This window comes from Odontesthes bonariensis, chromosome 2 (genome assembly GCF_027942865.1).
Source record: "Odontesthes bonariensis isolate fOdoBon6 chromosome 2, fOdoBon6.hap1, whole genome shotgun sequence".
NCBI lineage: Eukaryota > Metazoa > Chordata > Actinopteri > Atheriniformes > Atherinopsidae > Odontesthes > Odontesthes bonariensis.
The window spans coordinates 31,169,178-31,313,048 of NC_134507.1; the positions used below are offsets into that span (position 1 = coordinate 31,169,178).

The 143,871-nt window shown below is 43.3% G+C and overlaps 5 protein-coding genes and 1 long non-coding RNA gene across 10 annotated transcripts in view; 1 reads left to right on the forward strand and 5 right to left on the reverse strand.

Annotated features, from left to right (window-relative positions):
* Positions 1-41,664: 41,664 nt before the first annotated feature.
* LOC142397737 (TBC1 domain family member 12-like) lies at positions 41,665-73,986 on the reverse strand. The gene is made up of 13 exons (XM_075481324.1): positions 72,320-73,986; positions 60,916-61,051; positions 54,954-55,087; positions 53,244-53,326; positions 53,030-53,147; positions 52,815-52,921; positions 51,897-51,980; positions 50,942-51,036; positions 50,794-50,865; positions 48,287-48,415; positions 47,594-47,703; positions 44,830-45,088; positions 41,665-44,751 (listed from the first exon to the last, which is right to left on the reverse strand). Exons 1-13 carry the CDS (start codon positions 73,660-73,662, stop codon positions 44,680-44,682), a joined length of 2,742 nt encoding a protein of 913 aa, XP_075337439.1. The 5' UTR covers positions 73,663-73,986; the 3' UTR covers positions 41,665-44,679.
* A 2,959-nt stretch (positions 73,987-76,945) lies between these two features.
* Positions 76,946-96,777, reverse strand: slc22a15 (solute carrier family 22 member 15). Of its 2 annotated transcripts, none has more exons than XM_075481348.1 (13): positions 96,625-96,777; positions 95,670-95,822; positions 95,413-95,545; positions 94,672-94,836; positions 93,939-94,068; positions 93,774-93,834; positions 92,060-92,211; positions 90,179-90,319; positions 87,649-87,734; positions 84,101-84,209; positions 83,944-84,016; positions 79,832-79,990; positions 76,946-77,901 (listed from the first exon to the last, which is right to left on the reverse strand). In XM_075481348.1, exons 1-13 carry the CDS (start codon positions 96,706-96,708, stop codon positions 77,857-77,859), a joined length of 1,491 nt encoding a protein of 496 aa, XP_075337463.1. In that variant the 5' UTR covers positions 96,709-96,777; the 3' UTR covers positions 76,946-77,856. The 2 variants fall into 2 exon arrangements, with proteins under 2 accessions (XP_075337463.1, XP_075337453.1); XM_075481338.1 differs by having other exon boundaries at positions 92,051-92,211.
* Positions 96,778-96,859: 82 nt separating this feature from the next.
* LOC142397748 (uncharacterized) lies at positions 96,860-98,789 on the reverse strand. 2 transcript variants are annotated; one of them, XM_075481374.1, is made up of 2 exons: positions 97,859-98,789; positions 96,860-97,828 (listed from the first exon to the last, which is right to left on the reverse strand). In XM_075481374.1, the coding sequence occupies exons 1-2, from the start codon at positions 98,664-98,666 to the stop codon at positions 97,779-97,781; spliced, it is 858 nt and encodes a 285-aa protein (XP_075337489.1). In that variant the 5' UTR covers positions 98,667-98,789; the 3' UTR covers positions 96,860-97,778. The 2 variants fall into 2 exon arrangements, with proteins under 2 accessions (XP_075337489.1, XP_075337479.1); XM_075481364.1 differs by having other exon boundaries at positions 96,860-98,789.
* Positions 98,790-101,623: 2,834 nt separating this feature from the next.
* On the reverse strand, positions 101,624-102,414 carry LOC142400532 (uncharacterized). The gene is made up of 3 exons (XR_012772941.1): positions 102,360-102,414; positions 102,070-102,186; positions 101,624-101,737 (listed from the first exon to the last, which is right to left on the reverse strand). It is a non-coding gene; the product is annotated as an uncharacterized LOC142400532 (long non-coding RNA).
* A 7,703-nt stretch (positions 102,415-110,117) lies between these two features.
* Positions 110,118-111,006, forward strand: LOC142387531 (kinesin-like protein KIF11). The gene is made up of 3 exons (XM_075472645.1): positions 110,118-110,378; positions 110,542-110,652; positions 110,800-111,006. The coding sequence occupies exons 1-3, from the start codon at positions 110,118-110,120 to the stop codon at positions 110,905-110,907; spliced, it is 480 nt and encodes a 159-aa protein (XP_075328760.1). The 3' UTR covers positions 110,908-111,006.
* Positions 111,007-129,100: 18,094 nt separating this feature from the next.
* kif11 (kinesin family member 11) overlaps positions 129,101-143,871 on the reverse strand; it is a 20,931-nt gene continuing 6,160 nt past the window's right edge. Inside the window, exons 8-27 of one of the 3 annotated variants that reach the window (XM_075485532.1) lie at positions 143,657-143,747; positions 143,427-143,572; positions 142,065-142,161; positions 140,629-140,724; positions 140,131-140,219; positions 139,403-139,490; positions 137,791-137,864; positions 136,811-136,925; positions 136,516-136,587; positions 134,857-134,992; positions 134,587-134,759; positions 133,377-133,502; positions 133,121-133,276; positions 132,368-132,507; positions 132,121-132,281; positions 131,903-132,021; positions 130,189-130,411; positions 129,716-129,897; positions 129,455-129,565; positions 129,101-129,307 (exon numbers count right to left, since the gene is read on the reverse strand). In XM_075485532.1, coding sequence (XP_075341647.1) covers positions 129,200-129,307; positions 129,455-129,565; positions 129,716-129,897; positions 130,189-130,411; positions 131,903-132,021; positions 132,121-132,281; positions 132,368-132,507; positions 133,121-133,276; positions 133,377-133,502; positions 134,587-134,759; positions 134,857-134,992; positions 136,516-136,587; positions 136,811-136,925; positions 137,791-137,864; positions 139,403-139,490; positions 140,131-140,219; positions 140,629-140,724; positions 142,065-142,161; positions 143,427-143,572; positions 143,657-143,747 — 2,503 coding nt within the window. In that variant the 3' untranslated portion in view covers positions 129,101-129,199. Of the gene's footprint in view, positions 129,308-129,454; positions 129,566-129,706; positions 129,898-130,188; positions 130,412-131,902; positions 132,022-132,120; positions 132,282-132,367; positions 132,508-133,120; positions 133,277-133,376; positions 133,503-134,586; positions 134,760-134,856; positions 134,993-136,515; positions 136,588-136,810; positions 136,926-137,790; positions 137,865-139,402; positions 139,491-140,130; positions 140,220-140,628; positions 140,725-142,064; positions 142,162-143,426; positions 143,573-143,656; positions 143,748-143,871 lie in introns of all 3 variants that reach the window. The other 2 variants (XM_075485522.1, XM_075485513.1) reach the window with 2 other exon arrangements.

Genomic DNA, 143,871 nt, shown 5'->3' on the forward strand with positions numbered 1-143,871 from the left:
GAATGGGTACAGCGCCACCTATCATACCGGGGTACGACACGCTTTGTGCCTCTGATCCCATTAAAGGCATGGTTGGTAATCCTGTTCAGAAACACATTTTGTAATACTGGGTGAAATGGTCCGTCTGTCCTGAGAGAAATCTATACAAGATGTATTTAGAAAAAGGGACGAAAATAATCAGACCTCTGTGGCAGCTGCAGGACTGAGAAAAAGCTGACCAATCCGAGATCAGCGGGACGCTGATCTCGGATTGGAGCGCCTACAAAAACCAATCAGATGCCTCTGCTTTCTGCCTACGCCCCCCTCTGCCGGCTCCCTGCTCCGTGTGCGCATGCGGTTCTACCGGCTTTGGATGACGCACTGACGGAATGGGGAGGGGGGGGTGGAGCTTAGAGGAGGGGACACTTTCGAATCTTGCTAGCTCTCTTGCTAGCTCTCTAGGATTACCTACCATAGCTTTAAAGGGGAACTCCGGGGCATTTGAAGCGCATTTCCATTGCTAGAGGTTGTCAAATACTGATAGTAGGACACAGATCGGTGCAAATTGGCGCTCCCTGTGCGGAGATTGCGCTGTTTGCGCAGCCTGTCATGCTAACCAAATACGTGGTGGCTAGGGGCAAGTGCTAACCCTTCCACGTAAAACAACAACTTGCACACTGCAGAAACGTCACACCACTTTATAAACCCTCCAACAATAAAGTCACAAGCCGTACCATCAAAACCATATGCATGGTTCTCACATTACTGGCATGGGGACGTTACAAAACAACTTTATAAACAGCATGTCACTCACCGGTTGTCGGTAGGCGTGCGCATGTTAAAGCCCAAAACAGTCAATGGACGATAATCCCATATACAAAACAATTATCTTCTCTAGAAAAACTGCGTTCAAGTATTTAAAACATTACAACAATATTACTGGGCATGTATTGTTGTAATGTCCTACCGACAACCGGTGAGTGACAAGCTGTTTATAAAGTTGTTTTGTAACGTCATCATGCCAGTAATGTGAGAACCATGCATATGGTTTTGATGGTAAGGCTTGTGACTTTATTGTCGGATGGTTTATAAAGTGGTGTGACGTTTCTGCAGTGTTGTTGTTTTACGTGGAAGGTTTAGTGCTTGCCCCTAGCCACCACGTATTAGCCTCGCATGACAGGCTGCGCAAACAGCGCGATCGCTTCACAGGGAGCGCCGATTTGCACCTGTCTGTGTCCTACTATCAGTATTTGACAACCTCTAGCAATGGAAACGCACTTCAAATGCCCCGGAGTTCCCCTTTAACTCACCGCCATATATCCAAGGAGAATTACCCTTGCTCAACTCATTCTTATTGTAATTTAGCCAATAATCTGATCCTTTCAGTGCCATGTGACCCCACTGAGTGCAGTTTCCATTAAAACAAATTCAATTCAATTCAATTCAATTCAAATTCAAATTCAATTCAAAAATACTTTATTTATCCCAGAGGGAAATTAAATGTTAATGTAACTCAATTAAATCAAAGAGTTATTATAGATGCTGATGGCAAGAAAGATTTTCTGTAGCGGTCTGGTTTTGCATCCAAACTGAAGAAGCCTTTGACTGAAGAGACTCTGTTTTCTGATAACAGTCTCATGGAGAGGATGTTCAGGGTTGTCCATAATTCTCTTGATTTTATGCAAAATCCTTCTTTGCATTATTGTCTCCAGAGGTTCCACAGTCGTCCCCAGAACAGAACCAGCCTTCCTTATCAGGTTGTTGAGTCTTTTTAGGTCCCTGGTTCTGATGCTGCTGCCCCAACAGATGACGCAAGAGGAAATGACGCTCTCAACAACAGACTTGTAGAAGATCTGCAACATCTTGCTGCAAACCTTGAAGGACCTTAGCTTCCTCAAGAAGTACAGTCTGCTCTGTCCTTTCTTGTAGATGGCTTCACTGTTGTGTCTCCAGTCCAGTCTGTTGTCCAGATGAACACCGAGGTATTTATATTCCTCAACCACCTCCACTTCTTCTCACATGATGGAAACAGGGTTTGATCTGACCCTGTTTCTCCTGAAATATACAATCATCTCCTTTGTTTTGTTAGCATTCAAGTTGAGATGATTGTTCCCACACCATGCCACAAAGCGGTCCACCAGCTCTCTGTACTCAGCTTCTTGTCCATCTCTGATACACCCGACAACTGCAGAGTCATCTGAATATTTCTGTAGATGACAGGAGTCTGACTTGTACTGGAAGTCTGAAGTGTACAGAGTGAAAAGGAATGGTGAGAGTACAGTCCCCTGTGGTGCTCCTGTGCTGCTGATCACCTGGTTAGACACACAATTGTCTAACCATTTAAAAAACTACTTCTAATGAAAACACATCGTAGGCAGAGCGACAGCCAGAAGATCAGAAATTCATTCCCAAACGCCTCAACGTTTCAAAGGTTCCTCAGGCAAAACACTGCAGCCCCACTTAGCCCCCGAGATGCTAATTTTCATACGATTTATGAGTGTGTATGAGAAACTCACTGTAAGCGCATTGTAGAACCTTGACAAGGTTAAAGGGACAGTTCGCCTCTTTTGACATGAAGCTGTATGACATCCCATATCAGCAACATCATTTATGAACATTTTCTTACCCCCTGCTGCGTCCTGTGAGCCGAGTTCCAGCCTGTGTTGGTGTTGATGAAGGTAGTCCGGCTAGTTGGCTGGGGCCACAAAAATAAAGCGTTTTGCTTCTCAGAACAATATGCGTTCAAAAGAGTAATACATCTAAGTCAGACATCATAATCGCTTGGCCCTATTTTCTCTCCCTTCATACCTGATGCAAACATCGCAGCAAACGTGTAAACGTGATGATGAAAGAACCAGGGAGGCTGTCCTGATAACACTTCGCCAACGCTTCACCTAAACTTAGCCTTTATTTTTTTTTACCATAGAGAAGTAGAAAAGATGGAAAATGCTGGTTGAAAATAAAAGAATAACAGGTTTAGCTCCTGTGATTTTGATGGGAGACAATTTTCAATGTAAAAGTTAAAAAAATCTAAAATTGTGTGCAAATATAAGCCTGTTTCAATAGGTTTGTGTGGGACGACATATAAAAGCGATGGATACACTAATAAATCTCACTGTAAAAAGCTTGGTTACAGCTGATTTAAAGCTGCTGTCGGCAGGTTTTCAAAATTGCGAGTCTAAAGTCGGAAAATTCGAACTGATACAACTTTCAGGTCCCTCCCCCAACCTCTAACAAGCTCCGAATCGCCCCCCAAACCCCTCCCCCTCTGTGGACGAGGTTGTGCACGTGAGTTCACACCAGTGTGAGCGCACACAAGCTGGGGCAGACTCACGCTCAGCAGCGTGTGCACAAGCTGTGATTGACAGGTAGGATTCCTCCACCCTAACGTGATTGGTTAAAAACAGCCGGGAGCGCTCGGTTTTTGTAAGCATGATTACAGGCTTCAGAGGGAGCTACAGAATTCGGGATTTTTCTTAAACAGCCTATTTAATATTCTACTTCCAGAATCCCATGACAGTTCAAGCTAATATGACTGAAAAAAGTTGCCGACCGCAGCTTTAATGTAAAAACATGTGATTATGACTCATTTTAATCTGTTGTGTTGATCTTTCATAAATTTCCTTTTGTTTCTCTCATTTAAATTTTTAGTTTTGCTGCTGTTCTGTAAACTGTTGCAAACGTCTAATTTCAAGCTTCATAAATCAGTTTATTATTGTCACCGCAGTTATTGTTGAATTCTTTCATCACTCATTTGTTCGGTTGTTGTGCAACAAGCAGATTGTTCTGTACCCGATCATCTGGAGCAGTTTGGCCCTGCCCTGAAGCCAATTCATTTGGAGTTGGCTCAGATCAAACATTCCAGCCTGGTCATGACATTCTGTATTTTCCTGATTAACCCTTCAGTCCACTCAGATCAATACATACATCCCACTTCTGTCTTTTTATACAGGCGTTGATCTTCTTTGTTTTGGTCTGGACTTTGGCTTTTCCATCTGCACCATAGCTGGCTTTGCTTCCTCTTGTGGTTTGCAGAAGACTTCAGCTCAGATCGTTTCGTCTTTGAGGTTCCTGACTCAGAAGCGTCTAACTGTTTGAAGTATCTAACTTCTTTACCTCTTCTTGTCTCCTTTAGCAGAAGAAACCCTGGACTGTAATGATGGATGAAGGTAAGGAAATAATGCTTGATTATAAGTTTCGGTGCAATCTGTTGGTTTCCTTAGCTTGGAAATTGCTTTTGAATTGGCTCTATATGAATGAATTGGATTATTTTGGAAATAATTATGATTACAATGAATTGAACTCCAATCGGCTTGAATTGGACTTTATTATTTAAGTGCCTTGAGATGACATTTGTAGTATTTGGCGCTAAATAAATAAAAATGAATTGAATTGAATTATATTTATCAAATTTTAAAACTATGACTGTAATTCCTGTGGTTAAATTTGAGTTGTTAGACCTTTTTTCTTGATGATAAAGTAGTATTTACATCGTTGATACTACTTTGACATGTGTGAGATGGCCTCCGTGTGCAAACGTGATATAATTGTGTTGGACAGTGTAGTCTTGATCACTTTTAGCAGAAGATTTATTGAACAGCTGTAGTTTTGGTGTGGTTGGATTGTCTTTCTCCGACCACCTTTCCTGAACTCTACAATGCTTTCAACCGAGGTCAAGGAAAAGAGCTTTGGATAAATTAAAGGAGATGATATATTTATACCTCCTGGTATCCCTGATAGTTTGTTTCCTGATAAATAGTTAGCAAATATGTCTGAGTGAAATAATCACAAGTCTCCAAAAACAAGTTCTGCATCGGTCAATGATATACTGTATAAGAACTATGTCCATGTTGGGTAAATTAATAACTTCACCTTTCAGAGTTGAGGTTTCTTGGTCCAAATAAAAGCTGAATTGAGTCGCATCAAATCTATTCCAATGGTTGATGCATCTGCACATATTCAGAGTTTTGTCTTTAGACAACTTCATCCCAATCGGATATTTCCACTGCGGTCGGGGGGGCTTAGGTGTCAATGGCTCTTTGGACTGAAGGACCTGGAATGCCGTTAAGTCCTTTTTAATACACAACTTTCATGTTAAGCTGACATAACCTGTCACCAAGAGACTGAGCGACGGAAGAGGGAGCTGCTCTGCTGACCTGGGAGCAGGACTGCATGTTGAACGCGCCGATCTGACCGAGGTGTTTAAATGTTACAGATGATGGTTCTCAGTCCGGCTAATTAATCCATGTGTGTTCAGACTGAGTCCAAACAGCTTGGTCCAGTTACTCGTAGAGTTGAATGAACGATACAAAGAGATGGATTCACTCTGGCAGTCAGCTTGTACTCTTACTGTCTTTAAGAGTTTTATAGAAGAAGTGGAGAGGCTCAGATTAATAGTTTTCTGGACTGTTTTCAAACTGTTGTTTTTAAAGCCTTAGGCATTTCTAAACCATTGATGTTGGTTCTGTATTGATATAGTTCTTTCAAAAAAAGGGTAAAATTTGGTTTGCTGTCAGTCCATTTCGTTTTGTGGATATGAAATTTACCTAAAAATAAAACAAGTTGTACAAAAAAAATTAAATCCTTTTCTATTTGGTTATTTTCAAAGTAAAAAAAAATTGTCCTTTTCGTGCAAATGTACTGAATGTCCAGTTTTCTTTTCAATAAAATTTTGTACATTCAACCAAAACATTTGACGATATAAACAGTGAAAAAATAAATGTGCAATAGGTTCATTTTTTTTCCTTCCTTTTCATTTAAAATTTTTAATTTTTTTACATTACACATGAAACATTTCAATAGTATACACCAGGGGATAAAAGAGGTCACAATAAAACATTCATGTGTTCACAGATATCAACAGTCTTAATTGCTTTCTGGTTGTTTGAGAATTTAATGGAGGTCATGCACTGTCTCAGCTCACGAGAAAAGCAAGAAAATCTGTTTTTTTTTTTCATGAATTTACATTTATGAACATGAAATTTTGCCATTAAAATGATGAGGTTAATAATAAAAGTTAAGTTGGCTTTTTGTTTGGTTTTGTTAAAGTCAGGGAGCCTGCAGTCCTGATCTGTCCCCAATAGGTTGCTTTCACGTGACGTCACATGGCTGTATCGCGAGAGCTGGAAATTCAGTTGGAGGGCAGGAAGTGAACTGAGGATATGCCATCTGAAAAAAATGCCTGTTTATGTGTGTTGTTATGTTATTGTTCTAACCGAGAAAAGGAAAAGGTTTTGTTATTTTTTAGAATACTGATGATAGGTATTCTATTACATTTCTCACTTTTGTGAGACATTACATTTTCTCTCCTATCCTGTTTTATAGGATATTATCTATCCCTCGTTGTAGCTAGCTTGAAACTGCCGTTTTGACAGCAAATGAGGAGCGGCGACGTCACGTTACGTTGCATCTTGGGTAGTTTGAGTATGAGTAGTAACCTCATGATGCATACCCAACATTTCGGAGAATCTAGTATGCATCCAGGAACTTCTCGCTTACTCAAACTCGCTTACTAACTCAAAAAGTTAGTAGGAGTAGTAGGAGAAGTAGGAGAAGTAGAAGAAGTATGCGGTTTTGAACACAGCCCTGGTGTCCTCAATGTCACAGGGTTGCCAACTTTTCCAAAAACCTTGGAGTGAGATTTCAGCGGGTCGGTTCGCGACACGCATCTCAGAAGTTGTTCCACAGTACATATATATATATATATCTGTGTAGATATGATGTAGATACATGTATACATTTTATGAATATGAAAATTTTGCATTTCTTAAATGCAATTTCTTCCATTCTAGTCGATTTTAGGGTGACTATTTAGACATGGCAAATCCTAAATTCGCTTGAATTGAATAACACTACATTGCTGTAGTGAGACAGCGCTGCGTTACCAATCAGATTTCGCCTTGGCAAACCAACCTCACTGACGTACCGACTGACGTAATGACAAGCCGTTTCCAGCAAATCAACAATCAGAGAGGGATTAGACACTCTGCTGCGAGGGTGTAATAATGGTGTTGACATTGGTGGGGACATAATTTGCCACTCCACCACCAACTAAGTTTGAGGGACACCTCATTTGTGTGGGGGGTCTGGGGGTCCTCCCCCAGAAATTTTTTTATTTCTTAGATGCAATTTCCTGCATTTTAACCAATTCTGGGGTGAATAATGGCAAATCCCATCTGATTCACAGCCCTCTGATTTTTTTTAATGTAAACCATAATGGCAAGATTGAGGATTGATTTTTTTTATGCAAGTCACTCAAGTTTCTGGTGACTTCAACATTATCCCAGGCCCAAGCAGACATTGCCACAGAAAGATGTTTTATGTGTGTTATGTGTTTCTGAAATTTCAGGATCTGTAAGTTGATGAGTTTGGGTGCATTTTGTATAAAATATCAACTGATGAAGTTTTGAAAGTGCACACTGCAAAGATAAGTGTGAAAAGTGTGAACAATAAAAGTGGAAATGTACAATTTTTGAAAAATGTATACGGATGACTACTTAGCATTAGCAACAAGCATTTATTAGCTCTGCACAGTTCCCACAAAAATAAAACACCAGCAGTCAAAAGTAGCTAGCGAAAATAATGCATTTCGCCAAACACAGACTTTTGTGCAAGTTAGCACCAGAACTGATATAGTTAATCATAAACAAACTCAAAATAAGGCTCAAAGTGCTAAAAACCGGAATATGCCTTTAACAATAACATACCTTGTAAATGTATTACTCTCATCCATCAGACTTTCTCAAGCTGTCCCGCTGTGTCTCTTCTTCTGCTGCTGACTCTGGATGCAGCGCAGAGGGTTCAGTGGCGCTCATTAGCGCCGACTAGCGGCGGGGAGGAGTGTTCGCGGCTCAAGGTCGCATTATTATTTTTTGCCGTGTGAAATGTGATGTGTGGCGTGTGTGCGTGTGAAAACAGGCAAAAGAGTGTGTCACACGGTGAAACCGTGAGAGTTGGCAGCTCTGCAATGTCAGAACGTATTTAAGAGTTGGGAGAAGGAATGGCAACATCACAAATATATGTGCTGAAGGCCTAATATTGAAGCAGGTAGAGCTCAGGTAGGGTAGGCACGAGCACGATTAACTGCAGCTTTTATTTTCATAACCATTTCCAATTTTATTCTAAGCTACACTTTTCCATTCAAAGCTCATGAAGATGCCTGAAAAGGTGAACAAACTCTTGTGTTGTTTCACCAGACAGCACCAGCTTGGATGCAGCTCAAACTGGTCCTAACCCTGCTGGAATGAGTAGAAAGGAAGAGCTGGATTTGACCTTCAACATGCTGAAACATCCCAGAGTTCATGTCTGTGTGAGGCAGGAGGCCGCAGCGAGGCGCTGAGGCTCAGAGCTTCATTAAGTGAACTCATGAAGTGTGTGAGAGGTCAAAGCCCACGCAGCGCTGCCTAATAAGAACACCACCACCACCCCCCATGAGCCTGTCAGAAACTGCCCTGTCAGTTAGCATCTCAGGCCTCCTTACTGGTCCTCTGTTCCGCACCAGTAGGCCTGCCTGGTTACCGCTAACCGCTGGGTGGAAGTTGCCTGTGTTGTGTGTGTGTGTGTGTGTGTGTGTGTGTGTGTGTGGCTGCTTGTTTACAGAAATTCTAATCTGGTCTGTTTAATCGGATTTGATTCAGTCTTTGAACTTGTTCAGTCTTTTGGTCTGTTTCCAGCTTTAGCGTCACAGAGATGAGTGTTTCAGCGTTTAAGGTTGTGAAAAACGTAGAAAGAAGCCAGAAAATGAGGCTGAGGAAACATATCGACTGTCTGAAAATCGGTAAAAGTCACACGGTGACACACAAAGGTGAAGTTAACCCTGATAATTCCTGTTACATGCAGGTAGGATCCGTCGCTGCCTTAAATCCGTACCGCTCACTTGTTGCATTATTTCATTGAAACACATGAAGGGCGTCTGTCCACGCGAGGCCTTGGTGTGTGTTGCAGTGTTGACGTACGTGCAGCAGCAGAGCCGCTGGCAGGCCGATCAGGGATCTGTGTGTTCGTCTTGTTAAAACATCAACACTTGAAGTACTGCTGCCTGTTTCCGGGGTGGGTGTGAGTGTGTGTGGGATCCAAGTGTGTAAATCACTGCTGAGACAGGAGGCAGCAGCTCTGTGATCAGCCCTGTCTGCTGACCACACACACACACACATTCCTCACTCTGTGCTGGAATGTTCCGACTTTTACTTAAGTTGTGGCACAAGTAGGTATTTCATCTTTTCTGCTTTTTCTTTTCACTTTACTTCCTTTTATCTGACAGATGAATTTGATCATTTATTATCAAATTAAGAGTTCGACTTCAAAAAGAATGACGAGCTTGTATATTTGTAATGGATTCAATCATTTGTAGGCGCGCACGACTGAGCAAATGATCCGGCCCTCATTTCTTTTTATATTCCCAGGAAATAGATGCAGGAATTAATTAAAAATAGCAAATATGAATAAAACTAGAAAGCTGCAAGCAGCTGTATGCGGGACCGAGATGTGCGTACGTTCGGCATGCACTGGAAACCGTAGTCGCGCAGCTCTGCCCACACGCACGATACCCTCTGCGCACGTATGAGCACATAATAACCCCAATGCGGAGGGGTTTTTGAACGTTTCTAGGGGGCGCCACTGAGCCATTTTGCTCCGCCCACACATGATACCCTTTATATACGTAGGAAGTCGTCAGGGTGGACATGTGTGCCGAGTTTCATGACTTTGCGATGATGATAAGGCTTTCAAATCACAAACGCCTTCACACAATTTTCACCGCCTGGCCACGCCCACACCGTTCAGAGTTTGGAAAAGTTTCTCCATGATTTTTCCCCCCATGTCTTAAGAGTAACCGGGCCAAGTTTGAAGTCTGTAGCATTAAATCTGTGGGAGTACGATCAAATGCAAGGTGTGGAATCGGGCAAAAATGGCACCAAAACTCACTTTCCATCCAAAATGGCCGCCTTGCTGTGGACGTGGGACCATGGCGGCAAGAGACTTTTTTGTGCGTCTGGGCATGATGAATGAGTGTACCGAATTTCGTTGTCCCACGTGAAACTAACCCCAATGCGGGGACCATTTTTTAGCATCGTAGGGGGCGCTACAGAGTCAATGAGCGACTCCCAAAAATAGTTGGGGGGGGGGGGTGTTAGATTTAGTTTAGATTTTTTCATGACGTCGACTGGCAGGTGGTGCTTGCAAAATTTCATGAGTTTTCGAGTACCTTTTGCAAAGAATAAGAAGAAAGAAGAACTCTTACATATACAATAGGGTCCGTGCAGTTTCACTGCTCTGTCCCTAATGACAGTATATCAGTGAATATCTGCTCTGAGCTCCTTTATCCTCCAACACAGCCTGAACCCTCTCAGGCTACGGCTACACGGAAACGAAACAAGGGTTTTTTTGAAAACGGGTACGAAAATTATTGCGACCACACAGGAAAGCTTCTGTAAAGAATCAGGTCCAGATGGAAACGATGAAAACGCTGAAAACGATGCAGTACACACGAAACACCTCTAGGTGCGCTGTAAGCCACCCCCACCGGTTACACCAGAACAATAGAAGAAGCAATGCGCATGCGTGTACGCCCCTACTTCTACCAGCGCAAAGCTCACGTTGTTCCTTCAACAACGCCGCTGTAGTTAGCAGTGTCTGCAGCAGTGCTGCTATCAATGTTGTGGAGTCCATGATGATCGCTGTCTGTCCTTGTTGTGTTGTTTTCTTCTTCCGGATTTTGAATGGAAGCCGCTTTTTGTTCTGGTCACTGACGTATGTGTATACGTCAGTGGCGTTGGTCATGTGGCTGTGACGCAGATGTAAACAAATCCGTTTTGGCTGTGACAATGGCAACGAAACGACGCCGTTCTCAGATCTTCCCACTCTGGGACCCGTTCTCCAAAACTATCGTTTTGGGGTAGTGGGAACGCCGGCTCCATGTGGCCGCGACAGCCAAACGATAAGCCTCAGATGAGCTTTCTGTCCTTTCTTTAAGCCAGGAGTCTTCAGGAATAGTTCTCCAGGCTTCTTGAAGGACATCCCAAAGCTCTTCTTTGGATGTGGGCTGCCTTTTGTTCCGTTCTCTGCCAACATGATCCCACACTGCTTCAGTAATGTTGAGCTCCGGGCTCTGGGGAGGATTCATCCCTCCATCAGACCTGCTGCCACTGATTTTCAGTCCACTTCTTGTGTCCTTTGGCACAGCTCAGCCTTTTCTCCCTGTTTCCCTTCCTTAAGAACGGCTTCTTGACAGCCACCCTTCCATGGAGCCCATTTCTGATGAGGCTAGGGCCAACAGCAGATGGATCAGCTGAAGGTCCAGATGCATCTCTCAGCTCCTGTGTCAGGTCTTTGCTGGATTTCTTTCCTCTTTCTTAAGGACATCACTTTCAGATCCTGTTCATCTGCTGTAGATAGTTCTTTAGGCCTGACACTTCTTCTTTTGTCCTCCACTTGTCCAGTTTCCTCAAATGTTTTAAGGACACACTGCACACCATGCTGAGATATGCCAAGTTCTCAGCTAACAGCTCTTTGGGAATCACCTTGTTGCTGCAGAAATCCTGTTTTCTGTCTGTCAGACTGTGTTATCTTTGCTGTTTTTCACACATGCAGCTAAAGAAATGGGAACAAATGATGTGTCTCTGACAGGCTGCTGGGAACAAAGTGCCTAAAGATCCAGTTTAAAATGGCTTCTCTGCTAAGTTGTCTGTTCTGTGTGGACACAACACTGGTTCATCCCTTGAGTTAGGAGCCTTTTTCCTGCCTGAATGGGTCATAGCTCAGAGTTAAGTGGCTTAACAAAGAAAAACTGGACTGAAGATGAGTGAAAAAGCAGAAAATGTCCAAAGAAAATCTTTAAAAGACCTTCAGGAAGCTGGAGATAGTTTGGGTCGGTTGTTCCTCGTGATTTTGTGCTGTCAGCCATTATTCAGAGGATCATTACATTGCATCGGCCTTACAGAACCTTTAATCCAAATTGACTTCATGTGAACAGGAGAAACTGGAGATGGAACCAGGAACCTTCCGGTGCATCCGACCCCCTGAGCTGCAGTCACTCTCTACACATTTGTTCTGTTTTGAAGAAAGTAACAGGGGGGCCTCATGGTGGTCAGTACTGTCACCTCACAACAAGAAGGACCCTGGTTAGAAACTCAGCCGGGTTCTTTCTTAGCAGACTTTGCATTTTTCTCTCTGGGCAAGATTTGTATCTGTGTTTTATTCATTTATCTATTTACCTAAAGCTTTACAAACACCTTTCTGATAATACTGACATACTGAAGTCACTCTTTGACATACTTCTATAATGCAAGATGAAGTTTTGCTGGTAAAACCACAGAGTATTTTCCAGCCAAACACACACTGTCTCGTCTCTGTCAGTACCTGCCAGGCTGTCTCTCAGTCAGACTCCGAGTTGATGAAAGCTGGGAGGCGTTTGGTGGGACTGCATCGGTGGCAGCGAGAAAAGTGATCCATCATTAAGTGCTACGGCTTGTTTCCACAACAACATATCAGTGATTATTACGAACATGTCACTTCCTGCTTTGGCATCCTCACGGGGAAACTGACAGCTATTTAAGTGGACGGACCAGTCGGGCGCCAATCACCTCCGAGTTGACTAAAGCAGAACAACAAATACACAACAGCTGCAGGAAGTCTGCTCGGCCTCGTTTGGAAAAAGACTCGAACCTTCTGGTATGCATCTGTCACCTCATCACATAACTGGTCCTTTCACTCGGAGATACTTCCACATACTGTGAAGAAAGAAACTATTTAGAAGGACAAAAACTCTGTTTTCTGGACATTTTCAAGGGATAGTTCGCCTCTTTTGACATGAAGCTGTATGACATCCCATGTCAGCAACATCATTTATGAACATTTTCTTACCCCCTACTGCGTCCTGTGAGCCGAGTTCCAGCCTCGTTTTGGTGTTGATGAAGGTAGTCCGGCTCGTTGGCTGGGGTTTAAAAAATAAAGCCTTTTGCTTCTCAAAACAATATGCGTTCAAAAGAGTAATACATTTGCATCACAAAATCGTTGTGCAGGAAAAAGTTAGACCTCACAATCGCTTGGCCCTATTTTCTCTCCCTTTGTATCACTGCCTGCTGTGCAGACCGTGCAGACCGAAGAGCAGACCGAGCAGTCCCCTGCTTCCGAGCAGGAAATGAATCCAAAAGTAGTGTATAGCTTTTAGCATTTAGTTTTACTTTAAATGTGCTGCCATATGAATGAAAGTGCCATAACATTTGTTGTGCAAACACACTTTTAACATCAGCATCTTTCTGTAGTTTTTATGTAGAAGCCTCGCTCCACTGTCTGTTTCCTTGATTGACTTGCTGCTATCAGTTGTGTGTTTTGCCTTTAAGTGATATTTTAGACTGGAACTACTACGCTGAGAAGACAATTCAACTTGGCAGTGTGTACAGATGACCTTGGTTCCTGTAGACTCCACCGTCTGGAAGAACTTTAAAATAAAAATGGCCGAGTAAAAGTTCCGTACCCTTCTCCATGTTTGGTGGATCCGCCGATTACTTTCTTTTCCGGTTCCGCAGCAGACAGCAACAGACTTTTACAAAATAAAAGCCTGTGAGCGACAGACTTTTACAATAATAAAAGCCTGTGAGCCCCCCCTCCCCCCGTTAACGCGATAATAACCAGTTATCTCGCCCAGCCCTACTTATGACACAACTCGGTCACTCCGGTCATCACAGGATTGTCGTCTAGCAGCGCCAACACCATGCTGAAGACCATCCAGACTCTGTTCATGTGTCATTCCACGATGGTGGAATGACCTACCGAGCGTCCCTGAATATCTTCAAGAACCTCTTGAAGACCCAGCGCTTCAGAGAGCATCTCCTACCCTGTACCTCCCTCCATGCCTGAACTCTATGTCTACCCTGTCACCTCTGATAGAGTCTGACTGGTGGTTTCCTTCTATGTAGCTTAGTGTTAGCTTTGATGTTAGCTGTAATGTTATATATTGTTTCAATTGTAAGTCACTTTGGATAAAAGTTTCTGCTGAATGCACAAACATAAACATTCACAATTAGGTGGACTGGATTGTCCTCATCTTCCTTTCACCGTAGACATCAGTGGAAATGCATGAGACCCAGTGCAGAAATCCTCCTTATCTGCTTGAGAAAGATCCCAGGATGTTAAAGCTCCTTTGAAAGTTCCTCCTCCCACTGAGTTCAGTCTCATCAGCGTCTGCAGAGGATGGATCAGATCTAAGACCAACGGCGTGCACAATCTGGCAATTTGGCTTTTTTTTTTATTGTTTAAAAAATAATTGAGACTTGATGAGATTCTCCTTATTTAACTGCAACTGTTGTTCTCATCAGCAGAAACCTCCCGTCCCTCCATCTCTCCTCCCTCCTTCTCTCCCTTCATTCATCTATCTGCCACCCGGTACCCGCTCGTCCCCTCATTCGCCCTTCTCGTTCGTGCACAAGAAGAATACCGGCTCCTCTTCGCTCTGTTTTTCTTTCTCATTCTGTTTTCGCTGCTGCGGGGTGAGCGGCGGGTCAGCCCTATTAGCCTTTTTTCACCGCTAAACAAGACAAGCTTTTATTTCATTCATGGAAAAGAGACGCACACAAACAAGCCTGGCGTGCACTGATGCTTGTTCACCAACAAGTTCTGAAACTCACTTTGAACTTTTGCCATTTATCTGATTTCTCCACATCTTCTGCATTTTTCTATCCTTGTTTTTCTCTCTTTTTTTTACCCTAAACTACCAAAATATAAACTACTTGGCTTTTTGTTTTAGTTCAATAGCAGCAATGATTGCAAAGGATCATGGGATCTACAGTCTGCTTCATATCTATGTGCTTAAAAGATGTTCTGACAGTGAGGACAACAAGTAATGAAGAGTTTCAGCTGTTATTTTGTCCCATTCTTCCTGCAAACACATCTTCAGGTGTGCAGCAGCATGGGGGGGTGGTTGTTTCAGAGTTTGGGGGCAGGTTAGTCCTGCACCCGTTCCCTCTTCTTCCTCAGTCATGCCTTTGGTTTCAGGGACTTTGAAAACGTTTGAAGGAGTAGTTCAGGATCCTAAAGCATGTGGTGAAGCACGGACAGTTGGTTGCAGGGATGCTGATGTTAAAGGGATAGTTCGCCTCTTTTGACATGAAGCTGTATGACATCCCATATCAGCAACATCATTTATGAACATTTTCTTACCCCCTGCTGCGTCCTGTGAGCCGAGTTCCAGCTGAGTTTTGGCGTTCACGAAGGTAGTCCGGCTAGTTGGCTGGGGTTTAAAAATAAAGCGTTTTGCTTCTCAAAACAATATGCGTTCAGAAGAGTAATACATTTGCATCACAAAAAGGAGAGAAAAAAGGGCCAAGAGATTGTGAGGTCTGACTTTTTCCTGGAGAACGATTCATGTAAAAAGAGGTGAACTATCCCTTTAAAGAGTAATGCATGACCTGAGGAAACAACAGTGAGCAGAAGCAACCCAGAAATGGCTCGTAATGCTCTTCATCTTTGGATATAACTCCCTTATTTGAACTAAGATTGCGTCTGTCGTCGGTTCATCCGATGTCGATCCACTATTCAGGGTTAGAAAAGTAGAACTCTGCTTGCTCCTGAAGAGATGTGCTGGCCACTCAGTGCAGAATCTGTGCATGTAAATCCCTTCCAGAGAACTTGCATAACACGGCGACCACGGAGCAGAGCGGCACAGGGGGAAAACGATGTACATTATGGGATGGTGCAACTGAACGAGGACAGAGGTAGGTCAACTGGACAGAAATCTCATCAGACTGGTTCTCAATTAGAGTCCTCAAGGTTACACAAGCTGGTTTGTGGCTGAACAATGATAGTGGAGATTCTCCAAAAGATTAAAAACATCTACGGCTACGCTGATCTAAAATATTTCAAAGTTGGCGTAAAGCTTAAAGCATAAAGTTTACGACGTCGTTCCTCTGCTGTGACTATTTTACAACCATTAGATCTACAAACTTTCTCCAGAGACGGCTGGAATTAACAGATAAACTGCTGTTACTGGTAAAAAAACAGACCCTCCGAGGTTTCACCGTGCAGGGACACCAGTTTAATATTAAAGGGATAGTTCGCCCAGCGGCGTCAATTCAGCCAAAGCTAAGGTATGGCAAGCTCACTATAGTCACATGACTACAGTAGCCTATCAATCAATAAATATACATGCCCAGCAAATAATCACCACAAAAGTCTGCTATGTAGCTTATCTGTGTGCAAATGCAGTCTCACTCACACCCCGCTAACACAACAATGGACTCGTCTCCGTCTCCCTGTTAGCATTAGCATTAGCATTAGCATTAGCAGTGGAGGTGCTGAAGTGGACAGCCTCGTTAACAGCCTGAATCCCGCCTTCATTACCTGGTTCTCCTTCCTACACCGCTGGGGCAACATTGGACCCCTCATCACCTGCCCTTTGTTTGGTGATAAATAAATCTAAAGTTTTCTGCTTCCTTTTCATATTTTACATTAATTAGCAAAAGACAAATCCCGCCAATAACATAAGCTTTGACCTCCAGGCTCTGTCATCTCGTGGGAGGGAGGGGGGGCTGGGAGATACCACATTTCAAAAGGGGATAGTGTTGGGGAAGATGATACTTGGATAAATTGATTGTGTTGTTCAGAATTTCATTTGTAGTTCATTTATATGTATTGAATAATAGAATAATCAATACAAATTGACACAGAGTAATTCCATAAATTCTTTTTTTTTTTTAAAGAAAAACGAACATTTACATTTTCCTCTGGAGCCAAGGTGTGGCAGCTGCCATACCTTGCAGTACCCAATTGACGCCCATGAGTTCGCCTCTTTTGACATGAAGCTGTTTGACATCCCATACTAGTAATATTGTTTCTGAGGGAAGGATCAATGCTAGCTCGGGTTTGGGTTATACAGCAGACAAGATGCGGTGTCGGTCAGGAACCAGGAATGAAGAAAGGATACTATTTCCTTGCCAGCAGACAGGATGACTGCGGTGGTTTATTGAGCACCCCGTGTTGTAACAGTTCTGAAATAATAATAACAAATCACATTATATACTATCTCCATAATAATAAATGTGCTTACATAAGCAGAGAAATATATTTATAACAATGCTGTACATTGGTAACAATAATAATGACATAAATAACCGAACAGAAATGCGTATTAACCATTATAAAAGGTTCACTGGTCCAATAGCGCCATCTACTGGCTAAACCGGGTACTAAATAAACCTTGATGCATGGCACGTGGCACACATGGCAGTCGTGACGGTCCGCTGCTGAGTAAATAGCTACACAAACTATGTCAAATTACTCTGCTAGCTCACTGGACTCTCAAACCACCCACAAACATCAGCATTCACATTAATCTTAAACAATGCAAAACAACAGACACTCGTCTCCCGTCGGCAGCAAACACATGAGAAAGTTAACTAGTGCGTCGTAATAACGCTATGCAGAAATGGTACTTACTTTGTACATCCACTTAAACACTCGGAGTAACACAATAAAAACACACTCTAAATGAAAACAACTTTATTTCAGGCGAAATATACTAAAAGTAACCACAGGTGTATCAAGGTGTAAAAATGAGAAATGGTGAAATGTCTGTTGTCCCAACTGTCGGCTGTGCGGCTCGCTGCTCAACCAGAGGGGATTGCGTCACTTCGCTAAACGCAACTTCAGAATAAAAGCCTTTAATACAAATATCATTTATGAACATTTTCTTACCCCCTGCTGCGTCCTGTGAGCCGAGTTCCAGCCTCGTTTTGGCGTTGATGAAGGTAGTCCGGCTAGTTGTCTGGGGTTTAAAAAATAAAGCGTTTTTCTTCTCAAAACAACATGCGTTCAAAAGAGTAATACATTTGCATCACAAAATCGTTCTCCAGGAAAAAGTCAGACCTCACAATCACTTGGCCCTATTTTCTCTCCCTTCGTATCACTGCCTGCTGTGTAGACCGTGCAGACCGAAGTGCAGACCGAGCACTCCCCTGCTTCCTAGCAGCAAACACCATGACAGGTGCGGCTGTCGGCAGGCGGCAGCAGGCAGTGATACGAAGGGAGAGAAAATAGGGCCAAGCGATTGTGAGGTCTGACTTTTTTATGGCAGCACATTTAAAATAAAACTAAATGCTAAAAGCTATACACTACTTTTGGATTCATTCCCTGCTCGGAAGCAGGGGACTACTTGGTCTGCACTTCGGTCCGCAGCCTCTCTACAGCCACGGGTTTAAGCCAATCCGACTGAGGTTAGTTTAGTCAAGCTTGGCCTCAGCTTTCTCACACACATATTGGTTCGGGTAGCATGATTATATCACTCTTTTTTTTCATTTTATTGTTAAATATATTGAGTAGAGACGTACCGATTGCAAAATTCTTGGTTGATACCAATTTCCGTTTTTTAAGGAGGTCTGACCTGCCAAAACCGGTTTTTCCAATACCGATTTTCTATCTAAGAAATAATTATAATCATATAATAGACACTATATTTGTTTGGCTTGAGTACCCTTTCCCAAATTTAATACAAGTACCCTTCTCCCAGACAACATTTTGCTTACATAACTGCAATTAAAACCACAACTAGTGGTAGGTTATATGCTATCACAACCCCCGCTTTGAAGAAGAAAACATCACAAATAAGAAAAGTACCGCCTACTTGGTCATTTGTACCGTGAACTCAGGTGTTTCATCAGATTTACGAAGCCTTTATCCTGTACTACGCTAAACGGCTAGTTGTCCAGTGCCATGAACTCCATTATTTTCTAGTGGTGGCGATGGACTTTTCAGTGTTGATGTGGAACATAGCAGCCACGGTGGAGGGTTGTTGTGGTTGCTGCGACTCTGCTGTATCCCTCCTCTTAGCGGCGGTACCCTCCTTATATTTGCTAAACAAACCTAGGTGCTTCTTTTCCAATTGGCGTATTAAGTTTGTTGTTCCAAATGTCTTAGGCGTTGATCCTCCCGTGGCTTACTTTTGACTTGCAAGCATTACAAACAGCGTGTTTTGGGTCGTCCTGGCACAAAGTGAAATAAGTCCAAATCAGTAGAGATGGGACCAAGTCACACATGTGCAAGTCTCAAGTCTTAGCTTTTAGGTCTCAAGTAAGTCTCAAGTATTTTTTTCTTGAGCAAGTCAAGTCGAAGTCAAGTCACCTTATTATTGCAATTTTAACCTGCAGAATCTGATCTTAATAAAGTGAAAAGACAAGATATAAGTAACTGTCAGTAAACATCATTGGCCAATGTGTCCAATCTGTCCACCTTGTATCATATCAAGCTAACGTTAGCTAACTACCGACTAGGCTAACAGGATAATATTAGCTAATTTCACAAGCACTTACTGGTCAGAATGGATCTTCAAATGACGAACAAAGTTGGAAGTTGTCGTCTGGCTGTCTGAGATGTTGATGCCGCATGTCTTGCACTGTGCTGTTCGTTTTTTGCCGTCAAAATGGTAATTATGAAAGCTGAAGACAATGACTCTCGGTCCCCCTCCTGCTGACATGTTGATGCATATCTGATATGAGTTTATTCTCTCCAATAAACACTAAGGTATGTAGAGAGGGCATGACTGATACTGATTGACAGGGCAGGGATCCAATCATGACGCCGTTCTCAGCCTGCGCTCCTACCGGGTAATCGATATTATTTTTTAAATTAATTTATTAATTTTATATTCAAACTGAAAACATGAACTTTATAACACTCAAGTCATTCAAATCATCGTGTCTCAAGTCAAGTCAAGTGCCGAGTCTTTAACTTCCAAGTCCGAGTCAAGTCTCAAGTCTTTAATTCTTTGTCAAGTCAAGTCTCAAGTCATCAAAACAGCGACTCGAGTCCAAGTCACAGTGACTTCAGTCCCCATCTCTGCAAATCAGTGACATGTTTTTTTTCCTGAGTTTTGCTAGTTTTTAGCTGTTTTGCTCTACGCAAAACGTTGAGCTGTTACGCACCGCGCATGCGGGTCAGTTTGATCAGCCGAAAACCGGAAATTATGACAGTGACCGGCCGGTCACCAATTGGGGCCGCTTGGATATAAAACCGGCTTTTTTAATCGGCGGCCGATTGATCGGTGCATCTCTAATATTGAGCTTTATTTCAAAAGTCCAGAGAGACCCTGGTGCACAGGGCCCCCTGCTGTGGGAGTAGCAGTGCACGGGGTAAATCCAGTTGGAGTCAGATCTTATTGTTTTCTCCTCCTGTAGCTCCTCTTCCTCTTGCTTTTAGTTTCTTGTTGGTAGCCGCGGTCATCAGCTCACCCAGGGGGTGTCAGCTCGAGGTGGATGTGAACTCTGGGGAAACACTGGCTGATTAGGCCATGTCCCGCTGCTGTCATTAGGACAGAGTGGAGACACTCAGCTTAATGGGAGAGACACATCGCGGCTAATTGCCTCAATTTGGATGAAGCCCTGTGACAGCTTGCTGGTGAGGAAGGGCACACACAAGGTCAATTGTCCTGCCCTTGAATGCTAAACTCATTTCTGATGTGTTTATGATTGACCGAGTAGACACTAATGAACAAGGAAGGGTCATTATTGCAGGGTTCAGGGAGTACAGAAACCCCGGCCCAGCACATTGAGCCCGTTTTCCACACCGGTGCACCAAGCTCAGCGGCCGAAATCATATCATTTCAACTTTCGTCACTGAAACGTCAGCCCCTGATTCCCCGGGCTTTCTCTCTCTTTTGTTAATCAATCAAACTCTGAAATCAAAGCTTTGTGAACGGCACATCGAGACCTTTTGAATTCGGCCGTGGGCTGCCAGATCCTACCGTTAGCGAGTTTGTGACCAAGTGACGTAGATTAAAGACGCAAATGAGGGAATGTTGGGAACAAGGAGCCTCTTCCCTCGAAAAGAGGTAACTGTGAGCGCTCGGAGTAGGAAAGATGTAACAATGAAAGAAAAGATCTAAAAAGACCATTCCTTTGATTAAAGATATAAAAACCAACAACTTTACCTGGTGCTCAGTCATAGGGTTGCACTCGAATGAGATCTGATTTGCACGAGGTAGAGGTGAATGTTGCAGAAAGACTTGGACAGAGCTTCACAATGTGTTGCAGATCATTGAAACCCCGATTTAAAGTCACTTTGTGGAACAAATGCATACCGACATCCAGAGGTCAAGCTGGAGGTAGCGGCCAGCTCTGACGCCATCAGCTCAATTTCTGGCTCCAAAGTGCACCAGGCTAAATTAGCTGTGAAAGGTGAAAACTTTGCAAACCTCTATTCTTGACTCTCAGAAAGTAAAGTACAGAATTGTACCTTTAGGGGTACGATGGCTTGTCACTGGGGCAGTACCCTCGGAAGGTATAGTTTTGTACCCTCGTGGTTTGTACCTTATAGAGACCAATCTTGTACCTCTGGTGGCAATTTTGTACCCTTATACTGAAGTAGCCTAACACAGACTGTCTATTGTACCCCAGCATGTAGAAAAAAAGGTACATATATGTACCTTTTACCACTTGAGTACGTACATGTACCTTTTGGACCCTCAAAAAGGTCCAATAATTAACCCTAGGGGGTACATTAGTATAGATTGTACCTCAGGGGACAAAAAATGACTCATACTGTACCCCTATTTCTGAGAGTGTTCATCAGTGATTTCCTTCTGTAAGAGCCCCACCAGTCATTTCTTTTTGCCTTTCGTTTATCCAAAAAAATAGAATAATAAATATATATATAATAAAAACAATTAAATAATTAAAACACACAGTTAAAAGCAATCAAAGAAGAGGGGGAAAAAATAAAAATACAAACTTAAAATATAAACCTAAACTAAATGTAGGTGATCAAATCATCAGATATTCTCACAGACCTTATTATAAGCAGTGTTGTGCAAGCTCAAAGTTCAGTTCACAGCAAGTTAATGTTCATCGGTCACTATTTGAAACTGAAACTCGGTCCCTGAATGAACAGGTTCACGCTCATTTCTCACTTTTTTTGCGACCTCCTTAAGTTGTTGCCATGGTACGAGGCTGTTGCCATGACTACGGTGTTCTTAAAGTAATAAGATGGAGACGGACAGAGAGTACTGAACCCTGTAAGTCCTCTTTCTAATGTAATAGTTGTAATAGTTTTCATTCCTCTTTTTATTATCTTTCCCTTAAACTTTAATGTTGGGATGCAGGTCTGAACTGTGTTCGTTGACGAGTCCCTGAGCCCCAAACATCTGTTTTTAGTGATCTTTATTTATCTAGATTCTTTGGAACATTCAGTGTTATTATGCACCACAGATGATGTTTTCTAATGAAACATTATTCCTAAATGGGAAACTTTTAACATCCACCTGAGGGAAAAATGAAGCACCAACGGGGCCTGTGGGTGGATGCCTCCATCACAATTTATCACATAAATCACATCCCAGTTTACTGCGACACGACAGGTCACTTCTTCACTCATCAAAGAGTTCGTTTGGAGACGCAGAAAAATGGTGGAAAACGTTCAAATTGAGAAAATTCCACAAATTATAAAAACTAAACCGGTTGATGTTCATAGTAAATGAAAAGTTACAATAATGTTAAAAATGAAGAAAAATAACTGTGAAAACAACACAAATAGACTTTAAATAACGTTATTTCAATTTGAATGATTAAGATTTCTTAATGATTGTTAATATGATAATAATAGTTTAACATTTTAAATGGTTTAATGTGTTAAAAACTATAATTAATAAATATCAATGATACAAAAAAATGTAAATTCTTTAATCCGATTAAAGTAATAAATTAATAATTGTAATTTCACTTATATAATTAATCTTTTCATAACAATTAGAACCTTAATTTTAATGAATTAAGAATTAAGTTGATTTATTTTCTAGTTATTAGTGGATCTTTTTTATTTCTTTTATGATCAATAACGTTTTTTTTATTTCTTTTTTGTGTTTATAGAAATTATAATAAATAATTCTGTTTACTAGGTTTTTCTAAATTAATTTTAACTGTTTGGATTTGAAAAAAATATATAATTAAATATGAATTCTTCTCCTTTTTGTTCTTTTCATTATTATGATCATCATTATTACTGTTCCATATAATGTTGTTATTATATTTCTAGGAATTAATGTAATAAATGTTATTATAATACATCTCTGCTCCACTCTGAATTTGAGCTGTGTGTATAAATGTGTATATATAATTGTGTGTGTGTGTTTTATAATGTAAATTTAAATGTAAATGTAAAAATGTATAATGTAAATTTAAAGTAATAAAAAAGACAATAAATGAATTAATTAAAAATTTAAAATATTTGTAAATGACACCAAAGATGTGCTAGAATTGTCATGTTGTTCGTACAAAACTGTGCTGAGAATGAGTCAATAATTACAGTGAATCTTTAAAGATTGATCATAATAATGATAATGAAGTTTTATTTGGATCCATATTAAATATAAACATATTTAGTTTCTTATTCCTGCAGCTGATTGGAAATGTTTATTTATTTATTTATTATAATTATTTATAAAGCAGGACAGTTGCCTTGGAGATCAATTAGATATGAAAACAATTTTAATAAGTATTTTCATCTTGTTTTTTCATTCAAGTTTGTAAAAGAAGTTGAAAATTGTGACATTTTGTCATTTTTTTTTCAGCCATAAAACTAAAGTTTAATCCACATGAATCAACTTTTAATTCAGGGGAACTCATCACTTTATTTGTCACATCAAAATAAATTAACAAAGCGGGAAAACGTGTGTGTAAATAACATGTTCAGAGATTAATAACTGTTTTCATTTTTAACGCCAAAGCAAAGTGAGGATCACACTGTTCTGTCAGAGCATATCTGATACAGAAAGGTTATTCTGGATCATTAAGTAAATGTAAATGTATTTTATTTTATTTCTACAGCCCTTTACAAACAATCATTACGATGTACCAAAGTGCTTTACAGTAGGTAATAAATAAAAAGAGGAATAAGTAAAAACAAATAAAAACAATAAAAGAACAGTGAAAGCAATAAAATACAACAAAATCAAATAAGATAAAATAAGATAAAAATGTCATCTTACATTAAGTGTTCCATTTATCTGAACTCATCAACAAGATGAAACCACAAAGTCTCAGTGAAGTCTGTTTTATTTATGTTGCTCAAAGGAATCTTTATTTTTAATGTTCAGTAATTAGATCATCAACAGAAAACCCATTTAGTGAAGAACTTAAAAATTCTGCCCTGCAGGATGGACAGAATTAAAGTTTTAATTTAAAATAAGCTTTAAAAATTCAGTTTCCAGAAATAAATGAGAAGCAAAGAGCTGAAAAACAGTGAAACGGGTGAAATGGAAGGAGGAAGAGGAAAGAAGGGAGAGGGGGAAAGAAAAAAGCGCAGTGTTTTGTTCCAGGCTGCCCTTTTTCACTCTGGAACACCACTGGTGGCACATTCAACCGCTGAAGCTGCTAGCCAATCGCCTCGTCCCGTCTGCCCTGTCACCCTGCATCATTGGGGTCAAAGGGCGCTGTGCTTCCCAATTAATGAGCCAAAGAGCGCCTCAGCGGCCCCCCTCCACTCCCCAAACTCCCACAATTCAGTGGGAGACGGGGGAAAAAGAAGCAGGAGACGGAGAGGATGCGAACCCGAGCGCCGCGCCGCCGGCTTGCTCTCGACTTTGTCGCCGTGCAGAGCGTTACGGGGACGCCCTGCGACGCAGAGAACTCCTTCGTTTTCCAAAAAACCGAAGAGTTTTGTTTGAGGAATAAGCGCGACTGCACATTGTGAGTTCCCCTTTCCCCTGGTGGTAACTGTTCACCCTTGTAATCAGATCATGCCTGCTGAAGGGTCAGGAACAAAGACATGCAAATTCTAATTAAATGTGCAGCGTTGGGACAGGCCCCGTTTGATCGCTGAGCCTTTTCATGCCCCCTAATCGCTCCTGACAGCCCCTTCCAACAGATTCTGTGACAAACTTCTCAATTCAACTGAGGGGGATTTTTGAACTTTGCTTGTTCCTGCGGCCTTGGCTCAGGGTCTGTCAAACAATCCAAATCAATGACCCAATTGACCACTGGTCCCCTTGTTGATAACCTCAATGAGCTCTATGTTGCCATTCATTGTGTCAGAGGGCTAAATGCCGATAGCATTTTATGGTAATTAAACACTCGTTTGGTCCCTGGCTTGAATAAAAACACTGGAGGTTCAGAAAGCACAGGGCAGCACTCGGGGGATGCAGGTGCAGGGAAAGGACAGAAAGATGGAGGGATGAAGCGGAGGGGGGGGCACCGAGAGACGGGTAGAGCCGCGGGACTTTCCCACCGACATGGCCCGACGCCACCGGCACACTCATTAGGTCATTACAATAACGAAGGATGCATTTTTTTGTTTTATTAAAAAACTCATTAATCCCACAACAAAAGGCACGTACTGACCTCATTGGTGCCCCTGTTATCTGAATATGCCTTTATATAATGGGGCGTCTAATTGCAACTCGGCGCCTTGCAGCTTTCCCTTCGTCCGACCCGCCGGTATTTGGTATTATGGCGTATGAGGAGTGAAAGGGGAGCTAAAGAGAATTGGCCTCCGGAGGCGACCGATGACCTAATGGGAAACTGACTCGGACATGAGTTCCTGCCACTGTTGTTGAGCTTTTTCCACAGGTGGAACACCCAGAGTGGCTCCTTCTTCGACCTTTTTCACGTCTGCGAAGGCTCAAAGAATTATCTGTATAATTTAACTTTGTTACGAGGACTAACGCAGCAGAGACTGATGGGATGCTTTATTCATAAAGCTGGAACAACTGAAATGTTGAGCAGATAAATGTTGAAGCTCTAACCAACGCATTTTTAACACAACAATATCTCATAAGCTCTTTTTCAATCCAACTTTTCAGACATCTTTTCACTGAAAATGCTGCTCTCATCAGGTGGTTTGGAGTGTATATATATATCGATACTGCGATATATATGGATATTTCGTTTCCCGATAAAGTATTGTTTTTTTCAGCCGTGTATATCGATTTTTTTTATTTTTATTATAATTATTATTATTTTTTTAATTTTAAATTTAAATAATTTTTTTTTATAATAATTAAAGAAAATGTTTAAAGCAAACTTTATTGAAAAGTCAGACGTTACCATTAGTGAAAACACAGAACATTAATATAATACAATATAATGCGAGGGGGTCACATTATACAAAACAGTGATAAATTAGTTCATAAAAATGTTGTATAAAGTGCACAGCTCTCACGTTTGTGACATGTTCGTTTGCTTCTGTTTGTGTGGCGGTGTTGTCCTTCCGGGTCAAAGGTCGGACCACCAATCCAATAGGAAACAATTCATGTCAAATCACACTGTCGCTTTTTTTCCCCCAGAAAATGATGTAAGTGTATCGAATCGAATCATATCGTATCGTGAGATTTGTGCATCGCTACAGCCCTAAGTGTGAGTAGCGCGGTCTACAGGTGGCAGTAGAGGCGACGTAGCAGCTGCTAACCTGACATGCTTATTCTCTGAAGTTGAAAACAGCTGACCGGTCATGGAAGTAACATGTTCATTGCTCTAATAACACGCCACCTCCAGCGGTCATGGGAGAATCTGGATGTGAATTACCTAACGAGCGTCGGTCACTCCAAAACGGTGGCAGTGGTGAAGCCGGAAAAAAATATTTTTTTCCTAATAATGATGTTTTCTATCCCTGACCAAGGAGTGTTGATTCCTTAACCCAACCAGGAAGGGACAGAAGTGTTTTAGTGTTTAGTTTCGTTGACCAGAAGTTAAAAAGCGGCGATCGTTGCCGCTACGTGTAATCGCACCATCCACCCCTTATTCCTCCTTTGTAGGGCCATTTGGCTTGTTAAAAGAATGATGTTTCCTCTGATGATGAAGTGCTCCTATGAGTCCTACCTGGTGGTTTAGATGACGCCATTCTGGGTCGTATTTAATGTTCTGAACAAACAATTTATTTGACTCTCTGATTGGCAGACGTGTCTCAAAGTCTTCCTCCTGGTTGAATTAAAACTAGGTTAATTTCCGACCTGCTGGTTTTATCGGTGGATTGATTAGATATCTGTGTTTTATTTAGAAAATTATTGTCCAGAATATTCCTGTGATGGGTTTCCTGCTCGACTCTTTGAGTGAACCGATGTGTTTTCTGTTCAAAAATCTTATTATTTAGAGGAGAGGAGCACCAAGTTGCTTCTGAACCGTGTCACACGGCGTCTGATGAAAACACCAGGGACCCCCAACGTGGGCAGTGCCATCATCAGTGATGGAGCTATAAACGTCTGAGAATGAATTCAGGTCACCGAAATTGGTTCTGGGTTCAGTCTTTGGCAGAGATGGGACCAAGTCACACATGTGCAAGTCTCAAGTAAGTCTCAAGTCTTAGCTTTCAAGTCTCAAGTAAGTCCCAAGTATTTTTTTCTTGGGCAAGTCAAGTCAAAGTCAAGTCACCTTATTATTGCAATTTTACCTGCAGAATCTGATCTTAATAAAGTGAAAAGACAAGATATAAGCAACTGTCAGTAAACATCATTGGCCAATGTGTCCAACCTGTCCACCCCGTTTCATATCAAGCTAACGTTAGCTAACTACCGACTATGCTAACAGGATAATATTAGCTAATTTGACAAGCACTTACTGGTCAGAATGGATCTTTAAATGACAAACAAAGTTTGAAGTTGTCATCTGGCTGTCCCAGATGTTGATGCCGCATGTCTTGCACTGTGCTGTTCGTCTTTTGCCGTCAAAATGGTAATTACGGAAGCCCCTCCGCATACTGATTGATCAGACAGTATGCAGAGCGTTTACCCACAATGCATTTCGCTCCTGCCCGAGCCGAAATCAGCCGGCCTGAAGATGATTTCCCTTAAGCTCTAAACTCTGTAAACTTTAGCAACATTTGAAACATTTTCAGGCGAGAAAGTAGTCGTTTAGATCCCCAACGTGTTGAAAATCTGACAAAATACCGACTATTTACAATTTTGTTCCCACGAATTCGGCGCTACTAAAGCTAGCCGTAGTGAGCAACGCACTTTCGGTTATTTTCACAAAATAAAATACCCGTTGCCTTTTATCATAGGGAAAGCCATTACTATACAATTGGTGCTTTTGTTTTGAAAATAGGAAGTGAACCTACCCTCGTTGTAGCTAGCTTGAAACTGCCGTTTTGACAGGAAATGACGATCGGCGACGTCACGTTACGTTGCATCTTGGTTAGTTTGAGTATGAGTAGTAACCTCATGATGCATACCCAACATTTCGGAGAATCTAGTATGCATCCAGGAACTTCTCACATACTCAAACTCGCATACTAACTCAAAAAGTTACTATGAGAAGTAGGAGAAGTATGCGGTTTCGAACACAGCCATGTTGATGCATATCTGATATGAGTGGGCGGGTCTCTCCAATAAGCACTTAAGGTATGTAGAGAGGGCATGACTGATTGACAGGGTAGTGATCCAATCATGACGCCATTCTCAGCCTCAAGTCAAGTGCAGAGTCTTTAACTTACAAGTCCGAGTCGAGTCTCAAGTCTTTTATTTTTTGTCAAGTCAAGTCAACTCACAAGTCATCAAAACAGCAACTCAAGTCCAAGTCACAGTGACTCGAGTACCCATCTCTGGTCTTTGGGTTAGCGTTGGGGTCGTTATCAACTGTTTTTGGTTTTATTTGAACAAAATGAGCTCGTATTGAGAAGACGGGTTGATATTTATCGAGGTAATGACCCTGAGAGAACTTCAAAATATCCTCTCTCGAGTCTGCAAGATGTTTTTCTGAAAAGACAAACGTCTGGAAAAAGATCCCAGTGAGCTAATTCAAATGTAAAACTGAACCTTTATGGTGCTTCCTGATGGCTGCGCATCATTCTCAGCACACGCGTGTCATTAAATAAGCTGTTTGCAGTGAAGAACGGTGACATGCAAGACTCTGGGAAAACAGGGAAGCAGCGCACGTGTGAATGAGCCACCAGTCAGGGAGTGTTAAACATGCAAAACCCCTCTGATCATGACAAAAGCCACAGTCAGGGGTGGATTATCTGTGCTGTCTGTGCTCTAAAGGCACAAAGAGCCTATATGGAAATATATGGAGTGGAAGAGGTGAACAGGAAACTTATTGTTTACGTTATTGAAATAAAAGATCAGATGAAATACTGTCTAAACAGGAAAGTTTCCACCATTCAAATCTCATGTTTGGGTTTCTCTTCTCTGTGCTGGATGACACATGATGACACGTTTGAGGTTAAACCTCACGGTGCTCATAGAAGTACTCAGTGAAACTCCCTCTAGCATATGGCCTAGCAGTGAAATCATCACAGATCCAATGATTTTGGTTGGATTTTTCCAATTTTTTCTGTGGAATGAGTATACTGTTTGGTGAACGGAATGGCATATTGCCTGATGTCATGATTTGGGGGAATAATTGATTGCCAATGAAGTAAAGATGAAAATATCGGAAAAAAGTGAAAAAAACGCCTGATTTCTTTGCATTAAATTGAGCCAAAATTCAATTCAATTCAATTAATTTTTATTTATATAGCGCCAAATACAATAAATGGCATCTCAAGGCACATAATAATAATACTTAAAAAATCATGTAGAAATGTATTTTAAGAGTTATAATTTCATTGGATTGTTCTCCACATGTGTTTTGTGCATCTGGAATGCATTTATTGACAGCTTACCCAACCCACTGAGGATTTTTCTATCTAAAAATTAAGGGTACATACACTAAAAAATAGAACGAATGGAGTCAAGTTACGCTCCATTGGACAGATCAGCTCAATAGATATTGAGTAATATCTATTACTCAATTTTACTAACACAAATGGCAAATAAAGTAAACTCACTCACCGAAGCACCATCACCCGCGTTGGTGGACATGGCTGATCTGAGTCTGGTTCTTTTGCCACTGATTTTTTTTGTAGAAATTGATTTTTTTTTACACTGTTGGTTTTTCAAATTTAAAGTCTGGTTTTGATGCTGTAAAAATTCAATATCAGTAATTCATATTCAAACTCTGATGGCAGAGAAAAACTTCCATAGAACGTGAAATATCTTGAGTTCATCCTGTTTTTTTTCTTTCATTTCTCTGGTTTGGGGTTGTTTTTGCACACTTCCCAGTATTCCCAGTTATATGAACTCTCAAACTGCTTCCAGTAATACATTTTACCTTCTTTGCTTTCTCTTTTGATACCATTAATAGCAAATGCATGATGAAAGTATTGCATTTATTCCACTTTTTTTTTTTACCTTTCTCTTAATTAAATTGCAAGACAACTCTCGAACTATCATTTAACTCTCGGCCCGTTAAAGTTGAGCCGGTTTAAAGGGATTAATGCTGGCTGTGGAAGGTTTTTAGCCTGTTTTTTTTAGCCTGTGTGGACAGCAGTCTGCAGGGGTTAACGTGGAGTGAAACCAAAGAGTCTGCGGTGACTGAGTGATGAGAAGAGGAGGAGGGAGAGCCTGGAAGGGCGAGCCTGGAAGGGCGAGATGAAAGAGTGCAGCAGGACAGATGAGTGATCCAGTCATCCAGAGCGCTACCAGACATCCCAAAGGACAGGAAACGCCGTGTTGACCGATGGTCTGCTCCTCCTCCAGCTTCTCCCTTTTCACCTCCTCCGGCTCGTTAGTTCTTCCTGAATTAAAGAATCACTTAAATCATCAGACAAAGTTTAACGATCAGTGTTCTTTTTTTTTATAATCGGATAAATGAGATATTCTCAGTCAAGGTCTCTGCGTAAATGAGACGGTTATATGGAGGAGATAAATGGGGAAATAATGGAATGAATACATCTGTAAATATAAATAAGTGCACTGTGATTAAAATGGAACTGATTATGGGCTGTATGCTGGTCAGTAACGTCGCCTCACAGGCTTCTGGTTTGAATCTCAGCTCATTGAATGTTTTCTCCGCTCATGTAGGTTCTCTTCAGGTTCTCTCCAGGTTCCTGCTCCAAAGCTGCAGATGTCTTCCTGCACCAAAGCTGCAGATGTCTTCCTGCTCCAAAGCTCCAGATGTCTTCCTGCTCCAAAGCTCCAAATGTCTTCCTGCACCAAAGCTGCAGATGTCTTCCTGCACCAAAGCTGCAGATGTCTTCCTGCTCCAAAGCTCCAGATGTCTTCCTGCTCCAAAGCTCCAGATGTCTTCCTGCTCCAAAGCTGCAGATGTCTTCCTGCTCCAAAGCTGCAGATGTCTTCCTGCACCAAAGCTGCATATGTCTTCCTGCTCCAAAGCTGTAGATGTCTTCCTGCTCCAAAGCTGCAGATGTCTTCCTGCACCAAAGCTGCAGATGTCTTCCTGCACCAAAGCTGCATATGTCTTCCTGCTCCAAAGCTGCAGATGTCTTCCTGCACCAAAGCTGTAGATGTCTTCCTGCACCAAAGCTGCAGATGTCTTCCTACTCCAAAGCTCCAGATGTCTTCCTGCTCCAAAGCTGCAGATGTCTTCCTGCACCAAAGCTGCAGATGTCTTCCTGCTCCAAAGCTGCAGATGTCTTCCTGCTCCAAAGCTGCATATGTCTTCCTGCTCCAAAGCTGCAGATGTCTTCCTGCTCCAAAGCTGCAGATGTCTTCCTGCTCCAAAGCTGCAGATGTCTTCCTGCTCCAAAGCTGCAGATGTCTTCCTGCTCCAAAGCTGTAGATGTCTTCCTGCACCAAAGCTGCAGATGTCTTCCTACTCCAAAGCTCCAGATGTCTTCCTGCTCCAAAGCTGCAGATGTCTTCCTGCTCCAAAGCTGCATATGTCTTCCTGCTCCAAAGCTGCAGATGTCTTCCTGCTCCAAAGCTGCAGATGTCTTCCTGCTCCAAAGCTGCAGATGTCTTCCTGCACCAAAGCTGCAGATGTCTTCCTGCTCCAAAGCTGCATATGTCTTCCTGCTCCAAAGCTGCAGATGTCTTCCTGCTCCAAAGCTGCAGATGTCTTCCTGCTCCAAAGCTGCAGATGTCTTCCTGCACCAAAGCTGCAGATGTCTTCCTGCTCCAAAGCTGCAGATGTCTTCCTGCTCCAAAGCTGCAGATGTCTTCCTGCTCCAAAGCTGCAGATGTCTTCCTGCTCCAAAGCTGCAGATGTCTTCCTGCTCCAAAGCTGCATATGTCTTCCTGCTCCAAAGCTGCAGATGTCTTCCTGCTCCAAAGCTCCAGATGTCTTCCTGCTCCAAAGCTGCAGATGTCTTCCTGCTCCAAAGGTGCAGATGTCTTCCTGCACCAAAGCTGCAGATGTCTTCCTGCTCCAAAGCTGCAGATGTCTTCCTGCACCAAAGCTTGAGGAACGCGTCGCAGAAGCTCATCCTCGGGGATGGCAGCCCACGCCAGCACCCCTCCTCCATCCATCTGCTCCATTAATGACTCTCATCTGTTCGTGAAAGCTTTGAAAAACGTCTTCTGGGATTTCTTGAACGATCTTGAGGCTTCGTTGGATCTTATTGACCCTTCAGGTTGGTTTGCTGTTCAGGTTATTCACTTTGTTCCTCTGGGTTTGTGTTTCTGCCTGCGGTCCAACGCAAATCAGAGAGGCAGGACTTTATTTTCCATCTTAAGTCCATAAATGTGCCTTTGGTTTGTGCAGATTGTACATCTGTAGAGAGAAATCAGACAATAGGGGCTGTAGTAACCTATAACCTCTCTGAGTTGTTGTTCGTGTAGCTTGTGCTAGCTGTGTTAGCATCCAGGGCCTCACCAGTGTTCAGATCCGTCGTGCTGCTGCTGTACTTCATCCATCCACAGTTTTGTTGTACTCTGATGTGCAATGACGATGAAGTCCATTCCCTACAGACAACTTTCCTTCCAAATGATTTCCAGATGTTAGATCTGCTGGGCGTATCCACGGCCTATCAGATGATAATGTTCCTGTTTGGAAGTAAAGTTCACCTCCTGCACCATCAGTGATGTCACAGCGTTGGTTCCATCTGTGCATCAGCTTCAGCAAACTGCTGGTTTATCTGGTGGATGGATGGAAGGTGACCTGGGCCTAAAAGCTTACCCTGTGGCTTATAAGACTCACCGTTAACTCCTCTTTAGAGTTGCTATTAAAAAGAGTGACGCTTTCTTTGTGTTTTCTGTACGTAAACATGCATTTATGTGCAGGCCGCTGCAGAAAACCTCCAAAATGTTCATCTTTTCAAGGTGAGTTGGAAGCTTTTTTATTCTGTGAAGAAGGTCGACCTGCAGACACGATTCAGCTTATTGAGCTGACGTATGATTTATTCATGAGTAAAGATTTTCCACAGATTTCCACTCTGCTGGTTGTTTTTTCATCCACTCCACTCTGAGTAGCCTCCTTTGCCCTGACCTCCCCGCCTCCTGCTGTGGTATCCCAGAGGCCTCCGGGGGCACCGGGCTCCTTCTTCCCCTCCACCCCACCTCCACAGGAAAGCCATCAGACTGCTGCCAAATACCTCCACAGATTGATTCTTCCCCTTGCTGTGAAGTGGCGAGAGGCCCCTGACGACCTCGCTCCACGCCTATCGCAGGCCTCGGAAATACCTGAGATCCCTTAGCGAGGGCCCGGCTGATCCGCAACACCACGAGGATCTTCACACCCTGTTTGAATCAACGCTCCGATAAAAATCTTGAGATGCTGACCCCACAGCCGAGCCAGAAGTGACCTGTGAGGAGCTTTAAGGTAACTCACGCTTGCCCTGGTGGCTACACACTGGAAACAATTATCTGCTGTTTTCACAGAGAACGACACTCAAACGTCCCGTTTTTACTCAGATTAAACGACTAAAGTCCAACATGTGACGTCTCAGCTCGTCTCTGGGAAATCATTTTTCCATTTATTCAGTTTAAAGGATAAAAACTGAAGTCACGGTGACTTCCCCGTCGGTGCAACAGAGGCCTTAATGAACTGTACAATTATTTAGTGGCATGTCGCTTCCATCCAGTCAGAACGAAGAAGCGGCAGAGCGATTAAAGCTGAGCCTCTACCGCCATCTGGTGGCCTCAGCTTATAAGACCCCCCCGTGACCAAAAACAGTGTTGGGAAAACGTTTTTCTTTGCCCGGACGCGGGTCATCGGGGCCTCCCCCTGGAACATATGTCGTAGTATGTGTGCATGAACGTGGGATTTTATGTGGGTATGAAAATGTGTGATTGTATGAATGCATGAACATGTATGATTATGTCTTTATGAAAAATGTCTGATTGTATTTATGAATGTACGTACATGAACATGTATGAACGGATGTGATTGTGTGTATGAATACGTGTTATTGTATGCATGAAAGTGATTGTATGTGGGTATGAACATATGTGAACGTGTGATTGTATGTCTGTATGAACATGTGTGATTTCATGTGATTACGAACATTTATGATTGTATGTGTATATGAACGTGTATGAACATATGTCATAGTATATGTGAATAAACATGTGATTGTAACTGTAACACGTATGAAGACGTGTTATTGTATATATGCATGAAAGTGATTTTATGTAGGTATGAAAATGTGTGATAATATGTATGCATTTACATGTATGATTGTATGTGAATATGAAGAGACATATTTAAAGAACAGACTCTGTTTGCTCAGATTTTTATTTACATATTACTCTAGTGGATATTATATGGGAAAAAAAACTTACACAAGAAATCATACATATGTTCATACACACATTCAGTCCCATATGTTCATAAAGACATACATTAATACATGTTCAACCACACATTTTCATACACACATACAATCATGTGTTCATACATATTCATAAACACACAATCATACATGTTCATACAAACATAAAATCACAGGATCATGCGTACATACATGTTCATACAGACATACAATCATACGTGTTCACATATGTTCATACACACATACTATCATGTGTTCATACATATTCATAAACACACAATCATACATGTCCATACAAACATAAAATCACAGGATCATGCGTACATACATGTTCATACAGACATACAATCATACGTGTTCACATATGTTCATACACACATACTATCACACATTTTCATACTCAAATAAAATCACACGTCCATGCACACACACATGTTCATACATGTTCACTTACAACTACAATCCCACATGTTCATACATGTTCATATACACATATGTTCATACACACATACAATCACACATGTTCACATATGTTCATACACACATACAATCACACATGTTCACATATGTTCATACTAGTGGTGGGCCGTTATCGGCGTTAACGTGCTGCGATAATTTGAGAGTCTTGTCGGGCGAAATAAAAAATATCGCCGTTAATACTGCGCAGTCCGTTAATCTATTCTCAAAGTTGGGTTGGGAACTGGGTCAAAATAGGTAAGCAAACTGTGATGACTTTTACCTTGATATTTTAGCTCGGGTGTAGGCCGATGTACTTTGTCTGCCGTTAGGTGTGATTAAAACAGAAGAACGCCACTTTGCAGAAGCCTGTGCTAGGCAGTTTATGGAGGTCGCTTATCTGTGGGGGATAGTTGACAAATCTGCTCTGTTGGAACAGACAGCGCTCCTAATATGGTGGCCGCAGGGAGGATACTGCGCGTGTGGCGCAACAGAGACGCACTGCACACAACGCTATCTCAACAGCGGCACCACCTGGCCCTCCCAACAAGTGCTGAATATGAGAAGTTGGCGAAGCTAGAGAAACTGCTGGAGCCATGCATGTGAATAAGCTGGTCTGCCCTTATGCTGCGTGTTCACCAAGAGCGACCTCGCTGGAGAAGCTTCGCTTGAGAATTATTTTTTTTTTTTATTATTATTATTTTATTATTGAAAGAAACAGCTGGTACAAATGCAACATGAATTAACCAACATACCAATAAATGCAGATTATTTGCAATGTTGGCAAATGTATAAAGATACACAGATATAGAATGAACAGGAACATACTAGAGGTGGTTACGAATATTGAAAATAATACATTTTAAACGAGTATCAATAGCTTTAGGACAAATAGAGTGATCAATGGAAGATAAATAATGTTTTAAATCTTTCTTGAAAATGAAAAATAAGGGTTTTCTTTTTTGAAATTTACATTTGTGAATAAAGAATTTTGCCAAAAAAAGAAAAAGGTTTATAAGATAGTCCCGGTTTGTTGTGGTGTTCGTGTCCTCTGGAGCACCAAAATACATGACCTGCATGGTCATAGCAAAGTCCTTGTCGATGAGTTCATTAATAAAGTCAGCAAAAAAGATCCAGAAAACTTTTGAGAGGTTACAGCTCCAAAATAAATGATCAACGGTTTCAGGGTGAGAAAGACAGAAAGAGCAATCAGGAGATACAGGGGAGAATTTTGACAACCTATAGTTACAAGGGTAACACTTATGTATAATCTTGAGAGAGACTTCAGATATTTTATTTGTGATCATAAATTGTTTCCTGAGAGACCAAAATCTTAACCAATCAATATTTTCAAAGCGATTATTCCAGTAACTAATACAAGCAGGGGTGGATATACTGTGTTTAAGCAGCCTATATCTTATTTTTTTATTAGTAAACTTATTGCTAATAAAAGGATCACCATCAATAAAGAGAGAGGAAGAATTAAGGTCTGGAGGAGACTGACAGAGACCTTTAGGGCAGGTGTCAAGAAGAAATCTGACACCAGATGGGATCCCATCAAAGATTCTAGCATATTCTTTAGGTGGTACAGGAAAAGAAAACTTATCCATAAAGTCTCTATATGTATATAATACACCATTCTCATCAAACAGTTGTGAAACTACAATGATATTTTTGTCAAACCAAGAATGATAAAATAAAGTTTTGTTCTTGTAAGTGATATCCTTATTATTCCATATAAAATATGAGTGTGGTGAGAAATTGTGACTGTACATAAGAGACCAACAGGAAAGCATTTGCTTGTGGAAGTTTGCTAGGGCCAAAGGAAGCTTAGATATGTTATAATTACAACGAGTAAGGAAACCGAATCCTCCCACAGATTTAAAAAGATGGTTAGGGATACAGTTCCAAATGGAAGAAGGATATTTTAGGAGTAGCTTTGCCCATTTTATTTTAAACGAGTTGTTAAGTAAAGAAATGTCGATGAGATTGAAACCCCCTGAAGAGTGATCAGCCATCAAAACATTCTTTTTTATTAAGTGAGATCTAGATCTCCCCACAAAATCTACTATTAATCTATCTAACTTACTGCAAAAATCTTGTGGGACATCTAGAACCATAGCTGGATAAATCACTCGGGATAAGGCTTCAGTTTTTGCAAGTAAAACTCTTCCAGTGATAGATAGATCCCGCTGCAACCATGAATTCAGCTTTTTTTTCATTATTGGAATGAGAGGGTCAAAGTTTAATAGTGTTCTTCTTTTTTGATCCCTGCATAAAATGATGCCCAAATATTTTACCCCACTTTTCACCGGTATATTGTAAATTGAATCAATTGTTGAAGGTTTCAGAGCAAAGATTTCACATTTAGAGAGGTTAAGGGTCAAGCCTGAGGCATCTGAAAAAGGTTTTATAGTTTTTATAGATAGAGGAACCTGATCTCCATTTTTTAGGAATAGGGTGGTGTCGTCTGCTAATTGACTGATTAATAGTGACTGATCAGCAATAGAGATTCCCTCTATTTTACTGCATTTGATGTGAGTGGCTAATAACTGCATAGGTAAAAGGAAAAGGAAATGAGATAAAGGGTATCCTTGTCGGATTCCACGTTTTATGTCAAATCTCGACGTTGTACCATTTTTTAATTTGATGGAGGCATTACTGTTTTTACACAGCGTCTCTATAGCCTTAAGGAATTTTTCACCAAAACCGAAAACTTCCAAAGCTTTAAAAATAAAGGGATTTTCAACTGTATCGAACGCCTTGTAAAAATCTAGGAAAACAAGGAAACCCTCATCAGAGGTGAGGTGGGCATAGTCTATAAGGTCAAGAACTAGTCTAATATTATTTGATATTAACCTTTCTTTAACAAAATCCGACTGACATTCATCTATTATGCTATTTAGTTCATTTTTTATGTACTAAATAGCAAACATATGTGATTATGAACATAATGTTCATACACACATACAATCACACATGTTCATAATCACATACAATCACACATGTTCATACACACATACAATCACCCATGTTCATAATCACATACAATCACACATGTTCATACAGACATACAATCACACATGTTCATACACACATACAATCACCCATGTTCATAATCACATACAATCACATATGTTCATAATCACATACAATCACACATGTTCACACATGTTCATACACACATATAATCACACATGTCCACACATGTTCATACACACATACAATCACATATGTTCATAATCACATACAATCACACATGTTCACACATGTTCATACACACATATAATCACACATGTCCACACATGTTCATACACACATACAATCACACATGTTCATACATACATACAATCACCCATGTTCATACACACATACAATAACACATGTTCATAATCACATACAATCACACATGTTCACACATGTTCATACACACATACAATCACCCATGTTCATAATCACATACAATCACACATGTTCACACATGTTCATACACACATACAATCACATATGTTCATAATCACATACAATCACACATGTTCACACATGTTCATACACACATATAATCACACATGTCCACACATGTTCATACACACATACAATCACACATGTTCATACATACATACAATCACCCATGTTCATACACACATACAATAACACATGTTCATAATCACATACAATCACACATGTTCACACATGTTCATACACACATATAATCACACATATCCACACATGTTCATACACACATATAATCACACATGTCCACAAATGTTCATACACACATACAATCACACATGTCCACACATGTTCATACACACATACAATCACACATGTTCACACATGTTCATACACACATATAATCACACATGTCCACACATGTTCATACACACATACAATCACACATGTTCATACATACATACAATCACCCATGTTCATACACACATACAATAACACATGTTCATAATCACATACAATCACACATGTTCACACATGTTCATACACACATATAATCACACATATCCACACATGTTCATACACACATATAATCACACATGTCCACAAATGTTCATACACACATACAATCACACATGTTCACACATGTTCATACACACATACAATCACACATGTTCACACACACATACAATCACACATGTTCACACATGTTCATACACACATACAATCACACATGTTCACACATGTTCATACACACATACAATCACACATGTTCACATATGTTCATACACACATACAATCACACATGTTCACACATGTTCATACACACATACAATCACACATGTTCACATATGTTCATACACACATACAATCACACATGTTCACACATGTTCATACACACACACAATCACACATGTTCATACACACATACAATCACACATGTTCATATACACATACAATTACACATGTTCACACATGTTCATACACACATACAATCACACATGTTCATACACACATACAATCACACATGTTCACACATGTTCATACACACATACAATCACACATGTTCATATACACATACAATCACACATGTTCACACATGTTCATACACACATACAATCACACATGTTCACACATGTTCATACACACATACAATCACACATGTTCACACATGTTCATACACACATACAATCACACATGTTCATATACACATACAATTACACATGTTCACACATGTTCATACACACATACAATCACACATGTTCACACATGTTCATACACACATACAATCACACATGTTCACACATGTTCATACACACATACAATCACACATGTTCATATACACATACAATTACACATGTTCACACATGTTCATACACACATACAATCACACATGTTCACACATGTTCATACACACATACAATCACACATGTTCATACACACATACAATCACACATGTTCACACATGTTCATACACACACACAATCACACATGTTCATACACACATACAATCACACATGTTCATATACACATACAATTACACATGTTCATACACACATACAATCACACATGTTCATACACACATACAATCACACATGTTCATACACACATACAATCACAAATGTTCATACACACACACAATCACACATGTTCATACACACATACAATCACACATGTTCATACACACATACAATCACACATGTTCATACACACATACAATCACACATGTTCATATACACATACAATTACACATGTTCACACATGTTCATACACACATATAATCACACATGTCCACACATGTTCATACACACATACAATCACACATGTTCATACATACATACAATCACCCATGTTCATACACACATACAATAACACATGTTCATATACACATACAATTACACATGTTCACACATGTTCATACACACATATAATCACACATGTTCACACATGTTCATACACACATACAATCACCCATGTTCATACACACATACAATAACACATGTTCATAATCACACATGTCCACACATGTTCATACACACATACAATCACACATGTTCATACACACATACAATCACCCATGTTCATACACACATACAATAACACTTGTTCATAATCACATACAATCACACATGTTCACACATGTTCATACACACATACAATCACATATGTTCATAATCACATACAATCACACATGTTCACACATTTTCATACACACATATAATCACACATATCCACACATGTTCATACACACATATAATCACACATGTCCACAAATGTTCATACACACATACAATCACACATGTTCACACATGTTCATACACACATACAATCACACATGTTCACACACACATACAATCACACATGTTCACACATGTTCATACACACATACAATCACACATGTTCACATATGTTCATACACACATACAATCACACGTTCATACACACATACAATCACACATGTTCACACATGTTCATACACACATACAATCACATATTCATACACACATAATCACACATGTTCACAGATGTTCATACACACATACAATCACACATGTTCATATACACATACAATTACACATGTTCACACATGTTCATACACACATACAATCACACATGTTCACACATGTTCATACACACATACAATCACACATGTTCACACATGTTCATACACACATACAATCACACATGTTCACATATGTTCATACACACATACAATCACACATGTTCATACACACATACAATCACACATGTTCACACATGTTCATACACACATACAATCACACATGTTCATACACACATACAATCACACATGTTCACACATGTTCATACACACACACAATCACACATGTTCATACACACATACAATCACACATGTTCATATACACATACAATCACACGTTCACACATGTTCATACACACATACAATCACACGTTCATACACACATACAATCACGTTCATACACGTTCAAACATGCTGACGCACATATGCAATCACACGTTAGTAATTACACATAAAAGCAAATTAATTCATTTACACACATATATACACTTATAGGAGAACATGTGTTTTACATGTTCATAGGAATATAAACAGTATGTTTTCATACACAAGCACAAGACACACTCCCCAGTGGAGCAGCACTGAGCTGTTCCTCTGACCTCTGAGACCAATCAGATGCCACAGGGCCCAAAGGCGCCTCCAGTGGTCAGAAATCATTTGGCAGGATGAGCAGACTCCACATGAGCCAGGTGGTCATAATGTTGTGGCTGATGGGTATCAATGTTCATACTTTTAAAACGTATTTAAAGAACAGACGGGACTCGGTTTGCTCAGATTTTTATTTACACATTAATCTAGTGGACATTATATGAAAAGAAAACTTTTTTTTTTTACAGTTTATGTACATGAACTGTAAGGCATTATGAAAAGAACTGTACACTAAAATTAGACCAGAACCCTAAGAAACAAGCAGGAGCTAAATGAATGTACATTAAAGTATAAAATACTTCTGAAAGGAACAGGAAAATCTAATTTAAAAGGATGAATGGAGCAATTTTCTCACATTAATCTCATCCGCCCCCGAAATCTCCATCTGTGGAGTGGAGCGGGAAGATGGAATTCTGATGTTATCATCAACGTATCACCCACCCAAGACTATATTGCACTTAGATTTTTTCCAGACAGAAGAGCTCACAACGTGCATCCTCAACACATCCGTGCCCACGTCTTTGCTTCCGGATGCAGACGGCTTCATTTTGGCTGAACTTCTGCTGAGTTTCCTCTAACTTCTCAGCCGAGTCGCTCTGTTACACCTCAGGGATTTAATGTGAACACAAAGCAGAAGTACGTTTAATTTAAAATGCTAAAGAACAGCACGGTTTGTGTTGCCCACGACGAATACTCGGGATTAAAAAAGGAAAATAATAAATTACACGTGTGGAGAGCAGGAGCAGAATCACAATAAAAAGTTAAGAGCCTCCTTTATTTTTCAGTTTATCTGTTTAAAAGAAGAAATCCGGCTCCCAAAGTGCTCGTGATTTATCATAAAGCTGCGAGGTTTCCTTCCTCTGTACGACTGTTGGATCGTGTTGTTCGTCATGGACCGAAGGAGCGTTTCCCGCCCGCCGCTGTGCTCAGGTTAACGGACGCTTCCTTCATTGAGCCGTCGACTAACGGCGAGTTTACGACAGCTGGTGTAACGTAACAGAACAAAGTTATTTGAATGTAAAACCACTTTTCGGAGCAATCTGATGACCACGGCGTCCGTTTTCAACACGGTACGGCGAACCCTCATTAATGGAGTGTGCAACACGAAACCCCCCCAGAGAAGATGAGCTGCCGCAGCTCCAGGTCACTTTGGAACATCGAGCGCTTGCTTTTCACTTGAGCAGCAGAGGTAGATTTGAAAAACTTCTGTTGGTTCCTTCTCTGTGACGCCGCCACTTCTCCTCTGGGGTCTCCTGCTCATCTTCTCTGGGGAGTTTTCTGCTGGAACAGCCTCTAGAAGCCGCCGTCGGCCCACACTTTAAGCTTTAAACGGCTGCTCGGTGGTCGGTTCACTGAGTGTAGAATTCATCGGTAGTGTCTGGAGATGTGGGGATGAACGAGAGATCGTTCTAGTGTGGAAACCAACGGAGTGTTCAGCACGAATTACTGTCACAATCAGTGGATCGAATCATCCTCATTACTTCACCTGCAGCTTTTTGGATGGTCGGTAAACTGCTGAAATCACAGAATATGAGACTTTGATGTGGAAGCAAACGTTTTGTGACTAATTTAACTCCTGATTAAGACCGGAAACGCGTTTCTAAGACTGACCGATCGTCTCTAAATCAGAGGGAAAGCTGGTAAATTCTTTACTTTCATGTTCGTTGTTCCTTCGGAGGCTGAAAAATAAAGCTTTTTGAAGACGTTTCTGTCAGAAAACGAGCATCTTTCAGCTTTTATTTGAATTAATTAACCGTCATCGTAGTTTCTGATGTGAAAACTTGGCCCCTAAATTTAAAAAAAGTTAAATAAATCATTGTTGTTGCTTATTATTTCCTACAGTCTGTAGGATAAAGAAAATGATCCATTTTACTTTTTTCAAAGCATCCATTTTTCTTTCTAAATGATTTAACAGTTATTATAAGTGCTGCTGATTTCATTTGAATACATAATATCTGTGGGGAAAAGACCACGATGTCACCAGTTAGTATTTGATCCGTCCCACAGCTCAGAGTGGAGAGACGGTTTTATTCAACCGGCGGGTCGAAACATGAGACTTTCTAAAGATACGTGACAAAGAAAAGCAGCGATTCCTCTTCTGAGAGGCTGGAACAGAAGAATATTTAAGTGATTCACTTCTTTATGTCCGTGTTGTTGGAGCTGGAATGATTTACAAGCGGATCTCAGGAAGTATTTTAGTTAATATGAACTTTTCAGACTTTTTAGATGACGCATCAAGCAAGAAATAATCCGATGCAAAGGTGATTAAAAACAGCCTCATGTTCCTAAAAGCTAAAAGCCAAGGCAGTTTTCATTTGCTCCCCGCTTAAGCCTGAACGATTCATTTAAGTCCCTCTGAGCGCCGCGCAGCTTCAGCGCTGCAGCCATAAAGTGCTGGATCCTTCGATGGCCCCTTTGTAGATCTGAATCCTCTTCACTGTTAATAATTTACCAGCAGAACCGAGGAGAGTCTTTTCTTTTACACCAACAGTAACAAATATTCACCCCTAACGATTACTTTAAGGCTCATTTAACACCTTTAGAAAATACGTTTGTTATCATTATTATCCTGTAAAAACGTCTCAAACACTAAACACTTGAACCACATTCTGTCTTCTTCTGGTGCTGCATCATTTTTTTTAAAGTTTCCTCCTCCTCGGTTTTCTGCCGACAGGTGGACATTTTCACTGACAGGGAGCCGCACTAACCAGCATTTCTTAGTGAAGCCTCCCATCGTCTTCAGATCCAGGCAGCTGGTTCAAGAAAAGCAGCAAATTAAGAGTGTTTGTTAAGTCAAAACCACAAGTTATATCTGAAGTCATTAGAAAATGATTAGCACCAACAATCTTTGAGAATTACACAGGGCGCGATGCTCGGTGTTAGTGGTGTCCCCAACGTGGAGGCAGAGCCTCAGAAAACAACACGGCGCGTTATCAGACTGTCGGTTTAATGTCTCGGCTGTGAGGGATGAGGGCGAACCAACAGCTGGTCCCGCCGCCTTTTCCAGGAACTCGCTTCCAGCTTCACAGCTCAGAGTTCAGCTTCAGGCTGTGGAGCTCGAAGCCGGGGGTCCGCCCCCACAGCTGGAGGGTGAACAGAGGTGGAGCTAGCATCAGGGCTAGCTGGTGTTAGCTTCTCAAAGCTGGGCTGCTGTTCTTCTCCACCTCTTTACCTCCATCCTTCATCAGAGCGGAAAACACCTGAAAGGAAGCAGAGGAGAACCGTGAAACATTTCTCCTCCTGAGTTTGCTCTCCTGGCGTCCGAGCGCAAGGCTGACCTGAGCCCAGCGGCGGTTCCTGCTGATCATGTGCGTGCTGGCCATGGCGTTGAAGAGCGTTTGGGACTGCAGGTCCTCCGGCAGGCGGGTGAGGAACTGAGCGATGTGGATGAAGTCCATCTGCAGCAGCACCTCCTCAAACAGCCGCAGGATCCCCAGGCCTGTCCGGAACAAGCTCTCCTCGCCGTCCCGGCAGAAGACGTCCCACACCCGGCACGCCACGTCCAGAGGCAGCGACTTACTGTAGAGAGTGAAGATCCTGCACAGACACGAGTTCACCTGGTGAAAGGTGCATTTCCACCACCAGAACCTAAACCTAACCTAAGGCCAAGTGAGCTAAAGTAAGACCAGCCAAGTATCTGCAGCCAGAAGGAGGAAGTGCTTTTTAAGTTTCGATTCATCTCTTAGAGCAGCGGTCCCAAACCCCTGGGCCGCACAGAAAGAATAAATAACTCACATTATTTACGTTTTATTTATTATCCGAATCTGAACAATGTTTTATTTTGAAAAATGACCGAATTCTCTCTGTTACATCCGTCTGTGACTCACTCTCAACACGTGTCAAGATGCTCGTCTCGGTCACGTGATACATTACCGCTAATATTAAAGGGATAGTTCGCCTCTTTTGACTGCTGTATGATACTAGCAATATCATTTATGAACATCTTCTTACCCCCTGCTGCGTCCTGTGAGCCGAGTTCCAGCCTCGTTTTGGTGTTGATGAAGGTAGTCCCGGCTAGTTGGCTGGGGTTTAAAAAATAAAGCGTTTTGCTTCTCAAAACAATATGCGTTCAAAAGAGTAATACATTTGCATCACAAAATGGTTCTCCAGGAAAAAGTCAGACCTCACAATCGCTTGGCCCTATTTTCTCTCCCTTCGTATCACTGCCTGCTGCCGCCTGCCGACAGCCGCGCCTGTTACGGTGTTTGCTGCTCGGAAGCAGGGGACTGCTCGGTCTGCACTTCGGTCTGCACGGTCTCTACAGCAGGCAGTGATACGAAGGGAGAGAAAATGCACCAATACTAATAAAAACTATCCCTTTAAACCAACAGATATTTGGACCAAAGTCCGTCTCAATAAGAGCTCAGAAAATGGTGTTAAATGGTTAAAGAAAGGCAGAATATGTCACCTTTAAAATACGGTTTTAAAAAAAATTTTTAAAAAGAAGCTGAGAGTAAATTAAGAGAAAAACTGGTGGTCACAAAAAGGAAAACCTGTTGGATTTCTCTTTTGAACGCATATTGTTTTGAGAAGCAAAACGCTTTATTTTTTAAACCCCAGCCAACTAGCCGGACTACCTTCATCAACACCAAAACGAGGCTGGAACTCGGCTCACAGGACGCAGCAGGGGGTAAGAAAATGTTCATAAATGATGTTGCTGATATGGGATGTCATACAGCTTCATGTCAAAAGAGGCGAACTATCCCTTTAAACTCACAAACTAGCAAAATGAGTAAAAAACAGACGTCTTTAAAAAGGGGGAAAGCCCCAGTGAGGAAACAGAAGAAGAGCCTCTGACCAACAGACTAACAGAAAGCTGCATTTAACAGACGACACCAGGAGATACTTAAAACATGGATTTATGGCGACAGGTGATTCCCACGCACCAAACCTGCTCTGCATCATATGCGGCGACCGGCTCTCACCTTAAAGGCCGGTCCGTGAAAATGCTGTCTGACATTAAACTGGTCCGTGGTGCAAAAACGGTTGGAGACCGCTGCCTTAGAGCATAATCAGTGTGAACCCATCAGAGTTCAACATTTTATCTTTTTTTTTTAAATCACCATCTGCACTGGTTCATCTTCAGAGTCTCAGCCTGGTTTATTTATGAGTTTAAATAGAAACAGATGGGAGGTTTTTCTGATGCTCATTGGAATGAGAAATTCCAATTTCCCAGAGAAGCTTCGTCCGACGGCGTTGTCGGTCACCTGGTTTAAAACTCACTAGTGATGCTCCGATCGATCGGCTGCCGATCATGATCGGCCGATAATGCCCAAAAATAGCCTGATCGGCGATCGGAAAAATATGCCGATCAAAAAGCCGATCACGTGACGTAATTACAAGCTTTTTTTTTTTTTTTTTTGACGTAAATTACTAGCAACCACTTTCTAATGTGGTACGGGACGTGTGTACAGAACCGAACAGGCAAAACCTCTACAGTGCTTCTCGACAACATGACCTCTCCTGTCTGGAATTTCTTCAAAGTGTGTCAGAAAGATGTGAAACTTACTGCGGTCACGCCATCTGCGCTTCGCGCTAGCTACACTTGAAAATCGAGTGCCCGTTTACATCGCTTCATACGGTAAAGCGTGTGAGCGGATTTATGGTGCATTCAAGTGCACCCCGTAAACTCAGTAATCTATATCGAAGTTGATTTTCATTTGTTGGAATACATACACCTGTCATTACTTGGTTGTTTTTTTTACTACATTCTTTTTAATGATTAAAACAAAATGATAGAACAAAATTATTGAAGCATATTCAGAATCAAACTCATTTCTGCATAGTCAGATTTGAAAACTTCCTTAAAACCAAATCAAAATGTTCTCTGCCGACTCCACCAGATTCTTGTTCTACATGTCCCCAGCTACCTCTGGCAGTTTAATTTCTATAAATGGTGCACTCTCTGCTAGATGAAAGGCATGGAAATGTCCGATTCCTTCCATGATCGGCAGTGATCGGCAATCGGCAGATCATGATTTTGGTGATCGGTGATCGGTGATCGGTCCAAAAAATGCTGATCGGAGCATCACTAAAACTCACCAGTCGATCAGGTAGAGGTCGGGGGTCAGGCTGTTGGTTTGAAAGTGGCTGAAGAGACGAGGCAGATTCTCCTCGAAGAAAATCTCGAAGGCTGCGAAATACTTCAGCATCTGATGCACACACAGGGAGAGGAGAGAGAAGATGGGGTTGTGTTTACCTCAGAAAGCTTTCTCATCTGTGGCTCTGAGTTAGAAACAAAGAAAAACGCTTCTGCCACTTATAAACACGGCTTTACAATCACCGTCTCGATCGTCCGCTAATCAAACGATGCCTCCGTAGGAAGTCTTAGCAGCAGATTATCCTGCTCAGAGATTTCAGAGTTACTGAGAGCAGGGACAGAAGAAAAGCACGTTTTCACCACGCAAAACAACTCAAACCTCTAAAAGGTCAGTGTTGGGACAAACTACTACCCCATCACCATGCATCAGACTGTTGTTCACTTTGTCCAACAGCATCCGTGTGGCTGCCTAACGTATCCTCAGCAGATAGACCCCCCCAAGCTAACCGGCGGCAGGATACGCCGGCAGCCGCAGCGCATGGTGCACAGTGGCCTGGTCTGATGCAACAGTGACAGCGCTGTGAGAGGGTTGAGTCGCTTCAGAAGGTGAAAACTCTCCTCCCAGCTCCGCCACACAGAGAGCGCTCTGCCTGCAGCAGCAAAGGTCCTGAGGCTCAGAGACGAGGCTCACGCACCAGCTCGTGGTCCACTCTGAAGAAGGCCATCTGACAGGGTTTGTTGAGCAGGTTGGCGAAGGTGATGAAGGCCTCGGCCTCCTCCAGGTTGAGGATCAGCACAGCGGCGATGAACGACATCCCCTGGACCTGAAACGCCACAAACACAGACTCCAGGTCAGCTGTTTGGAGCCAACTATCTGTAACTTTAAGCTTCCATCTTCTATGCAGACGCAACATCAGTTGTTTCATCGTGCGTCTCTTGTTCATTTCAGGTGATGAGCCTTTAACTCTGAACAGAAGAAGCATCAGCACCATCACAGTTAGAATAAATCAAATGTAAAGTTTCCACTTTATTCTATCCGACTGCAAACCTAAAACTGGGTCTTTGTCCCAGAGATCAGACTCCAGAACAGAGATACTCATTGCACGGCTCCTCAAGCTTTAATTGGCGGCTCACACTCGCATAGTAGCTTATAACAATATGGTAACAATAGATTTTTTCAAATAACACACAGCGAATGCTGCACAGTATTAAGTATTTTTATTAAGTTTGCGTTTTTGTATTATTAAGTATTTTCATTATGTATTAATTAAGGCTTAATGGTGTTTCCTAAAGGGGGCTCTGTTAAACCTGGCAACGCAGCCCGCTTAAAGTGATACTCCGAAGTAGATTCATCCTGGGGTCATTTGAACCGTGATATCCAGCCAAGTAGCCCACCCGCAGTTTTTTCGATATTGGCTGAACATCAGCAGAGTTACAGAGTTATCCCGAATAGCTTCGTACAAGGGTTAATGGATCCTGGTCCGTATCTCCAAAATTACCACACTAAAATCACATGCCATGACACCAAACTTCTACAGTAGTACAAATATGGTCTGTACTCACCAAACGATGCATTTGGAAGTTTGAAAATAGTCCAGGAGTTTATTATTATCAACACAAGCCTGATAGCTTTTCTGCTGCTAAAGCTGCGTCGACGTCACTTCAGGGAGCTTCAAAGTAAGATGAGGGTTGATCTACTACTGTAGACAACAAAGCAAGGCTGCTCAGTTTCTCCATTGATAAAATAACTTCACAACTCTACAACATAAAAATTCATTAAAAAAAGCATGTAGAATATAGCATATACTTTGTTGTCTACAGTAGTAGATCAACCCTCATCTTACTTTGAAGCTCCCAGAAGTGACATCGACGCAGCTTTAGCAGCAGAGAAGCTATCAGGCTTGTGTTGATAATAATAAACTCCTGGACTATTTTCAAACTTCCAAATGCATCGTTTTGTGAGTACAGACCATATTTGTACTCCTGTTTGGTGTCATAGCATGTGATTTTAGTGTGGTAATTTTGGAGATACTGCCAGGATCCATTAACCCTTGTACGAAGCTATTCGGGATAACTCTGTAACTCGGCTGATATTCAGCCAATATCGAAAAAACTGCGGGTGGGCTACTTGGCTGGATGTCACGGTTCAAATGACCCCAGGTTGAATCTACTCCGGAGTATCACTTTAAACCCCCGTCTCACCTGACCGCAGAGCACGCTAGCTCCTTTAGCCAGCGCGAGATGCAGGCACAATGGATTGGTTTTTAATTAAAAAAGGGCAAAAAGCAGCACAAAAACCATGCTCATCCTGAATGTCTCACTATGATTACAACAACAAACTACAAATACAACATGAAGAAAGTCAAGGACATGCACGCCAGCTTCCGCTCATCCCAGTATTAAGGGAAATGTGGTCTGAATTGAAAATGTATTGGCTGTGTTGTTTCTTTTTTGTGGGATGTTTTATATGTAGAAATGCATATTTGCAAAAGGGGACTTTGTATGTTGTGGTAAAAGTGGCTCTTCCCTTGATTTTGCTGCCAATGTGGCTCTGGTGAAAACAATAGTGAGTATCACTGTTTTAGATGCTTCTTATGTAAGGACACACTGTAAATAGGATTCCACTGACTCCAACAGACCCTGCAGCTTCTACCGTCTCTTATTTAAAGGTGATAGAGAATGGTTGAATGGGGAATTAATCCTTGTTCTGTGATGTGATATGTAGCCCAACAAAAATTGGTTGGGTCTGTAATGGCTCAGAACCTCCCTAAAAGGCTCTCTGAAACAGCTGTTACTATGCTGGGTTTAGAATGCCTCGTTTGCCCTTATTGGCGTCGTTTCAGAGCTTATCTGGCAACCTCGTTATGAAATGCAGGTAGGTGTTGGCGCTATTCGGTTGCCGTTGCTTGATTGGCTGCCCTTGCCTAGCATTGAACCACCTGCTACGAGGTTATGGCTTCTCAAAGCCCCGTCCTATTGTGTAGTAATACATTTTAGTTTGGCTTCATTTGTTTTGTTTTACTTCGAAAAAAAATAGTGAGTATCACTGGTTTAGATGAAGCAGCGATCTCATCCTGCAGCTTTCTTTCTTACATCAGAGGGAAAAGCTTCCAGACCAAAGACATGATGCTGTTTCAAGTGTCTGAGAACCAGAATCCCTGGTTTTTAACCCTGCGAGGTTAGAAGAGAAAGAAGGACTCACGTAGCCGATGTCGGGTCTGTAACAGGTGTAAGCTCCGAGCACGCTGTGGAGGAGGTCGTGGTAAGGACCGCCCTGTGGAAGGAGAAGAGTCGACAGTTATCAGAGGCACTGACAGCTGCAGGTGTGCCACCTGGTGCAGGTGCGGTACCTTCTGGAAGATGAAGAGCGAAGGAAAGGTTCTGGAAATGTCCAGCTTGATGAGGTCCAGACTGGACTCTCTGTCAGCCAGAGATGCTCCTCCGTCTGAGAGGAGAACAGAGAACAGAAAAGCTTCTTTTAGCTCAGACTTTAACTCTGTTTCCCTGCTGAGGTGTCCAGGAACCAGCTTCTTTTAGCTCAGACTTTAACTCTGTTTCCCTGCTGAGGTGTTCAGGAACCAGCTTCTTTTAGCTCAGACTTTAACTCTGTTTCCCTGCTGAGGTGTTCAGGAACCAGCTTCTTTTAGCTCAGACTTTAACTCTGTTTCCCTGCTGAGGTGTTCAGGAACCAGCTTCTTTTAGCTCAGACTTTAACTCCGTTTCCCTGCTGAGGTGTTCAGGAACCAGCTTCTTTTAGCTCAGACTTTAACTCTGTTTCCCTGCTGAGGTGTTCAGGAACCAGCTTCTTTTAGCTCAGACTTTAACTCCGTTTCCCTGCTGAGGTGTTCAGGAACCAGCTTCTTTTAGCTCAGACTTTAACTCTGTTTCCCTGCTGAGGTGTTCAGGAACCAGCTTCTTTTAGCTCAGACTTTAACTCTGTTTCCCTGCTGAGGTGTTCAGGAACCAGCTTCTTTTAGCTCAGACTTTAACTCTGTTTCCCTGCTGAGGTGTTCAGGAACCAGCTTCTTTTAGCTCAGACTTTAACTCTGTTTCCCTGCTGAGGTGTTCAGGAACCAGCTTCTTTTAGCTCAGACTTTAACTCTGTTTCCCTGCTGAGGTGTTCAGGAACCAGCTTCTTTTAGCTCAGACTTTAACTCTGTTTCCCTGCTGAGGTGTTCAGGAACCAGCTTCTTTTAGCTCAGACTTTAACTCCGTTTCCCTGCTGAGGTGTTCAGGAACCAGCTTCTTTTAGCTCAGACTTTAACTCTGTTTCCCCGCTGAGGTGTTCAGGAACCAGCTTCGTACCGCTCTCACTGTCGTTAACCGAGCTGGTCTCACTGTAACTCCTCCACTTCTCTTTGGCTCTGGACAAGAAGATCTCGTACAGCTCTGCACAGAAACACATAAAGACACGTCCAAATTTTAGTGAGTCTTCCTCTCACACAGCTCCGACACAAAGACACATACTCTGCATATTTTGCATGTCTTCATGCACAGCACATGCACTGTCAGCTCTAACTGAAGATGGAAGTCTTTAAAAACTACCCACCAAACAGCCAGCTTTCATTTTAAAGGCTCAGTTAAATCAGTTGGACGCTTTTAGAACACTGAAAAAAATGCTCCTCCAAATAAAAAAAAGAGTAAAAAAACAACAAATAAAAGACGTTTTTGCTTGAAATAAGCAAAAAAATCTGCCAATGGAACTAGTGAAAATCGGCTTGTCAAGATTTCTTGAAATAAGATGTGATATTTAGGACTTTTGAGATAAAAGTGATCTTGAAATTAGCTTAAAAACCTCTTCAAATGTAAAAAAAAGCTTGTTTCATGTGATATGTGACTCAAAACAATTTGTTTTCAAGACTTTTTCATTTAACAAGATATTCTAAATGTATTGTCTTCAAACAAGTCCCTATATCTGGCTGAAATAGTGCTTGTTAGGCAGTTGTGTCTGATATTAAGTGTAATGAGATATTTTGACGAGAAATGAGACAAATATACTTGGTAAGACTTTCATTTTTTTCCAGTGAAAACACAACAAACAGCTTTAACGGCCGGCTGACTTCTGTTTGAGTGTCTTTAAGTAAAGAAGCAGCATGTGACCCACTGATAATAATAATGGAGCACTGACACAAACTCAATGCTCCTTCTTGTTGGTTCGGCTCCTCACCGGGGATCCGAAGACATTTCTAAAAGCGGATCGTGTTAAATCCGGAGAGTTTATACCTGGTGTGATGTTCAGCTCGTTGCCGATGGCGAGGCTCCACACTCTCCCTCTGACGCTGGGAGGAAGGCCCTGCCACCAGAGATCCCTGACCCGCCTCGTGGCCTTCCTGCAGAGAGAAACACACTGAGCTGCAGACCAGCTAACGCTGTGTAGCACACACACACACACACAGACTTACACACACACGCACACACACACACACACACAGACTTACACGGCCTCCCACTGGGGCAGGATCTCATTGTTCCAGATCACCATGGCGTTGGAGATGCTGTCCTCCTGTCTGTGCCTCTCCTTCATCTGCCGCTTCTTCCTCTGAGCTTCTTTCATCTCTGACAGACAGACGGACAAACGTTTAGTTCGACTAACTCAGCCAATCAAAGCGGAGCATCTTTGAATTAAAAACCAGCACGTATGTGTGTTCTTACCTCTCCTTTTGGCTCCCGCCACCATCTCCTCGTACTCCAGTTTGTGTCTCTGAGTTTCCTCCGTAGACTTGGCAGGGAGGTTCCTGACAGACAGACATTCAGACAGTGAGACGGGTGCAGAGCGATGGTTGTGTTCGAAACCGCATACTACATACTTCCATTCTGCAAACTAATCGATCAGACAGTATGCAGAGCGTTTACCCACAATGCATTTCGCTCCTGCCCGAGCCGAAATCAGCCGGCCTGAAGCTGATTTCACTTAAAGCTGCAGTCTGCAAGATTTGTTGTTGTCATACGTAAAGTCCTACTTTTTGGCATTTTAAGAGTTTACATGATCTATCAGAACGCTTGAAGTTGAAAACGGTGACCTCCGTAGTCGCAAAATGCAAGAAATGCTTATTTTTTAACCGAAAAATAAAAAGTTATTCAACTTCCTGTCCCGCTCCTTCAAAACACATGAGAACTCGTGCACGTAGACGTGCACGCCAGATGCGCTTACACGACTCCTCATTCATCAACTCACCTGTCATTTGCGATCATGGAAGACACAGTAAGTAGACTAGCCCGTAATGAAGTTCAATAGTCCAGATAAATAAGCGTGGGGACGAGCCTACCTTGTATCGCGCGTGCACAATCGGGGATTGACAAGCAACAGAGCCCAGCTCGTAACCTGATTGGTTACCTTTTACCGGTCCGGTCTGCAATTTTGTAAACAAACCTGCTGGCTTTGGAGGGACCTAGCGGGACATATAGGGGACCTAGAGAACTCATTTTTTTTGTATTGGGGTATTTAATGTACAACTTTCAGAATCCCCGGACAGTTCCAGGCATTATGCTTGAAAAAGAGTTGCAGACTGCAGCTTTAAGCTCTAAACTGTGTAAACTTTAGCAACATTTGAAACATTTTCAGGCGAGAAAGTAGTCGTTTAGATCCCCAACGTGTTGAAAATCTGACAAAATACCGGCTATTTACAATTTTGTTCCCACGAATTCGGCGCTCCTAAAGCTAACCGCAGTGAGCAACGCACTTCCGGTTATTTTCACAAAATAAAATACCCGTTGCCTTTTATCACAGGGAAAGCCATTACGATACAATTGGTGCTTTTGTTTTGAAAACAGGAAGTGAACCTACCCTCGTTGTAGCTAGCTTGAAACTGACGTTTTGACAGGAAATGACGATCGGCGACGTCACGTTACGTTGCATCTTGGGTAGTTTGAGTATGAGTAGTAACCTCATGATGCATACCGAACATTTAGGAGAATCTAGTATGCATCCGGGAACTTCTCGCTTACTCAAACTCGCATACTAACTCAAAAAGTTAGTAGGAGAAGTATGCGGTTTCGAACACAGCCAATCAGATCTATGCTTGGCGCACTGGGCCCGGTTCATCTCATACTGTGGTTGTTACAGATGTGCACCCACGTGCATGAGGATCACTATTTGCAAGACTACAACCTGATTTTTCTGACATTTTTTCCCATCATGCACCTGCTGGAAACTCTTATCGACAGTGAAGACGACCAATAAGCAGCTTTTAGCCACAGCTGCCTTTTTAAGTGCTGGAAAAACCCCCTTTTGTTCGGTCCGATTGAGCAGTACGTTTTTTTTTTTTTTTTTAGTTTTTTTTGCCTCGCCGTCATGGTTACTCAACATCAACTCATTACATGGACTGATGGAAATTCAGCCTGCGTGTTTCGGGAGCTACTCACAATGGCCGATCCTCTAAGATGAGAGCTGTGGTGGACAGAGGCTCGAACTCCAGGTTCTTCCTCCTTCCAGCCACCTGGGGGCACTGAGGACACGAGGGTCCGCCCAGGTCCTTCACCTCCTCCTGCTCGGGACACTGAACAAAGAGAAGGACTGTCAGAGAGGGCTCGTCTTTGTTCCACTTCATGCTGCGGATCTGTCATGGATGGTTTGTTTGATCCGCCTGTCTGAAAAGATTACATCCGGCTCAGAGGAGTAACCTTCCTCTGCTCGGTGTGAAAAAAGGTATTACAAAGCAAAAACAGGGCAGAATTACACAGTTTAAAGTTGAAACATTTGACAGAAACAACATAATCTCCCTCAGCAGACGTCATCCACCTGAGGATGCTCACGTTTCAGAACGTGAACCCAGATCTTTGTGGAAAATCCAGCTCAATGTGAGGAGGAAGAGTAAATAATCCTACTGTTACTGGCATGTTTGGAAATACGGCTTCATGATCCTCTTCACTGAATTATTACAGGCCACACACACACACACATAATCTGCATGAGGAACTGAGTGCGTTTCCATTCAGGCCGTCTCATGAATGTAAATGTTTGTGTCCGGGTGTGAGCGTGAACTTGTGCATGAGCGGTCGGACAGAGAAAGGCATGAATTGTGTGTGTTTGTGTGAGTGTGTTCAGCCTTTACAATAAAGAGCTCATTGACAGTAAGCAGGACAGCTGCAGGTCAACAAGAGACAGCGCGTCTTTTATAAGCTCGTTTCTCAGATCAACCACCAGGGGGAGACAGAGTTCACCGACGGATTCTGCAGCGACGTGTATAAAATCATATGACCGATCCAATGATTAAACAGCTAAAAATAACGATTTTACAAATCAAAACCAAAGCTCTAATTTTAATATATTTAAATATATTTTCAATATGCATCGAAATGTTTTTAAATCCCGTTTTACAGAGAAGTTTGAACATTTTCTGAAATGTTAAGTTTCAACGTCCCTGCATTTAAAAAGAGAAGCAAATGCAGAATCTGAAGCAGCGACACGCTCAGGGAAAGTTGTTCCATCAGCTTCCTTCTTAACGCTTTGGGAACTGAGGATCCTGAGTGTTTTTCAGAGGAATCCGGGTCCATTCCTGCTGAATCCCAGATCTCAGCTGCTCAACAGTCTCTGGTTGTTGTTGCACAGAGAAACTTCCTGCATGGAAACAGAGGCCAGAAGTGTTCCCTCCATCCTCTGCATGACGGGCTGAGCAAAACAAAGGGCTTGATGTTTAGCTGTTCTGACAGGTTGCTGCGACGCACCGGATTAAACTAAATTAAGTGAAAACAACAACAGAAGCTGGGGTCGCTCCAGCAGCGTGAGCGTCAGCCGCCTCCGCTCGTCTGGTTTCCGTGTTTCCACCAGATGTTGGAGCCTCGCTGCAGGGATTTACTCCCATTCAGCCACAGCAGCTTTCACCAGCTCCGACACTTACAGGGCGATAACATCTGGCTGGACGTGTAATCAGCTCCCCGGTTCAATGGGACTGAGCTCAGGGCCCCCGTGGACAGCAGGTTCTGCTGTGCAAGTTCTCCTGAACAGAACGAGGAAACAACGTGTGCATGAAGCTGCAGTGATGCTGAAACAGGAGAAAGCACAAACTGAACCGAGGTGAGGCGGACTCGTTCTGAAACATGGATGATGCAGCAGAGAGAGAAGTCTGCTAAAGTCTGGAGTTCCCAAACTCCCAAACTTAAGTCTGAAGCTCCCAAACTAAAGTCTGGAGCTCCCAAACTAAAGTCTGGAGCTCCCAAACTAAAGACTGCAGCTCCTAAACTAAAGTCTGGAGTTCCCAAACTTAAAGGGATAGTTCGCCTGTTTTGACATGAAGCTGTATGACATCCCATATAGCAATATCATTTATGAACATTGACTTACCCCCCGCTGCGTCCTGTGAGCCGAATTCCAGCTGAGTTTTGGGGTCCACGAAGGTAGTCCGGCTAGTTGGCTGGGGTCAAAAAAATAAAGCGTTTTGCTTCTCAAAAAAATATCCGTTCAAAAGAGTAATACATTTGCATCACAAAATGTTGTCCAGGAAAAAGTCAGACCTCACTTCGCTTGGCGCTATTTTTGCCTCCCTTGATATCAATGCGTCCAATGTAAAACTGTGCAGACCAAAGAGCAGACCGAGCAGTCCCTAGCCACCTAGCGATAGCTGCACCTGTTATGGTGTTTACTGCTCGGAAGCAGGGGACTGCTCGGTCTGCTCTTCGGTCTGCACAGTTTTACATTGGACGCATTGATATCAAGGGAGGCAAAAATAGCGCCAAGCGAAGTGAGGTCTGACTTTTCCTGGACAACATTTTGTGATGCAAATGTATTACTCTTTTGAATGGATATTTTTTTGAGAAGCAAAACACTTTATTTTTTTGACCCCAGCCAACTAGCCGGACTACCTTCATGGAACGCAAAACGAGGCTGGAACTCGGCTCACAGGACGCAGCGGGGGGTAAGAAAATGTTCATAAATGATATTGCTATATGGGATGTCATACAGCTTCATGTCAAAAGAGGTGAACTATCCCTTTAAGTCTGGAGTTCCCAAACTCCCAAACTAAAGACTGGAGTTCCCAAACTAAAGTAAAGTCTGGAGCTCCCAAACTAAAGTAAAGTCTGGAGTTCCCAAACTAAAGTCTGAAGCTCCCAAACTAAAGTCTGGAGCTCCCAAACTAAAGTAAAGTCTGGAGCTCCCAAACTAAAGTAAAGTCTGGAGCTCCCAAACTAAAGTAAAGTCTGGAGTTCCCAAACTAAAGTCTGAAGCTCCCAAACTAAAGTCTGGAGCTCCCAAACTAATGTCTGGAGTTTCCAAACTCCCAAACTAAAGACTGGAGTTCCCAAACTTAAGTCTGGAGTTCCCAAACTCCCAAACTAAAGACTGGAGCTCCTAAACTAAAGTCTGGAGCTCCCAAACTAAAGTCTGGAGTTCCCAAACTCCCAAACTAAAGTCTGGAGTTCCCAAACTCCCAAACTAAAGTCTGGAGCTCCCAAACTAATGTCTGGAGTTCCCAAACTAAAGTCTGTAGCTCCCAAACTAAAGTCTGGAGATCCCAAACTCCAAAACTAAAGTCTGGAGTTCCCAAACTAAAGTCTGGAGCACCCAAACTCCCAAACTAAAGTCTGTAGCTCCCAAACTAAAGTCTGGAGCTCCCAAACTAATGTCTGGAGTTCCCAAACTAAAGTCTGTAGCTCCCAAACTCCCAAACTAAAGTCTGTAGCTCCCAAACTAAAGTCTGGAGATCCCAAACTAAAGTCTGGAGATCCCAAACTAAAGTATGGGAACACATAAAGGATCAAATCGTAACGGTTGATAATAAGCATGACAACAGATGATCACAATTCCAGTTGGGATCACTGTCTTGGCAGTAATCCCTGAAAAACAGCATTTAAGTGAAGTCTGGCCTCCTCCTCTTTTCTCCCTCTTTTCTCCCTCCTCCTCTTTCCTCCCTCCTCCTATTTTCTCCCTCCTCCTCTTTTCTCCCTCCACAGCTTTGTCTGACGTGTCGCCCAGCTTAAGCCAGACCACATCTGGCGGCTCTCTTCCTGATGAATCATCCGACTCTGGCTGCCGTCATGTGATCAGAGCGAGCACAGAGGCCGGCAGCCGTCCCACACTGAGCCGTCAGCAGACCGTCAGCACCCAACAGGAAGGTCAGCGGTCACCAGAGGGCCCCGCTGCCTTGCTCAGGGGCACCTCAGCGGGACTAAGACAACTCAGCTTAACCTCCTGCGTGTGACCCGGCTGCTGTCTGTCACTTTTAACTGGATGACAGATGTGGAAGTGAAACCATTTCCACTGTGCAACTACCTCTGTGAGAAGCCAACGCAAAGCAGCAACCACTGAGGCATGGAAGTGGGAGCTGTGTGTGGACGTTGCTTAGCGACCACATAAACTCACAGTTAATCCATTTTACAGGCTCAGCCCAGCCACCATGCTCCATGTAAACAGATGCAAGCTAACAGCATTAGCGGTGTCTGCAGCGTCGGACCAGGAAACACACATCAGCCCGACCAATCAGCTTGATGCACAATGTTTACAATGTTGTTCGAGCTCCTGACTGATAAAAAAAGTGGAAGAAAAACCCACAGCAGACCTCTTTAAATGCCTTATTGTGTCCAATGAGAGAACAAAGACATTCAGACTCCTGAGACACTGAGCATCTTCAGAGGAATGTGTTTCTGAACCATTCAGGCAGGAAAAAGGCTCTACAAAAGGCTCTAAAAAAGAAAATACAGTAAATTCCTGGTTCGGCCTTCATTTCTTTGCTTTATTTGGCCTCCAAGCAGATTCTGGCTGCTTGCAATCTTTTAAAGTGGTCTTGATCAATAGTTCTCCAGCTTTCTGAAAGTCTTTTAAAGTTTTTTATTTGGATATTATGCTGTTTTTGTTGCTTTTATTGATTTGCATAAAGATTTGAATAAGAAAATGTAAATGTAAACTTTTAGGAATAAAAACTCACTTTTTGCCTGTTAAAAAATAAAATCTCATGGAACTGGACAAGTGGAGCTTCCAGTTTTGTGTTGTGTCCTGATCAACAGTTCTCCAGCTTCCTGAAGGTTTTTCAGAGTTTTTCTTTGGACATTTTTCTGCTTTTTCATTCATTTTCAGTTTTTCTCTGTTAAGCCACTTAACTCTGAGCTATGACCCATTCAGGCAGGAAAAAGGTTCCTAACTCAAGGGATGAGCCAGTGTTATGTCCACACAGAACAGACAACTTAGCAAAGAAGCCATTTTAAACTGGATCTTTAGGCACTTTGTTCCCAGCAGCCTGTCACAGAGACACATCATTTGTTCCCATTTCTTTAGCTGCATGTGTGAAAAACAGCAAAGATAACACAGTCTGACAAACAGAAAACAGGATTTCTGCAGCAACAAGGTGATTCCCAAAGAGCTGTTAGCTGAAAACTTGGCTTATCTCAGCATGGTGTGCAGTGTGTCCTTAAAACATTTGAGGAAGTGGAGGACAAAAGAAGAAGCGTCAGGCCTAAAGAACTATCTCCAGCAGATGAACAGGATCTGAAAGTGATGTCCTTAAGAAAGAGGAAAAAATCCAGCAAAGACCTGACACAGGAGCTGAGAGATGCATCTGGACCTTCAGCTGATCCATCAGCTGTTGGCCCAAGCCTCATCAGAAATGGGCTCCATGGAAGGGTGGCTGTCAAGAAGCCGTTCTTAAGGAAGGGAAACAGGGAGAAAAGGCTGAGCTGTGCCAAAGGACACAAGAAGTGGACTGAAAATCAGGGGCAGCAGGTCTGATGGAGGGATGAATCCTCCCCAGAGCCCGGAGCTCAACATTACTGAAGCAGTGTGGGATCATGTTGGCAGAGAACGCAACAAAAGGCAGCCCACATCCAAAAAGAGCTTTGGGATGTCCTTCAAGAAGCCTGGAGAACTGTTCCTGAAGACTCCTTAAAGAAAGGACAGAAAGCTGGTCTGAGAGGGTTCAGGCTGTGTTGGAGGAGAAAGGAGCTCAGAGCACATATTCACCTTAAAGCTGCTCAGAACTGAACTTACTCTGGTTCTGCCTCAGATTCTGGGTTTATGTTCATGTTGGAACAGGTTTCAGTGAATCAGCTGCTTCCTGTTTTACTGAAAATAAATAAAGAAATGAAGCTGGATGAAGACCTTTGGACAGAACTGTATAAACTAGATGAATAAAAGCTAAAGAATCTTTACTCAGAGGTTATTTGTTATCTGTTAAACATGAACAACAACAACCAGGTAACAGTGATCAGACTTCTTCTTCTCTGATCTGAAATAAATCAACCTCCTGACCTCTACCTCTGCTTCATAAAACCATGTGCTCGGCCTGGGTTCAGCCTGTTTTTTTGTGGTTGAAATCATTACATTTTGGATTCATCAGCCTGTGATCAGGGGCCACATGTGAGTCAGAGGTGTCTGAATCTGTGTGTTTAAAGAGCCAACCTGCTGTGTGCACAGCGTGGCGCCCAGGTCGCCGCTCTGGTCGCCCTCTCTGGCCGCCGTCTTGCCAAACAGTCGCCACCCTGATGCATTGTGGGAAGCTGCTTTGGGCTCTTTGGATTTCCTAGAAAACAGGCTCCTGAAAGAAAGAAAGACAGAAAGGAAGGTTGTTGTTATCTCTGCTGAGCGGGAACTCTTCTTCTATCTTTTTTAGAAAATGCAGCTTCCCGTTAGCGGCTTCGCTGACTTCGCTTTATTTCAAGGATACTCAAAAATCGCTGAGAAGATAAAATCTTCATTGAATACTTAAGGAAACAGCGAAACCTTCACTACTAGCCTAGTGAAAAATGACTAAATAATTATTTTAACATATTAATATTTAGGCTACTGCCATTTGTAGAGCCTAACACAGACCGTCTATTGTACCCCAGCATGTAGAACAAAAGGTACATATTAGGGGTGGAACGGTACAAAAAACTCACGGTTCGGTACGTACCTCGGAACGGACCCTACGGTTCGGTACATTTTCGGTACAGTGCCGAAGGAGGAGTGTAGCGAGGTTCGAGCACATGGAATAGATATCTGAATCCTGCCTCTTCTACAGTGGAATATGGGCGCATAGCAGATGCGATGTAAATTCCAATTGCTTCGGTAATTTTTTTTGCTCTGCATGTATTCGTATCCAGGGGTTGCGGGTGAAACCTTTCTGGACTTCCTCAGAATCAGAACCACATTATGGAGTTCTGTCCAGGAAAATCCAAAGCCAGTTATTAAGAGTGGGACCCGTAAAATACAGCGAATAGACTTCAGTTCCTGAATATTTCCTGTCCTACGATTCATTTTCTCACATTTGAAACGTTATTTTTGTCAGGAAAAATCCAGTAAAACCAGTAAAAATGTCAGTTTCCAGTAGAAACTGAGGAGGAAAAGCGGTCAGACTTTAAGCTGTGAGCTCATCCTGATTGTGCAGCTGCAGCAGGTTTTTTTGCAGTTCTGTTGGTGGAAAACAAAAAAAAAGCTGCCGGATCGACAGTTTTGCATTCGCTGCAGCTGAAGTCCAGTTTCTGGTCGGCTGGGGGGGAGACGAAGGGCGGAGGAGGGAGAGGAAGTGGAGGTTTCACCAGGGGGAAGTGGAGGTGAAAAGAAGAAGCAAACGCACCAACGCTGAACCCCAACACAGTTTCTCCTCCGTCTGAGCAACAGAACCAGCCGCAAAACCAGCAGCAAAACCTCACATTTATGGAGCGAATGCATCCAAAAACCAAGAAGAAACGCTAAAAGAAACCTTTTTATTCTCGTTTTAGGGTCAAAACAACTAAAACTCTGCAGCTTGTGAGATGTGAGCGGGAAAAAAAGGATGAAAACAACCCGACTTCTGTTTGAAGCCAGGTACTTTTACAGAAAGTTCTCCTGCTTTGGAGAATAAAGCCAAAGCTGAACGGGCAGCAGCTGTGGTGCAACAAGTGAAAGAAGACAGAAATAGAAAAGGGGAAGCTGAGCTCGGTTTGTCTCACTTTACTGGAAAGTGCTGCTCATCAGCTCCTATCTGTCGTGGTGTTGAACATGCAAAGTAAAAGCACCAAAAGTACCAGGCTGTAGTTTGGTGTGGGTAACATCCACCTGTTCCTGGGAGCAGCAGCACCAGGCTGTAGTTTGGTGTGGGTAACATCCACCTGTTCCTGGGATCAGCAGCAGCACCAGGCTGTAGTTTGGTGTGGGTAACATCCAACTGTTCCTGGGATCAGCAGCACCAGGCTGTAGTTTGGTGTGGGTTACATCCAACTGTTCCTGGGAGCATCAGCAGCACCAGGCTGTAGTTTGGTGTGGGTTACATCCAACTGTTCCTGGGAGCATCAGCACCAGGCTGTAGTTTTGTGTGGGTAACATCCACCTGTTCCTGGGAGCAGCAGCAGCACCAGGCTGTAGTTTGGTGTGGGTTACATCCACCTGTTCCTGGGATCAGCAGCACCAGGCTGTAGTTTGGTGTGGGTAACATCCACCTGTTCCTGGGAGCAGCAGCACCAGGCTGTAGTTTGGTGTGGGTAACATCCACCTGTTCCTGGGAGCAGCAGCACCAGGCTGTAGTTTGGTGTGGGTAACATCCACCTGTTCCTGGGAGCAGCAGCACCAGGCTGTAGTTTGGTGTGGGTTACATCCAACTGTTCCTGGGATCAGCAGCAGCACCAGGCTGTAGTTTGGTGTGGGTAACATCCAACTGTTCCTGGGAGCAGCAGCACCAGGCTGTAGTTTGGTGTGGGTAACATCCAACTGTTCCTGGGAGCAGCAGCACCAGGCTGTAGTTTAGTGTGGGTTACATCCACCTGTTCCTGGGATCAGCAGCACCAGGCTGTAGTTTGGTGTGGGTAACATCCAACTGTTCCTGGGATCAGCAGCACCAGGCTGTAGTTTGGTGTGGGTAACATCCACCTGTTCCTGGGAGCAGCAGCACCAGGCTGTAGTTTGGTGTGGGTAACATCCAACTGTTCCTGGGATCAGCAGCACCAGGCTGTAGTTTGGTGTGGGTAACATCCAACTGTTCCTGGGAGCAGCAGCACCAGGCTGTAGTTTGGTGTGGGTTACATCCACCTGTTCCTGGGAGCAGCAGCACCAGGCTGTAGTTTGGTGTGGGTAACATCCACCTGTTCCTGGGAGCAGCAGCACCAGGCTGTAGTTTGGTGTGGGTAACATCCAACTGTTCCTGGGATCAGCAGCACCAGGCTGTAGTTTGGTGTGGGTAACATCCAACTGTTCCTGGGAGCAGCAGCACCAGGCTGTAGTTTTGTGTGGGTAACATCCAACTGTTCCTGGGAGCAGCAGCACCAGGCTGTAGTTTGGTGTGGGTAACATCCACCTGTTCCTGGGAGCATCAGCACCAGGCTGTAGTTTGGTGTGGGTTACATCCACCTGTTCCTGGGAGCAGCAGCACCAGGCTGTAGTTTGGTGTGGGTAACATCCACCTGTTCCTGGGAGCAGCAGCACCAGGCTGTAGTTTGGTGTGGGTTACATCCAACTGTTCCTGGGAGCAGCAGCACCAGGCTGTAGTTTTGTGTGGGTAACATCCAACTGTTCCTGGGATCAGCATTAGCACCAGGCTGTAGTTTAGTGTGGGTTACATCCAACTGTTCCTGGGAGCAGCAGCAGCACCAGGTTGTAGTTTTGTGTGGGTAACATCCAACTGTTCCAGGGAGCAGCAGCAGTACCAGGCTGTAGTTAGGTGTGGGTAACATCCACCTGTTCCTGGGAGCAGCAGCACCAGGCTGTAGTTTGGTGTGGGTGACATCCAACTGTTCCTGGGATCAGCAGCACCAGGCTGTAGTTTGGTGTGGGTGACATCCAACTGTTCCTGGGATCATCAGCAGCACCAGGCTGTAGTTTGGTGTGGGTAACATCCAACTGTTCCTGGGAGCAGCAGCACCAGGCTGTAGTTTTGTGTGGGTAACATCCAACTGTTCCTGGGAGCAGCAGCACCAGACTGTAGTTTTGTGTGGGTAACATCCAACTGTTCCTGGGAGCAGCAGCACCAGGCTGTAGTTTGGTGTGGGTGACATACAACTGTTCCTGGGAGCAGCAGCAGCACCAGGCTGTAGTTTGGTGTGGGTAACATCCACCTGTTCCTGGGAGCATCAGCAGCACCAGGCTGTAGTTTGGTGTGGGTAACATCCAACTGTTCCTGGGAGCATCAGCACCAGGCTGTAGTTTGGTGTGGGTAACATCCAACTGTTCCTGGGATCAGCAGCACCAGGCTGTAGTTTGGTGTGGGTAACATCCAACTGTTCCTGGGAGCAGCAGCACCAGGCTGTAGTTTGGTGTGGGTTACATCCACCTGTTCCTGGGAGCAGCAGCACCAGGCTGTAGTTTGGTGTGGGTAACATCCACCTGTTCCTGGGAGCAGCAGCACCAGGCTGTAGTTTGGTGTGGGTAACATCCAACTGTTCCTGGGATCAGCAGCACCAGGCTGTAGTTTGGTGTGGGTAACATCCAACTGTTCCTGGGAGCAGCAGCACCAGGCTGTAGTTTTGTGTGGGTAACATCCAACTGTTCCTGGGAGCAGCAGCACCAGGCTGTAGTTTGGTGTGGGTAACATCCACCTGTTCCTGGGAGCATCAGCACCAGGCTGTAGTTTGGTGTGGGTTACATCCACCTGTTCCTGGGAGCAGCAGCACCAGGCTGTAGTTTGGTGTGGGTAACATCCACCTGTTCCTGGGAGCAGCAGCACCAGGCTGTAGTTTGGTGTGGGTTACATCCAACTGTTCCTGGGAGCAGCAGCACCAGGCTGTAGTTTTGTGAGGGTAACATCCAACTGTTCCTGGGATCAGCATTAGCACCAGGCTGTAGTTTAGTGTGGGTTACATCCAACTGTTCCTGGGAGCAGCAGCAGCACCAGGTTGTAGTTTTGTGTGGGTAACATCCAACTGTTCCAGGGAGCAGCAGCAGTACCAGGCTGTAGTTAGGTGTGGGTAACATCCACCTGTTCCTGGGAGCAGCAGCACCAGGCTGTAGTTTGGTGTGGGTGACATCCAACTGTTCCTGGGATCAGCAGCACCAGGCTGTAGTTTGGTGTGGGTGACATCCAACTGTTCCTGGGATCATCAGCAGCACCAGGCTGTAGTTTGGTGTGGGTAACATCCAACTGTTCCTGGGAGCATCAGCACCAGGCTGTAGTTTGGTGTGGGTTACATCCAACTGTTCCTGGGAGCAGCAGCACCAGGCTGTAGTTTGGTGTGGGTAACATCCACCTGTTCCTGGGATCAGCAGCACCAGGCTGTAGTTTGGTGTGGGTAACATCCACCTGTTCCTGGGAGCAGCAGCACCAGGCTGTAGTTTGGTGTGGGTTACATCCACCTGTTCCTGGGATCAGCAGCAGCACCAGGCTGTAGTTTGGTGTGGGTTACATCCACCTGTTCCTGGGAGCAGCAGCACCAGGCTGTAGTTTGGTGTGGGTAACATCCACCTGTTCCTGGGAGCAGCAGCACCAGGCTGTAGTTTGGTGTGGGTAACATCCACCTGTTCCTGGGATCAGCAGCACCAGGCTGTAGTTTGGTGTGGGTAACATCCAACTGTTCCTGGGAGCAGCAGCACCAGGCTGTAGTTTGGTGTGGGTAACATCCAACTGTTCCTGGGATCAGCAGCAGCACCAGGCTGTAGTTTGGTGTGGGTTACATCCACCTGTTCCTGGGAGCAGCAGCACCAGGCTGTAGTTTGGTGTGGGTAACATCCACCTGTTCCTGGGATCAGCAGCAGCACCAGGCTGTAGTTTGGTGTGGGTTACATCCACCTGTTCCTGGGAGCAGCAGCACCAGGCTGTAGTTTGGTGTGGGTAACATCCACCTGTTCCTGGGATCAGCAGCAGCACCAGGCTGTAGTTTGGTGTGGGTTACATCCACCTGTTCCTGGGAGCAGCAGCACCAGGCTGTAGTTTGGTGTGGGTAACATCCACCTGTTCCTGGGAGCAGCAGCACCAGGCTGTAGTTTGGTGTGGGTAACATCCACCTGTTCCTGGGATCAGCAGCACCAGGCTGTAGTTTGGTGTGGGTAACATCCAACTGTTCCTGGGAGCAGCAGCACCAGGCTGTAGTTTGGTGTGGGTGACATCCAACTGTTCCTGGGAGCAGCAGCACCAGGCTGTAGTTTGGTGTGGGTAACATCCAACTGTTCCTGGGAGCAGCAGCACCAGTCTGTAGTTTGGTGTGGGTAACATCCAACTGTTCCTGGGATCAGCAGCAGCACCAGGCTGTAGTTTGGTGTGGGTAACATCCAACTGTTCCTGGGAGCAGCAGCACCAGTCTGTAGTTTGGTGTGGGTGACATCCAACTGTTCCTGGGAGCAGCAGCACCAGGCTGTAGTTTGGTGTGGGTAACATCCACCTGTTCCTGGGAGCAGCAGCACCAGTCTGTAGTTTGGTGTGGGTGACATCCACCTGTTCCTGGGAGCAGCAGCACCAGGCTGTAGTTTGGTGTGGGTAACATCCAACTGTTCCTGGGATCAGCAGCAGCACCAGGCTGTAGTTTGGTGTGGGTAACATCCACCTGTTCCTGGGAGCAGCAGCACCAGGCTGTAGTTTGGTGTGGGTAACATCCAACTGTTCCTGGGAGCAGCAGCACATTGTGTGCCATCACACCCACAGGACAGGATCTGTGTAAATAATTAACCACAGAGGTGGTGAGGGCTCGTTAACTCCTTGAATTATTAAAATCCTTCCAGCCAGTTCTAAATGCTACGGAAGCTTATTGCATTCACTTAAAAAAAAAAAAAAAAAAAAAAAAAAATCAGTTTTTTCTTTCCAATTTATTTTTGGGTTTGTTTTTCGGGGTAATTCTTTTTCTGTTTTTCTGGCTATTTTTTTTCTGTTTTTCGTGGTCATTTTTTTCGGAAATATCGAGATACTTTGAAATCCCGCGAGATTATCCAGCCTTTAAGTGTTTCCGGTGGATCCAATATTTTCAGCAGTCTCCTGATCGTCTCTTGAGTCACCACATAGCCAGCCTGAATGCATTTCAGATGCATCATCTTATATCCATGGAGCATGCCATAAATGTCCAGTTGATCCTGGAGAAACATTGCTATGTCTAGGAGATCTGAATGGGCTTTCCTTCTGAACAACCGCAAAGTCTTCAGGTGCCTGCGTAAAGTCTTAAACCCAGGTCAAAGTAAAACTTGATTAAACTAAACAAACCAGTCATGTTTGCCTCCATTAAATCGAGCCCTCATAAAGGAATGAATGCGTTGATTGTTGTTTCTAAACTAAAGAAAAAAATTACCCCGCAAAACAGAAAAAAATGACCCCAGAAGACAAACCAAAAAATAAATTAGACAGAAAAACAGAAAAAATTACCCCGAAAAACAAACCAAAAAATAAATTAGACAGAAAAACCGGAGTTATTTATTTATTTATTTATTTATTTTATTTTATTTTATTTTTTTAAGTGAATGCAATACGCTTCCGTAAAATGCAACAGGAGCAGCAGGAAGCTCAAACTAAAAGTTGGGTCAGACTGAAGAAGCATTCCTGATTGTGTTTGTTCTGTTCGGGTCATGTGACCCTGCCTGACGGGCTGGCAGCTTGGCCTCCTTCCAGCAGAGCGGTTTCCTGCTCCGTCTGTCTGGATTCCTCTGAGACGCCGTGACATTGAAGCCAGCTGCCGAGGATCGCCTCCAAACCAAAACCAAGACGCTCTCAGGCAGGAACGTTCCTCCACCTGCCGGTGGGAAAACATCCACCCAGGCGGCTCTGAGCTCTGAGCTGCACACCTCCTGCACTGAACTCTGACTCGGTGCCGTTTGCACTCCTGCAGGAGTGATGTCAGCGCATTTAAAGTGAGAAAACATGGATGAACCCTCCCCTGAAGAAAAGGAAATTCATGAGAAAGAAGCTTAAACACACACAGCCAGAGCTGCCTTTACAAAGCAACCACCTTCCAAATCTGATAAAATCATCTGAAAGTCTGAACCGTCACTGAAACACAGATGTTTGTCTACAGATGTTTGAACACTGAATCTGCCTGCAGATGCTGCAGCAGTGACACCACAACCGTAGGCAGTAAACCAAGGCCACAACCTTACTGCCTAAAACTGTTAACTGATAACATCTCACAGCTCCAAACACCGATGTGTCTCTTTATCTGATATTTCCTGCTCAGACTCCTCACTGTCCTGAAGAGGAGATTCACTTCTGCTCTCCTCAGAAACTCTAAAAAACTACCCAGAATGCCGTTTTCACACCTGACACACAAACAAAGACTGTCCTTAATGGACATTTAAAGACGATATCAGATCCTAAGTTTGAGGCTTTTCTTCGTGTCAACAAGCTCGTTCACAGCTGGCTCGAGGACCGAGCACTTTCCTCTGAGAGGGGAGCGGCTCGGTGTACGATAGGAAGAGGACCGAGCACTTTCCTCTGCTACAGGCAGCAGCTTCAGGCCCTCCAGGGCAGCAGCTTCAGGCCCTCCAGGGCAGCAGCTTCAGGCCCTCCAGGGCAGCAGCTTCAGGCCCTACAGGGCAGCAGCTTCAGGCCCTCCAGGGGCAGCAGCTTCAGGCCCTACAGGGCAGCAGCTTCAGGCCCTCCAGGGGCAGCAGCTTCAGGCCCTACAGGGCAGCAGCTTCAGGCCCTCCAGGGGCAGCAGCTTCAGGCCCTCCAGGGGCAGCAGCTTCAGGCCCTCCAGGGGCAGCAGCTTCAGGCCCTACGGGGCAGCAGCTTCAGGCCCTACAGGGGCAGCAGCTTCAGGCCCTCCAGGGGCAGCAGCTTCAGGCCCTCCAGGGCAGCAGCTTCAGGCCCTACGGGGCAGCAGCTTCAGGCCCTACAGGGGCAGCAGCTTCAGGCTCTCCATGGCAGCAGTTCATCAGATGCAGGCTTTTAAACAGCTATGTTCATCAGATGCAGGCCTTTATACAGCCATGTTCATCAATCAGAGCTCTTAGATCCAAGGACTCAGGTCGGCTGGTCCAGTCCAGAGTCCAGACTAAACATGGAGAAGCAGCATTTAGCTGTTATGCTGCAAACAAGTGGAACAAACTGCCAGTGGAGATTAAACTTTCACCAAATGGAGACATTTTTAAATCCAGGTTAAAGACATTTCTTTTCTCATGTGTCTATAAATGAAATCTGCACGATATCTTTGAATTTTTCTGGACTGTTGCTTGTTTTTAAATTCATTTAAATTATTTTATTTGTTTCTCTTTATATTCTTTTATATATTTTTAATGCTTCTTACACTCCCTGCTGCAATGCTTTTATTTTATGTGAAGCACTTTGAACTGTTTTGTACATGAAATGTGCTACAAATAAATTTGATTTGATTTGATATAACCTTCACAAATCCCCAAAAAACAGGCACGAGGAGGAAACCAAAGCTGAGACGGCGGCATCGTTTTCAGTGGCAGGAAAACATGGAGCAGTCCTGACTGATGACCCTTTCCAGAGGCCGGGAATCAGAAATCAACCTGAGAAGCATGGACGGATCAGGCTGTGGGTCCATGAATTGTGGTGGTTTGGAAGTATAAAATCACTTAAATAACACGATGAAATGTGGAAATCTTCGCTTCTGTGCGGTTACCGTTAACCTGCCTCATTAAACTGCGTTTATTCATGCAGAAAACGGGTTAGTTTTACATCCTCCGACCACCGAATGCTGGTGTTTTCACACCTTTCCTCCCTGGATCCTCGAGGCATCTGTTTCAAACAGGCAGCAACAGCCACTGAAATCGATGAAAACTGCAGCTCATCATTTTCAGTGCAGATTCAATAACGCCAGCCTCGCTGACTCATTGCTACGAGCTGCTCTTATTTAGCCTCCGATGGAGAGACTTCATGTTTATTTAACGTTTTCCCCAAGTGCCTCTGAGGTTGTTCAGACTGAACATGGGACGTTTTCCAGGCTGGAAAGTCAGCGTTTCATCAAGCCTTCCTTTTGGAAACATGGAAACAACTCTCAGGAGAGCTTTGAACCTTTATGGCGGTGAAAGACTAGAAGCAGAGAGCGTTCAGAGGTCCCACGATGATCAGGAAGCGTGAAAAGGGCTAAAGAGGCAGGTGGGTTCTTCAGTCACAGACCCATAACCAAATAGCTTCAAATCACACTAAATCAGAAACAACTGGTCAGTATGACACAGTTCATGTACCAAAAAAGATCAAATCTCTGCTTGTAGTTTTACCTACAGAAATGACTTGGTTTGACAGCTTAACAAAGACACCATGTCGGGTCAAAACAGCAACAAAAACCTCAACGTTGCTCCAGAAGATGCATCATTTCCTCATAATCAACCCGCGACTCGTCTAAATAAACATTTGTGACTTAGAAACTAGAAAAACAAATCCTCAGAATCTCACAGGACACACCGAAAACAAAACAACCCCAAATAAAACCAAATAAAAACCAATTTGTCACGTCTGCAGAAGCCATCCAGATGCGGAACGAGCGGCAGATGCTCTCTGCAGCTGGAGACTTAATGACAGTTAATAACATCCGGACCAGACCCAAGGTTACGAGTCCGGGGGGAGGACACGTGTCAGGGGGTGGAAACACAGCTTTTTACCGAGTTCAGGTTCTGTTTCACCGAGGCAGATCCAGCAGGTGACCTGAAAACCAGCTCATCTGGGCTCAATCTCACCTGGAGGCAGAGTATTGATCGTCTCCCATCTGATCTGTTTTGGCCTAAACTTAGCTTTAATGTTTCTGTTGAGCATCCATATCTACAGATTCATCATTTGGTTGGTGGTTAGACTGTTCTGATTAACTCATTTGGATCATAGGTTATAAATTTAATGCAGTGGTCTTTATTTGGGTCATGTCACCGTTTAGGTGCTGATAGCTTGAGGCTATAAAAGGGACAGTTTGCCTCTTTTGACATGAAGCTGTATGACATCCCATACTAGCAACATCATTTATGAACATTTTCTTACCCCCTGCTGCATCCTGTGAGCCGAGTTCCAGCCTCGTTTTGGTGTTGATGAAGGAAGTCCAGCTAGTTGGCTGGGGCCACAAAAATAAAGCGTTTTGCTTCTCAAAACAATATGCGTTCAAAAGAGTAATACATTTGCATCACAAAATGGTTCTCCAGGAAAAAGTCACACCTCACAATCGCTTGGCCCTATTTTCTCTCTCTTCGTATCACTGCCTGCTGTGTAGACCGTGCAGACCGAAGTGCAGACCGAGCAGCAAACACCGTAACAGGTGTGGCTGTCGGCAGGCTTTTCGATGTGATTCGATTCGATACACTTACATCATTTTCTGGGGGGGGGAAAAAAGAGTGTGATTTGACATGAATCGTCGCTGATTGGACATGTGGTCCAAGATCACATGTGGTCTGACCTTTGAACCGGAAGGACAACACAAGACAAACAGAAACAAACGAACACTTTATATAACATTTTTATTCACTAATTTATCACTGTTTTCTATAATGTGACCCCCTGGCATTGTATTGTATTATATTATATTATACTTTGTCGGGAAACGAAATATCGATATATATCGCAGTATCGATAAAATTGCTCAGCCCTCGTCGGCAGGCAGCAGCAGGCAGGCAGTGATACGAAGGTGGAGAAAATAGGGCCAAGCGATTATGAGGTCTGACTTTTTCCTGCACAACAATTTTGTGATGCAAATGTATTACTCTTTTGAACGCATATTGTTTTGAGAAGCAAAACGCTTTATATTTTAAACCCCAGTCAACTAGCCGGACTACCTTCATCAACACCAAAACGAGGCTGGAACTCGGCTCACAGGACGCAGCAGGGGGTAAGAAAATGTTTATAAGTGATGTTGCTGATATGGGATGTCATACAGCTTCATGTCAAAAGAGGCGAACTAGCCCTGTAAGGAGTGAGTGTTGGAAAAAATCTGCTTTGCTGAAGTTGAACCCTGAACATGTGCAGGAAGCTGGTGGTTTTCTGGGGTCTCGACCGTCTTACCTGGTGAAGAAATCAGCGATCCCGAACCTCTTTGGCATCAGCTTGAGGTCCGAGCCGTCGGCCTGCTCGGTCCGGTCCGGCAGCTTGTCCGGGGCGCTCTGCCTCCGACCCGCCTCCAAAACGCTCCGCAGGTCCTCTTCGTACCCCTCATCCTCAAAGTAGAAGCCCCCGTCCTCGTCGGGGGACAGCGGGGTGGCGTCGCAGCTGAGGGACACGGTGAGGTTGGGGTTAGTCCTCAGACTCTGCGGCCTGACTGGGAAGCAGAGGTCGGCGAAGTCCTCCTCGTCCTCCCCGGTGTTGGGCTCGGAGAGCGGCGGGCTGTCGCTGTTCGGATTGGACAGGGTGGACGGGCTGGGTGAGGGGGGTTTGGCACTTGATCCCGGGGTGGGGGGGTCTCTGGAGGAATCGAGGAAGGGAGGGAGCTCGGGAGCATCCTGCAGCGGGCAGTGGGGCACCGGCTGCCCGCTCAGACAGTGACCCCACCCGGGCTCCCTTTCTGTCCCCGAGCCCACATCAGAGTTTTTCTCCGCGGAACAGTCCGAGTCGGGCCACTCACGTGTTGTGCCGCTCACAACGTGCACATCCCCGTTGGCCAGAGTCGCGTCTCCACAGTCCACGTCGCACAAACCGAGTCTCTGACCCAGAAGCCGAGCAGCCAGCAGCTCCGTCTGTTTACAATCAGCGGTGTTCCCTCCAAGGCCGCCAAGAACCGGGCCGTCAGCGACCCCGTTGGGCATGTTTGCCCGGAGCTTCCCCGAACATGTCAGTCCATCCAGGGGGAGAGAAGTCCTGATGCAGCCCGGGGCAGCGCACTCCTCCCGGGTCTCTCCTTCCTCCGCTGGGAGCTGTTGCATCTGTCGGCCCGCCGCGGCTGAAACTAGACCCCCGAGCACAGCTGGACAGGAAGCGGCTGTAGTCCCCGCGAGGCCGGGCCCTCCTCCTCCCCCTCCTCCGCCTCCTTCCCCCTCGACCATCGGCGGCTCCTCCTGGCCGAGTGACTCAGTGAATCCGTTCAAGCCGCCACAAACCCCCGAAACCCCGTCGCTGTCAGCCAACTGTCCGGAGAGGCGGATCTCCGCTGCGACCAAACCCAACATTATCTCAGAGCTGCGGGGGGGCGGCTGCTCTGAGGTGTCTCTGTTTACATTCCTCCCGTTGCTGGCCACATAAGTGGGAGCCCCCCCCGCTTCCTGACCCCCACTGACACCGGCCAGCAGCGCTTTGCTGCGGTCTTTGAGTGCGGCGTGAGACGTGTTCCCGGCTCCTATCCCCGACCCCGCTTCCTCTTCGTTTTCGTTCCAGTCGACGGAAAACGACACTCCGTTCTCCTTCGTCGTTTCCATGACCACTCAGTCCGCCAAGCGCTCTCCGGCCCCGGGCGTAAATTCCTGCAACGAGTCCTCCGGCTCCGTTGGCCGAGCTCCGCAGCGGCAGGTTCTGTTGTTCTTGGAGGAAAGGGCTACCATTTTAGCCGGTTGATCCCTGAACGTTACCTAACCGTCACCGAACGTGACGGACTCATCTCAGTGTTCGAAATGTAAAAAATATATCCGCGTCAAGCGAAGTTGAGGCCGCCGCCGGGTGGAAGATTAATTAAATCCCTCAACGTTTAGCTTGTTGCAGTAGCGGCATTCCTGCCACAGTCTAGCGCCATCTTGAAAATTCCCCAACAATGACGTCATTCCTCTACCTCGCTCTCCAGTGTTTTGAATCGCTGGAGGGTTTCCAGGGACCCCTGCCGCTCAGTCTGTGTAATTGCACCCGGGACTTCGATGACCCCGTAAACAAAAACAACAGAATCTGACTTTTTACATAAAGAAACAACAAAAAAAGCACCTCAAGCATTTGGACATGTTTTTTTTTTATTTAACCCTCATACCTGATTTAAAACACAATTTATGTCCCCTTTTAAAACGACCTAAAAACATCATATGTTAATTTTTTTTTTCGAAGATCTTTTATTCCACTTCAATTCTAATCATACTACCAAGTTTTCAATTATTTTCAAAAATTTAACACTTTAAATACTGGTTTATATGATGTAAACGCCATTTTCTGTTAAAAAAAAAAAAAAAAAAAAAAAAAAACCTGCTATATTTTCAATATATAGAATGCAAAGTGGAATTGATGAGGGGGGATTATTATGGTCTGGGATATGTCAATGATTAGCAACAACATTGATTTTTGGGGATTTTTAATTTTTTGCTATGTCTGATTTAAAAAAACTCCTTAATTTCTGAAAAGGAACATTTTTGTCCCCTTTTAAAACAACCTGAAAACATATATTAATATTTTTTCCACTTTTTTTCCATAAATCTTTTATTCCACTTCAGTTCTGATCATAACCACCACGTTTTCAATTATATTCAAAAACTTAACCCTTTAAATGCCAATTTGAACTTTTAGCCCAAATTTTAAGCCTTTGGGTGCCAGTATTTTCAAAATATGGAATGCAAAGTGGAATTATTGAGTAGGGATGATTATGGTCTGGGATATGTCAATGATTAGCAACAACAATGATTTTTAGGGATTTTTAATTTTTATGTTATGCCTGATTTAAAAAAAAAAAGCTCCTTAATTTCTGAAAAGGGACATTTTTGTCCCCTTCTAAAATGATCCCCAAAATACCATATGTTCATATTTTTTTCCACTATTTTTTCATAAATCTTTTCTTCCACCTCAGTTCGAATAATAACCACCAAGTTTTCAATTATTTTCTTAAAAAAATAACCCTTTAAATACTGGTTTATATGAGGTAAACACCAATTTCTGTTAAAAAAAAACACACAAAAACTGCTGTATTTTCAATATATGCAGTGCAAAGTGAAATATTCTATGGGGGATTATTAGGTCTGGGATATGTCATTGATGAGCTACAACATCAGTTTTTAAAGCTTTTTAGTTTTTCTGCAATGGCAGATTACAGAAACGGCTCCCATAGTCATCCATTATAATGGACATTTATTGAGACATTTCTGCTGGCTGATCTAAAGCCGAGTCTAAAACTGAAGGCACCGCTGAACCACTTCCGTCTCCTGAAGATCACAAGAAGAGATCAAAAGGAGATCAAAGTGCAAAAAAGATTTAACTGTTTAAATGATCATCAAGCAGCATAATAATACGGTTGCATGTAACTTCCAAAATGAAACCAGAAACATTTAATTTCTTTACATCTGAGTGTGTATTGACCTAATTAGTCAGCTTCATAAGAGTGCAGCGCATTTATTTTGACCTCACCTGAACCCTGCTGAGTTTATTTTGACCTCAACTGAACCCAACTGAGCAGACTTTATGCTACCGGTTGTGAGCAGCTGAGCTGAGCTGAAGCGCCAGCAGCTCACAGACGATTGGCTGCTGGAGAATAAATGGACTCTGAAGATGATGGCAGGCGGAGGACGCGCTCATCTCACCCTCCTCCCAGCCGGCTAACTTTACGGGCAGCCACTTTCTTGCCATTCCTTTGTTTTCTCCTTGCGTTTGCTTTCATTTGGTCTGGTTGTGATGGACTGGAACAAAGCAGGATGTCATCTAACCTGTGACTCAGGTTAAGGTTGAAGAGGTTGCTGTAGAATGACCAGTTAGAGCCTCGAATTACTGCGTTAATAAAGCACCCACTGATCATCAAACTGGACCCTGAACGCATCATACTGACGGAACACCTGAGTGTCTTCAGCCAGAGGAGGCTTCAGCTGCACCGCGATAAGGACGGGAACAAGAAGTCCCTCCAAACATCTTTCTGCTCTGTTCAAACTAGGGCTGGGCAACGATTAACATGTTTAATCTAATTAATCACATGATTTCCCTGATTAATTAATCACATTTCTACGCAAAAATCCAAAAATGAATCCAAAAGTAATGTATAGCTTTTATCATTTAGTTTTATTTTAAATGTGCTGCCTTATGAATGAAAGTGCCATAACATTTGTTGTGCAAACACACTTTTAACATCAGCATCTTTCTGTAGTTTTTATGTAGAAGCCTCGCTCCACTGTCTGCTTCCTTGAATGACTTGCTGCTATCAGTTGTGTGTTTTGCCTTTAAGTGATATTTTAGACTGGAACTACTACGCTGAGAAGACAATTCAACTTGGCAGTGTTTACAGATGACTTTGGTTCTGTCGACTCCGCCGTCTGGAAGAACTTTAAAATGAAAATGGCCGATTAAAAGTTCCGTACCTTTCTCCATGTTTGGTGGATCCGCCGATTACTTTCTTTTCCGGTTCCACAGCAGACGGCAACAGACTTTTACAGAATAAAAGCCTCTGAGCAACATAGTTTTACAAAATAAAAGCCTGTGAAAGCCTCTGAGCAACAGAGTTTTACAATAAAAGCCTCTGAGCAACAGAGTTTTACAGAATAAAAGCCTGTGAGCAACAGAGTTTTACAGAATAAAAGCCTGTGAGCAACAGAGTTTTACAGAATAAAAGCCTGTGAGCAACAGTTTTACAATAATAAAAGCCTGTGAGCAACAGAGTTTTACAGAATAAAAGCCTATGAGCAACAGAGTTTTACAAAATAAAAGCCTGTGAGCAACAGACTTTTACAAAATAAAATAAATAATAAAACCTGCGTTAATGCGCGATAATTACGATAAGAACCTAGTTCTAATAGGAACTGCACACACACATTAGAGTTAGCTGGCTTTTATTTGATATATTTAACAACATATTTTCATCCCACTGCAGCAACTTTCAGATAAAGTGCACGATCTGCACTGGTCCCATCAGCTTTAATAACTTCTGCACATTCACAGTAAGACAAAAGCAAAGATTATTTCCCCAAAAAGGTGAGAAAACGTTTGGTTCTGCAGCCGCAGACCGAACCGAAGGCTGCAGAGTCGCCATCAGCACGAGACCACGAAAAGAACGAGGAGAAACGTAGACATCAGACGTACGTTCGGTTCGAGTCCATGACGAGTAACCCGAGACATCACGGCCTCCATCTGGAAAATGGTCGTTTACTTCCTGATGATCCTAAATGTTGGTCCGGTCTTTTTCTGTTAAGGCACCGTGACACGTCGATGGTTAAAAGGTTTGTGAGCGCCGTGCGAGGACCCCGCCGACGCAGGAAGTAAAGGGGGGTCATCCCGGGCTGTGACCTGCTGGAAGTTATCTGCCACACGGGCCTCCATCCCAGCAGGTTAGAGACTTTCATGGTGTAAATAAGCAACTAAACAAGTTAGCGAACCCACATCTGCCAGCGTGAAGCCACTGGATGGAGCTGCCTTAAAAATAAAGAATAAAAAAAAAATAATAATCTGGAATGTTTGAGTGCTTGAATCATTATTTCCTGCACGGCCTCAGGAGTCTCAGTTCTGTTCAGCTGCTGGAAAAAAGACTTTCAGATTTTCAGCCTCTTCGCAGCGTCTCTGGAATGTAAAGTCATCCTCCAGATAAGGCACCGACACCATGACTCAGCAGATAAAACCAAGGCAGAGGTCCGACCGTGCAGCCACGGACGTGACAGGAAACCCGGTGCCTAATTAAAGGGACAGTTCGCCGCTCTGGGGAACGGGAGGTGGAGGTGAAGCTGCTGGCTTCACTCGTGGTTTGATTTCCACTTCTCATCTTCATACAGAAGAGGCTGGGGGACCAAAAAGAAAATGGAAGTCAGAAGATGTGATGCTGAACGTAAATTACAGTTTATTTCTACATTAAACCAAGTTATTTTTCGCTCCCTGGTAAAAAAAGACCAACTATTCCGATCAGACCGCCTGCTGGAGGTCCTGTGGGAATACTTCAGTAAATCACTTTCACACTTTTTGGGGCTGTCTCTCTGTGCACTGCAAAAAATGCCCCTCCAAAAAGAAGTAAGAAAAACAACAAATACAAGACGTTTTTGCTTGAAAAAAGAAAAAACAAAATCTGCCAATGGAACTAGTGAAAATCAGCTTGTCAAGATTTCTTGAAATAAGATGTGATTTTTAGGACTTTTGAGATAAAAGTGATCTTGAAATTAGCTTAAAAACCTCTTCAAATGTCAAAAAAAAAAAGCTTGTTTCATATTATATGTGACTCAAAGCAATTTGTTTTCAAGACTTTTTCATTTAACAAGATATTCCAGATGTATTGTCTTCAAACAAGTCCCTATATCTGGCTGAAATGGTACTTGTTAAGCAATTGTGTCTTATATTAAGTGTAATGAGATATTTTGACTAGAAATGAGACAAATATACTTGGTAAGACTTTGACTTTTTTCCAGTGTGGCTCCATTTTGGAGAGAGATTCTTGGGGTCCTGGAGACAGTTTTTAAAAGGAAAATGTTTCTAAACTTCAAAGTTATGTACCGATGTGAGCTGGATGGAGTTGAATACAGTGAACCCTCGCTATAACGCGGTTCATCTTTCACGGTCTCGCTGCTTCACAGATTTGCATCGTGCATTGTGTTCTGCATTCTGATTGGCTAAACAGTCTCTCCGCTTCTTCTCTACCTGGGTGTCAATAACGTTGCGGTTTAATATGTACACGTACACGTTCATTACAGTTCTCAAACATAATCGATGATGGCATGTCTGTATATATAAATATTTTTGCCCAAGAAAAAAGAGCGACAACAACTACCGATCTATGCTCTTCTCTCGAAAAAAAACACACCTGCACCGCGGGCTTTAGAAGAAAAAAACGCTACAGAGCGGAGTCAGGATGCAGCGGCTCAGTCAGAAGAGCAGTGAAATACACGTGAGCCACTATTTGTCCCACTGTACTTTGTATTTCTTTTCATAATCATTTTTCATTTTCTCCCGTTCTAATCCAATGGCTCGGGTCGCAGTGAGGCGGCGCTGATCTCCGCAATTTGAAGCCTTCAGTTCGTATTGATGATGAAAATGATTATTTTACAGTACAGTAGGTATTTGTAAAAAAAACGTTTATACAGTACTTTTATTTGTTAAACAAATGCTTGGGCCTGTAAAAAGGTTTTGTTCTTTGGTTTCAATGTATTATGGAGTATTTCATTGTATAATAAATTGTAAAAAAAATCTGCTTCACGGATTTCGCCTATCACGGGTTCTTTTTGGAACGTAACCCCCGGGAAAAACGAGGGTTCACTGTACATGAAGCGGGAAAAATACCTTTTGAGAGTGTTGTTAGTAGGATGTAAAAAGGCTCTGACCAGAAAGCTTAAGGCTTAAGACAGAAAAAACAACAATAAATGAGTGGATTGCTGTCACATATAATACATACTGTATATATGTTATGGAGAGAATTACATTGAAGTTAAGAAACCAAACTGATATTTTTGAAGAGAACTGGTTAAAATGGCTCAGCTACGTGTCAACTGTAAGACCTGATTTCATATAGATCGATATAGATTAAGCTCAAACCCTCTATTAAGATTTTCTAAATGTTTTCCCCTATTTTGCCTATTATTAATACTGGATGAACCAGTATGAACGCAGGCTGCACAGAACATGCCTCCCAGCACTATAAAGCAGTCTGTTGTTGGGTGCTGGCAGCCAGCCAGCCGCTCTGACAGTGCAGCGCTGCCTTTCGTAACCCGGACGGTGTCGTGTCACCTTGCTCTCCAGCACCCGGCCGTGGGTCGGACCGCTCAGCTCCTCCAGGGTTTCTGCCGTCGGTCTGTTGAGGGTTTCAGGCAGCAGGAGGCCCAGACATCCTGCAGAGAGCCCGCTGACGCAGAACACAGTGAAGGGCATGGAGGCGTGGAGAGCCCGCTGCAACACATTTCAGGGTTTAGTGAGACGCTCTGGAGGAGCTGCAGCAAATGTAAATGTACTTTATTTCTACAGCCCTTTACAGACAATCCTTACGGTGTACCAAAGTGCTTTACAGCAGGCAATAAATAAAGAGAAGAATAAGTAAAAACAAATAAAAACAATAAAAGAACAGTGAAAGCAATAAAATACAACAAAATCAAATAAGATAAAAGTGTCATCATACTACTGGGTATTAAAAGCCATCCTAAATAAGTAGGTTTTTAGCCTAGATGTGAAGAGGCCCAGGTCAGAAATAAGACGCAGCTGGACGGGGAGCTTATTCCAGAGCCCGGGGGCAGCTTTGGGAAAAGGCTCGCTCACCCCAGGGTTTGTATTCTGACCTGGGCACTTCCAGCAGAAACTGATCTGCTGACCTCAGAGCTCTACCAGGACTGTTAAAAGCTCAGATAAATACGATGGGGCGAGGCCGTTAAGAGCTTTAAAAACAAACATTAAAAGTTTAAAATCAGTTCTATAAAGGGCAGGAAGCCAATGGAGGGAGTTAAGAACAGGAGTGATGTGCACACGTCTGTTGGTGTTGGTTAAAAGACGGGCAGCAGCGTTCTGCACCAGCTGAAGGCGACTGAGAGAAGACTGGGAGACGCCGACATAAAGGGCATTGCAATAGTCTAACCTTGAACTTTTTAGGGCATGGATGGCTTTCTGAAGGTCATGACGACTTAAAAACATTTTAACTTTGGCCAGGAGACGCAGCTGGAAAAAACTAGTCCTGACGACACTGTTCTTAGTACATATATTGTTCTTCACAGTAACAAGGGTTAAACAGTAATGTGATACGAGCTCTGAGAAAGACATGAAATCTGCTCCTGAGGGAAAGTAAAAGCAGATCCTCGTCAGTTCAGCTCGGCTCAAATGGAGCACGTGTGAGGCCGACTTTAACCCGTTCAGACCAAAGGCTTCGGTTAAACCGGCCTTCTGTAACCTGAGGCTTTTCTTTTTATTCTTTTAAATCAGCCCCAACTGGAAGCACTTTTAAATCCAGGTTAAAAACATTTCTCTTTCAGTGTGCTTATGGTTGAGTGTATATTTTTATTTTGTCCCCTCTTCTTTGATTGCTTTTAACTGCTGCTTTATGCTGTTCTTTTAAATGCCTTGTCTTCATGTAAAGCACATTGAGTTGCCTGTGGTATGAAATGCGCTGTATAAATAAAGATGCCTTGCCTATTCCTCAACGAGAGGCTGAAGCAGCAGCCTTTACTGTAAATCAGTGACTTTAGCCTCACGCAGATCAGGGGGATTAAACTCCAGGATGAAACGACACGCGTCCCCGCGGGTCGTGGTGGGTTAAAAACAGTCTGTGGTTCGGTTGTTGAAGTTCAGAAAAACGACCACTAGGGGTCCCCACAGCCTCAGGCTTCAGTCCGAGCTGCTGCTGCTCGGAAAGTACCGCCGGTTTAACCCTTCTGGGAGTTTTCCAACCTCTGACTCACAAACTTTCCCCAAACGTAAGGAAACGAAGTTACAAAGTTAGACTCATCATCTCTCCACCAGCAGCTCAGAGCAGAGATATATGATCGTTTTCTGCAGTTAAATCCCTTAAATATCAGGTTAAAGACACATCAGCAGGCCTGAGGAAAGCTCAGGGAAACCTGAGGCTGAGCAGGGTCATGCTCGGCTGAGGTCACATGACGTGTGCTGCACGTTTCCATGGCAACCGAGCATCTCCACCTACTGAGGGAGGCTTCGGCCCAGCTCAGAGCTGCTCAGCATGAATCACTAGCCCCTTTCACACTGCCGAATAACCCGCGTTTAATTCGCGAATTTAGCGTGTCCGCTGTTGTGTTCACACTGCCGACCCGGGCTGCCGCGTCAACTCGACTCGCCTTTCGACCCGCGTCGGACCCTAGTCTTTTTGCCGAGCCGAGTTTGATGTGAACACAAATCGACGCGGGTCGGACGTGGGCGTGACGTGAGGAGTTTAAAAAACAGAATGGACAGCTGATTCAGAACAACAGCGACAGTTGAGGACAAGTTTTACTCTACATCAAGTTGGAGACATTTTTTAATATGGCCAACTGGGGAGACAAGGAGGTCCGCGAGCTCCTCAGCCCCCGAACAGAGGACGTTATTTTCCGCCACATTTCGGGGACGGTGAAAGATGGACCTCTGCTGGAAGGGCTGGCGAGAAAGATGGGAGAGCTCGGTTTCCCACGCAGCAAGACGCACCGTAAAGTAACATCTCCATGAACTGCATTGCAAAAACGAGTTCTCAAGGTGTCCCGCCATCGTTTGTTTGAAAAATTTGATGCAGACAGGTGTATTTAACCCTACCTCCGACGCATGGCTTGTGCCTACGTCATTGTACACGCCCAGCATTTTATGTGTTTCGTGTGACGCTCTGCCACTAGGCAACGCCCCCTGAACTCGGCTTCAGGCGACACGGGTCACCCTGACACGCCAAGCGTTCACATTGCTCGACGCGGGTCGAAGGTGCAATTTGGACCCGCTAAGATAGCGGGTCGCAGTGTGAAAGGGGCTACTGAAACTGATGTGTAGGTCATAATCTGAGTTACTGCCCTGCTTTCTGATATTTGGGCATCAGGCTGCCCGAGTTGTTAGAATAACTGTTGATCACCGTGTTGTTGGTGAAATGAGAGAATGGAAATAATCTGCTGACTGCAGTTAAACCAGAATCTGAATTTTTTTTATTGCCAAGTAATTTTCACATCACGAGGAATTTGGCCTGGTCTATTTGATGCAATAAAACAAAAAAATATATATATACATTATATATGATTATATTAATATATAATATATTATTATTAATAATAATATATTAATAATATTATTATTAATATATAATTTTTTATACATATATAATATATTATTATATTAATATATATATATATGCATGTATAAAATAAAATGTCAAATAATAATACATTTTAAAAATATATACAAAGTAATAGTAAGCTGAGGGCAGAAGAGTCCAAGCCATTCTCCCTGTGGTGTCACTTTACTTCCATGTTAAGGATTTCCCCCTTTTGAGCAAATGTGGCAGTAAATCTCAGGGACAAACCCAACAAAACCGGCTGCCAAAAAACAGGGTCAACAATCGAATTCCACGAGAGCTTAAAGCATCGAGTCACAGATCGACTCAACAGAGAACAGATGTCGTTCTATGGGTTCCCCAAAGGCAAACTAACACACCGTCCACACCCACTGAAACACTTCAGCTCCTTGAAGACAACATCGACATCACTTTCAGATCCTGTTCATCTGCTGGAGATAGTTCTTTAGGCCTGACACTTCTTCTTTTGTCCTCCACTTGTCCAGTTTCCTCAAATGTTTTAAGGACACACTGCACACCATGCTGAGATATGCCAAGTTTTCAGCTAACAGCTCTTTGGGAATCACCTTGTTGCTGCAGAAATCCTGTTTTCTGTCTGTCACACTGTGTTATCTTTGCTGTTTTTCACACATGCAGCTAAAGAAATGGGAACAAATCTTAGTTCCAGTCTAAAACCCACAAAGAGCTTCTAGATTATTCATTTCTGGAGGCATCAGTTTAAAATGGCTTCTCTGCTAAGTTGTGTGTTCAGTGTGGACACAACACTGGTTCATCCCTTGAGTTAGGAGCCTTTTTCCTGCCTGAATGGTTCATAGCTCAGAGTTAAGTGGCTTAACAAAGAAAAACTGGACTGAAGATGAGTGAAAAAGCAGAAAAATGTCGAAAGAAACACTTTAAAAGACCTTCAGGAAGCTGGAGAACTGTTGGCTCAGCACTTTTCTGCAGAACTATAAATGTTTTAGGCAGTGATTTCAGTTTTTCTACAGGAACTGGCCTTTGAGCCTCAGTCTCTCTTGATTCTTCCTTAACAAATGTTGACAAATCAAAGTCAGTGATACAGGAACAGGGATAAAACTCTAAGTAAATGTGTTTGACTTACCATCGAAGGAACAAACGGTGCGAGGATTCCTCCAACCCTGCACGACATGGAGCAAACTCCTAACCCGGCGTTTCTGCAAAGCAAAACAACCCGTTAAAGCTTCGCTTGGTTAAAACACAACGTGCACAACGAGTGTGAGCGACTGCACGCAGGCCACCTGATCACTGTCGGGTAGAGTTCTGACGAGTAAACGTAAGCGATGTTGAACGCCGCGCTGACCATCAGTTTCCCCACAAGAGCCAAAGACGTCACACTCAGCATACTCCCTGGAAGCAGAAACCCAACAGCTGTAAATCACCTGATTTTCACTCTGTTTATTCTGCAGATTTATAACCCGATAATCTACACCGACATCACCTACAACGATTAATCGCATTTGTACGCAGCATCCAAAAATGAATCCAAAAGTAGTGTACAGCCTTTAGCATTTAGTTTTATTTGAAATGTGCTGCCATATGAATGAAAGTGCCATAACATTTGTTGTGCAAACACACTTTTAACACAGTGTTGTTTTCGTCAACGATGACGATGACGAAATCATTTCGTTGACGCCACTTTTTTTCATGACGATAACGAGACGGTGACGAGATAAACATAGCTGTCTGATGACGAAAACATGACGAGACGTGTGTGAGTTTTCGTTGACGAGACGAGAATGGACAAAAATGTTAGTGGGTGATCTGTCAGACGTTTAAAATGCGTGACATTTCTGCTTATTGTGTGTGTCAATTAAAACCTAAAAAGTATCTGCTGCGGCACCTTAAGGCTCGCCACAGGGATATTTTTTCAAAGGTAAGTTACAAATGCTGTTATCATAATCGATAAATTTCATAGTAAGCTAATACATTAGTACGTTTTCCACATACTCCTGGCGCAAATGGGCTGCTAACTTCAGGCTAAAGTTAGCTTTTGTTACGCTAACGTCAATTCATTATGTGTGTGTTACTTTAGTAGCATGTTTACATTCAGTGACGGTGTGGTTATCTCTTTGTGTGTACGTTCTGTCAGCACGTAACTTGATATGTTAAACAGGTCGAGTTACTGTTAGACGTAGAGTCTGCTAGCTTTAGCCTAAAAAAGTTGGGACACACGCACAGTACAGAATGAAAAATCAGAAAGCTTTAGTACAAGGTCAGATAATAAGCTATGTATTTTCGTTCTGCTTGTTTGATAGTTAAAGGGACACTATGTAATAAATTAAGTCATTTATTAGCTCAAATCAACATATTCATTCATAAGTTAGTCCTCATTGGTGTAAAATGATCTCTGTCAAAAATCTCACTTATCCTCCTGAGTGAAGAATAACTTGTCTGTATCTACATAGAGCCGGCAAGCTCTATGGAGGCTGCCATGTCCTTCCGCTCTATGAAAAATGACGAAGTGCCGAGAGGGACATAAAGCACTTCGAATCGCGATTTCCCCACCAGGCCTACAAGCAGAAATGACGTCATTGTGACGTCATTTCCGCCAAATGGCTTATTACAGCCGCTAATGCTAAATAGATTTTATTCCTTGGCACATATGCCTTTGTGTTCATTAGCTTTCTTTTTGTAAGTGCATCATCTTCTTCTTTTTATTATTATTCCTATGCTCCCCCTGGATATCTTCTTTTTGGCGTTATGCTCACATTTGTAAACTGTTATTTTGTTGATTTACTAATAAAGTTTAAAAAAAAAAAAAAAAAAATGCTAAATAGATTTTATCTCGTAAATGATCCCACTAATAATGCATTGATTGTTACCAAACTTCTGCCGTAGTACACATAGGCTCTTAACTCACAAAACGAGGCATTAGAAAGTTTGTAAGTTTACCGGGAGTTTATTTACCGCTGCTAATGCTCCTATTGCTAACGCAGGCTAATGCTAACACTGCGTCGACGTCACTTCCGGTAACTCCCGGAATATGACTAACTGCATTGCTTGCACACCAAAGGAGATGTTATGTTATCTGACATGTTATCTGTCATCTGTATTCATAGTGTTGTTGTATGTGTGTTATGTAATCCTTTGTACTGTGTGTCTTGATTTCTTTTTGTTTGTATGGACCTTGAGTCTGAAGCTATAGCTTCTTGAATCTTGACACATTCCGCTTGCCGTAGTTCAAGAAGTTGCAGCGCACATTTGAAAACGTGAGGCGCTAGAGAACAAATTCATTCAACTTTGCAAAATAAAATTGCACCACTAGATGGGGGAAGAAATTACATAGTGTCCCTTTAAGACCATACTATTTTCTTAACAAGGTAGACTATAGGCTACTTATTTTCTCTTTTTTTTTTTGACTAAAACTAGACTAAAACCCTTTTGAGTTTTCGTCGACTAAAACTGGACTAAAACTATCACATATAGAAGTGACTAAAATGTGACTAAAACTAATAAGCATTTTAGTCCAAAAGACTAAGACTAAGACTAAATCTAAGATGGTTGTCAAAAACAACACACTTTTAACATCAGCATCTTTCTGTAGTTTTTATGTAGAAGCCTCGCTCCACTGTCTGTTTCTTTGAATGACTTGCTGCTATCAGTTGTGTGTTTTGCCTTTAAGTGATATTTTAGACTGGAACTACTACGCTGAGAAGACAATTCAACTTGGCTGTAAATGCAGGAGTTTTTTTAAAATTTATTTTGAAATACGTGCTTTTATGTTGAAACAAGTAAAACAGGAAGTAGCGCCGGTTAGCTCCTTGAGCTTCACAATGGCTGTGTTCAAAACCGCATACTTCTCCTACTACTCATCCTAACTTTTTGAGTTAGTAAGCGAGTTTGAGTATGTGAGAAGTTCCTGGATGCATACTAGATTCTCCGAAATGTTGGTTATGCATCATGAGGTTACTACTCATACTCAAACTACCCAAGATGCAACGTAATGTGACGTCGCCGATCGTCATTTCCTGTCAAAAACGGCAGTTTCAAGCTAGCTACAACGAGGGTAGGTTCACTTCCTGTTTTCAAAACAAAAGCACCAATTGTATCGTAATGGCTTTCCCTATGGTAAAAGGCAACTGTATTTTATTTTGTGAAAATAACCGGAAGTGCGTTGCTCACTGCGGCTACCTTTAGTAGCGCCGAATTCGTGGGAACAAAATTGTAAATAGCCGGTATTTTGTCAGGTTTTCAACACGTTGGGGATCTAAACGACTACTCTCTCGCCTGAAAATGTTTCAAATGTTGCTAAAGTTTACAGAGTTTAGAGCTTAAGCGAAATCAGCTTCAGGCCGGATGATTTCGGCTCGGGCAGGAGCGAGATGAATTGTGGGTAAACGCTCTGCATACTGTCCGATCGATTAATATGTAGTATGCAGTATGCAGTATGTAGTATGCAGTTTCGAACACAGAGACCGAGGAGCACCTGTAACAGTCTTTCTTTTCTGTGAGCAACAGACTTTTACAATAATAAAATAAATAATGAAACCTGCATTAATGCGCGATAAAATATTTATCGCCGTTAAATATTTAACAAGTTAATGCGATAAAAACGAGTTAACTCGCCCAGCCCTAGTTTACATCAATTTAAACCTGATTTGATGGTAATGAAAGTTACTTCTGCTCATATCATTTGGTCCTGACACCCTGGGCTTTCCAGAGTTTAGCAATGAGCAACCCTTTCTTCCTCTTCCTCATCTTATGAACTGAAGCCGTCCTCCATGGAGAGTTAGCTCACTGATCCGTGAGAAACAAACACAGAAAACTGGAAACTCCAGAGTCTCACCTGCGTTTTCAGGGATGAACATAGTGCAGAGGCAGGCGGAGCCGGCGAGACACAGGAAGCTGGCCATGCTCTTCCTCCTCCCGGCCCTGAACAGCAACACAAAATTAAATTAAATAAAAAACAAAACAAAATAACTGTGTTGATCTGTTTCTGCTGAAAATTAAATCATTTCTCAAAGTGGACACCATCATTTCCACTCATTTAGTTCTTCATCTCGGGCACCTATAGGTTGGATCTGCACACTTCCTAACTCCAAAGAGTTTGTCATTAGCTCAGAAGAGGAGGGCTCTTCCTCCTGGGGAAGCCTCTGGCTGAACAGTCCTCCGATTAGTGCTGGTTCTTGCTCATTAAACTGTCATCCATAAAGTTTCCTGACTGTTTTAACCCGACTGCTTTAAACCCGACTGCTTTAAACCCGACTGCTTTAAACCCGACTGCTTTAAACCCGACTGCTTTAAACCCGACTGCTTTAAACCCGACTGTTTTAACCCGACTGCTTTAAACCCGACTGCTTTAAACCCGACTGCTTTAAACCCGACTGTTTTAACCCGACTGCTTTAAACCCGACTGTTTTAACCTGACTGTTTTAACCCGACTGCTTTAAACCCGACTGCTTTGAACCCGACTGCTTTAAACCCGACTGCTTTAAACCCGACTGCTTTAAACCCGACTGTTTTAACCTGACTGTTTTAACCCGACTGCTTTAAACCCGACTGCTTTAAACCCGACTGCTTTAAACCCGACTGTTTTAACCCGACTGCTTTAAACCCGACTGCTTTAAACCCGACTGCTTTAAACCCGACTGTTTTAACCCGACTGCTTTAAACCCGACTGTTTTAACCCGACTGTTTTAACCCGACTGCTTTAACCTGACTGCTTTAAACCCGACTGCTTTAAACCCGACTGCTTTAAACCCGACTGCTTTAAACCCGACTGCTTTAAACCCGACTGCTTTAAACCCGACTGTTTTAACCCGACTGCTTTAAACCCGACTGCTTTAAACCCGACTGCTTTAAACCCGACTGTTTTAACCCGACTGCTTTAAACCCGACTGTTTTAACCTGACTGTTTTAACCCGACTGCTTTAAACCCGACTGCTTTGAACCCGACTGCTTTAAACCCGACTGCTTTAAACCCGACTGCTTTAAACCCGACTGTTTTAACCTGACTGTTTTAACCCGACTGCTTTAAACCCGACTGCTTTAAACCCGACTGCTTTAAACCCGACTGTTTTAACCCGACTGCTTTAAACCCGACTGTTTTAACCCGACTGCTTTAAACCCGACTGTTTTAACCTGACTATTTTAACCCGACTGCTTTAAACCCGACTGCTTTAAACCCGACTGCTTTAAACCCGACTGTTTTAACCCGACTGCTTTAAACCCGACTGTTTTAACCCGACTGCTTTAAACCCGACTGTTTTAACCTGACTATTTTAACCCGACTGCTTTAAACCCGACTGTTTTAACCTGACTATTTTAACCCGACTGCTTTAAACCCGACTGTTTTAACCTGACTATTTTAACCCGACTGCTTTAAACCCGACTGTTTTAACCTGACTGTTTAAACCCGACTGCTTTAAACCCGACTGTTTTAACCTGACTGTTTTAACCCGACTGCTTTAAACCCGACTGCTTTAACCCGACTGCTTTAAACCCGACTGCTTTAACCCGACTGTTTTAACCCGACTGTTTTAACCCGACTGCTTTAAACCCGACTGCTTTAAACCCGACTGCTTTAAACCCGACTGCTTTAAACCCGACTGTTTTAACCTGACTGCTTTAAACCCGACTGTTTTAACCTGACTGTTTTAACCCGACTGCTTTAAACCCGACTGTTTTAACCTGACTGCTTTAAACCCGACTGTTTTAACCTGACTGTTTTAACCCGACTGTTTTAAACCCGACTGTTTAAACCCGACCGTTTTATCCAGACCGTTTTATCCCGCCAATTTTATCCCGACTGTTTTAACCCGACTGTTTTAACCCGACTGTTTTAACCCGACTGTTTTATCCCGACAGTTTCAGATTATTAGTTTTTTTAGGCCAGGAGAAACAAACCCCTGATCCAAGATTTCCGGCTGTTTGAAAAAGAAACAGAAAAACCCTGAATGTATAGCTTGAAACCCAGCCCGAAACAGGAAAAAACGTGAGACTTTCTGAAAGCAGCGACTAAAAGCCGCCAAACAAAAGTGCAGCGACTCGGATGAGCTGATGGTTGTGTTGGCAGAAACTCTAAAGGGAAGTGAAACTTGTTAAGGTTCAGAAATAAACGCGGCGTGACTCAGAAATGATCCGCAGGGCTGTTAATAAGTTACAGATTCAGCCCCATTCAGCCGAAACGCTCAAAGAAGTAAAAAGTCTCTGACTGACGGCTGGGCCGACACCTTTCTGAACAATTGAAAAAAAACATCCAGAAACTGCCCGAGGATCAAAGTGTTGAGATTTTTTAACTGTGAAGTGGAAGATTACGGCGGTCTGAGACGTGTCCACACAGGCAGGCGAGTTAGAAACGAGTGCGTCTCTCTTACCAGTGTTTGTTGATGAAGTAAATGCAGAGCGGGTAGGCGGGCAGCTCCACCAGGCCGTACATGGCGACGTTAAGGTAGCGGCTGCCGGACGCCTCGCTGGCCCCCAGCGTGAGGCCGTAATACACCAAACTGCATGCGTACCTGCAACACACACAGGGAGTTTAACCACGTTTAATCTGAGATGGGCACAAAGAACAAACTCTCAGCTTTACTTTCAGAGCACAAACTCAAAGTTATGAAGCACCAAAATGTTCTTTAAAGTTGGCCTCTTTTGACATGAAGCTGTATAACATCCCATATCAGCAACATCATTTATGAACATTTTCTTACGTGCGTCCTGTGAGCAGAGTTCTCTCTGAAGGGAGAGAAAATAGGGCCAAGCGATTGTGAGGTCTGACTTTTTCCTGGAGAACGATTTTGTGATGCAAATGTATTACTCTTTTGAACGCATATTGTTTTGAGAAGCAAAACGCTTTATTTTTTAAACCCCGGCCAACTAGCCGGACTACCTTCATCAACACCAAAACGAGGCTGGAACTCGGCTCACAGGACGCAGCAGGGGGTAAGAAAATGTTCATAAATGATGTTGCTGATATGGGATGTCATACAGCTTCATGTCAAAAGAGGCGAACTATCCCTTTAAGGTTAGTTTGTTAGATCCAGAGAAGCCGTTCAGGCTGATGTGGAGTCATTAAAAATTCTCGTGAGCCTGACTCGGCTTGCTTTACTTTGTGTTTCCACAGGCCGCACGTCTCATCCTAGAGGAGTTTCCTGCAAACAGTAGTTACAGGAAACAACAACAGAACGTCAGAGAGCAAATCAGTCTCACTAATACAAACTGAATCTGTTTCCACCCTCAGTCTGAGGCTGTCGGTTTAAATCAAAGATGGGACCAAAACAGCAGCAAGTGAATTCATTTAAAGATTAAAAACCAAATTATAAACAGATGAGATGATTTTAACCATGATTCAGTCCAAATTCAGCCTCTTTTACAGGCCGAGGAGCTCCAGTTTGTCCACAAATCTGTGAGAAAATCCCATCAGAACCACATTCCTCCCCCTGCAGAGCAGGGTACTGGAACTCTGAGAACTCTGAAACAACCAGGAAACAGATTCTAAGTCCGTATGTGGAAGAAATCTCTCGGGTTCAAGCTGCAATAAACATCAACAGAATTAAAGGTTTCCTCTCCCAAAAAGACTAGGAGAAACTCATCCATGCATTCATCTCCAGCAGACTCCATCACTGTAACGCTCTTTTAACTGGACTTCCCAAAAAGAGCATTAAACATCTGCAGCTCATCCAGAACGCTGCTGCTGGAGTTTTAACCCGGACTAAGAGATCTGAACACATCACAGCAGCTTTAAAATCTTTACTCTGGCTTCCAGTCAGTCACAGAATAGATTTTAAAAGCCTGCTGATGGTTTACATCTGTGATATGTTCAGAGAATATAAAGCCAGCAGAGCTCTTAGATCCAAGGACTCAGGTCAGCTGGTCCAGTCCAGAGTCCAGACTAAACATGGAGAAGCAGCATTTAGCTGTTATGCTGCAAACAAGTGGAACAAACTGCCAGTGGAGATTAAACCTTCACCAAATGGAGACATTTTTAATTCCAGGTTAAAAACATTTCTTTTCTCGTGTGTCTATGCATGAAATCTGCACGATATCTTTGAACTTATCTGGACTGTTGCTTGTTTTTAAATTCATTTAAATAATTTTATTTGGTTCTCTTTGTATTCTTTTATGCATTTTTAATGCTTCTTCCACTGGTTCCAGCAGGTTTTAGTAAAGCCGAGGTGACAGAAACAGTGCTGATGACACCGAGGTGGCGGCAGGCTGCACGTCTCATCCGTCCCCTGCTGCGTGAAACTCACCAGACGTACATGAGCACCATGGTCCGCAGGCGGAGGACCGGGTGGATGAGCAGCTGCAGGACGCCCGTCTGCCTGTGGTTAGGGTCGCCAGCCTTAGCAACACGCCGCAGCGTCAGGTTGTTGGCGGCGTTGCCGTTCCGCGCCGCCATGTAGCACAAAACCTACAAACCGGAACGCAAGAGCACAACGTTGCTCACCTGCATTTTTATTCCAGAACCTGGAAAACGATACAAACGTGTTGAGGATTCATCCTGAATTTGCAGTCTCGGGCAGCTATAGGTTGGATCTGCACACTTCCTAACGCCAAAGAGTTTGTCATTGGCTCAGAATGAGCTCTTCCTCCTGGGGAAGCCTCTGGCTGAAGAGTCCTCTGATTAGTCCAATTTCAAAGCCAGAATCGCGCTGGTTCTTACTCATTAAAGGGATAGTTCGTCTCCTTTGACATGAAACCGCATTGTTTTTGGTTGTGGCTTTTAGCGAACACATTCTGCTGCGATCGCAGTTTGCCTTTTAATTCTTGGGCAGTTTGTTGTTTTTCTTCATGCCTGATGTCGGCACACTCAGCTCCGTGTTTGGTCTCAGAATGCGGACGTAGATCGTACTCTTTGACAACCGCCACCGCCTCATAACGCAAAAGACAAACCGTTTTTTCTCCTTGAAGCACAAACACGTATTCACCTTCCAATTTTTCTCTTCCTGGACATTTTGGGATCATTATTTGTTTGATTATTATTTTTAATAATAATAATTATTATTATTTGATCATTATTTATTCACTCAATTCCACTTGTTGGGAAAATCGCATCGATTTGGAAACATTGCAGTCCAGTGGTGGGATGCCGTCACTTCGCGCGTAACATAATCACCATGCATTGTGGGAAATGTAGTTGTTTTTTTTTTGGTCACTGCACGTATTTGACTTATTTATTTATAGACAATCAGACCTTTTAAGCTCTCACGGGTCACATAAAATTTGAGTTCGACACATGAATTAGACCAGAGATACTCATTGCGCGGCTCGCGAGCCACATACGGCTCCTCAAGCTTTAATTGGTGGCTATTCTTAACAATATGGTAACAATAACAATATTTTTTTTCAAATAACACAGCGAATACTGCACAGTATTAAGTATTTTCATTAAGTATTAATTAAGGCTAAACGGTGTTTCCTAAAGGGGGCTCTGTTAAACCTGGCAACGCAGCCCGCTTAAACCCCCGTCTCACCTGACCGCAGAGCACGCTAGCTCCTTTAGCCAGCGCGAGAAGCAGGCACAATGGATTCGGTTTTTAATTAAAAAAGGGCAAAAAGCAGCACAAAAACCATGCTCATCCTGAATGTCTCACTTTGATTACAACAACAAACTACAAATACAACATGAAGAAAGTCAAGGACATGCACGCCAGCTTCTGCTCATCCCAGTATTAAGGTAAATGTGGTCTGAATTTAAAATGTATTGGCTGTGTTGTTTCTTTTTTTTGTGGGATGTTTTATATGTAGAAATGCATATTTGCAAAAGGGAATTTTGTATGTTGACGTTAAAGTGGCTCTTCCCTTGATTTTGCTGCCAATGTGGCTCTTGTGAAAACAATAGTGAGTATCACTGTTTTAGATGCTTCTTATGTAAGGTCACACTGTAAATAGGATTCCACTGACTCCAACAGACCCTGCAGCTTCTCCAGTCTCTTATTTAAGCAGTTCAGCTGCATCCGTTGGTATATTTACCTCTTCGGCTCGCTCCGTCTGGCCCTGAGAATACAACCACCGAGGAGACTCAGGGAGAGTGCTGCGAGAAAGGCGGAGAGGAGACATGAACCACATGTACCTCTGCTTTGTTATGGTTTGGTTTGATCTGGGTGGAGGAGGGGCCTCCTCCCTGTTGGCACTCACACAGACAGCAGGAAGAACAACACTCCCGAGGAGTTGGCCACCATGGCCAAGTTCCTCCACGGCCGGATGAAGTAGCCCAAAGCGCCGAAGAGAGCGATGCCGACAGCAAAGGTCATGCTGGTCAGCGTCCCTGAAGCAAAGAGGGATCAGAACATATGTTGATCGTCAACTAAGCCGAGCAGTGAAATCATCACAGAGCAAATGATTTTGGTTGGATTTTTCCCATTTTTTCTATGGAATGAGTATACTGTTTGGTAAACAAAATGGCATATTGACTGATGTCATAATTTGGGGGAATAATTGATTGCCAATGAAGTAAAGATGAAAATATTCGGAAAAAAGTGAAAAAGCGCCTGATTTCTTTGCATTAAATTGAGCCAAAATCATGTAGAAATGTATTTTAAGAGTTATATTTTCATTGGATGTTGTCTCCACGTGTGTTTTTGTGTTGACAGCTTACCCAACCCACTGAGGTTTTGTGGAAAATTGTAATTTTCCAACATTTTCTATCAAAAAATGAAGGGTACATACACTAAAATGGCCACAATTTTTTTCCACGATGTTTCCGGCAGAGCAGATCCTCTGATTATTGCTTCTTAGGGTCAAAGTAAACATAAAAAACACAAATAAAGAGTAGGTTCAACCCATTTTTGAGACTTTGGCTCCCCGACTAACAGCAGCGTTTAAAGCCGAAATCATCCTAAAACGGTGTCGTGCGACGCCATCTTCTCACCGGTCATCGCCCAGTAGGACCTGCCCACGTACTCCTGAGTGAGGACGAAGCAGACCAGGCCGATGCCGCCGTTCATCAGCCCCACCAGGAGGCGAGACGCGGCGAAGACCTCGTAGCTCGGCGCGAAGGCCGTCACGTAACCGAAGACCACCTCAAAAAACAGGCCTGGAGAGAAGAGGGAGAGATATTCCTTCAGATCTCTGCAGCGGAAAGACTGCATTGATTGGAAAGACAAGATTGTTTTTTTTCTCTCTCTCATTAATCCATTTATTGCTTTATCCTGATAAGATACATTTAATTTTGTTTATCTTAATGGTGAGGTTCTGGATAAGCCCTCCCAGGGTTTCAAACCTCTCCAGCACTGATTCATAGCAGTTTATTATCTATTGTATATATTTTTATTTATTTTATTCTATTTCTTTCTTTTATGTGATATACTCTTGTTTGTAATGTTTTAGTAAAGTGCAAACAAACAATAAACAATGTTGGGAAACCGGCGTTCCAAATTAGCTAAAAAGCTCCCGGATCTCTTAATAAAACATCTGAAATCTGCCTTTTTTTTTTCTGTTGATCCGGCGTCATCAGGCTGAAATCTAAAGAGCTCTTTAAAGCCTTCAGAGTAAAGATGTCCGTCAGTCTGGGAAGGAACTCCAGCTGCCCCTAAGCAGACTGTTCACCCCCTGCTGGTAACCTGGCAACGTGACTTGGAAGCAGGAAAAACAGCTTCTCTGAGCTCCTCACCTGTGAGGTAAACAGGCCTCCTGCCGATCTTGTCGGAGAGGGGTCCAAAAACAACATTCCCGACCAGAAGCCCAGCGAAGAAGAGCGATCCTGCGAGACCGACCTTGTAGGACTGCTGCCTGATGAGGAACCACTGAGGAACGCAAAGACAAGCGGACACCCGTCACGGTCTCTCCGGGTTTTTTAAACTGTGGACTTTTTAGGGATGCGCAGAAGGAAGCGTGACGTGACGGGGTGTACGTGTATGGTTCACCCACCTCGGTCACGATGGAGTCCACGTCCTCTGTAAAGGTGACGTGCTGCCGCAGCTCGTGCTGGCTGAACTGGACGCCGTCCTGCTGCCGATCGATCCGGTACTCTGGTGTGGATCCAACGAGGACGATCAGCATGGACTGACAGGCCATATACACCTGAAACACACGCCAAACAGAGCCGTCAGTGGAAACCTGCACCACAGTCCCAGCAGCGGTGCGTAAAAAGCTGCACATCTGCACTCCGTCCCAGCTTTAACTCAACAAATACTGACACGGTTCAAGATGTCTTCTCCAAAACCACAGAACAGCAAAAGGGTGGACTTTCTTCTTTACTTAACAAGCACGATGGGATGTGACTCCTCTCGTTTAAAAAGAAAAAAATCCAAACATGTGAGTAAACTGGATGAAAATCTTTCTGTTGACACAAAAACTGGAATTCAGCGACATTAACTTCCAAAAAAAAACACCGTAAGATTTCATGTAATTCTGTCATCAGTAAAAATGTCAACTTGAAACCTGTTGGACTTGTGATCTTAGAACAAACAACTATTATCTTACCAGGTGTGAACGGACTGAAATTCCCGCATATCATTAACGCTGGATGTAAACCAAACGTCGACATATAAAATGTGAAAATAGAAGCTTTCCTTATTGCGTTAATCAATGTAATATTTAACGACATCCAGCTCTTAATGAAAGTTTAGCTTTACCAAACGTGATTTAGAGAAGTGTACACACAACGATGAATCTTCGCCACAAATTCGGCATCCATTTTACGCGTTTATGAGATATAATTTGTTTAAATAAAAGAAAAACAGCTTGTAATGTAAAGAACGCTTTACTACGTCTCTCCGGCAGCTCCTGAAAGCCACGTAGCGCTACCGTCGCTAACGAACGCGCACGTTCTCTTTTAACTAGTTTACCCTCTTATAAAACATTCATTTTTAAATTTAACAACCTGTGCCAGGACAAGGACAGCCACGGCTCGCTTCTGATAGGGTCCAAACTCGCCGACAACATGAAAAGCTGCCTCTATATCCATCCCCAGCGGAGCGAGCAGGCGTCTCTCTGAGCTAGCATCGCAGCCGAGAGGAAAAGCGCGAAATGGTAATCCGTCACTCACTTCCGGCTTCGCTCTCAGCGGCCATTTCTTTTCTTTTGTTTTTTTACTGGACATAACGACACAACTGGAGTTCGAGAAGCATTGAGGGATTTATTTAAAAGACAATGGTGTAAAAACACAATTATAAGTGACAAAGCTCCGACTACAATAAATTACAATCAAATGGCGTTTATAAACTAAGTTTAAGCTTTGTCTGTCACCCGAAAGGCACAACAATACACAGGATGAAAATGAGTGACAGCTGACAGTGCATTAAAAATAAGCCTTATAACATAAAGACTTTAAGAGATTTAAGAGACAGCCAGACGTTTAACAAAAAATATCCAAGGTGCTAAAATATGTCCATTAGGTAAATACAAGAGGTCAATTTTAAGCTCAAATATTACAAGTGCCTTTGTTTCTGAGCCAGCCGCATGCAAATCCCATCGTCTGTGGCAGTGGGAGCAGCTCATCATTAAACCACACAGAATCTGAGCTACTGCTCATGGGTTTGTCTAAATAATGCAGAAGAAGTTACACGAGCTACTCCAGTGTTGAGATTTAGATTGTTTTGTCACAATTCTGATGAATCTTACAACATTTGACAGAAAGAAAAAAAAGCCAGTAAATGAACTATATTTCACTCTGCTGTCACTCTTGATTCCAGTTACAACGACGAAGAAAGAAAAAGAAGTCCAACAGACGGGTTATAATGTCTGAAAATAAGCTCCATCGTAGTAATGAAGGCATCATTCTGCTGAATACTGGGCTTTCCACAGTCATTGATGACCCAGTCGTGAATTTTAAAAGCCTTTAACTTGTTTGCTGTTGAAGTAGGTTTGTATGCAGAAGGCTGTTAAAAAATAAAGCCAAAAAAAAAAAAAAAAGTCGCCAGTCGTGCTTCTCTTCCCACGAGAACACGGTCTGAAAAAGGCACACATCTGGAAGCCAACAGACCAACAGAACCAAGGCGGACGCAGGAGAACAGTCAGTGGAGGAGATGCCCAGCCTCATGGTTCGTGGTTATTTTCCTTGTTCTTCAGAGCTGTGCCCTCAGAACCTGGATCCTCAGAACCTGGATCCTCAGAACCTGGATCCTCAGAACCTGGATCCTCATCTTTCGGTGCCGCTTCACCTCTGTTGCCGCCTCCAAGACAAGGTATTTTCTTCTTTTTGTAAGCAAAAATAACACCACCAATAACACCACCAATAACACCACCACCAACCAGCACCGCAAAGACCCCACCAACAATATTCGCAACTGGATCAGGGGGTATGTAGAACGGGTTTTTGAGTTCTTCACTGCCTTTCTCACTCACTGGGTTCTCCAGTTTGCAGGAGAACGTTTTAACACTTTGTGTTTTCTCATTATTGGTGATGATTAAGTCCTTTTCTGACAGTGTCCACTCTCCGTCACCCATCCTCCACTGATAGGTGACAGGTTGGGCTCCTGTAACATCTGCTTCACAGCTGCACGTACACTCCGGGGTCTCTTTGGTGCACGTCAGGGGTCTCAGGATGACCGTAGGCCGGGGTACCTTCTTTAACTCCACAGCGTTATACTCTACAGGGTGGTCCTTGTTGTTGACCTCCACCGTGTATTTTCCAGCGTGAACTGTCTTCATTTTTCTGATTGTCAGCACTCCGGTGTCCACATTGAGGACTGTATCTGATTTAAAGTCGCCGTAATATACCAACGGAAGCGCATCTTTAATCCATTCAGCCACGAGATTGCCCTTATTCTTCCATGTGATGCTGGTGATCGGCCCAGAGAGCTGAGGCCTGAGGACGAGCTCACCGTCAAGTGCGAAATACACCGTTTCATCCTGGGCCTGAGTAACTTCCAGGGCCGCCGACAGCCACGCTGCCAGGAGCGCAAAACCAGCCGGGATCTTCATGTTTGCTTGTCAGTAAGGGATCGACGGAATATCAGCCTTCATAGTCGGCTAAAATGACGACAATTTCACCATAGATCGGTTCCACCCTGCCGTTGCCTTCGTTCTGATCAGGAAACGCAATGCAATGGGCGTTGTCAAAAAAAAAGGATGTAGGTGTCTTTGCAGTGCCCGATTGAATAAATTCCATGAGATCGTAAAAATCTTAAAAATAAAAATAAAAACCATGTACAATGTATGTAGTTTAGCAACAGATTGATACCACGATGCTAATTTTGAATCGTTTTAGGCGACTGTGTATAGATATTATATGTATTGCCTTTAAAACATGAAGGCATTCATGTTAGCCACCTATGCTAATATTAGCTAGCTATGTTAGCTAAATTATCTGTTAGCTTCCACGCTAAACTTGTTTAAGTTTGGAAACGCCAGGTTCATTAAGCCAATTCTTTAACCAAAAAAGATCCACCACAAACTTTATTTTTATTGAAGTGTTATGAAATACGTTCATTTGATATGTTAACGGTCATTTTAGGTCAATCGCAAAAACACACATCAGTGAGGGGGACCGAACATGACAATACACCAGTAAAACCGAAAGAAAAGAAAATGAGCATCAAGTTCCCGTCTTCCTGTTGTACGTTAAAGGACAAACACATTTGAGCTAGTGTAACGCAGAGTCTACACATGACAGTTTCCATATAACTTCCCTGTTATATGATCATATATGTGCTACAATGCTGAAAATAATGGCTTCATGTTAGAAAAAGGAGGTAACGCTGCATGAATTGGTTTAGAGGAAGTGATGTCAGATCTGACCGTTATAAGGTGACCGAAAGGTTTGCCTGAGGAAATCTCACCTAAAAGTGTGCTTCTTAAATTAACAATAAAATTAGAAATACCAAACAGACGAAGATTTTTAACTATGATTCATAAAGATAAATAACGCCAGGTGTGCTTTAATTTGTTGGTACTTACTGTTAATAAGTGTGTAGTGAACAAGCATCCCTTTTATTAAACTTCTTTCCATCAATTTTTCACATATTTGCCTTGTTGAACAGTATTTGGTGTGTTGAAAGGAACCCCGGCTATGATGACTTTCAGTTCTTAAAAGATACATATTAGTATCAGTTATAATAAAGTGATATGAAAAACATTGTTGATGTCTTCGTTTTCTAAAATTATTCAAAAAATAGTTAAACACGTAAGTCGCCATTGTTCGCAATGCTGGACAGTGACGTCACGAAGTTTTTACGGCCGGCTTCGAACCCGTGTTCGGATGACGTCGCAGCAAAATGTCATCTGTTCAGCCTTTTCAATTTGAACCTGAGCGAAACATTAATGAGGTGATGAACACGGATGATGAGTCACCACATGAGGAAGAAAGACATGAGTCAGTGGGTCAAAATCAGTGGTGTTTGTGTGGTAACTGCGTCTCCATGGGAACCGAGAGGGAGAGTCTTTGCTGTAAAGAGCTTCAATTTTTGTCAGAAGATGTTCAGCGTAAGTAGACTAGTGTGTGATCAAACTTCTACCAATCAATAATGTCAGAAATTATTAACTTTCAGCAGAGCATCATCATATAGCAGAACTGAAGCAAGAAAAAACAGCACACCACACCACACCACACACACAACACAGAGGGAACAACCCAAGGCCGACAGGACCAGGGCCAGGGCCCACAACTTTCACTCTTGATTTGTGCAACTTTTACAGTTCCATTCTTCTGCAGTAGTGTCCAAAGCTTTGTGTGGGAAAAGACACACAATTGGGGTGGTACCAAGTACTGCAGTTGCTGCACTGCACCATCACCTCTCTGTTGTGTGAGGTCCTGCAGATGCAGTGAACCTCAACTTGAACTGAGGCCCTTTCAAGTTTTACCTTTATGTTTTTATACTGAAAGACTGGAGCCATTTTGTTCAGCAAAGCTCTGTACAGTCTTTGGCTGTGTTCGAAACCGCCTACTACATACTACATACTTGAAAACGGCATACTCATCGATCAGACAGTATGCAGAGCGTTTACACACAGTGCACTTCACTCCTGCCCGAGCCGACATCAGCCGGCCTGAAAAGCTGATTTCGCTTAAGCTATAAACTCTGTAAATATATAACTTTAGCAACATTTGAAACATTTTCAGGCGAGAAAGTAGTCATTTAGACCCCCAAGGTGTTGAAAATCTGACAAAATACCGGCTATTTACAATTTTGTTCCCACGAATTCGCCGCTAGTAAAGCTAGCCGCTGTGAGCAACGCACTTCCGGTTTCGCCGTTTTGACTGCTCTCGTCCCGTTAACGGAATTTGACCGTTCAAATGGCGATGGGCGACGTCACGTTACGTTGCATCTTGGGTAGTTTGAGTGTGACAAGTAACCTCATGATGAATACTCAACATTTCGGTGAATCTAGTATGCATCTAGTGTACATCCGGGAACTTAAAAAAGTATGACTAGTAGGAATAGTAGGAAAAGTAGGCGGTTTCGAACACAGCCTCTGTCTCAATTTTTTTCCTGAAACTGGCACTCCTCTGGCCTTACTCCCTCACATAACACTGACGCAAAAGCCGATGCAAAAAGTCCACAACTGCTAGTCGACTGCTGCATCTGCACAGCAGGCCTTCTGATAAGGAATTGAGGTGCTTGTGGACGAATTAACCAGGAAAGTTTTTGCTTTGTCTTCTTGTTGGTGTTCATATTCAGACTGTCATAAATACAAAGCTCATTGGGTCCACAGAAAATATTACTAGCTGTGATCCAGTGGTTGTCATTTACATTTAATATTTGCACAAATGACTTCTCTGGTGTCCCAACCACCCCTCCCTGGTGAAGAGCCTGATGGCAAAGGCAGGACTGAAACCCATCTACATCAGGGAACTTCTGCGCAAGATGAAAACAGGCTGAATCCACTTCGTCACTACTGAGCCACGTTTTGTGGTCCAGGATGCTTAGCATTTGGTCTTGGTGAATGAATGGCTGTAATTTGATGGCTTGGATGACTTCCTCTGGTGAGTGCTTTGTCCAAAGTGGTCCATGGCTTTGCTTTTTTCCTGTAGGCCTATGCATTTTCTTCCTTTTCTATGAGACAAACAGCATACAAACACACACTTAGTTTACTGTAAAATTTTGGCCTACAATTGACTATCCAGCTCCCCTCCTTCTTAGACATTTCTTTCATCAGTCAGTTTGTGTTACCTGTTCATGCCATGTGGATTACATAAATCAAGTTACTTTTTGGATAAAAATGTGTTTATGCATACAGATCTGAGACATCATCAAGTCTGTAAATGTATCCAGCATTTTTGGCAAATCAAAATCAATCATTTCATTTGCTCTTCAACAAGCAAATCCCATTTTTTGCAATGAAAATGTTCTATGAACATTTCAAAAGGCAATTAAATAAAGTGCACCTTCAAACCATGTGTGTCCTGGCTAACTGGTTTTTGGTCCCCATGGTTCTTGGATGCCACTGATGCTGATTGGTCATCAGCTGGAGCTTTGCTTTTTGTCCCTTGAGATGCAGTCACCTGATTTGTTTCATGAAAAGCATTAGAAACTTTTAAAAAAAAGTGTTATTGATTCTAAATGTATCCAAAATGTTTGGTTAATCAAAATATTTCATGTAGTCTTCAACTGCATGTCATATTTTTGCAATGAAAATATAAATGCACATTACAAAAGGCAATTAAATAAAGTGCACCTTCAAATCATGAGTCTCCTCCTTAGCTGGCTTCTGGTCTCCATAGTCCTCTGATGCCACTGATGCTGATTGGTTATGAGCTGGAGCTTGGCTTGTTGTCACCGGAGCTGCAGCCACCTGTTTCATTTAAGGAGAAGCATTAGAAACTTGCATTTAGTTTTCAAACTTTTTTATATGCTAAGTACCATTTCCAAAGGTTCTTCATATTACTTTTTTTTTCTGTTTGAACTGGAATGGCTGTTTGATGGAGGTAACATAAACTCCTCTCCTACTTTGCTTTCGCTGCCTCCACTTCTCCTTCAGAATACGGTGCTCCTTTAAGAAGAAACATATGAATTCATATATAAGTAATAGAACTCATTTTGTGGTGAAAGTGACTCTTTTAACCTATGGTATGTAACAGATACATAAGAAAAAAGATAATCTCTATCTTTAAATCTGCATTCAATACTTGAGTTACAACAAATCACAAATTTTGTATGTCTTTGAGTGTTACTCTCCATGTTAATTTCCCAACTGTCTTGGAACGTGCCACTCACTCACTTAAATGAATTATTATTAGAAGTTATTCATTTTGACTGTAACATATATACCACTTAGCTGGCCAGCTGTTGATGCTACTTTTGCTTAAGGCATTAACTACTGGATTACAACAAGCCTCTGCCTTCTGGAACTGTTCCCTGCTGCCTTTGACCAGGTCAGGAGAGTGCAAGCAGTAAGGGAAATAAAGTTTGTTCATGATGGTTAAAGGGTGGTGAAAGGGAAAAGATCACAAGGTAACCTAAACTGAAAAATGTCATCATATGGTAAATCATATGAATGTTATTATATGAATGTGCTTTCCACATTTCATTGACTGTCTGCTGATTACATTTCGAAGGCATGCCGTAGGCCTTGGACTTGAGCCCCCCTCCCCTTTTTATTTAAAAGGATGGACTGTTTTATTGGCATTCTAAAGCAAAGTTTTAAACAGTGACAAATACAAGTAAATGAACTAACTGCAACTATCCTGTGCCTTTCGCAACAGTGGTACCTGCTGGTATAATAGGACCTCACACTACTGTGTGACACAGACACAAGCTATCATTACATAATGTTAAAAAACACTTCCCAAGATTTATTTTGTACATTGCCAAGCACAAAACAAACTTGAATTGCACTCAATGACATATTGCAATAATATATGGTGGTAAATTAACATCTTTGTCAAGTATAACCTCTTTTTTAAAGCTACAGATATATCAAATATACTGTTAGGTGTCTCACCTTTCTTTTAGTGATTCATTGCGAGTCATGGAATTCCCTTAAAAGGGCTTTGTGAGTGTCTTTGTAAGTGTTAATGAAGTCATTTAGTCTGGTCAGTCGTCTTCCTTTAAAGCAGATTTTTTTCAAGTCCCACTGACTCTTTTCCATCACTCCCTGTGTCTTGTTGTCTTGCGTGAAATTCTGATAAAAACAAAAGAACAATTATTGTGTTACCAAATTATTGTGTAAAATGCATTCCACTCCGTTACACCATAACGTTACAATCAAAAGTTTAAAATGTCAGGAACCGTAAGAGAAAGCAATTATTGTGAAAAAGGCATCTTCTACTTTACTATACTTTATGACTAAAGTAATAGGTTTAAACTCTCCATGAAATTTCTAATATTCATCCAATTTATACTTCACCTGGCTTTTTTTCACTGATATCTTGGCAAATTTCTTTGAGAAGTTCTGATAGGGGAGCCCTTCACCATGCCTGCCGATGTCACCTGAAGATGTAAAACGTTACTTTTAGATCATTTTTGGACACAGTTAAAGGACACATCTCTGCATACATTGTACTCAATCAGAACTGACTGGGTTAATCCTCAGGGGACTGTGAATGTGCTTACCAAAGGTCTCAACAATACACCCAATATACATTGACATGTAGATTTTCATCAAATGTTGGTGGGAGAGGTAAGGTGATTTGATGTTTAGGATGGAGGAATAAGAACAGAGTCACCACAGCAATCCACTAATTGTATTTCCTAATAGCTGACATTTTGACTTGATGTTTACAGGAAACTCGCAAGGTTCATGACCCTTGAATTTATTAACTTGATTTCATGTCAATCAAACAAATAGATGGCAAGATATGTTGCCTTTGAGCAAAGCCAGTGTTAGTTACTGCACTGGCAGTGGGACAAAAATGTTAGGGACAGCTGACAAACAATTTTGGGTTTTTTAACCATAAATATTTTTAGGTTATTAATTGGTCTCATCAAAAATGAAAACATTTAAAAGTGTAACTGACCCAGCATCATACTTGTCCAAAGAGCTGCCTGAGGCAAGAAGTAAGCTGCCAATAACGAGATGAATGTCTCAGAGTAATAGACATTAGGATCCCCTTCTTTGTCTAGGGGTGCGTTGTTTATGACATCCATGAAGTGTTGTTGAAATGGTGTTGGACCGAAGGTGTCCTAAAAGAAGAAAAAGAAAAAAAGTGTATATATATGTATATATATATATATATATATATATATATATATATATATATGATTTTCAAAGTCGATTAACAAAAGACATTATTTCAAATCATTAATTAGAGATTTAGTGGGTACCTCAAGGTCCTCAGGAACAATGCTGCTGTCATCAACAGTTGAGTCCCCAATGGTTGCCAGCATTGTTTGAATGTTGTTGAGGTGCTTCTCAACATTTTCTGAGCTGCACGGGCTGGAGAAGATGACAGTGCAGCTGAGGAGCCTTTCATCTAACTCACCAATGGAACTAGCTGATGTCAACAGTCCAAACACATGCATGGCCAGCTTGTAGTTCTTGGGCGCACTACGAGAGAAATACAAATTATCGCATTGTCTTCATAAACACTTAGTTGCTAATAGTGTAGATATCTGCATTCTTGAAAAAAAGTGTTTCACTTACTGCTTTTTGCACAAAGTTTTTGCATTTTTCATGATGTGACTGAGACAGCGGTGGAGGATAGGATGGCTGAAGTCTTGAGCAGTGCCTTTCCCTGTTAGTATGGTATAATAACTGTGGAGCAAGGCATTGAGGTTTGTTTTGCAGAAAGCCATCGTTAAGGCCTGCATGAGAACCATGGAGCCATCACACATAACCATGGGTGGAATGATGTTTTGTCCATGTTGTTTGGCATGATCTGTCTGAAAGGAAGTAAGAAAATAAAGGACAGAGGCCGTTGTGTGGTCACAGGTCACTAACGTAGCAACAGGAAGAGGAGAGGAACCCTTCTTTGTGTTTCTGACCACCAACTCATACACATAAAAAGGACCCTCGCAGTGTTTGGATTTCTTAATAATGCTTCCAGTTGCATCTAGGTGCACTATGTCCTCTTTGGATCGGTTGTGGAATATGCTGATGCTTCTCTTGGACCAAAGCATCACACCCTTTGGATGAAGTATCACTTTCTGAAGCACTTCATCAGGTTCATCTTTTTCTGCTTCCACCATCTTCAGGAGACTAAGAGTTTCATTTTTATGTTTCCTTTCCTTCATTCTTTGTCGATATGAAATGGATTTAAGAACACCTGATGATGGTGCTTCATCTCTACAACCTGACTCAACCACTGATTCCTCCAGTTTTTCCAAGCTTTCAAGATAAAATGCCCTTGGGAGAGTGTTTAGAAGTTGCTGGTGTATTATTTTTTTGATTGTCTGCTCTGACGGGTCGCTTTTGCAGCTCTGTTTTACTACGCACTGCTGTTTCGCCTCTGAAGTACACATCTGCTTTAAGTGTGGTCTCACTGTGCACAATGACATCAATTTCCACTGGGCAGTCACTGAACAAGCAATGTGCAGCGCATTTAAAAACAGGTGCATTCCTGGTTGATCCACGAACTTTGACCCGGTGTCCTGAAAATGCAAAACTGCAATGTGGATTAATTTTATTGATTTTTATTTTAGTCCATTGTAGTCACTTGAAGTGGTCCTTCTTTTGAGTTTTCCGTAGTTTTGTCCAAGCATTGCGAGGAACAAAAAAAATGAAGGTGGTGCTGGAAGACTCTGTATAAAGAATTCCTCTTCTTTGTCAGTGTCATCATCTTCATTGTCACTCCAACTGTCACTGTCTTCTTTTTGGACCTGCAAGACAAAAAAATAGTAATTTATGAAACTATATTTTGTTTGTAAAGTAGTTGGCCACATTTTATTGTGTAATGATTTGAGATTAAACATTTGAGATGGATTTGTAAAGCCGGCTACGAGTAGTAAACATAGTAATAAATGTGTACCATATGTATTAAATGTAATTCCTTACATATTCCTCTGGCTGGGCATATGTCATCTCCTGTGCAAAATCCTCTTTTAAGTCTCCCTCCTCTTGTATTAAGTCATTTTTCATTGGATGTTGATTTATATCTTCTTCCTTTTCAAAAACATCCATCTCTTGTGTGTCTTCGTCCTCTTGTGCAGCTTCCATCCGTGGTGCATCTTCTTCTTTTTGAACCATTTGTATCACCTTTGATTCCTTTTTATTTCCATCCTCTTCAAACTCTTTGTCTTTTAAAGCTCTGTCCTTTTCATTATCCTCTTTTTTTATGTCCTCATTGTGAACAACTCTCAACTCAAGTGCATCTTCACACTCTTGTGTTAGGTCTTTTTCCTGTGCATCCTCTCCTGTTATGTTATTATTACTTTGGACATCGCACCTCTCCTGTTCATCTTCTTTCTCTGGTACGAGTTCTGGTACATCATAGTTGTCCTCAACAGTGTCAGACTGAGCCTGATATTTAAAACATGAAAAACAGTTTAAAAATATACTATTACAAAGATAGATAGATAGATAGATAGATAGATAGATAGATAGATAGATAGATAGATAGATAGATAGATAGATAGATAGATAGATTTGGCAGACCTTAATACTTCTAATGTGTGCCCTCTTCAGTCGATATCTATTTGTCGATGTGTTCGGTACACCCAAAGCAGTGCACAGTTCTGGCCAGAAGTTATGCTCGCTTGATGGACATTCCCCTGTTTTCTGCTCAGATAAGGAATCCTTAAGTTTCCGGATGTGCTTTGAAATATCCTCATGAGCTATATATTTTCTTTTGGACTGTTGAGGCAAAAGCACATTTTTGTACCAGTGATAAACAGGTATGTTTTACACGTAAATATAATATAAAAATATATTATAAAACACAAATAATTTGCCAGCTTAAAATGTTTTGTTATTGTCAAAAATGATTTGCCTCTCTTAGTGCATATTCAAATTTGGAAATGCATTAGAGTCTGATTCTTACCTTTCCAAATGTTTTGAAGACAATTCTAGATGGAAAATATTTAAGAAAAAAGCACAATTCAGTTCATTTTTCACGTAACTAATTAAATCGGGGCTCAGTAATATATGGGGTTTGTTTACCATGCAATACACACCCCAAAGCTGTAGGGGGAGCTCCGTAGAAAATAAGCAACAGTCTAGCCAGACTGTCGTAAACCCACCAGAGGCAATTTACGGTTTATTTTTCAAGACACTGGCAGAGAGTTGGAGAAGTAGAGATGCTTAACTCGAATCTTTTGGGCAATCCGGGCTGATTGGATCATTTCGAGGAGGGGATTCGAGTTATACTGACCACTTGAATCACTTGAGTCACTTATTAAAAAAAAAAAAAAAAACCCTTTCTGCCGTTTAGTGGCTATACGCCTCGCCTTTTTTTGGTCCCATTTATCAATTCATTTTGATAAATCAAAGAGCAGCCTACGGCTACAAGTTCCTTCATTTATTTTTGTCAAGTAATAATTCAATGCCATTTTATCTGAAAGCCAGACACAACAGCTAGTGTGTGCATTTACACAGCGACAAATGTGGTAGCATTAGGTGAGGCAATGCTGAGTTTAGACCTACAAGTAAACAACATGGAATGATCTTGCCCTCCCTATATCACTAAATGATTATTTTTCAACGACTGTACAAGATGCATGAAGCCACGCTAACCGAGCCTGTAGCTGCCTGTAGCTGCCGACTGGGTGCTCGCTCGTCAAGACGAAACTTAAAAAGCTCCGAGTTGGCATGGATCCGCTACTTGCCCGTCTGACCGCTGAATCGCTGGCTCTGGGTGACTCAGCGGTCAGACGGGCAAGTAGCGGTGGTTCTGCCATCACAACATCTATTACAAACTATATTACAACTCTAGAAGCTAACCGCATTCAATTTAGACGTCGACAGCTAATGGAGAGGGGGTGTGTCTATCAGGCTACCTGGCTCGGCTCAGAGTCCTTTACGACCTGCCGTGAAGCAGTAGTTCTCGGCTCTCGTGTGTCGCGAGACTTCCAGAGCTAAACAAAGCACGCGCCGCCACAGGTAAAGTTGCAAGCGCTGTTTCGGGCTAGGGCCACCAGATGGAGATGGAAATGTCACCGTTTTCATTGGAACGGGTCAGCCAAGCAATCTGATGATTGCCAAGCAATTTTATGACCATGAAAAAGTTGCATAGCATGTCTTTAAGAACAGTTAGTATTAATAGTAGGGAACTTAGGCAATTCTTTAGTCTATTTCATGATAATATTTTCCTAGACACTAACGATATAAATGTTGTCCAATTCCCATAAAACAACAACACTGTTATTAAAAAAACAAAGAGCGCCTAAACAAGAATCAAAAGCAAGCACAAAAAGTTCATATCGGTATGAAAAAAACAAACTCACCCATATTTTCCCTTCTTCTCCGTCATTCTTTCAGATCAATAGAAATAAATTTCCACTGAGAAGAAACGAGGAGTTGCGATTCAATATTTGGAGGGTTAGTCAATTAAGCTCGGCCGATAGGATAGAGTAATGCATGCATGCATTGAAGGCACGCGTTACCCATGTAGGCTAATTACAACTCTCGTGATTGAACATGTGAGGTACTGCTCATGCGTACAGTCATGCAGGATATTTACCTATGGGTGATCACTGCGTGTTTATCCAGGTGGCCTCTTAGTCTTCCTTGTTTAATTTCACATTAATTGTCTATATTTCACATTTTATGCTTTTTCTCCTTCTACTACTTTTAATATTTTCTTATATTAAGACTTTTTTTTATTCAGTGTTTACTGTTTATTTTTTATTTTACTGTGTTGTTAGGGAGACTCAGAGTCACGAAATTTTAATTCCGATTATGTCTGAGCATGTATTACAAGTATTTAAAACATTACAACAATACATGCCCAGTAATATTGTTGTAATGTTTTAAATACTTGAACGCAGTTTTTCTAAAGAAGATAATTGTTTTGTATATGGGATTATCGTCCATTGACTCTTTTGGGCTTTCACATTCGCGAGTGTACAACTAACCGGTAAGTGACATGCTGTTTATAAAGTTGTTTTGTAACGTCCCCATGCCAGTAATGTGAGAACCATGCATATGGTTTTGATGGTAAGGGTTGTGACTTTATTGTCGGATGGTTTATAAAGTGGTGTGACGTTTCTGCAGTGTGCAAGTTGTTGTTTTACGTGGAAGGTTTAGCACTTGCCCCTAGCCACCACGTATTAGCCTCGCATGACAGGCTGCCCAAACAGCGCTATCTCCACACAGGGAGCGCCGATTTGCACCGGTCTGTGTCCTACTGTCAGTATTTGACAACCTCTAGCAATGGAAATGCGCTTCAAATGCCCCGGAGTTCCCCTTTAAAGGGCTTTATAAATAAAGTTGAGTTGAGTTTACCTTACTTGTGGACTACAGGTGGAAATTAGCAAATGTTGCTACAACCTGGCACAAGGCATCTCTTCTCTCACGATTAATGCTTTTGTGCATTGTCCCTGTTTTAAATAAATGAAAATGAAACCTGGGACTCTCTCATTGCATCATGTTCGTGTTCTCAAACCCGTCCTGCTGTCGCCTTCAGGAACAACCCCTCAGCGACGGAAGTTTGTGTATCCTCGACAGCTGAACAAGTCGCGGAGCCGCTGCGAGCTGCTGGAGAACCTCCGGAGGCAGCAGGAGAGCCTCAGGAGACAGGAGGAGGAGCTGCAGGCCACCATGGAGGAGGAGGAGGAGGAGCTGGAGCTGGAAGAGGACAAACTCAGCCAGGTGGACCGCGTATGTTCGCACTTTTTCTTTTTCAGCTCCTCAAACATGGACATCAGAACCACGATGAGCTCACCAGACACTTCGAGTTTCTTCACTTTTCACTGAATCCTCTTCTCCAGCTTCTGTTTCCTCATTCTTCCCTCATATTTCACTCATCTGTTTTTGTTTCCAGGACTCTCTGGAGGACGAGATGAGCAACGGTAACGAAAGCTCGGCCTCAGGGCCCTCCTTCATCGACGAGAACCTCGTCTTCAACCAGAGCATACGCGTTCCTTTCTTCAAGGTGAGCTGGAAGTAAAACCTCAACCCTTTTACCATCCGTTTCCTTTCTCCAGCTGGAGAGGATTCAGCATTTCTGATGTCGTTTCAAACAAACGGAGGGAAATGAAGCTGTGCCGTGTTGGTTATTGTGTTTTCTTTACTTCCCCAGCAGAAGAAGGGCAGTAAAAAGGACTCAAAGATCCTCTCCAAGCCAAAAGCATCAGAGAACGACTCCACTCCTCAGAAATCCAAACTGCCACTCCGCTGTCAGAACTGAAGCAGCTTCGATGTCTTTTAAAATAACATTATTACTGGTTTTATTGTCTTTTAAGTGTGAAGATGTAATGACATGTCTCGTTTACTTGTAAAAATTGAAATAAACGCCTGTTTTATACCTCTGTTAGTTGTTGGTTTTAAGTGTGAGTGGAAAAAAGTGACCTGATGAATCATCTTCAGCTCTAAGTTGGAGTGATTTTGTCTGAAATGAGGAACCAAATGGAAAAGGAAGCATCAGTCAGTCCCAGAATGATTAAAGCCTGATTTATGGTCGTAGAGCCTCCCGTATTACTACTGCATTTCTGATTTATTTAGGTAAGATGAGTGGAAAAGGAGTCTTCAGGAACAGTTCTCCAGGCTTCTTGAAGGACATCCCAAAGCTCTTCTTTGGATGTGGGCTGCCTTTTGTTGCGTTCTCTGCCAACATGATCCCACACTGCTTCAGTAATGTTGAGCTCCGGGCTCTGGGGAGGATTCATCCCTCCATCAGACCTGCTGCCACTGATTTTCAGCCCACTTCTTGTGTCCTTTGGCACAGCTCAGCCTTTTCTCCCTGTTTCCCTTCCTTAAGAACGGCTTCTTGACAGCCACCCTTCCATGGAGCCCATTTCTGATGAGGCTTGGGCCAACAGCTGATGGATCAGCTGAAGGTCCAGATGCATCTCTCAGCTCCTGTGTCAGGTCTTTGCTGGATTTTTTCCTCTTTCTTAAGGACATCACTTTCAGATCCTGTTCATCTGCTGTAGATAGTTCTTTAGGCCTGACACTTCTTCTTTTGTCCTCCACTTGTCCAGTTTCCTCAAATGTTTTAAGGACACGCTGCACAGCATGCTGAGATATGCCAAGTTTTCAGCTAACAGCTCTTTGGGAATCACCTTGTTGCTGCAGAAATCCTGTTTTCTGTCTGTCAGACTGTGTTATCTTTGCTGTTTTTCACAGATGCAGCTAAAGAAATGGGAACAAATGATGTGTCTCTGTGACAGGCTGCTGGGAACAAAGTGCCTAAAGATCTAGTTTAAAATGGCTTCTTTGCTAAGTTGTCTGTTCTGTGTGGACACAACACTGGCTCATCCCTTGAGTTAAGAGCCTTTTTCCTGCCTGAATGGTTCATAGCTCAGAGTTAAGTGGCTTAACAAAGAAAAACTGGACTGAAAATGAGTGAAAAAGCAGGAAAATGTCCAGAAAAAATTTAAAAGACCTTCAGGAAGCTGGAGAACTGTTGATCAGGACCACTGTGGCATGAAAAGAAGGAATTATCATGTGGTTGCAGGCAAGTGAACAGAATTTTTCTCTTCTATTAAACATTTTGACAAGAGCTGGCATGTATCCATGTGCATTATTCTGTCTGTGTGTGTGTGTGTTCAGTTTTTTTAAGGTATAATCCCTATGATATAGATCAGTGAGCAGTGACTTGACCTATTACAGGACTTGACTTGAAAGCTAAGACTTGAGACTTGCACATGTGTGACTTGGTCCCATCTCCGTTATTCTCGTTATGTTCAGGTACTGCAACTCTAAAGCCCAATTTATGGTCGGTGACGCAAGACGCAACGCAAGCCCTTGCGCGGTTGCAAGCCTCCCTTTGCGTGCTTGCGTGTGTCACCTCAATTTTATAAACTTCACGCAAGACGCAAGCCACTATCTACATCACATCCGGCGGCGTGTTCATCTTCCGGTTTCATCCCCTAATAAAAGACCGCTGTTTTCAAACGCCATGGTAGAAAGTGAAGGAGAAGAAGAAGCATGAATCCACTCGAAGATAGACTTGCCGAAGAGGTCCATAGCTTAGATATGTGGAGTTGAGGGCAGAAGCAGAGCAGCTGTACACTTTTTAACTCACCAAGTCCAGTTCTGTAACTGTAATATAACACTCCCGAACACAGTCAGGTTGAAAAAAAAAAGAAAAAAAATTGCGGAAAGCTCCTTCTCCAAAATTGGAAAAATGTTTTAGACAGCAGGTAGACTTTGAATCGTCAATTTTCTCTTATCTTTCTCTCTTTCACAGCACAACCCTTCTAGCTTCTTCATGAAATACATGAAGTATTAAGAAGTACATAACATGAAATACAGAATTCCTACTGTCTGTAATTCTGACTTTTTATATTTTTAACTTTTTAAAGATGTATTTATTCTCTATTTATTTATTTACTTCCTATTTATCCATTTGAGAACTATTTTTATGAAAAGGCTTATTTTTAGTGAGGGTTATTTTAACTTGGGTTACAGAAGTGTCAGATGAGCCAGTAAAGTCCAGTCAGTGGATTTGGATTAGAAGAAGCAATAGCAGCTGGGGGCCCAGCAGGGGGAGCACTTAGGGAAAACAGACTTTTGAAAAAGCAAAGAAGAAGTTCAAGATATTTAAGTGGAGGGTTTGGCCCATGTGATCCTTTTGAAACCAGGCGGCCATTTTGGGTGAGTTGGCTTGGAGTGAGTTGTATGGCTTTGTTTTTGCTGGCATTCTTAGTAGTGATGGCAAAATGAGGCTTTGTGAACCAATGAGGCTTTCCAGCCCAAAGGTTCGCCAAAAGGTTCATTACCCGAAGCCTCATTGAAACGGTCTCTCTAGTGACACCTGCTGTGCAAAAGGAATATATGACAGACTAAATTAACTCAGTTAGAGCATCCTGCAATATAAAATAAACAATTTTTGTCACTGTGTCTCAATGAAAATAAATGTGTGAAAACTGCATATATGGAAGTATTATTGAGTGCTATGGTGTTGATCACTCAAATGAAATATATCAATGATGTAGGCTACACTGACTACAGTGCTTATGGAACTGGGAGTATGAAAGTGCTTATGGGACCGGGAGTCAGGAATGAACTGTAACCGAGCAGTATGGGCAACAGACAAATATAAGTTATTGTTTTTTATTTAAAAAAATGTGTGTCAATAACGTTGCGGTTTAATATGCCCAGAAGAAAAAAGAGCGACAACAACTACCGATAACAATGTTCTTCTCTCGAATAAACACACCTGCACCGCGGGCTTTAGAAGAAAAAAAACGCTGAGTCAGGAATGCAGCGGCTCAGTCAGAAGAGCAGTGAAATACACGCGAGTCACTATTTGTCCTACTGTATTTTGTATTTTGTTTTCATAATCATTTTTCATTTTCTCCCGTTCTAATCCAATGACTCGGGTCGCGGTGGGGCGGTGCTGATCTCCGCAATTTGAAGCCTTCAGTTCGTATTGATGATTCAAATTATTATGTTACAGTAGGCCTACAGTAGTTATTTGTAAAAAAAAAATAAAGGTTACTACTTCACGGATTTCGCCTATCACGGGTTCTTTTTGGAACGTAACCCCCGCGAAAAACGAGGGTTCATATCCTATATAACTATTCTAACACTATTCTAACCTAATTACGATATATTCTAAATGCAGTATAATAGATGATATAATAACTGAACTTAACCACTAACTCTGATACAACCAACGCACACTCTACCTCTCACCAATGCCAAACGCCAACTCAAAACCCTCGAAGTGCCGCAAGGTTCAAACCCTTTTTATGCCATAGTGACGCTCAAAATGAATCAGTGACGTGTACACTGAATCCGAGGCCTCGTTTGTCATCAGTCACGTGATTTTTATGGAAACGATACAAGCCTCGAACCAACGCTTCATCTGGCTCGCCCCTTTTTGCTCGACACATGCTCCGAGGCCTCGCTTCAAACGCCACATCACTAATTCTTAGTGATTGTAAGACTGTTTAGGTGAGTTTGTCTGTTGAATCTGCTAGTGTGTGTCGTCCTGCCTCCACCTCTGGCACCCTTTATATTTTCATTACCCCCTACCCGAACCAGGGTTTGCATCCCCACCCCGCTGTGACTGGTGTGCAGGTGGTGAGAGGCTGGGGTAGCTGGTGGTTGTGGGAAAAAAAAGATGGTTGTTGTGGTGTGAAGAGCAGTGTTGGCTGGCATTAGGGGGGGTGACTCTGGGACGCCAGTGGTCACTCTCTAGCCTCCTGGAGGTGTCGTGGGCCTAACTAGACGAAACACTGATGAAAGGAGGTTCCCACCTGATGACCCGAATGACATGTTGGTCAGCACTGCTCACTGATCTATATAGGGAGTATAGGGAATTATTCACTGAGTCTGGTCCTTTTATTTTTTTTTCTTTAGCACAAGTTTCTTGTGTTTACCTTGAATCTGGCCAGGAGCGAGTAATGAATGATGGATAACGGGATGGCATACGTGGACTGAAGGCTGATTATTGCGCCCGTTTAGATTCACACCAAACGGCTGATGGATTACTTTTTTATTAGATCATAAAGTCGTGATATGCTGATAAGGGCGAAGCTGTGAGTGTGGCTCCTTGTGTTGAACATGGAGAGAACAGGCTGATGGATTCGTAGCACAGCTACAACTTTACTGTTCAGGCTCCGCCCTCGTAGCTCCAACAGTTGCTGACTCTGAACTGCAGGAAGCACAAGGCCAAACATCAGAAGTTTGAATGCTGGGATGCCTCATATTTGCAAAGGGAAGAAGGAAAAGAAACAAAAGGAAAGAAGACACCTGCCGACAGCTGCGCCTGTTGCGGTGTTTGCTGCTCGGAAGCAGGGGACTGCTCGGTCTGCACGGTCTACACAGCAGGCAGTGATACGAATTTAATTTATGATTTAATACATTATTGATTGTTTATTTATTTATTATTTAATATAATTTATAATATAAAATTATTATCTAATAATAATTATATTTATCATGATATTTTATTATAATAAATATATTTTAAAATAATATATTTTAATATATTAAAATAATATAATATTTTATAAAATATTATAAAAATATATAAAATATATTTTCTACATGGCGCTAGCCGGAGAGAAAATGGTGCCAAGCGATTGTGAGGTCTGACTTTTTCCTGGAAAACGGTTTTGTGATGCAAATGTATTACTCTTTTGAACGCATATTGTTCTGAGAAGCAAAACGCTTTATTTTTTAAACCCCAGCCAACTAGCCAGCCTGGAATACAGGCAATAAGAGACTTGTTTTGTGCACAATCTGATGTGCAACAGCACATCCACAACTGTCAAAGGTTCTCCATGTTAAATCTCCCAGGATGCTCAACCTGTTTGTCCTAACTGAGGCAATATGTTAAAGGATTCCACTTAAAGTTGGATTTCTTCTCACTGAGGAACCCGTTTTAGTGTCACAGCTGAGGAAAACTAAATTAAAAGATCACTTGTACTCTATGGGACTGTCTTAGTACTTTTTCTTTTTTTTGTTAATAGTTGCATTGCAATTTAGTCTTTTGATTAATTGCAATTTATTTCTTGATTCATTGCTTGATTATTGATTTTATTTTTTTGTTTATTTTTTTCTCTCATTAATCCCTCTGTTGTTTTATCCTGATAAGATGCGTTTAATTTTGTTTATTTATCTTAATGGTGAGGTTCTCGATAAGCCCTCCCAGGGTTTCTAACCTCTCCAGCACTGATTCATTGCAGCTTATTATCATTTATTATCTATTGTGTGTGTGTGTGTGTGTGTGTGTGTGTGTGTGTGTGTGTGTGTGTGTGTATATATATATTTATTCTTTTTTTGTGATATAGTCTTGTTTGTAATGTTTTATTAAAGTGCAAACAAACAAACAATAAATAAAACACTTTTAGTCTTCTGATGCCTGCTGTGGCTTCTCGTCTCAGGGCATGAAGCGGACCATCCAGTGCCTGCAGGACCAGCTCAACCTGCAGACCATGCAGGCGCAGCAGGACTACGCTGAGCTGCGTTCGGCCTCTGAAACTCTGCAGAAACCCATCAGCAGGCTGCAGGAGGACCTCAGCAGGTGAGCTGGAGACCTTCAGGTCCAACCGTGCTCTGGTTTTCATGCTCCTGTTGCCTCACGATGGCGTCTCGGTGCTCCTCTCTGCCGCAGCTGCAGCTCCTTAGAGAATCAGGCTTCAGCCCAGGCGGACCTCCTCTGACGGGGAAGAGTTCCACTGAAGCTCAGGCGCTGCATCAGGTAAAGAGCAAAGTTGCTCGCACATTCTCAGCGCACAAGAAGATCTATGCAGTGCATAAAATAAAATTCATGATTCAGGATAGTTCGCCTCTTTTGTCATGAAGCTGTGTGACATCCCATATCAGCGACATAATTTATGAACATTTTCTTACCCCCTCCTGTGAGCCGAGTTCCAGCCTCGTTTTGGTGTTGATGAAGGTAGTCCGGCTAGTTGGCTGGGGTTTAAAAAATAAAGCGTCTTGCTTCTCAAAACAATATGCGTTCAAAAGAGTATTACATTTGCATCACAAAATGGTTCTCCGGGAAAAAGTCAGACTTCACAATCGCTTGGCCCTATTTTCTCTCCGGCTAGCGCCATGTATAAAATATATTATATTATTTTAATATATTAAAATATTATATATTTTATAAAATACTATATATTTTACAAAAATATTATATTTTCATAATAGTTTATAAAATATATTATTTTAAAATATATTTATTATAATAAAATATCATCATGATAAATATAATATTATTATTAGATTCCATCCATCCATCCATTATCTTCCGCTGGTCCGGGGATCGGGTCGTGGGGGCAGCAGCTTGAGCAGAGAGACCCAGACGTCCCTGTCCCCGGCCACTTCCTCCAGCTCCTCTGGGGGGACCCCGAGGCGTTCCCAGGCCAGCCGAGAGACATAGTCTCTCCAACGTGTCCTGGGTCTTCCCCGGGGTCTCCTCCCAGTGGGACGGGCCCGGAACACCTCACCGGGGAGGCGTCCAGGAGGCATTCTCACAAGATGCCCGAGCCACCTCATCTGACTCCTCTCGATGCGGAGGAGCAGCGGTTCTACTCCGAGCCCCTCCCGGATGACCGAGCTTCTCACCCTATCTCTAAGGGAGAGCCCAGCCACCCTGCGGAGGAAACTCATTTCGGCCGCTTGTATTCGCGATCTCGTTCTTTCGGTCACTACCCACAGCTCGTGACCATAGGTGAGGGTAGGAACATAGATTGACCGGTAAATCGAGAGCTTCGCCTTCTGGCTCAGCTCCTTCTTCACCACGACGGGCCGGTGCAGAGCCCGCATCACTGCAGACGCCGCACCGATCCGTCTGTCAATCTCCTGCTCCATTCGTCCCTCACTCGTGAACAAGACCCCGAGATACTTGAACTCCTCCACTTGGGGAAGGATCTCATTCCCGACCCGGAGAGAGCATTCCACCCTTTTCCGGCCGAAGACCATGGTCTCAGATTTGGAGGTGCTGATGGTCATCCCAGCCGCTTCACACTCGGCTGCGAACCGCTCCAGTGAGAGCTGAAGGTCACGGCCCGACGACGCCAACAGAACCAAATCGTCCGCAAAAAGCAGAGACCCGATTCTGAGGTCGCCAAACCGGACCCCCTCAACGCCCTGGCTGCGCCTAGAAATTTTGTCCATAAAAAATTATGAACAGAATCGGTGACAAAGGGCAGCCCTGACGGAGTCCAACCCTCACAGGAAACATGTCCGACTTACTGCCGGCAATGCGGACCAAACTCTGACACCGGTCATACAGAGACCGAACAGCCCATATCAAGGAGTCCGGCACTCCATACTCCCGGAGCACCCCCCACAAGAGTCCCCGAGGGACACGGTCGAACGCCTTCTCCAAGTCCACAAAACACATGTAGACCGGTTGGGCGAACTCCCATGCTCCCTCCAGGATCCTGCGGAGGGTATAGAGCTGGTCCACTGTTCCACGGCCAGGACGAAAACCACACTGCACCTCCTGAATCCGAGATTCGACTATCCGGCGGATCCTCCTCTCCAGTACCCCCGAAAAGACCTTACCAGGGAGGCTGAGGAGTGTGATCCCCCTATAGTTGGAACACACCCTCCGGTCCCCCTTTTTAAAGAGGGGGACCACCACCCCGATCTGCCAGTCCAGAGGCACTGCCCCCGATGTCCACGCGATGCTGCAGAGGCGTGTCAACCAAGACAGCCCCACAACATCCAGAGCCTTGAGGAACTCAGGACGGACCTCATCCACTCCCGGGGCCTTGCCACCGAGGAGTTTTTTGACCACCTCGGCAACCTCAGCCCCAGAAATGGGAGGTCCCACGTCCGAGCTCCCCAACTCTGCTTCCTCATCGGAAGGCGTGTCGGTAGGATTGAGGAGGCCCTCGAAGTATTCCCCCCACCGACTCACGACGTCCCTAGTTGAAGTCAGCAGAGCCCCGCCCTCACCATACACGGTGTTGACGGTGCACCGCTTCCCCCCCCTGAGCCGCCGAATGGTGGACCAGAATCTCCTCGAGGCCGTCCGGAAATCGTTCTCCATGGCCTCCCCGAACTCCTCCCAAGCCCGAGTTTTTGCCTCAGCAACCGCCGAGGCTGCGTTCCGCTTGGCCTGTCGGTACCCATCAGCTGCTTCCAGAGTCCCACTGGCCAAAAAGGCCCGATAGGACTCCTTCTTCAGCTTGACGGCCTCCCTCACCACTGGGGTCCACCAGCGGGTTCGGGGATTGCCGCCACGACAGGCACCGACCACCTTGCGGCCACAGCTCCGGTCGGCCGCCTCAACAATGGAGGCACGGAACATGGCCCATTCGGGCTCAATGTCCCCCACCTCCCCCGGGACATGGTTGAAGCTCTGCCGGAGGTGGGAGTTGAAACTCCTCCTTACAGGGGATTCCGCCAGCCGTTCCCAGCAGACCCTCACAATACGTTTGGGCCTGCCAGGTCTGACCGGCTTCCTCCCCCACCAGCGGAGCCAACTCACCACCAGGTGGTGATCAGTTGACAGCTCCGCCCCTCTCTTCACCCGAGTGTCCAGGACATACGGCCGCAAGTCCGACGATACGACTACAAAGTCGATCATCGAGCTGCGGCCTAGGGTGTCCTGGTGCCAAGTGCACATATGGACACCCTTATGCCTGAACATGGTGTTCGTTATGGACAATCCGTGACGAGCACAGAAGTCCAACAACAAAACACCACTCTGATTCAGATCGGGGGGGCCGTTCCTCCCAATCACGCCCCTCCAGGTCTCACTGTCATTGCCCACGTGAGCATTGAAGTCCCCCAGCAGGACGAGGGAGTCTCCCGGAGGAGCACTCTCTAGTGCCTCCTCCAGGGACTCCAAAAAGGGTGGGTACTCCGAACTGCCGTTCGGTGCATAAGCACAAACAACAGTCAGGACCCGTCCCCCCACCCTAAGGCGGAGGGAGGCTACCCTCTCGTCTACCGGGGTAAACCCCAATGTACAGGCGCACAGCCGGGGGGCAATAAGTATGCCCACACCTGCTCTACGCCTCTCACCGCGGGCAACTCCAGAGTGGAAGAGAGTCCAACCCCTCTCGAGGAGGCTGGTTCCGGAGCCCAAGCCATGCGTCGAGGTGAGTCCGACTATATCTAGCCGGAACCGCTCAGCCTCGCGCACCAGCTCAGGCTCCTTCCCCAGCAGAGAGGTGACGTTCCACGTCCCAAGAGCCAGCTTCAGTAGCCGAGGATCAGACCGCCAAGGTCCCTGCCTTCGGCTGCCGCCCAGCTCACACTGCACCCGACCCCCATGGCCCCTCCCACGGGTGGTGAGCCCATAGGAAGGGGGACCCGTGTTGTTTCTTCGGGCTGTGCCCGACCGAGCCCCACGGGCACAGACCCGGCCACCAGGCGCTCGCCGGCGGGCCCCACCCCTGGGCCTGGCTCCAGGGGGAGGCCCCGGTAACCCGCGTCCGGGCAAGGGAACACGGCGTCCAAAAGTATCACTCATCATAGGGGTTCTTGTGAGCTGTTCTTTGTCTGGTCCCTCATCTAGGATCTGTTTGCCATGGGTGACCCTACCAGGGGCTTAAAGCCCCAGACAACATAGCTCCCAGACTCATTGGGGCACGCAAACCCCCCCACCACGGTAAGGTGACAGCTCAAGGGGGAGTATTATTAGATTATAATTTTATATTATAAAATATCCATCCATCCATCCATCCATCATCTTCCGCTGGTCCGGGGATCGGGTCGCGGGGGCAGCAGCTTGAGCAGAGAGACCCAGACGTCCCTGTCCCCGGCCACTTCCTCCAGCTCTTCCGGGGGGACCCCGAGGCGTTCCCAGGCCAGCCGAGAAACATAGTCTCTCCAACGTGTCCTGGGTCTTCCCCGGGGCCTCCTCCCAGTGGGACGGGCCCGGAACACCTCACCGGGGAGGCGTCCAGGAGGCATTCTCACTAGATGCCCGAGCCACCTCATCTGACTCCTCTCGATGCGGAGGAGCAGCGGTTCTACTCCGAGCCCCTCCCGGATGACCGAGCTTCTCACCCTATCTCTAAGGGAGAGCCCAGACACCCTGCGGAGGAAACTCATTTCGGCCGCTTGTATTCGCGATCTCGTTCTTTCGGTCCCTACCCACAGCTCGTGACCATAGGTGAGGATAGGAACATAGATTGACCGGTAAATCGAGAGCTTCGCCTTCTGGCTCAGCTCCTTCTTCACCACGACGGGCCGGTGCAGAGCCCGCATCACTGCAGACGCCGCACCGATCCGTCTGTCAATCTCCTGCTCCATTCGTCCCTCACTCGTGAACAAGACCCCGAGATACTTGAACTCCTCCACTTGGGGAAGGATCTCATTCCCGACCCGGAGAGAGCATTCCACCCTTTTCCGGCCGAGGACCATGGTCTCAGATTTGGAGGTGCTGATTCTCATCCCAGCCGCTTCGCACTCGGCTGCAAACCGCTCCAGTGAGAGCTGAAGGTCACGGCCTGAGGACGCCAGCAGAACCAAATCGTCCGCAAAAAGCAGAGACCCGATTCTGAGGTCGCCAAACCGGACCCCCTCAACGCCCTGGCTGCGCCTAGAAATTCTGTCCATAAAAATTATGAACAGAATCGGTGACAATTCTATTAAAATAATACAATTATATTAAATAATAAATAAACAATCAATAATGTATTAAATAATAAATTAATATCGTATCACTGCCTGCTGTGTAAACTGTGCAGACCGAGCAGTCCCTGCTTACAAGCAGCAAACACCGTAACAGGCGCCGCTGTCGGCAGCAGGCAGTGATGCGAAGGGAGACAAAATAGGGCCAAGCAATTGTGAGGTCTGACTTTTTTCCTGGAGAATGATTTTTGTGATGCAAATGTATTACCCTTTTGAACGCATATTGTTTTTTGTGTTTTTTTTAATACTCTTTTTATTGGTTTTTCAGTTATAAGTGTACAAACATTAGAAAAACAAAACTGACAACAAAACAACAATACATGCCCAGTAATATTGTTGTAATGTTTTCAATACTTGAACGCAGTTTTTCTAGAGAAAATAATTGTTTTGTCGTCCAGATTATCGTCCATTGACTCTTTTGGGCTTTCACATGCGCGAGCGTACAACTAACCGGTGAGTTACATGCTGTTTATAAAGTTGTTTTGTAACGTCCCCATGCCAGTAATGTGAGAACCATGCATATGGTTTTGATGGTAAGGCTTGTGACTTTATTGTCGGATGGTTTATAAAGTGGTGTGACGTTTCTGCAGTGTGCAAGTTGTTGTTTTACGTGGAAGGGTTAGCGCTTGCCCCTAGCCACCACGTATTAGCCTCGCATGACAGGCTGAGCAAACAGTGCGATCTCCACACAGGGAGCGCAGATTTGCACCGGTCTGTGTCCTACTGTCAGTATTTGACAACCTCTAGCAATGGAAATGCGCTTCAAATGCCCCGGAGTTCCCCTTTAACTGGAACTCGGCTCACAGGACGCAGCAGGGGGTAAGAAAATGTTCATAAATGATATTGCTAATATGGGATGTCATACAGCTTCATGTCAAAAGAGGCGAACTGTCCCTTTAAGGTTTGTTTACTGTCAGAACTACTTCTTCCGTTTATTTCCGACTCACCAGCAGCTGCAGCAGAAGGTCTTTGTCCCCCTGACACAGCGCCTCATGCTGCTGCACGCGCTGCTGACAGCGAGCCACGCCCTCCGCCACCAGCGACCCGACTCCGCCCACCACCGACTCCACGGCGGTCAGAGCGCCTTTCAGCGTCGCCTCGTTCATAACGAGGACGGAATCTGAACGGAAAGAGCGCAGAAAGACGGAATAGATGTGATTTCTTTCATTTGAACTTGGAGAAAACTTTCAGGAAACGCCGCGGCTCTCTGGTCTTACCGATGGCGTGCGAGTAGCTGCTCAGCATGTGCTGGTGTTTGGCGCCGTGCTCCTGAACGCACCGCTGAATGTTGCCGAAGGCTCCGTCCATCCGCTGAGCAAAAGTCTGCTGGATCTGCACGTTGTGCTGCTCCACCTGCAAGTTGGGCGCCGTTCGTTAGTCACAACGGAATATTTGTGCAGATTTTCTGTCCGTCTGCCACACTTTGGACCCCGTAGTCCTTCGACCAAACAGTCCAAAGCTAAAGCGCCTGAAATCCGTGAGACATTTGAATGAGGCTTACAGCCGTGTCCCTAAACACAGTGGCGGGCCCTTTGAGTGGAAACTGGTTTATAGCATTTATAGACAACATTTCTATGGCCAGGAGCTGGATGGATTCCAGTGTGTCGGCTTTGGATCGGATCTCTGCTTCGTACAGATGTTGTACAGATGTTGTGCTGCTGTTGGCTGTGGTGTCAAACTTCTCATCAGGACTTTTTAACATGTTCTTCTGAAATGGAAGAATTGAGCCATAAAAAATAAAAAGATTTAAAAAAAAAAAAAAAAAAAAAAAAGCACTGAGTTGTAAATACATTTTATGATAGTTATCATATATATATTTTTCTTGTATTGATTAAGAGTTTTGAGCAAAGTTGTGCTTTGCTCAAGAAACCCTGTAATCCTAGGCACTGACAGGTTATTAATTGATAAAGGTACCTCCTGTTGAGGGGAAACGGGCCCGGCAAATACCCGTGAGGACGGCGGAGTCCTGCGTAAACAGGCGCTTAAATTCCGTAACAAAAACGGTGTGACTGTGTGTAAGGAGAGCGAAAATATCATTTAGATATTTTCCTCTCATATAATCCAGCAGGACTGTAAGCAGAGAGCCTCTTGTGGATGCAAAGGCACAAATTTTCCACTCGAAAGAGTTGAAGCGAAAATTACCACAAAAGGAGATTTTTCTCTGCCCTGCTGAATATAAACAACCAGTTATTACAACACCCTAGGTGTTGAAAAGCTGGACTATATTCTCAAAATGGGAAACGGGGGAAATAGTCAAAAAGAAAGTGTCTATAAAGAAAAAGGCCCAATCCCATTTCACCCCTTGGCCCTACCCCTTACGCCATGGGCAGGCGCTCGATGACTGCAACTAAAGCCGTGCAATCAGTTGTTGCCTCATCATGATGGCACTTTGATGGGGTGGTCCATGAGGGGGGTCTTCTGGCACCACACCTTCTGGGCTGGTTCAGGAAGTAGGAGACCCTCGTTCATGGCAATATTGCGCCATGAACGAGGTATCGAGACACACCCACCTGGCCTTCAGCTCAGTGCGCTCCATGACAGCACGGGTGTTTTGATGCGTATATGTGTGCAGTCTAGTGCTCCGATTATGATTGGCAGTCCAGCCACAGGATGAAAGTCCCTCTTAATTTGTACTTGTTGGACAGCGGTGTATGGGAATCTGATGTACCATGGGTGATAAACTGATGAGAGCTTTGATGACCAAGGGAGCGCACGACTCACAGAGGACTGGGACACCCCGATCTGTCTCCAATCTCCCTCTGAAAGGTTCTAGTGGCCAAAAATCCAAGGGTGGTGAGGACCTGGACGTGGGGTGGAATTGGGTTTGATCGGCGTGTTTCTCCCTGGAGTTGTGGCTCTAGCAAGCTGCATATTTGTAGCAGCACAGTCTTTGGGAATCTTAATCGCGATGTCAGCCATTCGTCTGTCTCCGCAAGGATATCTACACGGTCTCTTCCAAGAGCCTGATGCGCTAAGGCATCCAAAAGTAGCAAGACAGCCGCTGGTTACGCTTCCCATTGACCTTGTTATATACAGATTCAAATTAACCTTCAATTAGTGCATAATTTAAGTCAAACAGAATAATGTCAGCATCATTATGGGGTATAATGTATATTTATTTATGTTTTCTTCAAAGTAATTAAATATATAATCCATTAGTCAAGCAAACTTGATCTGAATAACAGCGGACTATTTTACGAAACTCCTACGACAGCTCTGGATCACTCGTAAATTCTGTTCGTACCTGAAAGAAAACGTAAAATACGAAAAGATTGGTGAATGCACAAATTCTCTTAAATCACTCGTACGGACGATTTAAGAACAAATCTGTGCGTACGAAAGGTTCTTATGAGGCCCATTGAGAATAAAGATAAGTAGATAGCAGGTCTCTGTTGAACTCATGACCCACAGGGGAAGTCCAGACCAGAGCCGTACATAGAGAGAGTTCGGCAAACTCGAATCATGGGCGCCATGTTCGCTACCAACGGCGAAGATTCCACAGCGTAAGCCTATGGGCCGCATGTCAGAATCGCTGAATTTAAAATACAAATAAGGCTCGATATATAATCGAACTTCGCTTGTAGTATTATCACGATCCCTAGATATAAACTCAAACATTAAGAACATCGTTCGTATACAAGGAGTTTGCTTAAAGGGGATAGAGAATCAAAATCATCTTTTTCCCGTTTTTGATGTTAGTTCTGAGTCTCCCCGCTGTGGGGAGTACACACGAAGTGCCAGCAAGTGTCAGAAGAACCTCTGTTTCAAGTACTCCCCTTTTTTGAATATCCCCCAGAAAAAGTGCCAATCCGTCACTTTTTCAGCAATCCCCCCCCCCCCCCCCCCCAAATCCACAGCCACCCCGTGTTTCAGACACGCCCCTTCGGCGAGAAACAGGAACAGGTGTGCCTTCCAAGGCTGTGAAAGCGGACTACGATCGTTATATATTCTTCCCCCGGAAAGCAATGTTCGCGATCAATGGCTTTTATTTATTTTTAACAGCATCCCCAGTACATACAACCGCCGACTTTTCCTTTGCGCTGCGCATTTCACGGAGTACAGTTTCACAAAGCTTCCACGATTCCGAGCAGGCTTCAGTTGGAATTTAATGCTCAGTAGAGGGTCAGTTCCCGACAGGGACAGACAGACTGCAGCGAGCTGTGCGCTCCGCTGAGAAGCTGATCAGCTGCAGCCTCCCATCTATCCATGACCTGCACGTCTCCAGGACTATGGGGCGAGCAGGTCGGATCACAGCTGACCCTTCTCTATTTGCACCGCTCCCCTCGGACAGGAGGCTTCGGTCCATTCGGACCAGAACCTCCCGTCACAAAAACAGTTTTTTCCCCCTTGCAGTTGGACTTATGAACACTTCATAATCACCTCATAACCTGCCCCAGTCACTTTACATCATTAAAACTGCACTAATGAAGCTGCACTGTTGTTGCTCTGTATATCGGATACTGTGTATTGTTGTACACACCTTGTACATTTTATATTCATATATTTTTATTCTTTATGTTTGCACCTTACGCCACAGCAAATTCCTAGTTAGTGAACACTGTTCACTAACAATGGCAATAAAACGAATTCTGATTCTGATGAGCTTTCTTTTCAGTCAGAGTATTACTCTATAACTCTGTTTTCAGTGAGAGCAAGGGCAGCCAATCAAGCAACGGCAACCGAAGAGCACCAACACCTACCTGCATTTCATAATGAGGTTGCCAGATAAGCTCTGAAACGACGCCAATAAGGGCAAACGAGGCATTCCAAACCCAGCATAGTAACAGCTGTTTCAGAGAGCCTTTTAGGGAGGTTCTGAGCCATTACAGACACAACCAATTTTTTTGGGCTACATATCACATCACAGAACAAGGATTAATGCTCCATTCTCTATCACCTTTAAAAGAGGTTCTTGTTAACACAGGACCTAACTCATCAACTCGCGTTCTTAACCAGACATCTCTTATTTCACAAACACATGCATGAATAAAACTCTCATTTCTAAATTGGCCAAATACACACAAGTTCAATACATCCAAAATGTTCATGACTAACTACTGAATTCTTCACAAAGTTATAGTTTTTTTGCAAAATACATAAGAAAATGATAACGCGATTGACAGTATAGGATGAGGCTATGGACGTGAGTTTCAGTAAGATGTAAATCGCAGGGTAAAAGGACCATAACATTAGCCCGATGGCAATAATAACTTGGTAGTACCCGAGGCAAAGTTACGTGTTTTCACAAGCATAGGATGAGGTTTTAGTCAGATGTCAATCGCTGGAAGAAAGGATCATAACATTAGCGCGATAGCAGTAATAACTTAGTAACTGAGGCAAAGTTATGTGTTACCGAAATGGGGCTGTCTACATCGACATAAATTAAATGCACACGTCGTTTTCACAGTAGGTGTTATATTGTATCCGAGTTACTGATGTTATGAGAGTAGCTGCTAATTTTCCAACTAGCATAAGGTTAGCATAAGGCTTGACTAACTTCAAACTTAATTAATTTCTTAAGCGGTGTCAGGAGTTTTTGAGAGCATGCCAAGGAACAGTCAGCTCTATGAAATAGATTCTCATTTTACTCCTAGACCACAAGACTATATCAGGCCTTAGATTTGTTGAGGCTATCACCTGGGGAACCACAAACTTATTTCTTAAATCTACCGGCATCTCCCAATCACAAGCATCCTCCAAGCTGCCGTGCCTCCTTATCGTCTTTTTAACTTTCTCCCCCTCTTGAACAAACTGAATTGCAACTCTCTTCACCTTAGACCCTCCTAAGTTTACCTGCCTTCGTTTATCTTCAATACCTGCAGACTACAGACTAACTTTACAACCTGACAAAATATGTCTTAGAGTTGCAGTACCTGAACATAATGAGCATAACGGAGATGGGACCAAGTCACACATGTGCAAGTCTCAAGTCTTAGCTTTCAAGTCACCTTATTATTGCAATTTTACCTGCAGAATCTGATCTTAATAAAGTGCTGAATCTGCTAGTGTGTCTTGTCCTGCTTCCACCTCTGGCACCCTCTATACTTTCATTACCCCCTACCCAAACCAGGGTTTGCATCCCCACCCCGCTATGACTGGTGTGCAGCTGGTGAGTGGCTGGGGAAGCTGGTGGCTGTTAAAAAAAGATGGTTGTTGTGGTGTGAGGAGCAGTGATGGCTGGCATTAGGGGGGTGACTCTGGGACGCCAGTGATCACTCTCTAGCCTCCTGGAGGTGTCGTGGGCCCAACTAGACGAAACACTGATGAAAGGAGGTTCCCACCTGATGACCCCAATGACATGTTGGTCAGCACTGCTCATTGATCTATATGATCGGGATTATACCTTTAAAAAACTGAACACACACACACAGACAGAATAATGCACATGGATACATGCCAGCTCTTGTCAAAATGTTTAATAGAAGACAAAAGTTCTGTTCACTTCCCTGCAACCACATGATAATTCCTTCTATTCATGCCATATTGAAGTGGTTCTGATCAATAGTTCTCCAGCTTTCTGAAGGAATGGACATTTTCAGTCCAGTTTTTCTTTGTTAAGCCACTTAACTCTGAGCTATGACCCATTCAGGCAGGAAAAAGGCTCCTAACTCAAGGGATGAACCAGTGTTGTGTCCACACAGAACAGACAACTTAGCAAACAAGCCATTTTAAACTGGATCTTTAGGCACTTTGTTCCCAGCAGCCTGTCACAGAGACACATCATTTGTTCCCATTTCTTTAGTTGCATCTGTGAAAAACAGATATATATATATATATATATAAAAAAAATAAATTAAATGATTAAACTGTTTTATGCCACCAGAAATGAATAGAACGGAATAAAAGGCAGCCCAGATCCAAAGAAGAGCTTTGGGATGTCCTTCAAGAAGCCTGGAGAACTGTTCCTGAAGACTCCTTTTCCACTCATCTTACCTAAATAAATTAATTCAGACTGTAAAGTAACATCAAATACCCTCAAATAAATGAATATAATCCAAGTTTCAGTTGTTTTAAACCATCAGGACCCAACAATGTTTCTCATTCATGTCGATGGATTAACATCTTCTGGGGAACATCATCTTCTAAGTAAAATTATCCCAAGAAATTAAAAATAAATCAGAAATGCAGTAGTAATACGGGAGGCTCTACGACCATAAATCAGGCTTTAATCATTCTGGGACTGACTGATGCTTCCTTTTCCATTTGGTTCCTCATTTCAGACAAAATCACTCCAACTTAGAGCTGAAGATGATTCATCAGGTCACTTTTTTCCACTCACACTTAAAACCAACAACTAACAGAGGTATAAAACAGGCGTTTATTTCAATTTTTACAAGTAAACGAGACATGTCATTACATCTTCACACTTAAAAGACAATAAAACCAGTAATAATGTTATTTTAAAAGACATCGAAGCTGCTTCAGTTCTGACAGCGGAGTGGCAGTTTGGATTTCTGAGGAGTGGAGTCGTTCTCTGATGCTTTTGGCTTGGAGAGGATCTTTGAGTCCTTTTTACTGCCCTTCTTCTGCTGGGGAAGTAAAGAAAACACAATAACCAACACGGCACAGCTTCATTTCCCTCCGTTTGTTTGAAACGACATCAGAAATGCTGAATCCTCTCCAGCTGGAGAAAGGAAACTGATGGTAAAAGTGTTGAGGTTTTACTTCCAGCTCACCTTGAAGAAAGGAACGCGTATGCTCTGGTTGAAGACGAGGTTCTCGTCGATGAAGGAGGGCCCTGAGGCCGAGCTTTCGTTACCGTTGCTCATCTCGTCCTCCAGAGAGTCCTGGAAACAAAGACAGACGAGTGAAATATGAGGGAAGAATGAGGAAACAGAAGCTGGAGAAGAGGATTCAGTGAAAAGTGAAGAAACTCGAAGTGTCTGGTCCATGTTTGAGGAGCTGAAAAAGAAAAAGTGCGAACATACGCGGTCCACCTGGCTGAGTTTGTCCTCTTCCAGCTCCAGCTCCTCCTCCTCCTCCATGGTGGCCTGCAGCTCCTCCTCCTGCCTCCTGAGGCTCTCCTGCTGCCTCCGGAGGTTCTCCAGCAGCTCGCAGCGGCTCCGCGACTTGTTCAGCTGTCGAGGATACACAAACTTCCGTCGCTGAGGGGTTGTTCCTGAAGGCGACAGCAGGACGGGTTTGAGAACACAAACATGATGCAATGAGAGAGTACCAGGTTTCATTTTCATTCATTTAAAACAGGGACAATGCACAAAAGCATTAATCGTGAGAGAAGAGATGCCTTGTGCCAGGTTGTAGCAACATTTGCTAATTTCCACCTGGAGTAAAAACAGATTAAGATTGTAAAATATGACAGATAAAAGTAATATGCAGACCACAATATTTTAAAATAGACAATATACACTGACAAAAAAAGAGAAAGGAAAACGAGGTTTAAAAGTCTCACCGGTGGGAACGTCCTGCTGCAGCTCGTCTCGCAGGAAGCTGTGGACCAGCAGCTGGCTCTTCTCCACGTGGTCCTCCAGCTCAGCCCGGTGCTGCTCCAGGGCAGCGCGGTCCAGGGCGGTCTGGTTCTGCACAACCACCAGAGCCTGTTTTTCCTCCGCGTGCCGCTTGGAGAGCTCCTCCTCGGCTGCCCGGAGCTGCTCGGCGCAGTGCGCCTTCACGCTCTGTAACGATGACGGTTAGAAAGTTAGAAAAGATGCTTTCACCTCTCAGGTTCTGAGACGGAAAAGAAACGGCTTTGATTCCGACCGCAGCTGCCACCAGGAAAGAAACCTCTGGACCAATGTTCCCTGTAATTTTCATGTGTCTGGGCAAACACACAAGCTCCCTGAGGACCACTGAGGACCACTGTGAGCAACATCAGATGTGCACGCTGTGGCCACACACCAGTATCACACCTCGGATCATAGCAAGTTACATGGCTTATTAAAAGAATCATAAACTAGCAGGTAACCGTTACAGGTGCTCCTCGGTCTCTGTGTGAAGCTCACGGAGCTAACCGGCGCTACTTCCTGTTTTACTTTTTTCAACATAAAAGCACGCATTTCAAAATAAATAAATAAAAAAAAAAAAAAAAAAAAAAAAAAACTCCTGCTTTTACAGCCAAGTTGAATCGTCTTCTCAGCGTAGTAGTTCCAGTCTAAAATATCACTTAAAGGCAAAACACACAACTGATAGCAGCAAGTCATTCAAGGAAACAGACAGTGGAGCGAGGCTTCTACATAAAAACTACAGAAAGATGCTGATGGTAAAAGTGTGTTTGCACAACAAATGTTATGGCACTTTCATTCATATGGCAGCACATTTAAAATAAAGCTAAATGCTAAAAGCTATACACTACTTTTGGATTCATTTTTGGATTTTGCGTACAAATGCGATTAATCGTGATTAATCAGGGAAATCATGTGATTAATTAGATTAAATATTTTAATCGTTGCCCAGCCCTAGTATTTTTATTAGAATTGGTATTATTATTATTAATAATATACAATCATTGTAAATATTTATCCAATTTTTTGAGCTACTTGCCCAGCTCTAGTTATTATGTGTTAAAGCAGCTCGTTCAGGATGTTGCTGCAGCTTTGACCTGTTCCAGCTTCTTTTTTTAAATTATTTTTTGGGGCTTTTGTGCCTTTAATGGATGGAAAGTTCAGAGAGACAAATCACAGCAGCAATTTTCATTAGTTTACTTTTAATATAAGTGATTTGGCCCACTTAAAATGAAAAAGACAAAATTCTCGCTTGTTCTTCTATTTGCACTCAGACAGCCATTCCATCCTAAAAGAACCGCATTTCTGTTTTACTTTGGCTTGGTGAGTGGACGTATCGCTGGTGCTGCCCGTTGGTTTCGCCATGATAAGGGGCGTGTCTTAACTCCTAACTCCGCCGCACTGTTGTTAGCTAGCTAACCTGCACTATCAATGCTCTGATTGGCTGCATAGCGTAGGTAAACCGCATCGTATCATTGGCTGAACACCTGTCACTCACTGCGTTACACTGAAAATTGGTACAGAAAAACACATTATTGGTCTAATTAATTAGATTAGATCAGGTCTAGTATTAGATATTAATTAATACGTTTATGGTGAATTTTATTTTATGCGCTGCATGGATTTTCTATGCTATTATTTTCATAGATTTTCTGCATGATTTACCTGATGCAGCGCCTGAGCTTCAGTGGAACTCTTCCCCGTCAGGGTCAGGTGTTCCTGGGCTCGGGAGTCGGCGTGCTCCCCGACTCTGAGGCTCCACCGGAGGTCACGCTCCACCAGACCTGCAGCCACACATGAACGTTATTAGTTAACAGCGCTCCAACACTCATCAGAAACCGCGTTGGAGGCGTGCGAAGCGTCGGAAAGGATCAGTTTGGTACCAGACACGGAGCTGTGGAGGTCGGCGCAGTAACCGTCCATCTCCTCCAGCGCCCGCTGGCTGTCGGCGGCGGTCAGACGCAGAGAGGAGGCGAGGGAGGCGGAGGTGGAGGAGAGGTGGTCCGCCTGGGCTGAAGCCTGATTCTCTAAGGAGCTGCAGCTGCTGCAGAGAGGAGCACCGAGACGCCAACATGAGGCAACAGAGCATGAAAACCAGAGCACGGTTGGACCTGAAGGTCTCCAGCTCACCTGCTGAGGTCCTCCTGCAGCCTGCTGATGGGTTTCTGCAGAGTTTCAGAGGCCGAGCGCAGCTCAGCGTAGTCCTGCTGCGCCTGCATGGTCTGCAGGTTGAGCTGGTCCTGCAGGCACTGGATGGTCCGCTTCATGCCCTGAGACGAGAAGCCACAGCAGGCATCAGAAGACTAAAAGGGTGTTTTATTTATTGTTTGTTTGTACTTTAATAAAACATTACAAACAAGACTATATCACAAAAAAGAATAAAAATAAATATATATACACACACAATAGATAATAAATGATAATAAGCTGCAATGAATCAGTGCTGGAAAGGTTAGAAACCCTGGGAGGGCTTATCGAGAACCTCACCATTAAGATAAATAAACAAAATTAAACGCATCTCATCAGGATAAAACAACAGATGGATTAATGAGAAAAAAAAACAAAAACAAATCAAGCAATGAATCAAGAAATAAATTACAATAAATCAAAAGACTAAATTGCAATGGTAACTATAAACAAAAAAAAAAAGTACAAATGCGAATAATCAGGGAAATCATGTGATTAATTAGATTAAAAGTTTTAATCGTTGCCCAGCCCTAGTTTTTACGTGTTTCTTTGACCTGTTCCAGCTTCTTTTAAAAAAAATTAAATGATTTTTTTGGGCTTTTGTGCCTTTAATGAACAGGACAGTTCAAGAGACAGGAAGCAGGGGGCAGAGAGAGGGGGAACGACATGCAGCACAGGGCCGTTCCAGCTTCTTACCGTCTGGTGTCTCTCCTGCGCCCGCCTAATTTCGTCCCCCAGCTTGTTGTTCTCGGCCTGCAGGGCGCTCAGACCCTCCACGGCGGCCCGCCGCAGACTCGCCAGCTCCTGAGCCAACCCGCTGAAGGACACGCCCATCTCCTTCATCGCCTCCACCTGAGAGACGGCGAAACATGACGGAGGCTTGTGAAGCCGCACGAGACGAACTTGAATTCAGTCCTCCTTTGGACTAAAACACGGCAGGACGCGGACTCACCTTGTCGGCCAGAGCTCGCTGAGTCTCCACCGAGGTTTTCAGAGTGTCGTCGAGCTCTTTGACGGCTGACAAACCCATCAGAGTCCGAGCAGCCAGAACCTCCTCCATGTCCTGCTGATGCTCCTCCTACAGACACAAACCCCAGCACAATACCTTCGTTTATTACCGACCACAGCTTTAACATCCTGAACTCTTTCGGAATAGAAGAAAAGCTCCCTCCATTTTCCTCCTGTGGGTGTCCACCACAGCTTCCTTAAAGGGATAGTTCGCCTCTTTTGACATGAAGCTGTATAACATCCCATATTAGCAACACCATTTATGAACATCTTCTTACCCCCTGCTGCGTCCTGTGAGCAGAGTTCCAGCCTCGTTTTGGTGTTGATGAAGGTAGTCCGGCTAGTTGGCTGGGGTTTAAAAAATAAAGCGTTTTGCTTCTCAAAACAATATGCGTTCAAAAGAGTAATGCATTTGCATCACAAAATGGTTCTCCAGGAAAACGTCTGACCTCACATCGCTTGGCCCCATTTTCTCTCCGGCTAGCGCCATGTATAAAATATATTTTATATGTTTTATAAAAATATTGTATTGTTTTAATATATTAAAATATATTATTTTAAAATATATTTTAATTAATTTGACAAAATTATTATATTTTTTATAATGGTTTATAAAATATATTATAATAAAATATCATCATGATAAATATAATTATTATTTTTAAATAATAATTTTAAATATTTATTAAATAATAAATAAATAAACAATCAATAATTTATTAAATAAATTAGATCCGTATCACTGCGTGCTTTGTAGACCGAGCAGTCCCCTGATTCCGAGCAGCAAACACCGTAACAGGCGCGGCTGTCGGCAGCGATACGAAGGGAGAGAAAATAGGGCCAAGCGATGTAAGGTCTGACTTTTTCCTGGAGGGACGATTTTGTGATGCAAATGTATTACTCTTTTGAACGCATATTGTTTTGAGAAGCAAAACGCTTTATTTTTTAAACCCCAGCCAACTAGCCGGACTACTTTCATCAACACCAAAACGAGGCTGGAACTCGGCCCACAGGACGCAGCAGGGGGTAAGAAAATGTTCATAAATGATGTTGCTAATATGGGATGTCATACAGCTTCATGTCAAAAGAGGCGAACTGTCCCTTTAAGGTTTGTTTACTGTCAGAACTACTTCTTCCGTTTATTTCCGACTCACCAGCAGCTGCAGCAGAAGGTCTTTGTCCCCCTGACACAGCGCCTCGTGCTGCTGCACGCGCTGCTGACAGCGAGCCACGCCCTCCGCCACCAGCGACCCGACTCCGCCCACCACCGACTCCACGGCGGTCAGAGCGCCTTTCAGCGTCGCCTCGTTCATAACGAGGACGGAATCTGAACGGAAAGAGCGCAGAAAAACTGAATAGATGCGATTTCTTTCATTTGAACTTGGAGAAAACTTTCAGGAAACGCCGCGGCTCTCTGGTCTTACCGATGGCGTGCGAGTAGCTGCTCAGCATGTGCTGGTGTTTGGCCCCGTGCTCCTGAACGCACCGCTGAATGTTGCCGAAGGCTCCGTCCATCCGCTGAGCAAAAGTCTGCTGGATCTGCACGTTGTGCTGCTCCACCTGCAAGTTGGGCGCCGTTCGTTAGTCACGACGGAATATTTGTGCAGATTTTCTGTCCGTCTGCCACACTTTGGACCCCGTAGTCCTTCGACCTAACAGTCCAAAGCTAAAGCACCTGAAATCCGTGAGACATTTGAATGAAGCTTACAGCCGTGTCCCTAAACACAGTGGCGGGCCCTTTGAGTGGAAACTGGTTTATAGCATTTATAGACAACATTTCTATGGCCAGGAGCTGGATGGATTCCAGTGTGTCGGCTTTGGATCGGATCTCTGCTTCGTACAGATGTGTTGGTACAGATGTTGTGCTGCTGTTGGCTGCGGTGTCAAACTTCTCATCAGGACTTTTTAACATGTTCCTCTGAAATAGAGGAATTGAGCCATAAAAAAAAATAAATAAAAAAAAGCACCAAACAGTTCACAGAACCGGACCTCATTCAGCTTGTGGGACAACTTTCCCCGTCTCAGGGATTTACTTCACGTGCACGTTGCTGTGCACATGCTGTCAGAGAAACGTGTGCACACTCATTCAGCCTGTGCCTATAGCAGCGACGTCAATCAGCCAAAGCTAAGGTATGGCAAGCTCACTATAGTCACATGACTACAGTATCAATCAATAAATATATACATGCCCAGCAAATAATCTCCACAAAAGTCTGCTGTGTAGCTTGCCTGTGTGCAAACGCTAACGTAACTATGGACACAAACACTTAACTACGCACGTCTTGATCAATTCAGTCAAATGCGGCTTTACGCATCCGTAGTTGTACCCTCACCCGGGCCTTGCTTATCGCTGTCCAAGTCGGATCCAGCTCTTTCAAGCTGAGATTAGCGGCGGAGGTGCTTTCAAAAGGGGATACAAGTGTTGGGGAAGATGATACTTAGATAAATTGACTGTGTTGTTCAGAATTTCATTTGTAGTTAATTTATATGTATTAAATAATAGAATAATCAATACAAATGGACAGAGTAATTCCATCTTTTTTTTTCTTTTAGAAATGCGAACATTTACATTTTCCCCTGGAGCCAAGTTGTGGCAGTTGCCATACCCAATTGACGCCCATACCCAATAGGTTGATCTTCGTGGGCGGAGCCTCTGTCAGACCCACTGACGACCACGACCACCAGATACGTCAACGCATTTTAAGGTTTATTCTTTAATTAATCTTTTTTTTTTCCCTCTTTATGAAGAATTACAGATGTGTGCAGATGGTTTATTTGGACTGACGACTTCTCTGTGAGCAGCTGCTGCAGAACAGGAAGTTTTACACTAAAGGATCAACAGATTCTTAGGTTTTAAACAGTGAATGAAGGTGAGAAAATACATTAATAATCACAGAAATAATGGAAGTGTTTGTGGTTTGGTTGAAAAACTCTGACCAAAGTTGGAAGCTGATCATCTCCCGAGGACACACCAGCATTGTGTTGTTATTTGGCTTCTTTACTAAGTGTGTAAGTGACTAAATGACTTGATCCTGATCCAATATGCGCACGTGAACAGATGCGATTGGTGCAAAGAGTTTGACCTTTTTTTTCCGGTCCAGTTTTTCGTGGAGGCCCGACACGTCGCTGGTGCTGGCGTCCACCGTGCTCAGGAGCTGTGGGAGGAAACACCAGATGTGCTCAAACGTTCAGCAGGAAGATATTTAAAAAAAAAAAAAAAAAAAAAAAAAAAAAGAGGGACGTTTGGTTAAAAACAGAAGAAGAAAAAGAGGAAGTCAACGATGCATTTTAAGCACGGGAAGCAGAGGAAAGGCGTGCAAATCAAAGGTGCTGGATGCGTCGGCTGGTCTGTAACAGGTGACGGTAAAGAGCTGCTACCTGTCCAGCTGTGCTGTACAAGCTCTCCTGGACGGAGCTGAGCTCAGAGCAGATGAACTCCTCCTCAGTCAGCTTCTCTTTGGTCTGCTGCAGGTCTCTGCTCGTCTCCTCCAGCCTGAAATCAGCACAGACGGACATCTTTTTAAGTCGGTTCACACTGAAACCGGTTTCCATTCTCCGGCCGAGCAAACCCGGAGAGATCATTTGAAAAACCACCAAACGGAACTGCGAATCAGACGCAGTTTAGTTTAACTGTTTGAAGGGAGTAAAATAGACTGTAGTGTTGCCACAGGGTGGCGGGAAGGGCCACAGTGGAGTCAGTTTGAAACCGGTTCCAGCAAAGAAGTGGTTTGGGCTGCATCATCACTTTTCATTTTATATATATATATATATAGTATTAATTATAATGGATGTCTATGGGAGCCGTTTCTGTAATCTGCCATTGCAGAAAAACTAAAAAGCTGTAAAAACTGATGTTGTAGCTCAATGACACATCCCAGACCTAATAATCCCCCATAGAATATTTCACTTTGCATTCTATATATTGAAAATACAGCAGTTTTTGTGTGTGTTTTAACAGAAATTGGTGTTTAAATCATAAAAAAAACAGTATTTAAAGGGTTACATTTTTGAAAATAATTGAAAACTTGGTGGTTATGATCAGAACTGAAGTGGAATAAAAGATCTATGCATCCCAGCACAGATGTCTTAATATTAACCGGTGTAGTTTTCAAAAACTACCCCGGCTTAAACAGCCGCCGGTGAAGGCTCTGTGCAACACGTTAACGTCCCCTTTAAACAGCAGGAGTGACACGGGAACACTGAGCTCGTGTTCCGACTTCACATCCAGGTTGCAGCTCAGTTTTTAATCATTTCCTGAATCAAACAAACTGAATGCTTCTTCTAAGAGTTTCCACTCATTGAAACGGAAACCCGGCTTTCCAAGGAAGCGTTAGTATCTGGCACAGCAAGCCTCGTACCTCTGCTGCTTCTCCTCCAGCTCGACGGCGCACTGCTCCAGTTGGGTTTTACTGTCCACAAACAGCTCCGTCACCTGCAGAGAAAACGGGCGAAACAATGGCCGTCACGGTTCATCCCAGCATTCAAACTTCCGATGTTTGGCCTTGTGCTTCCTGCAGTTCAGAGTCAGCAACTGTTGGAGCTACGAGGGCGGAGCCTGAACGGTAAAGTTGTAGCTGTGCTGCAAATCCATCAGCCTGTTCTCTCCATGTTCAACACAAGTGCAAGTCTCAAGTCTTAGCTTTGAAGTCAAGTCAAGTCACCTTATTATTGCAATTTTACCTGCAGAATCTGATCTTAATAAAGTGAAAAGACAAGATATAAGTAACTGTCAGTAAACATCATTGGCCAATGTGTCCAACCTGTCCACCCCGTATCATACCAAGCTAACGTTAGCTAACTACTGACTAGGCTAACAGGATAATATTAGCTAATTATTAATTTTATATTCAAACTGAAAACATGAACTGAATAAAGCCGGAGTTATAGTTGACGCGTCTGTCACGGCGGTGGCGGACCGTGACGTCAAAATGACGTTTCAGGCATGGCGCTTCCCTTTCCCTTTCCCATTCCCGTTGTCGTGCACCAGTCGATTTTTGTAACTTGGCGGCGCCAACAACGACTGACCGGATGGACCGATGTGAGACCGGCTCAGTCAGGAGGTGCGTTTGTACAGCAGCTGTACGACACTACAGTGAAACAGCACAGGGAGCACGTAAACTCCCCAAACTGGTGCACAGAGATTGGCAGAACTTTGGGGAAAGAGGGAGAGTTCTGGAAGAATGTGTGGAAGAAGCTACGGGACAGATACGTGAAGGCAAAGAAGAGGGCAGAGACTCTGTTGATGCCGGGGGCTTCAAACCTTCACCTCTATTAACTGAATTAAAAAATGTAAATGATCCGAAAACTGCAGCAGTATCATTAATTACAGTATTCCTGCTCTTGACAGCGGCATTGTTTTCTTCTCCACTTCCCTGGTTGTAGAGTAGCGGTAACCTTCACGTAGCAGCGCCACCTCTGTGACGGAGAAAATTGCAACTACTGGCGCATCGACTCGCACCACTATATGTTGCGGGCACGAACTCGTGACGTCATCAACACAGGTCCAGGTCACAGTGACTCGAGTCCCCATCTCTGCTTCTGGCTCATTCTGATGAATGTTGGCTTTAGTTGTGCACGTTTCCAGGCCTGAAGCCACCTCAGAGCTCCCAGGAGCTGAGATACGGCAGCTTCCAAAAAACGGTTTCCTCAACTTTTAGCTCTACGATGGCTTGACATTTTCTGGGCCTTTGATGGCATCTTTGTTGCCTTAAACGTGACGAATTCATTCGTACAGCTGCTGGTGTGCAGGGCTCACTCAGACATGTGGAGTTCCATCTTTCAACTGGAATCAGAAATGTGATGCCAATCCTATAAATACTGACTGGAAACTAGCGTTAGCGTCTATATTTTGTTGGTTTCTTTGCATTTGGAGCAAAATCCAGATAACATTTGACATTTTAGACCCTTTTTTTTTGGTTTCATCTGTTAATAACGATCAATAATCTGGCAGGACAAACGAGGCACTCGTACCTTCTTCAGCTCCTCCTCCATTAGGGCGATCTTGTCCGTGCACTCTGAGATGTGCTCATCGTGAGAGGTGATCTGAGTCATCATACTCCTGAAACACACAGCAGCAGGTCACATTATTGGGGAATTAGCACCACCGACTGTTTCGTCCGAGGTTCTCCACCTTTCATGTTTACATTTGATTCTAATCTCAAATTGGACAGACAGATAAACTCACTGGAAGAAGGAGTTTTTCCCCTAATTAAGCTGAACTGAATGCCTTCCTTTCCGGAAGTGATTATTAGATATAGACAGTTATTACAGCCCTAATCACCCCGAGGCTGGACTACTGTCCCAGCTTGTACCCGGGCATCGGTCTGCAGCTGCTTCAGGGTTGTTCTGAGACGTTTTTAAAGCTTTATGGTCTGGCACATGAATATATAACTGTCCTAACTCTGCTTTTAGCTGCTTCCAGTGAAGACTAGTTAATTACCGTATTTTCTGGAGTATAAGTCGTATAAATCCTAAATTACCAAGTTTGACAATCAACTGTCAGGGAAAAATGCGCTCAATAGAACTTTCTACGTGGTTTTATGTCATAATGACATCACATTTTTCTCTTCTTCATTTAGAAATGATACATTAGAAATTAAACGAGTAATAAAAATTAGTTGTAAATCATTAGTAGAAACTTCAATGTGCATCGAGTGGGGGAAAGAAAATGGGATAGAATTAACAAAACTGCGACTTACTCGTAGTTTTCTGAAGACAAATAAACTCCGTTCTTGTCTCGCGTGGCGGCCAAATCGCGTTTCAGACGCTCGATCTCCTCCGTGTATTCCTGAGAGGACAAAAACGACTAAAAATGACCCCGATGTTGTGTTTAATGACACTTCCTGGCATGCAGAAGAAGCTCCTCTTTGCTCCCAGCTCAAAACGCTCCCAACATAACATCTAATTTGGGCGTCATTCTGCGATCCGTTCAGATGTGCAGAGCTCCAAAACATCCCAGTTCCATCTCAGAGAGCAATTATCCAACAATTAAAACTTCATTTCCACCCACAACCTCACATCACGATGCCTTCAGTGTGCCTCAGACCTCGTAGGTTTTTTTGCTTTGTTCCCAGCTGGAATATCCTCATAAATTCAGCATCGATGTGCACATATGAGCACCAAACCTGTCGTTACTCCGCTGATATGCTGTTAAAAACTCAGCACAGGGGTCTCGGGGTCGGATGAAGCTTCTCTACCTTGATGAGCGTCCTCTTGGTGAGTTTCTGGTTGACTTCAGGTTTGTTCATGATGTTCTTGGCTCTGCTGGCGTACTCCAGCGTGCTCAAAGTCTCCTAAACATTAAAAAAAAAAAAAAAAAAGGGTCATGCTCAGGAGTCAAAGGTGAATGAATCGGGTTTTTAATATTTGGCATAAAACAGCGAATAAACGAGCGCTCAAACACTACAGAAAGAAAAGAAAACACAGAAATAAGAGGCCACGAGACCAAAAATAAGCTTAACCCTAATCCCTTATCTTACATTTTTGTCCACTTGGGGTGTACTTTCTCCTCTAATTTCACACTGGAAACAGTGATACTCATCATATTTGGTCCAGTTGTGCATTTTTGACTATTTTTTTAAATTTCAAACACACATCATATACAATGCAATTTTTCATTGTGTAAAAAAAAACAAAAACAAAACAAAACAAAAAAAATTAATTTTAGGGGCCTAAAAACATCATATAATATTTTTTTCCACTTTTTTTTCTTCTCATAAATCTTTTATTCCACTTCAGTTCTGATCATAACTACCGAGTTTAACTTTTTAGCCCAAATTTTAAGCCTTTAGGTGCCAGTATTTTCAAAATATGGAATTATTGAGAAGGGATAATTATGGTCTGGGATATGTCAATGATTAGCATCAACATTGATTTAATTTTTTTTTTTGTTATGCCTGATTTAAAAAAACTCCTTAATTTTTGTCCCCTTTTAAAATGATCCCCAAAATAGCATATATTAATATTTTTTCCACTTTTTTCCCCCATAAATCTTTTATTCCACTTCAGTTCTGAATATAACCACCAAGTTTTCAATTATTTTCAAAAAGATTAACCTTTTAGATGCCAATTTGAACCTTTTAGCCCAAATTTGAAGTTTGTGTTTTTTTTTTGTTGTTTTTTTTACAGAAATTGGCGTTTACATCATATGAACCAGTATTTAAAGGGTTAAATTTTTGAAAATAATTGAAAACTTGGTTATGATCAGAACTGAAGTGGAATAAAAGATCCATGAAAAAAAGTGGAAAAAAAAAATATTAACATGTTTTTAGGTCGTTTTAAAAGGGGACAAAAATGTCCCTTTTCAGAAATGAAGTTGTGTTTTAAATCAGGTATGAGGGTTAAAGTCTCGTCTTGGCAGAGATTTTAATCATTTGAACTGGAAAGAACCTGCTTCATGACATGTTTGTACTGCTTTTTAGAGCAGTTTGCTTCATTAGGACAAAATCCACACCGGCAGGAATGATTTTATGAAACAATTCACCTGAATTTAGAAGGATTTCGATGACATTTCACCCCCAGAGATGAAAGGTTACTGAACAGAATATGAAAACGACACATGTCTAAGCAGATTAGTAAAGAAAGAGCATTAAAAACTTATAATCAGAAGGCTTTCAGCGGACGTCAGACGTACCTCCAGGTTGCTGGAGGAAGGCGACACGGTGGCGATGATGGAGGTTTTTGTGCGACCTCCCAGCGAGTCCTGGAGGATTCTGGTCAGCTTGGACTCTCTGAGAAAGAAGAGAGAAATAATCCACATTTTAGAGCCGATCACTTTAGATCATTGTTCATGTTAGCAGATAATTAATGTGCCTAGTTTAAGCTAGGCTATGTCCACCCGGAGAGCATTACAGTCAAGAGAAAGTGAAACTGACTGACGGACTAGTTTTTTCCAGCTGCGTCTCCTGGCCAAAGTTAAAATCTTTTTAAGTCGCCATGACCTTCAGAAAGCCATCCATGCCCTAATAAGTTCAGGGTCAGACTATTGCAATGCCCTTTATGTTGGCGTCTCCCAGTCTTCTCTCAGCCGCCTTCAGCTGGTGCAGAACGCTGCTGCCCGTCTTTTAACCAACACCAACAGACGTGTGCACATCACTCCTGTTCTTAACTCCCTCCATTGGCTTCCTGTCCTTTAGAGAACTGATTTTAAACTTTTAATGTTTGTTTTTAAAGCTCTTAACGGCCTCGCCCCATCGTATTTATCTGAGCTTTTAACAGTCCTGGTAGAGCTCTGAGGTCAGCAGATCAGTTTCTGCTGGAAGTGCCCAGGTCAGAATACAAACCCTGGGGTGAGCGAGCCTTTTCCCAAAGCTCCCCCCAGGCTCTGGAATAAGCCCCCCGTCCAGCTGCGTCTTATTTCTGACCTGGGCCTCTTCACATCTAGGCTAAAAACCTACTTATTTAGGATGGCTTTTAATCCCCAGTAGTATGATGACACTTTCATCTTATTTGATTTTGTTGTATTTTATTGCTTTCACTGTTCTTTTATTGTTTTTATTTGTTTTTACTAGGGCTGGGCGAGTTAACTCGTTATTATTGCGTTAATGCATTAATTATTTAACGCTGATAAATATTTTATCGCACATTAACGCAGGTTTTATTCATTTATTTTTTGTAGAATTTTTTTATTTTTTTAAATAAAAAAAACAAACATTTTTTAAGAGCTTTTGTGCCTTTAATGGAAAGTTCAGAGAGACAGGAAGCAGGGGGCAGAGAGAGGGGGAGACGAGGCTAAAAACCTACTTATTTAGGATGGCTTTTAATACCCAGTAGTATGATGACACTTTTATCTTATTTGATTTTGTTGTATTTTATTGCTTTCACTGTTCTTTTATTGTTTTTACTTATTCTTCTCCTTATTTATTCCCTGCTGTAAAGCACTTTGGTACATCGTAAAGACTGTTTGTAAAGTGCTGTATAAATTAAGCACATTTACATCAGAACATGACGCTTTGCCTCATGTGTGCCTCATTCTTTGGGGTTTCTGCAGCCTGACCTGTACGGGACGTGGGGCCTCTTCTCCACCAGAGCAGTGATGACCCGGCCCAGCGTCAGCAGAGACTGGTTGATGTTCCCCGCTTCACGGGCGCGTTTGTCCACAGCTCCAGAGCGGCCGATGTTCTCGCTGCCGGCGAGATCCACCTAGTCGGGGACACGGCACTTGTTACTTCACTCACACTCACTCAAAGCTGCTCCCGCTGCCGTCCCAACACGTCGGATTGTTACCAGATTGAGTTTGCCGATCTTCACCAGCTCCTCTCCGTCCAGCGTGATCTCCTTCATGTGGATGGTGACGGAGAACACAGAGTGGGAGCGACTGCGGAGACACGGCAGAGAACTGGTGAGCACGGCAGGCTGGTTAAAAGGACAGTTCGCCTCTTTTGACATGAAGCTGTATGGCATACCATATCAGCAACATCATTTATGAACATTTTCTTACC

Bases quoted from the DNA above. Each gene is read 5' to 3' on its own strand.
- LOC142387531 (XM_075472645.1), top strand. From the start codon at position 110,118: ATGAAACCTGGGACTCTCTCATTGCATCATGTTCGTGTTCTCAAACCC. The intron at 110,379-110,541 runs GTATGTTCGCAC...TTTTGTTTCCAG, and splicing joins AACTCAGCCAGGTGGACCGC to GACTCTCTGGAGGACGAGAT. The intron at 110,653-110,799 runs GTGAGCTGGAAG...TTACTTCCCCAG, and splicing joins TACGCGTTCCTTTCTTCAAG to CAGAAGAAGGGCAGTAAAAA.
- slc22a15 (XM_075481338.1), bottom strand. From the start codon at position 96,708: ATGGATATAGAGGCAGCTTTTCATGTTGTCGGCGAGTTTGGACCCTAT. The intron at 92,212-93,773 runs GTAAATATACCA...TCCGGTTTGTAG, and splicing joins AGACGGAGCGAGCCGAAGAG to GTTTTGTGCTACATGGCGGC. The intron at 84,210-87,648 runs GTGAGACTCTGG...TTCTGCTTCCAG, and splicing joins GTTCATCCCTGAAAACGCAG to GGAGTATGCTGAGTGTGACG.
- LOC142397748 (XM_075481364.1), bottom strand. From the start codon at position 98,666: ATGAAGATCCCGGCTGGTTTTGCGCTCCTGGCAGCGTGGCTGTCGGCG.
- LOC142397737 (XM_075481324.1), bottom strand. From the start codon at position 73,662: ATGGAAACGACGAAGGAGAACGGAGTGTCGTTTTCCGTCGACTGGAAC. The intron at 53,327-54,953 runs GTGAGTAGCTCC...TCTGTCTGTCAG, and splicing joins ATCTTAGAGGATCGGCCATT to GAACCTCCCTGCCAAGTCTA. The intron at 44,752-44,829 runs GTCAGCCTTGCG...GCTTCCTTTCAG, and splicing joins GGAACCGCCGCTGGGCTCAG to GTGTTTTCCGCTCTGATGAA.